This window comes from Dama dama, chromosome 31 (genome assembly GCF_033118175.1).
Source record: "Dama dama isolate Ldn47 chromosome 31, ASM3311817v1, whole genome shotgun sequence".
NCBI lineage: Eukaryota > Metazoa > Chordata > Mammalia > Artiodactyla > Cervidae > Dama > Dama dama.
In genome coordinates this window covers 26,217,765-26,356,676 of record NC_083711.1, presented here as the reverse complement: position 1 = coordinate 26,356,676, position 138,912 = coordinate 26,217,765, and the positions used below count along the sequence as shown (strand labels likewise).

The window sequence follows — 138,912 nt, the reverse complement described above, 5'->3', positions numbered from 1 at the left end:
CCCACTCTCCAAGAATTTCTGTCATTCAGGCTATTGTTTTTGACATGTTCTCAATTATACAACCATCCTAACCATCATCCTTCTTTCTAATGGGATGAACGATCATCTGTAATCACAAAATCTATGTTTCTATCTTCAGCTTCTATACTACTAAGTTTCAACTTACTGGACACTTCTAGCTGACTCCTTACAGGCATAGGCAATTGCTTTGCCAAACTGAACTCTTTGTCTCCACCCATCATCCCGACATTACTTTTGACTTTTGTACTTTTTATGTCAGTGAACATTTCCAACTAGCCACTAAGTCAGAAAGAGTGAATTGTCCATTTCTCTCATAACTCCCAGCATGAATCTGTAATCCTTTTACAATTGCTTACTGCTGTCATAGTTTAAAATTTCCTCATACCTCAGATAACCTTTTTCCTGATTGAAGTTCATTCTTCTTTTCTTCATTATTCTACCACCCTTATTGCTTTCAGAGTGAGTTTACTAGATTTTAAATATGTTATGCTATGCTGTTGTTTAGTCACTAAGTCATGTCTGACTCTTTGGGACCCCATGGACTTCACGGCCCACCAGACTCTTCTGTCCGTTACATTTCCCAGGCAAAAATACTGGAGTGGGTTGCCATTTCCTTTTCTAGGGGCTCTTCTCAACCCACGGGTGAAACCTGAGTCTCCTGCATTGGCAGGTGGATCCTTTACCACTGAATCCCTAGGGAAGCCCTATTTTTCAGTGAGTATAATTCTGTAATACTTTCTTACTTGTAAGTGAAACAAATATGTCATGCTATTCCCCTACATAAAACCTTTCAATGGCTTCCTAGTGCCTGCAGGAATAAACGTGCACATATTGCATATGATGTCAAAGATTTTCAGCAATCAGACCCTCCTCTCACCTTGTGTTGTTATCCTTCTCTTTTACATATTCCTTCTTTCACCTGGGCTTGATGTAAACATACGTAAGTAAGAAGACCTGATTTGTACAGAAATGACTGGGTTAGCCAAAAAGCTTGTTTCAATTTTTCCGTATAATCTTACAGAAAAATCCAGATGAAACTTTTGCCCAATCCTATAAATAGAATACAGTGTTTCATGGTTTATTCCACTCTACGTAAGGGAGAGAGTTTCATGGAGGTTATAATTCCACTCACATGAGAGACAGTCTCTAGATCAGACTTCACATGGTCTAGATGAAATAATACTTGATAATAATAGTTATAATTAGTTAGGCACCTGCAATATTCCAGGCTCTGGGCTAGGTTCTTTTTTATATTGCCTTAACCAAAAAGTTTGTTTGGGTTTCCCATAGCATCTTTTTTTTTTATGTTTTTTTTTCCCAATTATTTTTATTAGTTGGAGGCTAATTACTTTATAATACTGTAGTGGTTTTTGCCATACATTGACATGAATCAGCCATGGATTTACATGTGTTCCCCATCCTGAACCTCCCAGCTATTTCTTTGGATCATTTCTACAAAGCATGTTGATTTTTAACATTATCATCCCATTTCTAAATTCTGGAAGAATGCTACTTCTTTCCTGTAGATTAATTATCACATAAATTAGAATAGAATAAAGAATGATACACATTTGATATTTAAAGTTGTGGCATTTTTCCTCCTGAAAAGATATTTAAGAATATATAACAAGAATTCCAAAATTCTCTGAAGTCCAGACCGTAATCCTTCCCTCACTCCCCATCCAAGCTGGGAAGGAAGAGTCAGAAAAGTTGACAGCACTGTTTTCTCCCTGAGAGTCAGGCTGGGAAATGACTGTGATGACCAGTGGTGACTTGGGGTCTCTGAATCACGGTGCACAACACAGTTTTTATGACTCCTCCTCTTGCCTTCAAACTCTCTACACTCCAAAGTTCTGGGTTCATAAAGCAAGCTCAGCTGGGCCAACAGAAGTACAGCTCATCTATTCTTATCTTGAGTCAGCATAACCTGGCTGGATGACAAGGACACATCAGTCTCTAGACATATTTGAGTTGCAAATTTAAAAGAAAGGCAAAACGTATGTGACTTTTTCTCAGAACCATTTGGTTTTTTTATGGATTGATGTTTCTGGCTAATTTGCAGATCCTGGGGAATTAAAATATAAATACTTTCTCCTCAAAAAAAAATAATACAGTGTTTCAATATTCCAAGGAAGATTGTAGATTAAAATTTCCATTATAGGCCAAGTTGAATTTTTGGCTTATGATAAAACACTTAAGAATGTTTTTACTAAAGATAGTCATACTATCTGACTTATCAACAGGATAACATATGTTTTTAGTTTTGAATTGATTAAATGACAATGTAAACGTATTCGTGCTGTGATCTATGAAATTCATAAGAGGTATAAACTGCTAACATGAATTGTATGATCACAGCTTAATTTACATGTAATTTTTAACTAAGAATTGAAAATTTTGTAGGTTGCTATTAAAAGTAAGAAGTACAATATATTTTAAAGACTAAATGGAATTGAATATTTTAGCACTGCTTCTGATTTCAGTGGCTATTTGGGAACCTAATATACTGACTCATAGCCTGTAAGAAAAATCTGTAAAATAATAATAATAAAAAAGGGTTTGGTGAGAAAAATAATTATGTTCTTAAATGTGCAGGGTTTTGAATTGGATATTTTGTGGTGAAGATTAGAAATTGAACTTAAACTTTTACAAATGCCTTTGTTCTATTTCTACTGTATTATCAGAGTATAGTTTTCCTCTTCTTTGAATCCTGTATAACTGGTAGGATAGAGTGATGATTAAAATTTACCAAATAAATTTTAAGATTTTTTTCCTATTCATATTTTGTTCTTTACCTGATTGATAAACTTTAGATTCGGTGTTCTTCTAAACACTTTTTTAAAAAAAGATTATGTTAGTCTTCTTCTTAAGTAAGCATTTCATAGCAAGTAAAATATTCCTCCTTGGAACATATAAAACAATCACGAAAATTGTTGCTATAAGAAAAAGTCAGTATTTCAGTCTTGTTTATTTCAAGTGGTATGAAAATGAATTGATCAAATTTTCATTTAGAAATGTTATAATTTATCAGGTTAGCTAAATAAAAACCTTTTTAAAAGTTCAGCATCTAAAGGTGTTTCATCTATTTGATAAAATGTTTATTTATAGGTCTGTCTCATAAAAATAAATTATTATAAGAGTGGATATGATTAAAACAAAAAGCTGAAATGGAAACAGTGTTCTCCTTTCTCTGCTTATTTTATTCTTTTTTAATTTTACAATATCTCCTTTGTTCATCATGGTGTATATTGTAAGTATTGTTGCTCTTAGCTATTTTCGTTTCCTGAGAAGATTTTTAGTTTATTTTATGTATCTTGGAATTCTAAAGAGTTTTATTATTATTCTGTCACTCTTCCTCAACTGTTTTTTATTCCTAACAAAATACACTCAAGGTGATAAAATGTAAACAACTCTTTCTAATACATTGCCTCTGGAGGAAATATTTCTCTATGTGATTTCAAAATTTGGTCCAGTCCATTCCAAAAGGCTAAACAGAAAATGTAGGCAGAAAGGTTGAAGAAATGTATGTACTTCAGTAACCCACGACTATATTATGTTTTTGTATTATGTATATTAGTTTCCCATTGTTGTCTTAACCAATTACCACAAAGCAGTATGATTCTAATATTCTTAACTACATTATAGAGGAATGGAATGCAAAAGTAGGAAGTCAAGAAACACCTGGAGTAATAGGCAAATTTGGCCTTGGAGTACAGAATAAAGCAGGACAAAGGTTAATAGAGTTTTGCAAAGAGAATGCACTGGTCATAGCACACACCCTCTTCCAACAACACAAGAAAAGACTCTATAAATCGATATCACCAGATGTTCAACACCGAAATATCAGATTGATTGTATTGTTTGCAGGCAAAGGTGGAAAAGCTCTATAGAGTCAGCAAAAACAAGACTGGGAGCTGACTGTGGCTCAGATCATGAACTCCTTATTGCCAAATTCAGACTTGTTGAAGAAAGTAGGGAAAACCACTAGACAACTAGAGTATGAACTAAATCAAATCCCTTATGATTATACAGTGGAAGTGAGAAATAGATTTAAAGGACTAGATCTGATAGACAGAGTGCCTGATGAACTATAGATGGAGGTTCGTGACATTGTACAGGAGACAGGGATCAAGACCATCCCTAAGAAAAAGAAATGCAATAAAGCAAAATGGCTGTCTGAGGAGGCTTTACAAATAGCTGAGAAAAGAAGCAAAAGGCAAAGGAGAAAAGGAAATATATACCCATTTGAATGTAGAATTCCAAAGAATAGCAAGGAGAGATAAGAAGGCCTTCCTCAGTGATCACGGCAAAGAAACAGAGGAAAATCATAGAATGGGAAAGACTAGAGACTTCTTCAAGAAAATTAGATATATCAAGGGAACTTTTCATGCAAAAATGGGCACAATAAAGGACAGAGTTGGTATGGATGTAACAGAAGCAGAAGATATTAAGAAGAGGTGGCAAGAATACACAGAAGAACTTTATAAAAAAGATCTTCATGACCCAGATAATCATGATGGTGTGATCACCTAGAGCCAGACATCCTGGAAAGTGAAGTCAAGTGGGCCTTAGGAAGCATCACTACAAACAAAGCTAGTGGAGGTGATGAAATTTCAGTTGAGCTATTTCAAATCCTGAAAGATGATGCTGTGAAAGCGCTGCAGTCAATATGCGAGTGAATTTGGAAAACACAGCAGTGGCCACAGGACTGGGAAAGGTCAGTTTTCATTCCAATGTCACAGAAAGGCAATGCCAAAGAATGCTTAAACTACCGCACAATTGCACTCATTTCACACGCTAGTAAAATAATGCTCAAAATTCTCCAAGTCAGGCTTCAACAGTCCATTAACCATGAACTTCCAGATGTTCAAGCTGGATTTAGAAAAGGCAGAGGAACCAAAGATCAAATTGTCAACATCTGTTGGATCATTGAAAAAGCAAGAGAGTTCCAGAAAAACATCTACTTCTGCTTTATTGACTGTGCCAAAGCCTTTGACTGTGTTGATCACCACAAACTGTGGAAAATTCTTCAAGAGATGGGAATACCAGACTACCTGACCTGCCTCTTGATAAATCTGTATGCAGGTCAAGTAGCAACAGTTAGAACTGGACATGGAACAACTGACTGGTTCCAAATTGGGAAAGGAATACATTAAGGCTGTATATTGTCACCCTGCTTATTTAACTTATGTGCAGAGTATATCATGAGAAACACTGACTGGAAAGAGCACAAGCTGGAATCAATATTGCTGGGAGAAATATCAGTAACCTCATATATGCAGATGACACCACCCTTATGGCAGAAAGTGAAGAAGAACTAAAGAGCCTCTTGATGAAAGTGGAAGAGGACAGTGAAAAAGTTGGCTTAAAGCTCAACATTCAGAAAACTAAGATCATGGCATCTGGTCCCATCACTTCATGGCAAATAGATGGGGAAACAGTGTCAGACTTTATTTTTTTGGGCTCCAAATCACTGCAGATGGTGACTGCAGCCATGAAATTAAAAGACGCTTCTTGAAAGAAAAGTTATGACCAACCTAGAGGGCGTATTAAAAAGCAGAGACATTACTTTGCCAGCAAAGTTCCATCTTAGTCAAGGCTGTGGTTTTTCCAGTGGTCATGTATGGATGTGAGAGTTGGACTATAAAGAAAGCTGAGTGCCGAAGAATTCAAGCTTTTGTGGTGTTGGAGAAGTCTCTTGAGAGTCCCTTGGACTGCAAGGAAATCAAACCAGTCCATCCTAAAGGCAATCAGTCCTGAATATTCATTGGAAAGACTGATGTTGAAGCTGACACTCCAATACTTTGGCTACCTAATCGGAAGAACTGACTCATTGGAAAAGACCCTGATGCTGGGAAAGATTGAAGGCGGGAGGAGAAGGGGACCACAGAGGATGAGGTGTTTGGATGGCATCACCAACTCAATGGACATGAGTTTGAGTAAACTCCGGGAGTTGGTGATGGACAAGGAGGCCTGGTGTACTGCAGTGCATGGATTCAGAAAGAGTCGAACAGGACTGAGTTACTGAACAACAACAAATTCAATGCAGAATCATCAAATCATAGAATTTTGATGCCAGAGGCAACCTTGGAAGAAATTCATCCTAAACCTCTAAAGAACATGTAGATTAGGGAAGAAAAAAATACTTCAGCAGGGTTCAACTATGCATTGTAATGGACATACAATAGTGAAGCTTCATCTTTACTAGGGTAGGGAAGCCTTTTGTTGTTAAAAGTCCCTAACTTGTTGAATGTGATTGTGATTATGGTCTCTATAGACTACATATATACTATATATGTCCAACAAGTTATGAAGCATATGTAAAGATTTTTTATACCATTCTCACTATGTAATTTTATAGTTAGTAACTGGAGTAGCTAAATGTTTGCTTTTCTGTTCCCCTGATCCTTTCTGTGGTACTAATTTGTGTAATTTGAACTAGACTGAATGAGTGCTTTGGCTTCAGGTCCCAGGTTACCGATGACAGAAATTTCTTACTCTTTACTGATGTACTCCCTCAAGGTAGAACTTGAAACACCAGCTCACAGCAATGAAGTCTTGCTTACATGTTCAGTGAATGCTGTGGTTCTTGTTTACTGAACGTCTCTGTCTTTCTACAAATAATGCACTGTGTCTCTACCTGCGCTCTCTCTGGTTGCTTCAGTTTCATAATGGATTTGGGGTTTCAAGTTATATGGGTCACTTCTTACTTGAGGAAGAAATAAAAACATTCCTCCCCCACTCGAAAATGTGATGTTGCTTTCCATGTATCATCTTTAAAATGTCTTCTAAAAGAATAGTGGAGGGAATGCTTTCTTGTAATCAATTTGCATCCAGTATCCTGGAGGCCACACACACTCAATATACAGAAGAATGTAAGTCAGGAATATAGACTAAAAGTGATCCATAGTTTTACTTCATAAACACAGGTTACTATGCACAGTTTGATGTATTTTCAGTGTTGAATGTAACTGTAATCATATTATTTTCATTTAGTTTTATTTTGTTTTTCAACTTTACAAATATCTATTCCTTAGATTTTTAATACTGTCAGCATATTATTCCACAAAGTAAAAATTTTCGTAATGTATATGACCATTTTTCAAAAGAGTTGCAAAGAGTGTTTCCTCTAATTTTACCTCAGTAAACATCTTTGGGCATAGAGCACCTCTAGTCCCCATGTTTTTGATAGTTGCTTGGACGATATTGTCAGAGTCTATGTGATAGTTTGCAAAACTGACCACAATTCTCCATGCTTCCCTTACCCACGCAATCTGCAGAGTCATTTTACAGCGTCTTCCATTAAGAAATAAAATCTGTTCCCTCACTACTTGAATCAGAACTTGTGACTTCAGTTCAGTTCAGGTGCTCAGTTGTGTCCAACTTTTTATGACCTCATGGATGGCAGTTTATCAGGCTTCCTTATCCACAGCCAACTCCCAGTTGTGAGCAAGCTTGAGCAAGCTCAAGCTCATATCCATCGAGTCGGTGATGCCATCCAACCATCTCATCCTCTATTGTCTCCTTCTTCTACTGCCTTCCATCTTTCCCAGCATCAGGGTCTTTTCCAGTGAGTCAGTTCTTCACATCAGGTGGCCAGAGTATTGGAGTTTCAGCTTCAGCATCAGTCCTTCCAATGAATATTCAGGACTGATTTCCTTTAGGGTTGACTGATTTGAGTCCCTTGCAGTCCAAGGGACTCTTAAGAGACTTCTCCAATACCACAGTTCAAAAGCATGAATTCTTTGGCACTCAGCTTCCTTTATAGTCCAGCTCTCACATTCATACATGACTACTGGAAAAACCACAGCCTTGACTAGACGGACCTTTGTTGACAAAGTAATGTCTCTGCTTTTTGATATGCTGTCTAGTTGGTCATAGCTTTTCTTCCAAGGAGTAAGCGTCTTTTAATTTTGTGGCTGCAGTCACTATCTGCAGTGATTTGGAACCCCCAAAAATAAAGTCTGTCACTGTTTCCATTGTTCCCCCATCTGTTTGCTGTGAAGTGATGGGACCAGATGCCATGATCTTTGTTTTTAAAATGTTGAGTTTTAAGCCAACTTTTTCACTCTCCTCTTTCACTTTCATCAAGAGGCTCTTTAGTTCTTCTTCACTTTCTACCATAAGGGTGGTGTCATCTGCGTATCTGAGGTTATTGATATTTCTACTGGCAATTTGGATTCCAGCTTGCGCTTCATCCAGCCTGGCATTTCACATGATGTACTCTGCATGTAAGTTAAAGAAGCAGGGTGACAATATATAGCCTTGACGTACTCCTTTCCTGATTTGGAACCAGTCTGTTGTTCCAGTTCCAACTGTTGCTTCTTGACGTGCATACAGATTTCTCAAGAGGCAGGTCAGGTGGTCTGGTAGTCCCATGTCTTGAAGAATCTTCCACAGTTTGTTGTGATTCACACAGCCAAAGGCTTTGGTGTGGTCAATAAAGCAGAAGTAGATGTTTTTCTGGAACTCTCTTGCTTTCTCAGTGATCCAATGGATGTTGGCAATTTGATCTCTGGTCCCTCTGCCTTTTCTAAATCCAGCTGGAACATCTGAAAGTTCTTGGTTCACGTACTGTTGAAACCTTGCTTGGAGAATGTTCTGCATTACTTTTCTATCATGTCATGAGTGCAAATCTGTGGAAGTTTGAACATTCTTTGGCATTGCCTTTCTTTGGGATTGGAATGAAAACCGACCTTTTCCAGTCCTGTGGCCACTGCTGTGTTTTCCAAATTTGCTTGCGTATGGAGTGTAACACTATAACAGCATCATCTTTCAGGATCTGAAATAGCTCAACTGGAATTCCATCACCTCCAGTAGCTTTGTTGATATTGATGCTTCCTGAAGTCTACTTGACTTCACATTCCGGGATGTCTGGCTGTAGGTGATTCATCACACCAGTGAGGTTATCCGGGTCATGAAGACCTTTTTTGTATATTTCTTCTGTGTGTTCTTGACACCTCTTATTAATATCTTCTGCTTCTGTTAGATCCATACCATTTGTGTCCTTTATTGTGCCCAGCTTTGCATGAAATGTTCCCTTGGTATTTCTAATTTTCTTGAAGAGATCACTCATCTTTCTCATTCTATTGTTTTTGTCTATTTCTTTACATTGATCAGTGAGGAAGGCTTTCTTTTCTTTACCTTTGCCAATAAAATGAGGCAGAAGTAACCCTTGTGCCTGTTCCAAACTGAGGTCTCAAGGTGTCTTGCAGCTTCTGATCTGATTCTTAGAATCCTTGCTGCCATTAAACCAGTTGCTGATCCATGAGATACATGTAACCCATTTGGCCCTGTTGCTCTAGCCAATTGTCAGTCCATTGCAAAAGCAGAGCTGATTCCCTGAGTGGCATGCGAGCATGCCAAATCACTTCTGTTGTCTCCAACTCTTTGTGACCCTGTGGACTGTAGCCTGCGAGGCTTCTCAGGCCATGGGATTCTCTAGGCAAGATACTGGAGTGGGTTACCATACCCTCCTCTAGGGGATCTTCTCCACCCAGGGATCAAACCTGTGCTCTTGTGTCTCCTGCATTGGCCAAAGTGTTCTTTACCACTCGCAACTCCTGGAGGAGGGGATGGCAGCCTGACCACCTGGAGCTAGTGGTCAAGGAGCTGAGGCATTTGCACAGAGTGAGGTCAGCGTGGCCAGAGCTACCCAGTTAAAAAAAATAATGACTGCTTGTTGATTCACATAGCTAAGTTTTGAGGCAGCATTTCATAGTAAAACAAATGTATGCAATCTATTTGAACAAGAAAATGAACACTTTTACATCTTATAATCCTTATTGATAAGTTGTTTTCCAAAAACTTTTGACAGTAGCAATTTGCTACCCTCTCCATCTAGGTTTATCATTATTGTAATATTTGCTAGTTGGATAAAAGATAATTAGTGTTATGCTTTACTTAAATGCAACATTTTAAAAGCTATTTTTTCCTCATTCTGATGATAAAGTCACTAAGTTAGCTGTCATTTCATTAAAACAAATCATATTTCAGAGTGAAGTTCTTCCTAAATTATTTTTTAGAATTGCGATGATATTTGTCAGATTTATTTCCTCTTAAAAGGTATAGAAATGAAAAACAAAATGTTGATTTTCAGTTTACTAGATAATAGTTTTTTAAAGTCTCTTAAGGTATAACTTCTTCCCTCCAATATCGTTAATTCAGTAACTGTCAAATTTATAAAAGTTAAGTTTTATCTGGAGTTTCTCCTGGCCTCATATGATGTTATTTGATGTTGATCTCAGTGATTATGACTACTCGAAGTTACTAAAAGTCATGTGATCATTCTTGGCTTAGAATAGAAAGGAAGATGGTAAGATATTTATATTCAGATTGGAAAATTGGCTTCTGGGTCAAGCAGATATGAAGAAAATGTAGACAAATTATTGGCCATTATAGTTGTGGGACTTTGAAGTGTTGCCATCACTCAGTGTTTTCCTGTTACTTCCAGGATGTAAGCACAAATTGCATCATTTTTATTGTTTTTGGACACAGGTAACAGAAAACCCACGCAAGCAGCTCTAAATTCTGACACTCACTGCTTGGCTGATGGTTAGCTAATTCATACCAGCATAGTTATGCTAGTTTTTTTTAAATATATAGTGTGTTTTCATTGGTTGCTAAATCCTTAATAGTAATGACAATAAGGAGTAAAATTAATTAATTAATAGAAATTAGCCATAAAACTTGTGTCTGTGGCCACAAAAGTGCAGTGGTGTGCAACAATACAATTCATTTAGCTTGCGACTTTTCTAGGATTTAGATGATCTCATGTGCTCAAATGATCTCAGCTATATATGTTCATGTGGCTGCTGTCAGCCACATGTCAGGAGGTGTCTTTCTGATCTTGCCTGGCTTTGTTGCATTTCTCAGGGATGACTCTGACTTACCCAGTTGGAGTGACTCAGCTCTGTTCCACACACAGACCATCCTGCAGAAAGTTAACCTAGGTATGGTTTCTTGGCAAAGACAGAGAAGCAAATGCATACCCATTAACGTGTGTGCCCAGTCCCTTGGTAGTGTCCAACTCTGCCACCCTATGGACTGTAGACTGTCATGTTCTTCTGTCCATGGGATTTTCTGGGCAAGAATATTGGAGTGGGTTGCTATTTTCTCCTCCAGGGGATCTTCCCAACCCAGGGATTGAAACTATGTTCCCTGTGTCTCCTTCAAACCTGCATCACACTTACTAATATCCTGTTGCCCGAGCAAGTCACTTGGAGCCCAGAAACAGACTGAGATGTCACTGCAAAGCTCCATAGCAAAGACGCATGGATAAAAAGAATAGTGAAGTAGTGAGGCCATTGATAAAGATCAAACTACAAGTTTGTTGGTCCAAGTTAATTGTCATCTAATGTCACATTATGAATTAATAAGTAGTCCTCTTCCCATAGTGAGACCCAAAATATTTGCAGTTCCAAACACTAAATGAATCTGTATCATGTAATACGTATTTTGAAAAAAGTGCTCTTTTTTTCTTTAGGAGAATTGACATTTTTCATTGTCTTTTAATTAGTTAATCATTATTGCTTTGAAATATAGGTATCTCTTACTTTAAGAATCTATTGGGACTGTCAGAGTTTATGGAAGAATAGATGTTATAAAGATGGATCTTTAGAATTTGGAGGAGCATAGCAAAGATTTTATGAAATAAAATGATAAACTTACCCCTGGGACAACTGATGTTGAGCAAAAAATCAGAAAAGTTCAGATAATGTGCAAGAATTAATATAAAAGAAAACAAATCATTTGTATTTCTTGAATAAGAAGCAATTTATTTCAAGAAAATGTACAAGTAGCTTATTATGGCTTTTGAGCATTCAAAAATTTTCTGTCAATAAAGATTGAAAGTGCTACATACATATATTTCATCAGAATGTTAATCTTGTTTCATTAAAGCTCACGGTTCAAATTGAGAAAATTTGCAATCATCAAAGGGGAAAATCATTAGTCTTCAGTTCAGTTTCATATAATATCACCTCTAACATCACATAATAAAATAATTGAAAAATATAAGCTGCCCAAAATATTTCTTAAAAGAATATCAGTAAAGTAAATTAAAATAACTTAGAAAGTACCATTAGAACTTTATTTTATGTTAAAAATATTCAATCCTGTCTAGATATAAAATATTAGCAGGATTTCACAAATAATATACTAATATGTGCTTATTTTTGTAATTCAGACTTATGGCTCCACTTGTGAGAAAACATATAATTACTGAAATAACTTACCGATCTTCTTTGTTGGTGCTCAAGAAAAATAACTTAAATGAGAAACATCTGAATGGAAACCTTATATTTTTACATAGCTGGGCCAATATAATATGAAGGAAAAAGTTTGGAGTTTAAGCCAAATTTTTTTTTTTTTAAGCCAAATTTTTATTAAAATTTCTGGATGTTTTAATTTGGCAGTACATTATCACATTCAATTATTTCTGGATAAGGCAATATAATATATAAACAACATGTCATTACATTCCTTTCTTGATGAATTTTATCATCTTATATTAGATACCCACTGTGTGTATGTGTGTTAAGTTGCTTCCCTTGTGTCCAACTCTGTACAACCCCATGGACTGTAGCCACCAGGCTCCTCTGTCCGTGGGATTTTCCAGGCAAGAAAACTGGAGTGGGTTGCCAGGCCCTTCTCCAGGGGATCTTCCTGACCCAGGGATGGAACCTGTGTCTCTTGCATCTCCTGCATTCACAGGCGGGTTCTTTACCACTAGCACCACCTGGGAAGCCCTAGATACACATTAGAGAGAATTAAATGACATACTAACTTGCTTGGAATTGACATCATGAAAATTGGAAGAGTATTTGTATCTCTGTTGGCAGTCTGTGCCACTGGAGCAGTAAATGTGGTCTGGAAACTTTAAGAAGCATCCAGTAGTCACTTGTAATAGAAATTTTGCAGGGGGAATAATTAGGAGATGGGAAAGTGGACTTTTTCCCCCAAGGAATTGGAGTTTGAATAGTAGTATATTTTTCACTACTTCATTTAATTTTACAAGAAAAAAATTGTTTTATTAAAGCTCTCTGATTAATTCATGATAAAATGATTAAATATATACATTAAAAATCTAAGAGAACAAGATACAGATATAAAAGCATGTTATAACATTTGAAGCAAAATAATTCTAATGAAAAGACTATAACATTCACTGAAAGTTCACATAAAAGTGATTGCAAAGTAAAATATTTAATAAGCACCAAAGTTCTTTCAACATATTGTCTTAAATTCTTTTCAAATAATATTTTCATTTATAGATTGAAACTTAATAAAAATCAATATAACTAGGCTAAATAATTGTATTCCAATAAATGGCTTTCATGAATTAGACACATAATATATAAAAACCAAAGGGCATTAAAGCTAAACATATTTTGAATATAATTTTGTTAGTTTTAGCAGAAACAAAAAGATTCTGTATACTGAGCTATATTTCTCTATTTAGATTATGTCACATAATAATTTCATGGGAAATTTTTGGAAGAAGTTCTTTTTGTCAAATATGACTTAAATAGCTGCTTCATTTAGCTTGAGGTAGCATATCAAAGAAAAGATCATGACAGCTGTTTCTAAAATCAAAAAAAGTTTGGAAGTTATCAGAATGATATTGTGACTGATGTATATCATGAGTTGTATTTATGTTGCATATATACATGCATGTCATAGCATATAGGTTGTTTCATGTTTTGAATTTTACTCTACTTATTGCTTTCTGTACCTAAATTCGTTCATAAAACTAAGATCATGGCATCTTATCCCATCACTTCATGGCAAATAGATGGAGAAAAAGCCGAAACAGTGACAGATTTTGTTTTCTTGGGCTCCAATATGATTGCAGATGGTGACTACAGCCACAAAATTAAAAGACACTTGCTCCTTGTTAGGAAAGCTATGACAAACCTAGACAGTGTATTAAAAAGCAGAGCTATTATTTTGCTGACAAAGGCCCATATAGTCAAAGATATGTTTTTCCAGTAGTCATGTATGTGTGTGAGAGTTGGACCATAAAGAAGGCTGAGTGCTGAAGAACTGATGCCTTCAAACTGTGGTACTGGCGAAGACTCTTTGAGAGTCCTTTGGGCAGCAAGGAAACCAAACCAGTCAATCCTAAAGGAAATAAACCCTGAATATTCATTGGAAGGACAGATGCTGAAGCTCTAATACTTTGGCAGCTGACTGATTGGACAAGACCCTGATGCTGAGAAAGATTGAGGGCAAGAGGAGAAGGGGGTGGCAGAGGATGAGATGGTTAGATAACATCACTGACTCAATAGACATGATTTTGAGCAAACTCTGAGAGGTAGTGAAGGACAGGGAAGCCTGGGGTGCTGCAGGTCCATGGGGTTGCAAAGAGTCAGACATGACTTAGTGACTGAACAGTAACAGCCACCTTAAAGTCCAGAAACAGGAAGAAATTTGGGGCAGGCGAAATTATTTTTTACAATTATTTTTCTCTCTCTAGTTCTGCTCTCATCTGTGTGGACTTTATCCTTTAGCTGTAGAGTTCCTAATTGGTGACAAACTGGTTGAAGCAATACCATGTCATTCTCACTCCTGACAACCAAGGAATAAGTACCTTGTGGTGGGAGGTTCTCCATAGAGCCCAAGAAAACTTCATCCCCATAAGTCCACAGGAAACCCTTGCATCTTGCCTGTTTTTCCAGACTTGGTCACATACATGTTCTAAGTCAGGTCTCTGGTCTAGGGAATGTCATCCATAGAATGGCATAAGCTGAATTCCTGAACCAGCCCTGGCTCAGCTAATGGCCCTTCACAAGGCCTCATAGCTCCAGCCCTGCACTCTGGATGTTCCAATGAATAGGGAGTTGGGAAGAGCATCCCTGGGGGCCCAGTGGTAAAGAATCCACTTTCCGATGCCAGAGACTCAGGTTCAATCCCTGGGTCAGGAAGATCACCTAGAGAAAGAAATGGCAACTCACTCCAGTGGGTTGGGAAATCCCATGGACAGAAGATCCTGACAGGCCACAGTCCATGGGGTCACAAAAGAGTCAGACACAACTTAGCAACTACACAACACAACAATTTATCCTATGCAGTGCAAACAACATAGGTTAACGTGTAGCACCCTTATATTTCAGTGACCAGGTACCAGCCTGAGTCTCTAGCTGCATTTCTTGGGCAATTTGAACCCCGTGTCCCTCTGAACTAAGTACAGTTCCCTGAACTAGCAAAGCAGAATAAAGCCTCTGAGTTCTTTTTTCCTCAGTCACCTCAATCTGAAATAATCTTTTCCACTTCCAATCCATCGACAACCAACTACTCTCTCTTTTCTAAAAGTTGATTTTCTTTGCGATCTGAGACTATATGGACCCAAAACAACAAGGTAGATCTCTGTTGGGTCGCAAAGAGTTGGACATGAAAGAGGGACTGGCACTTTTATTTTTTCAAGTAACTTATCGGCTTTCCTGGTGGCTCAGATGGTAAAAGCATCTGCCCGCAATGCAGGAGACCCAGGTTTGATCCCTGGGTCCGGAAGATCCCCTGGAGAAGGAAATGGCAACCCACTCCAGTACTCTTGCCTGGGAAATTCCATGGACTGAGGAGCCTGGTAGGCTACAGTCCATGTGGTCGCAAATAATCAGACACGACTGAGCAACTTCACTTTCACTTTCATTGTCTCTTGCCCTTGCCAGTAAAGGAAGATCACTTAAATCTGCAAGCAGGATCTTAAGTGCTGGGTTTTAGTATGATCAGTTGAGCTTTAATTTCAGTTGTTTACTTAAGTAAGTAGAAAAATGATTTTCCTGAGAGGGAAATTGAGATTGTACTAAATGCGCCTCATGTGGGTTGTTGAAGGTGGAAAGCCTACAGCTTGGAGAAATATGTTGTGAACCATTGAGGTTTCTTGGGCATTTCACTTGGTTGCATTGCTGGGGTGGTTGTCAAGGAAAGGAGTGTGCCCACTCTTGGAGTGAATTAGTCGGGAGATGGATGAGGCACCATGCAGTTAGTTTCTGGGCATCATGCAGTTAATGCTGTTACTTGGTACTCAGTTTATTCATAGTAAATCTTTGAATGAATGTTTTGCAAAATATAGGTAAAATGTTTATCCTTTCTCTGCACCTACATACAACATCTAGTATGGTGTTCCACTTCCTCTTTCCTATGTAATAGGATAAAACCACATTGCTTTAGATTCTGTAATCTTGGATAAAATTCAGCGCCCCCAGTCTAAGTCCAGTGTTGAAGGATTGAGAGACAAAAGTCAAATTTCAAGGAACTAAGAGTTGTTGTTGTTCAGTCGCTAAGTCATGTCTGATTCTTTGCAACCCCATGTACTGTAGCATGCCAGGCTTCCTTGCCTTTTGCTCTCTCCTGAAGTTTTCTCAAACTCATGTTATTGACTTGGTGATGCCATCCAACCACCTCTTTCTCTGTCGACCCCTTCTCTTCCTGCCCTCAATCTTTCCCAGCATCAGGGTCTTTTCCAATAAGTTGGTTCTTAGCATCAGAGTAGGGCTGGCCAAAGCCAGGAAGTCCTCCCTGTGTTAACCCTCTTCTCTGCTACCAGGTTCTCCTTCAGTTAGCTGCTTAATAGGTTAAGATGTAAGTCTAAAAGACCTCCTATAAAAATAGAAGAGTAGGACTCTTGGGTTCAAAAATTTGTATTAGCAACAGGTCTAAAACTCCTTTGTTTTAAATTGTGTTAAAATTATTAAAGAATCCAACAGCTTTAGAGAATGTTTGCCCAGGGGAAGTCTATATATTTGGCAAGCTAAAAAATGTTGAATATAAATGAAAATCATCCCTAATCCAAGCATATGCATCTCTACATTGTCATTTCCTTCCAGGCTTTTTCCAAGCTTATGCTTTTGAACATATTTAACATAATATTAAAACTATGTATCTCAAGTTTCTATACATATGTATGTGTCTCTACAATGTATGTATAATTTTCATGTTGACTGCTATGATCTTCATAATGATTATTAAATAACCAGTAACCAGTTTTCCAAAGAATACCCTTTAGGTCTTACTAACTTAATAACAAATTAATTCATTATGCTTTTTTTCCCTCGGATGTTTTTCCTTAGACTAAATTTCCAGAAATTGTATTACTGAATAAAAATGGTTATGAAATGTTTATGGCTCATTGTATAAAATGCCAAACTTCTTTCTAAAAGGGTTTTAAAAAATTTAGATTTCTTAATACAGCATATGTATTAGTTTTGTTACTTCCCAATATGTCTTACATCTAATTAAAATTTATTTTTTATTGTTTCTGCTGTCCCACTTCTAGTCTTACAGCAAATCATGTGCTTCTAGGGACATAACACTATATATTTATTGTTCAATCTTTAATTTTCTGAGGCACTAGAATAACGCCTAACACATACTAAACAAATGGTAAATGTTCCCCTGATTTAAATTAATAATAGAAGTCTTTTCCACAGTTATGATAACTACCAAATTACTCCATATTTTGGTGAATTGTTTCATTGTGACTTTATCATTTTTAAATTAACAGAGATTTGCATTCTGTATTCTTAGTGCATTCTTTTAAAAATGAAATGCTCATGTTTTTCTGTGTCATTCTTGTGAAAGGACATGTTGACCTTCTTCAGAAGATGCCAGTTTTGATATTATTGGCCAAAGCACACATCATTTAATTTTACTAGTACAGTAAACAATTATATCACTGACTTTAAATTGTACATTTGAGATACAATTGAGGCTAAACATTTTAATTTGCTTACTAAAACAGTATTCTTTACAGTTGCTTGCTGGTGACTTTGCACATTTGTATCCTGAGCTTAGTTTGTAGACCAGGAATTATAATTAAATTTTAATCAATTTTTGTTACATTTACTCCAAATTTTTTAAAGACTTTGAGTTTTTATTTATGGCTATAATTCAGAAATTTCAAAATTTTATATAATTTCATTTGGTTTTGGGCAAGGAAATACCTTTTTTTCTTAGATAGTTCAAAACTTATCAACTACCACTTCATATCACCCTTCCTCTATGGGCTAACCATCCAGTTTTATTTTATTTGGGGCATTTTGGATATTGTTAATGTTTTGTATAATGATATATAGTACATGCCAAAATGTTTAGGGATGAGCTGTTACATTTTGTGATCACAAGAATAGATTTTTTTCCCATACATGTAAAGCTATTATCTAAGCATATTTTAATTCAAAACATATTTAAAAATTTTGATGTATGGGTTAATTTTTAGTTTTCCCAACTTCTCAATAATGTAATATGTTGATGTTTGTAGTACACTGTTCTACTGATTGATTAGCAAATATTTTAATATCTAATTAATCTAGCTCCTCAATTATTTTTCTTTTGAGACTATTCTGAGATATTCTTTACTAATTAATAGTCCAAATACAATTTACCATTTGAATATTTTGGTCCAAGAAAGAACTTTTGATTTTGAGTTTTTATTAAGCATTCATATTATTTTTCAAAAGAACTAATATTATACGTGACTGTCTCCTCCTATCCAGGAACATGTCATTTCTTTGTATATATGTGTTAGTTGTTCAGTTGCGTCCAACGCTTTGTGATCCCATGGACTATAGCCTGCCAGGCTCCTCTGTCCGTGGAATTCTCCAGGCAAGAATGCTGGAGTGGGTAGCCATTTCCCTTTCCAGGGGATCCTCCGGACTCAGGGATTGAACCTGGTCTGCATTGCGGGTAGATTCTTTATTGTCTGAGCCACCAGGGAAGCCCTGTTATTTCTTTACATTTGGTTGAATATAATTTCCTTCCAACAAAGTTTTCTAGTTTTTGCAATGTATGTCATATATGTTCTCATTCAGATTTTTGATTTATATAGTTTTAGTTAATAGTGTAATGAGATACTCTTTATTTTACCATCCTACTTGGTTATCTAAAGATGATTTAAGGTATAATGTTGTTATCTTATACTTCTTTGCATGTAATAGTTTTATTTATTGATAATGGTATGTCTCTTCCTTTCTTATATGTATGTACATCTCTGTTCAGTATATTATGACAGTTGTCTCAGGATAATCATTCATTATCTTGACAAGTAATCAGATTTTATTTCCATTTTCACTGGTTTTTATTTGTAAATAATTGTTAAATTTGGACAGATGTTTTTAAAATGATATTTATCAGAATTGTTATTTTTTATATACCTTTCTTAAGTTGTTTATTGTAATGGTCTTCTATTGAGCAGTTGTGGAATTTCTCAGCTAAGTTTTCTAAATCATGATATGCTACCATTCTACTTAATCTCATATACCATTTTTTTCTTGATCTGAAAAGAAGAGAAAGCAAAAATAGCTGCAAATACTTAATAACTTAGGCAACCTATTTATATCTCATGGTTTGCCAGCATTCTTTTGGGAAGTTCTGTCTGGTTTGGCAAGGCTTACAGGCTTGTTGTTTACTGAAGGGTGTTTAGAAAGCGATGCCCAACATTTCCAATGGGCTGGGCTGTCAACAGTCGTCAGCCTGGGATAGTTGTGTGGGTAATGATGGGGTTTGGAGGGGTTCTCTTCTAATTCAGCATTCAGACTTTCACTTATTCCTTCTTTGGCAATTCTGTATCTCATACTTGCTGTCAATTGTTTCTCTGCTCTATGACACAGTTTCTCCACAAATCAACACTTCAGCTGTGATTAATCACAGCCTCAAAATGGGTTTATAAACAATACTTTTGATTCAGATTTTCTATCAGTCTTCTTGTTTTATGCCTTATCCCTACACCCCTCTATCCTTTCCTCTGGAGATAGTGCATACCTTCAATTCCTGAGTCTTTCTAGAGTGTTACGACATAAACTGGCTTATTTATCCTGGCTGCTCTCCAAAAAGTCACTTAGCTTCTTGTTACTGTTATTCCACCCATATGCTTCCAAAATTTTATTGACTTCACTAGGGTGCTTTTATTTCTTTTATCATTTTCTTTGGCCTTGTGGGTTAATGATTTAATTTTTTAAGCTATGTAAGTGCCATTTCAGTCATAATTTTAGTTAATATTGTGATGAGATATATGTTTATTTTTAACCATCCTACTTGTATATTCAGGAATGAGTATTATTAATATATTGTTATCATACTTAATTGCATGAATAGTTTTAGTTCTTGATAATGTGTCTCTTCTTTTCTTATACGTATGTATATTTTCTTTGTGGAGGGAACAGACAGAAATGTGTGTCTGTCACTTTTTTAAGGAATTTTCTGTCATGATATATTCATATACTATCTGTGATGGACAAAGCCGCTTATCTCCCTGGAATCATTTTTCTCTTTTCCCCTTGTTAACAGGACTTCAGATTTACCAGCTATATGATTTTGTAGGAGAGGGCCCTTTTGACTCACACTAATCATTATCATTGATGGGAAGGAGAGTCCAGAATTTTCTAGTTCTTAGCTTTATTTTTACATACAGAGAGATTTCAGGTGGAGTAACCCTCTCAACTCTTCCTTCAGTCTTACCTGTGGAAAAACATAATAGGAGATTGTGAGCTGGAAGGAGAAATCCAGTGCTCTCAACTCAACCTTTTTCTTTCTTGTTAGATTTTCTTCCCCTCAGCAAGGCAGCACGGGTAACCTTAGTAGCACAGGTTTTGCCTTAATGAGGGTCTCCAGAGATCTTTGGCTGAAATGTGAATAAGCCCATTGGGCTACAGTGCAAATCATATTGTCCACTCAGTCTATGTAAGCAAAGGAGACATTTTGCTCTCCATGTGTCTGTCCTGTATGTATTATTTTGCCTTTGTTTCTGAACTTGGGAAGGAAAGACAGAGCTATTATTTATTATTTCTACTCTCACCCCTACCCTTGAAACAAAGCAACCCAATACACTTAATTCTGTTTCTAAGTAAGCAGTGTTTGGTTTAGTGATAAACATGAAGTCTCGACCTAAACCATTCGTGCACAGCACCACTTTGACTAGTGACTGGTCAGATTTGGGCAGCATCTAAGCATCTGTGCAGTGAAGACCGTGAATTTCATTTGGTATTTTTACTCATGAGAAGTCAACTCTTCCTCTGGCTGGTTTTATGAGAAGATATCATACTGGAACAACTGAAACTATTTTGTACCCATGACAAAAATCAGCCAGTATGAAAAAAGAGGAATTTAGATTGGAGAACCGAGACAAACCCAGATGGAATTCCACTTGAAGTTCATACTGCCTCTAGACTTTTATGTGGGCTAATGCATTTCTTTTTAGGTTTGAGCCAATTTGAGATGGTCTCTCACCATTAAAAAAATTATAGCACTGTTGAATTTCCTTATCTAGAATTTCTAAAGAATTTTTTCATGTTTGTGAAAATGTGAATTCTCAAAAAATGATTCACAGAACATTAGGATAATGGCCAGTCTGCTTGAACAGTAGCAATGCTATGGGCTTCTATTTCATCCTTAAATTCACAGTCAAAATACATTTTATCCAAGTCTAAGTTTTCTTAACTTTAAGACGGTATATATGGTGGTCACACATCAGTAATGGCAGCAAGAAGTCAAATGTCTTGGGAATCCTAGGTATGTCTTCTGATATCCTTTGAATATGGTCACATGAGACAAGATAAGTACTAACCACCTCAATTCAGGAAAGTCTTACGCTCTGCAAATCTTTTCAGCTTTTATACCTTGACGATGTACATGACATCTTTCTCAAATGTACATGACTGATCCCCATTTTCCAGTGCAGCAGAATATGTATATGTGTTACTCAATAAAAAAATACTAATGTGTTACTCAGTATATGTGTTACTAAATAAAAACAATCAATGATAATGTGTAAGTGTATAGTCTGGAAAAGAGTTACCTCAGATGACTCCTTATTAACCTTGGTTCTAGTATACTCTCATGATTCCTTGGGTTTATGTGCAAAGGGCAACCCCTGAAATGCCCCTGAGGCTAGAAGATAAATTATAGATCAGTTTGAAACTTTCTCTAATTAATATCCTATGAATATTAACAACAATGACAGTATTTGCTTTGTACCAGGTAAGTGAAAGTTTCTCAGTCATGTCCTATTCTTTGTGACCCACCAGGTTCTTCTGTTCATGGGATTTCCTAGGCAGGAATACTGGTGTGGGCTGTCATTTCTTTCTCCAGGGGATCTTTCCAACCCAGGGATCGTACCTGGGTCTCCTGCCTCAAAGGAAGATTCATTACCATCTGAGCCACCAGGGTGCTATGCAAATTATTGTATAATAATAGTATAAAAAATTGGCTGGCCCTTTTTTCTGCAGTTAACCTCTAATGACATGGAAGTTCCTGAGTGATAGGAATGTCTTTTTTATTCATGACAAGTCACAGTAGTTTGTAATGATGAGGTGAGCTGTGGAGAGTCCTGGATAATCTGTGCTAACAAGATGACTCAGCATGGGAGCTGGCCACTCCAGAAAGACCAACAATGTGATTAGAGGATTAAGGATTTGGTCTATATCATATCAGCTTGCCCTCCAGGGATGGGAGGAAGAACTGATGATTGAATCTAAGTACATGACCAATGGTCCAGTCATTATGCTTCCACAGTGAAAGCCCAATAACATATCTGGATATTGATGCTTATGTGAGCTTCTTTGGTTAGCGATTCTCTGTGCATAATGTTGCTTATCATGTACTGGGGGAGGCATGTGTCCTGATTCCATGGTGAGAAGACCCTAGGAGCTTTACTTTTTTGTTGGGGTGGACCCTCCTAGGCTTCTGCTTCTGTTTCTTCTCTGTGAAGGTCCTGATTTGTATCCTTTTTGCTGTAATGTTGTTTGGTCACTAAGTCATTTGTGACTCTTTGTTCCCCTATGGACTGTAGTATGGTAGGCTCCTCTGTCCTTCACTGTTTCCTGGAGTTTGCTCAAATTCATGTCCATTGAGTCAGTTATGTCATCCAACCATCTCATCCTCTACCTCCCCCTTCTCCTTTTGCCTTTGATCTTTCCCTACATCAGGGTCTTTTCCAATGTCAGCTTTTTGCATCAGGTGTCCAAATTTGCTTCAGCTTCAGCATCAGTCCTTCCAATGAATATTCCGGGTTGATTGCCTTTAGGATTGACTGGTTTGATCTCCTTGTAGTCCAAGAGACTCTCAACAGTCCCCTCCAGCCTCACACTTTGAAAGCATCAATTTTTTAGGGCTCAGCCTTCTTGATGGTCCAATTCTCACACCCATATATGAGTACTGGGAAAACCATAACTTTGACTATATGAACCTTTGTTGGCAAACTGATGTCTCTGCTTTTTAATATGCTCTCTAGGTTTGTCATAGCTTTCATTCCAAGGAGAAATGTCTTTTAATTTCATGGCTATAGTTACCATCTGTTGTGATTTTGGAGCCCAAGAAAATAAAATCTGTCACTGCTTCCACTTTTGCAATAATAAAGTTGTAATTTTAAGTACATTGCTTTCCTGAATTCTGTGAGTTCCTCTAGCAAATTATTGAATCCAAGGAGGTAATGAAAATCTCCCAAAGCTTAGCCTGTTGGGCAGAATCGTGGATGTTGTGGGAACCCTTAAGTTTGTAGCTGGCTTCTGAAGTGAGGGCAGTTGTGTAGAAGACTATGTCCTTAAGCTATGAAGTTTAGTCAAATTGTAGGCGGTTAGCTCAAGTCATTGCATGTATATCTAATCAATCTCTTGGTATTTCTATGGTGTGAAGATTTTATTCTTCTTTTTATATAGGTTAATAGGATTCTGTGATCAATAACATGCTGAAGTTGTTGTTGTTTAGTTGTTAAATCATGTCCAACTCTTTGCAACCCCATGGACTGCAGCATGCCAGGCTTCCCTTAATTATGTCCACTGAGTCACTGATGCCATCTAACTATCTCATCCTCTGTTGCCCCATTCTCTTCCTGCCCTCTCTCTTTCCTAGCATCAGGATTTTTCCCAATGAGTCAGCTCTTCATGTCAGATAGCCAAAGTATTGCAGATTCAAATAATTGCTAAATATTGCATTTCATCTCTTTCCTTTTTCATAGCTTATGTAATGAATTACTTTCTCTGAGAATTTTTACAGCAAAATGTATATCTGAATTTTTATGTCTTTTAGAAATATAAATTATATCACTTAGTAAAATTTCACTTCCTTCTTAATTTGAATTCTGTTTGTTCTGAGTCTAAGACTATTTGGAAGATTCCAGTGGAGTACAGTAGAATAAATTTAAAGGCTGATAAAAAGACTAGATTCAAAACCTAATGACTGTGTTAAGTCAATTTAAAAATCATTGGAGATCCAATTCCTCATGTCTGAAAATAGAGGTAATTATACATATATTAGGATAGTGTTAGGAGGAGGTGTGAGATAACCTATGTAATACATCCAGAAAAAATGTTCAGTCCATTTCCCCTTTAGATTTCAAATAACCTTAGGGTAAGTGCAAGAGTCTACATATTTGTATTAGTGTAATCCTTTTAGGAATGGTAAAAGTTATAGAATGAGATCCACTTCCTTTTCACTCTCCCTCCGGGAGCAATTTCTCAGTGGTTAATATAGTGTCAGAACAATGCATGTGACTCTGTGTGTGTGTGTGTGTGTGTGTGTGTGTGTGTGTGTGTGAGAGAGAGAGAGAGGGAGAAGCTTAACCTCATATTTTAAAATAATTTTCTAACAGAAGATGCTGTTGGAAATATCATTCTAAATTTTTATTAGTGCACTTTATTTATCCTCCAAAGCCTTGCTTGCTTGGTGGTCGTAGATTCACAAATCTCCGGTCTCAGGAGGGTGACTGGCTGAGGGTGCCAGCTCCTGCAAACCCCACTGCATGGCTTGTGATAGAGCCATGCTTCCTATGAGCTGCTCCCAGTCAGCGATTGAGCTGGGCAGGGAAACAAAGTCAGTGGTCAGTGTCCTTCCTAGGGGGACAGAGGATGCCTCTAATGGCCATTTGGCTCAAGGGCTCCATCTTCAACTCTATGGTTGCTTTTTTCCCTTTGTAGTTTACTGTGAAAATTGCAAAGGAGAAATTCTCATTCTTTGACAATTGATGATATTCTTGGGCAGAGTTTGGGGAAAATTCTCTTTGAAATCCTTTGAAATCAACTGAATTGGAATTCAGAGTTTTGATTTTGATTTTAAGCTGTATGTTATGTTTTGGGTGGTGCTCACAAGGAGACAAAAGATGGTGTAAGTCATCTTGCCCTGGGTCTTTGCCTCAAGCAAATATTTTACATCACATCCCTTTGATGTAGGTACCTATATTGATTTGTGAGCACTAACAGTTTTTGTCATAGTTAAAGTGATTCTATTTTCTCATCACTTATGTCAGATTAATGAATATTCTGAGATTTAAATATTGTTCCCCAGAATCTTTCATGCATTTTCCCATGAGGTGGGCTTAGGAGTATAGAAATAATCAACCTTATCCCCCAGTAAACCATCATTACCAGAACACAACTTTTTACTACAGATCTGTGTCATCTATTGATGGCAGGTATGCAGCCTTTGGATGTTATTGTGGTTCTATAAAGGGCTATTTTTATAGATTTCAGTAACATGCACCAACGTGTATTTGTCAACTTCAGAATTTAAAAGTATTAATTTCCTCTGTGGCATTTTAGACAATTAGCACACTTGTGTTTCCTCTTTTCTTCACCTCCCACCCCCAACTTTTCAAGTTTTGTTGATACGTTGTGAGATTTGAGCCTCAGGTGGTTTAACTAAAATTATACTTTCACATTGAACTCTATAATATTTAGCATTTCATTTAATGCTGGCATCTTAGAGTACAACCATTTTTACATAAGTATTGCTTTTAAAAAGTGAGTTCAATACTTGGTTGCCACTGTAAATATTTTTTCTTTATTATTATTATTTTTAACCATACGTGCATGTGTGCTAGGTTGCTTCAGTTGTGTCTGACTCTATGCAACCCCATGGACTTTTGCCCACCAGGCTCCTCTGTCCACGGGATTTCCTAGGCAAGAATACCGGAGTGGGTTTCCATTTACTTCTCCAGGAGATCTTCCCAGCACAGGGATTGAACCCATGACTCAAGTCTCCTGCATTGGCAGATGGGTTCTTTACCAGTAGCACCACCTGGGAAGCCCTTCTAATCATGTGATGAGGTGGAAATAAAGAGATAATCTGTTGAGAAGTATCTGTGATAATTAGATGATAAAGGGAGCAGACCTGTGAGTCAGGTACAGGGCAGGAAAGAAGATGGTCAGTGCCGCTCTTCTTTAATCGTGGAGTTTTCTGAACAGAGGATGACTACTAACACTGCCACGACTACTGTCATCCCTGTCACTACCACTGCTATCACTGCTGCTGCCTCTTAGATTTAAGCAGAGGCTGCGCTCAAGTCAGGAGACTGCAGACGTCCTCGGGAGTCATTTCCTGCTGCAAACAACCTGTGGGACAGCTACCAAAATACTCCGAATTTTGAAGATCAAATTCCCTGAAAATAAGCTAAAGTTGTATCCTGTAGACAGGGTTGTAATAAACTCATTTTTTTTTTTCCCATCTCTCCCTGGGGACCCTTTCCCTACCATTTGATGCTACTGAATTAAAGTTTTTTTTAATTTATTTTATATATCAAACAACATAATTTACACTAAGGATCGGATTTAATTGACCTAGACTCTTACCTTAAAATCCAATAATTTAAAATCCAATTGTAAGTTAACAATTACACATAGCAAATTATTATATAAAAATTTTATATCGACTTCTAAAATCATTAGTTTTCTATTTGTATTCATTCTTAGGTTTCTTCAGATAGTTTTTCTTTTCTGCATGGCAAGGAAACAGTGCAGACACATAGTTTCTAATTTCTTGTATATTTCGATCTTTTTGTTGCTTTATTAAGTAAATGTCAGCAAAAATGAGAATAGAATTCTGGAATCATACCCTTTGTCAGTTATCTCTAGTTATTAGTTCATCTTTGGCATCTAATATTGCACATGGGGAACACTGGCACCTGCTTGATTTTTGTTCTTTTTTTTTTTTGTTGTTCTTATGAGTGACTTTTTGTCCTGCCAAGTTTCCAAGGGGGAGCATGGTGAGTGTAGGCTTCTGCTGAGTCATGCTGATGAGCAGAAGCTTGTAGAATCCTTAATCCATCTTTGAAATTGAATGTTTTACCAGACTCTCTAGATTTTGTGTTTTGTCAGTTTGGCCTACCACAACATAATGAATGCATTTGATCTGAAGATTCACATTTTCACTTTACTCAAGATTTTGTCTATTTTATAATTGGCTATTTTTAAATTTCCATTTATGTTCTTTTTTTTTTTTTTCGAAAACAGTCATTGAGTCATTGTAGATTCCATCACCATTATGTCTTTCATTTTCATGTCTTCTCATAGAATTTTTTTTTCATTTCTGTTCCCTTTTATGTTGTAGAGGAGTTCATTCTGTGGATTAGACTTTCTGCAACATTGCTTCTGTATTCAATTATGATACAGGTTATTATTATTTTTTTTAACATTCTTCCATTATTTTCTTAAGTATAAAATCACTCCAAGTTGATTCTTATTTCTAGTAACTTCAGACTTGAGCTCACCTCCATATCTTGCCAATCTAGATAAGCATGGCTCTCTCACAGTCCTGCTGGGATTCAGGGTTGCAGAATAGCCTCACTCTCAAGTGGCCGTGGCTCAGAAGACTGGTGATCAGTGGTGGGGAACAGGAAACCTGCCTTTCCCCTGTCCTATGTAACATCCCCTTCTTTTGTTTTTACAAGCTGGGGAGTATTAGTGAGCTTCACTGGCAATTTCACCAGTTCTTTAGTGTAAAATAAAATGCTTTCTTAAGGAAAGAGTTTCTGTTTCAACTTATGTGATCTTTTTCTTTCTTTTCAGTTTGACCTAAATTGTGCTGTATTTGATAAAATTTCCAAGTTTGTGGCACATGACTTTACTACATCACTGGGTCCAATGAAGTCTTCTCAGGTGGCTAAGTGGTAAAGAATCTGCCTGCTAAGGCAGAAGACACAGGTTCAATCCCTGGGTCAGGACAATCCCTTGGAGAAGGAAATGGCAACCCACTCCAGTATCCTTGACTGAGAAATTCCATGGACAGAGGAGGCTGGCAGGCTACAGTATGTGGAGTTACAGAGTCAGAAATGACAGCATGCATGCAGATCCAGTAAAGTGTTAGAGAGGTTTCCCACTCTTCTATTTTTATTTGTTGTTTTCAGTTCATTTTTTGCAGAGAGTTTTTTTTTTTTGTCAGCCAGTTCTTAAGTTTCTGCTTTTCCCAGAAATTCATTCCATGAGTAGCCTAGACTTGTCTTCTGAAACTTTTGAAGCTCAACACACAAATATTTTATTGGTGTTCTTATTTTTATTGTCCTTTTTAACCCTGTTTGTTTTGCTGTAATTACTATTTTACAATTGCTACTAATTATAAAAATAAATTGATAGAAATGAAATAGGAGGAATAAATAAGAAAAAATATGTGTGGCAACACAAAATGTCAGGGTTATCTCTCGCTAGCATGAGATTATCTCTAATTCCTAATTCCTTTTCTGCTAGTCTGAGATTATTTATTGCACGCATAACTCCTCCTGTGGTTTCATTATTGCTGAAAACTATTTTAGAATATATGTTTTATAATCTGAAGTATTGGAGAAGTGTCAGCCAAACGGCTCCTGGCAAAGGAAATAAAGTACATTTGATTTTGAATATGCTTTTTAAATTTTTTTCTCTTTCTTGCTCATATGCTCAGTTTTGTTGAAATCAATATGTGTTAGAGGCACTATTAGTGACTTTTTTGGTGTTAAAGATTATTTTCTTTTCCTAATACAACATTATGCAGCTCCATAGATTTATAAAAGATTAATTATAGTAACACTAGGGCATTTATATCTTTATTTTCTAATTCTTTATGAACAGTAAAGGATTGGGGTTGGAGAAATTTTAATAAAATAAGTCAAACCTTCCTCCTCTCTTTGTGCTATTTTTGGCATTACCTTGGTTTATGCTTTGGGTAACCTTTCAAAAAATCAACCAACATCTTTTGGCAAAATCTATATATATAATCTCTCTCTTAAGTTATGGTGTTTTAATATTTGATTTTTTTTTTTTTCTTGAAAGACAACCTTAGGGCAACATTGAGTAACAGTGTTATCATAGAGCTTTCCCTTTTAGCAGCGTCAGAAAGCTTTCTGTTAGGATATTAATTCCCATAATACACTTACCAAAGAAGTAGTAAAAATAGCCCTTTACCACAAGCCTTCACCCCAGGGCTCCTTTGCCAGGGACCACATCTCATTCATGGCCTCATCAGGTAAAGAATCCATCTGCAACTCAGGAGACATAAAAGACTCGGGTTCCATTCCTGGGTGGGGAAGATCCCCCAAGGAGGAAATGGCAACCTGCTCCAGTATTCTTGCCTGGGACATCCCATGGACAGAGGAGCCTGGCAGGCCACAGTCTTTGGGGTTGCAGAGAGTTGGACATGACTGAGCACATGCACACACAGCTCACCTGCAGCCTGCCAGGGTGAAGCTCCAGTGGCCTCACCTCCCTGACCCACAGCAGATTATTTTAGGGCCGATGCTTGATGCCAGGATGATTCACAAAATTTCCTCTCCAGGGAATTTGGAATCAGGTAGAAACTAAGTCCATTTTTTGTAACAGAGTCGTTTAGAATTACATGTTTCCCTGCAGTTCAGGGTAGCCCCATGATATGGTTCATATAAAAGTGGTTAAGTAAGCTGAAAGCAGGTTCATAGAAAGAAATAGAAGCAAATGGAGAAAAAAGATGTGGAGATGAGAAAATGTATAGCCCCAGAGTTGCCTTTTGGTAAATTCCTATATTTTAAAAATATTTTCTACTATTGTGATCCTATATTTTCTGCACTTGTTCCTATATTTTCTGCAGTTGTGTTCTCTGTATCCTTATCTCTTTGAAAATCTAAATTGAGTATGATTATTTTCTTTCTAGACCAAATATCTTTGTCTTTCTGACAAAGACAACCCTAAACTAGAAATAAGAAATCATGTATTCTAGTTCCAGATCTTTCACAAATTTGCCATGGTCTTACTGTGAAGAATTGGGTTTTTCTTTCCTGTTCTCCCATGGTATTATTCATAATTCTGCTCTATTACTTGTTATGTATATACATAACAATAATGTAATTATTGATTTGAATATCATCTCCCTCACTAAAGGGAATAATTTTGTTCTTCACTTCTTGATGTCCTCAGCATTTCATTTTATGATTGGCACGTATTCTGTGCTCAGAAACATTCTGTTAATCAATAAACTAACCACCAACTATGTCACCTTGCAATTCTTGGGTGCACTGTGCTCAGTAGGAGTCAGAATAGAGAATTCCTGAAGTTCCAACTGCTTCTAAAGTTTTACCATTGATATCTAGGCTCTTCCTGTTGATCAGGACATTGGTGTACTCTTTCCTTTCCTGTCTTTAGTGGGTGCTTTCTCTGAGTAAGTCCATTTTGTCTATTAGGAAACTAAGGACATTCTGCATTTTGAATATTCTTTCCTTGTTTCTCTCTCTCATATATGTTTACATATTTTATCATTAGAGGTAGTTTAAATAAATGCTCTAGAGTTGCTTTTTTTTTTAAAGAGCAATTTTATGAGTGAAGAGTATGTGATGTAGAGAGGAGAATATAAAAACCTTCCTGTACTTATTTTCTAGCTTACACAATTATTAACACATAGCTAATTTGATCTTCTTTCCTCTTCTCAATTTTCCCACCCTGCTGAACAAATCCTAAAATGAACAAATCTTAGATAGATATGATATCAATTTATCTGTAACTATTTCAGCATCTAACTCTAATATTTAAGGATTTGATGCTTCCTTTTAAAAAGTCAATTTGCAGTAATTTAAATTTTAGAAAATGAATTTCTAATACTTATTAGACTGAAGCTACTATCCTCAGCAATTTCACATACAAAAGCTGAAATTTAATTGAGTTTAGGAAAATGGCAGTGATTTATAGTGAACAAGCAATTATAGTTAAAGTGTAACAATAATCTTTTTCTTTTTTAATCAATATTTTTTCTTTTTTTTCTTTTTATTGGAGGACAATTGCTTTACATTTTTGTGTTGTTTTCTGCCGTACAGCAACATTAATCAGCCATAAGTGTACATATATCCATCCCTCTTGAAACTCCCTTCTATCTCCGTACCCATCCCATCCCTCTCGGTTGTCACAGAACACCGAGTTGAGCTTCCTGTGTTTTATGGCAACTTCCCACTAGCTACCATATTTTACATATGGTAATGTATATGTTTTGATGCTAATCTCTCAATTCATCCCACCCTGTTTTTCCCCTCTGTGTCCACAAGTCCATTCTTTATATTTGCATCTCTACTCCTGCCCTACAGGATAAGTTCATCAGTAACATTTTTCTAGAAGCCATATTTGTGCATTAACATACAGTGTTTATTTTTCTCTTTTTTACTTACTTAACTCTGTATAACAGGTGCTAGATTCACTCACCTCACTAGAACTGACTCAAATTCTTTCTTTTCTTGGCTGAGTAATATTCCATTGTGTATATGTACCACTACTTCTTTATCCATTCATCTGTGGATGAACATCTATGTTGCTTCCATATTGTGTTGAAGCTATTATATTGCATTGCAGCAATTGTAAATAGTGCTGCAATGAACACTGGGATACATGTGTCTCTTTCAGCTGTTTTCTCAGAGTATATATGCAGGAGTGGGGTTGTTGGGAGATAACGGTAGTTTGTTTTCTAGTTTTTAAAGAAATCTCCATACTGTTTTCCATAGTGGCTGTATCACCTGTGCAAGAGGATTCCATTTTTGCCACATCCTCTCCAGCAACTATTATTGTTGGTAGATTTTTTTTTTTTTTTTTATAATGGCCATTCTGACTGGTATAAGTTGATACCTCTTTGCAATTTTGATTTGCATTTCTGTAATAATGAGTGATCTTGAGCATTTATATGTTTATTGGCCATTTGTATGTCTTTTTTGGAGAGGTATCCTTTTCTTATCCTTTCAGTTACTTCTGTTTCTAATCTCCTTTCTCTGTTCTTGGCTCAGACAAGTGGAGAGCTGCAACTGGTTTCCACTGCTATACATTCCTTTCTCGTGATTATGGGACAATTCTCCAAAAGTTACATTGAACTTTAAACTGTATAGCAAACCTTATTTCAGCATAGTAATATGGACTCATATTTCACTGAGCACAGTCCTTACATATTTCCCTGGAATGTCCTGCTTCAGCTGTTTCAAATTATTTTCATTTCATATGTCATGTTTAATAGCAGAGAGGAGACTATTGCTAGTATCTTTTTTTGTTGGAAATTAATCTGTCAACCCGGTGAAAATACAAAGTTTGAGCAGATGAGCAGGGATCCTTCAATTTAATATCCTAAGCATATTAATTCACTTAGCGAAAGCATAACAAGATTATGTAATCGATGAGAATTTCCATTAAGGATGGAGAAACGTAGGACATAGAGAAGGTGATTAACAGCCTGTCAATGTGATGTATTCATAAAATAGTTTAAAAAGATATATTTAGGTTTTAGGTAGTGATGTCTGAATTTTAATGATGTGTCTTGGGGCTGAACACGGACATATACAGGCAATACTCAGACTCAAAGGTAATATTTCATGATGTAATATTCTATACTGAGCTTGCTTGTATGATGACCCTGGGATGGGAAAAGATCATTCCCTGTCAGCTATGTATAAAATGAGCTTTCTATTTCTCTGATTATAGTCACTGAGAGGATTTTCACAAGCTATGTTATGTCCTTGGAACTGGATAAATGTATCCAGGATCCAGAATGCTTTTTATTAATATTGTTTTGAAGAAATCTTCCTCGGTTGTTTGAATATGAATTTTTAATCACTCATACAAGATTGTTTTAGAATCAAAGACAAAGATCATAATAGTATGAAAATCTTAGAATGTGTGACCTCAGACAGTTTTTGATGTTTCTCTGCCTTTGGTTGTTAATATACTGCTTTCTCTAGCACTGAATCTGCTAGATACTTTTTTTTTTCACTTTTATTTCTCACTCAATAATTTATTTCCTATCCTTTTAAATTCACTCCTCTTTACACTATTACATAGCTCTCACTGCAGAATCACTTTAAAATCTGCCATAAATTGCTTGAAATTTTTCTGTATTTCTAGTTTTTATACTTTTGATAGTGCGTATCTGCAAACTCTAAGTCAAATGGAAACTTAGAGCTCCAATAGCATTAGAGTTCAGCACAAGTTAGCTTGATTTTGTCTCCTGTGACATATGATTGGTCTCAGTGAAATGAGTGGCCATGTTCCTCTCTTCCAGTCTCCATCTATAGCAATGAACACTTTTCCTAGCTTTTTTCCCACTGAATACTTCAAAAACATACTGAATTTGTGGTTTATTAGACTTCCCAATGTAAAGACATGTGAAATACAACATTTTTTGTTGAAATGGGAAAGGCAGATTTTAAATATCAGTAGGGAAGGCACTATTGTTCTTTATCATCCTTAGGTGTAAAACCTGGATGTTTATTAATAGATAAAATGTAGATTAATACTTAATATTAATTAAGTAAATAAAACACTTTTTTCTTCTACTGAAATAACAACTCTACTTCTGAATCTAAGGAAAACAATTGAGAGAGAAAAAGCACAAAGAACTTCATTTCAGCATTTTATGATAATAAGACTTGGAAACTACTCAAATATCACATTACAAGTGAATGTTTAAGTAATGATTAAGTAAATTTTGGGACATGTATTCAATAAGTATTTGTTACTTATTTAAAATGATAATCAAAGTTATGAAAATTGCTAAATATTATTAATATATAAAAATAAGATCTATGGGAGCAAAATTAAAATGCTTAAAATTTTTAAAAAACTATTACTGTGGTTATCTTTGGTGATATACTTATGGATGGTCTATTTCTTCTATTTTCTTTCATTTACTAGTTTTCTATTACACAAATGCAGCATTACCACTTTAACTTGGAGGAGGTCAGACGATGTAATGTAAATTAGTGCTATGCTGTATGCTTAATTCAATTTATGTGACTTTGAACAGCAGCCTGCCATTAGAAAGAAAATGTAATTATTTAATTATTTTGAGATAGATGATATAGTGAATATAGTAAATGTTAATGAGAGAATATTGGTTGGGGAGAATACACTTACTTATTGTAAAATTCTTTCAACTTTTTTGCAACCTTGAAATTTGTTATGGAATAGGGTTGGGGAAAAAACAACAAAAATATACTCCTAAGCTTGGAGCAGTCAACTTACAGGTAAACTTTTGAGACATTAATTCCTGTAAGTTGGAGTCTGTGTCAGCATATGCTGCATTACTATTCATTTACAATTCTGTTTACTTTGGTATAATCCATGGAGATGCAAAGCAGCCAAATATTAGGGATTATGCCAGTCAATATGTATTGATAGCATGTAACAGATTTTTTTCTTATGCTTTTGGTTATCTTCACTGTTTGTTTCTATGGGTTAAATATAATATTTTATTACATTTGAATATTGTGATGTTTGTATGCACATAAATATCATCTTCTTTATTATTTGCCTTTAAAATTTCATTCATATGTAAATGTAACATTTGGAGAATTTATATAGAGAGAAGCAAAAGTACATCTTTCACAAATACTATTACTGTACATGTATATGTATTTCCATGTATGAAATATGTCTGTTTTATACAGATATACAAGTTAAACATTACTAAGAAAGTGGTAATCAGTTTTTCCCCCTCTCCAACAATGCTAAAATGAGTAGAAATGGGATATGTATATAGCATAAAGAATTTTGTTACGGCTTTGTATTCCATTTGGGGATAATATATATCTCAGTGAAGTGATGTGTGTGTATATATACATACACACATACATATATAAAGAAATATAAAAAATATATAATTGAATATAGAAATAACTGACTTGAAAAGTTCTATCTGGGAATGTGTATGTAAAAGTTACTGTGTTCAAATAAATAATTATTTTATGAGATCATAAATTGAGTATAAAAGTCTAGAGGTAGTATATATTTAACAGCATGATAGATATGGGAAGATAAAATATATGCCTCAGTTCTGATGTGCTTCTTGTTCTTAAATTTTTTAATCATAGCTTCTTTCTCTTTTCTCTAGCACATAGATACAAAGATAAGTTTGGTTGGTCCCTATAAGGAGAAAGAAGACCTATGCAAAGGTCCTTAAAGGAATTTTTTTTTTTTTTTCAGCTGGCATTGTTCTTTCACCAGTATTTAATACTAGTATCTAGGCTAATCCTTTGAAGTTATAAATGTGTTAAGCTTTTACTGGGAATTCTGTAGTGGTCCAGTGGCCAGGACTTGTTGCTTTTAGTGTCATGGCTCATATTCAGCCACTAGTCAGGGAACTAATATTTTGGAAGCTGCATGGCACAACCGAAAAAAAAAAAAAAAGATTTTACTTTATTCAGTGTAATGATAAGAAATGAACCAGTGATATAAATTTATGTTTAATCTTCCTAAATCCAACTTTATCTAGACACTTCCTTTTCTTTCTTCAAATATAAACACATTACCTCTCATTATGATAAAAATCCCTCTACTTATAAAAATATTTTGTACACACAGCAACAATGATACAAGTTTTTTTTTAAAGAGAAAGTTTAATACTAGTTTATATAATGCAAAAATATGCTTGTATTGCTTCGCATTAAATTTGGCTATAATGGGAAATTTCAAATAATCATGACATAGATGGAAATATATTTTTATCCCATATTCAAGAAGCCTGAAAGTGAATTCAAGCTTGGTTTAGTATTCCAAAACAAACCCCATTTTTTCTATCTTGTTTCACTATATATGGCTTCCATTGTATAGGTAAAGTCTTAGATCCAAGATGGCTGATGATGCTCCAGTCACTGTATTTGCATTTCATTCATCAGGATGGAAGAAGTCAGAGGGCACACCAATTACCCTTCAGCAAATTTCCTGAAATTTTCACAGAGAGCTTCAGCTTATATCTCATTAGCTAAAAGTTAGTTATATAGTCATCAGTCAGTCAGTCAGTTCAGTCGCTCAGTCATGTCCGACTCTTTGTGACCCCATGGAGTGCAGTACGTCAGGCTTCCCTGTCCATCAACAACTTCCAGAGCTTGCTTAAGCTCAAAGTCATCAAGTTGGTGATGCCATCCAACCATCTAATCCTCTGTTGTCCCCTTCTCTTCCTGCCTTCAATCTTTCGCAGACTAAGCGTCTTTTTCGATGAGCCAGTTCTTCCCATCAGGTGGCCAAGGTATTGGAGTTTCAGCTTCAGCATCAGTCCTTCCAATGAATATTCAGGACTGATTTCCTTTAGGATGGACTGGGTGGATCTCCTTGCAGTCCAAGGGACTCTCAAGAGTCTTTTCCAACACACAGTTCAGAAGCATCAATTCTTTTTTTTTTTTTTAAAGCATCAATTCTTTGGCACTCAACTTTCTTTATAGTCCAACTCTCACATCCATACATGACTACTGGAAAAACCATAGTTTTGACTAGATGAATCTTTGTCACAAAGTAATGTCTCTGCTTTTTAATATGCTGTTTAGGTTGGTCGTAACTTTTTTTCCAAGGAACAAGCATCTTTTAATTTCATGGCTGCAGTCACCATCTGCAGTGATTTTGAAGTCCAAGAAAATAGTCTCTCACTGTTTCCACTTTTCCCCCATCTATTTGCCATGAAGTGATGGGAACGGATGCCATGGTTTTAGTTTTCTAAATGCTGAGTCTGAAGCCAACTTTTTCACTCTCCTCTTTCACTTTCAAGAGGCTCTTTAGTTCTTCTTTGCTTTCTGCCATAAATGTGGTGTCATCTGTGTATCTGAGGTTATTTATATTTCTCCTGGCAATCTTTATTACAGCTTGTGTTTCCTCCAGCCCAGCATTTCTCATGATGTGCTCTGCATATAAGTTAAATAAGGGTGACAATATACATCTCTGACGTACTCCTTTGCCAATTTGGAACCAGTCCGTTGTTCCATGTCCAGTTCTAGCTGTTACTTCTTGACCTGCATACAGATTTCTCAAGAGGCAGATCAGGTGCTGTGGTATTCCCATCTCTTTAAGAATTTTTCACAGTTTGTTGTGATCCACACAGTCAAAGGTTTTGGTGTAGTCAATAAAGTAGAAAGAGATGTTTTTCTGGAACTCTTTTGCTTTCTTGATGATCCAACAGATGGTTGGCAATTTGATCCCTGGTTCCTTTGCCTTTTCTAAATCCAGCTTGAACATCTGAAAGTTCATGGTTCATGTGCTGTTGAAGCCTGGTTTAGAGAAGTTTGAGCATTACTTTGCTAGCGTGTGAGATGAGTGCAATTGTGTAGTAGTTTGAACATTCTTTGGCATTACCTTTATTTGGGATTGTAATGAAAACTGACCTTTTCCAGTCCTGTGGCCACTGCTGAGTTTTCCAAGTTTTCTGACATATGAAGTGCATCACTTTAACAGCATCATCTTTTAGGATTTGAAATAGCTCAACTGGAATTTCATCACCTCCCCTAGCTTTGTTTATAGTGGTGCTTCCTAAAACCCACTTGACTTTGCACGTTTACTATTAAGCTTCACATTTCTGAATCCCAGAATTAGCCAATCATCTAGTAAGACTGGAAGTGGAGGGCCATGAGAGAGCTGTGATCAGCAAAGGACCAAAAAAGTTGAGTCTGGTGGAGGAAGGAGACCAGGGAGTGACGTGGGATTTGATATCTTGGCCCTTTTTCTTAGTGGTTGATTGCCTGCTTTCCAGGTCTGTCCAGCTGTCTATTTGAGAGAACCCTCCATTCCCATGCCCACCCCCAACCTGATGATTTCTATCTGGTAATCTTATTTCAAATGCTACTCACTCCTTTTCAAGGGGACGTGGATTGTTATTCTTGACCCTAGACTATTCCGCAACCCATATTTTTTATATTCTGCATTGTTAATTTAAGACATGTTCCATGTGGTAGGCAGAATAATGGGTCCCCAGAGGTATTCATGTCCCAATTCCCAGAACCTGGAAATATATTGCATTACATCAGAAAGAGGAATTATGATTGCAAAGAGTGCTAATCAACAGAGTCTGAAGGAGGTGTGATTAGGGAAAAATGGTCAGAGAGATGAAATGTTGTGTGCTGGCTTTGAAAGCTGAGGATGATGCCATGAGGCAGGGAATGTGGGTGGGTGGCTTCTAGAAGCTAGAAAAGACAAAACAAAACAAAATCCAGATTCTACCCTACAGCCTCCAGAAGAAACATAATCCTCCCAACACCTTGACTTTAGCTCACTGAGACCCATTTTCAACTTCTGACCTCCAGAACTGCAAGATGATAAGTCCAGGCTTTTTAAATCACTAAATTTGTGATAGCAGCAATAGGAAATGAATACATCACCCCATCTATTTAAGAAAAGACTAAAAAGATTAAAGATAGAAGAATTGAACAAGAGGAGACATTTAAAGGTAAAAAGATCCCATCAAGGCAAAGGAACAGATACAGACTACAAAACTGGCAAAACACGTTTTGCTTCACTATTTCTGACATCAAAGGTGAAAAGAGAAGCATTTTTGGTTAGATAGTTTTTATATTCTGAAGACAGCATTTAAGTACACTTGAAGATGCAATGTCTTTCTTTAGACTATGCTAGCCCTGGGATTTATTGAAGTGACCTTGCTTAGAAGACACTGAGAAACCATTCTTTTAACCATGGTTTAGAAAAAGATAAAAAAGAAAAGTTTCTCATTGGGTCCTAAGGGAACAAAGTCTCTGTTGTGGTTTGTGGAGTCTTTTTAGGGAGGCTCCCAGATTATGTTTTCAGGGACTTCACTTTTTGAAAGCTTTACTTAGTGGGGCAATGCATCTTGGAAGGAGTAGCTGAAAGAAAAGTTGATTCAGCTGATGAAAAATCAATGTTCTGGTTAAGAGAGTAAATCAGGCACTTTCTCCTTTGGAAAAGAAGTCTTTTAGACAGATACAGGCTTAATGAATGTGAACCCTGCCTGCTTTTGGAAAATCCCACTGAGGAAGAAAGGTAAGAACCTACCCCTCCTGCACATCGCTTCAGGCAAGGGAGCCTGAAGAGCCAAAGCCCAGAGTGGCGATGTTGTCTACAACCATGGCTTCTTGTCCGTGTGTAAAGAGTAGAGACAAAACTTTCAGCGGCAAGCCCAGTGGGTAAAACTAAACTATAAGCTTTAATATATAATTCTATAGGCTTTATCTACTCTAGGCCAGAGTGTGAAGACCTGAAAAAGGCAATACTGTCTACTTCTTAGATAGTAGTGACCTTTGATTCAGACCCTTGGATGGCTGGTACATCAGCAACCTCTTATGAAGATAAGCATTAAACAAAAAAGGATAAGTCCTTGAAGAATTAAACATCGTTCTCAAAATTCAGATGTAAGACCATCTTTGTTCAAATTCTACTTTGTTGATTCTACACTGGCAGGAGGTTCTCAGTGTGAGAGTCAGACTCCATCATTTTCCTAACCTACATCTGAGTTAGACAAATTATGGAAAGGGCTAATTCATCTTTTCTTTTAACCCTAAAAAGGATTTTAAAATTTTCTGAGCTTTTTTCATGCTTCTTTACCACCCTGGTATATTTATCTTCAAAATTCTCAGTTGAATAAATAGAATAAAACCATTCTAAAAGCTGTTTGTGTTAGGATATTGATTATCAAGGAGACTGAGGGAAATGATGTACATCAAGTACATATTTGGGGCTGGATACCTAGGAGGCTTCTGAGGTGGTGTTGTGGTAAAAAAAATTCACCTGCCAACGCAGGAGACACAGAGACATGGATTCAATCTCTGGATTTGGAAGATTCCCTTGGAAGGGGGCATGACAACCCACTCCAGTATTCTTGCCTTGGAAGTCCCATGGACAGAGGAGCCTGAAGGGTTATAGTCCATGGGATTGCAAAGAGTCAGACATGATTGAGGAACTGAGCATGCATGCACCAAGGAGGGGATTTTAACGTGTTATTTCATTTAATCATCACAATAGCATTTAAAAAGTAGGTTTATTTTCTCTGTTTTATAAATGAATATTCCACCTCAAAGCCAAGACTCAAACTTATTCTTCCTTGCTATGTCTATGCTATTCCTTTTGGATTACTTTAATATTTATTTTACTTAATTTCCACTTCAGAAATACTCATTGGTAATTATCTTAGGGAGAAATAAATGGAGGTAAATACTTTAATTTCTATACCTCCATTGTGAAGGAAGATGCTACCAATTTTAACTCTTCTTAAATATTAACTGTGGAAATGTCTACAGGATCTTAACTATCTGGAAAGATTGTGGGAAAAAAAAAAGAAAGTGAATAAGCCAAATGTTTGCAAACACCTGTACACTTGGTGTTTTCTAGTTAAATGCTGTGTATGCTTATGTTTGGTGTCACTTTTTAAATGTTTTACTTGGTTATGTTGTTATTAAAAATATCAATTTTTATATTTATTCAACTTTATAATTGTTTTCAGTAGGAACATTGCTCAGTGCTGTCTACTCCATCCATGACCAGAGCTAGAAGTTCCTATTTCAAGTATTTGGAAATTCTATGCTAAGAACTGTGCTGTGAATCCACACTTATGGCTTTCTTAGGAATTATTTCTGGAGACTCATGTTTTTAGTTCCAGGATGTTTCCTTGAATTATGTCATTGATGATTTTCCTCCTTAATTTTCTTTATTTCTCTTTCCATGGATTCCAATTGTTTGAATTTTGCAGTTCCCGAATCTCTCTTCTTTGTCATAGTTTCTCTTCTGTTACATTCATCTTTTTTCTTTACTTTAGGAAAGAATTTTCTCAAATTTAACTTCCAACTTTTTTATTCTTTTATTTTCATCATCATGATATTAATTTAATTTTCAATAACTTTTTCTTATTATCTAGATTTTTTGGCAACATCTTCTATTTCATGGACATAATATTTTAAAATATTTTTTCTGACAACATTGATGATAGTCATTTAAAAAGTTTTATTCTTTTAATATAGCCTTAATTCTTCCATTTTGACTTTTTCTTTATATTTGTTTTATTTCTTGTCTTCTATGCTATACTTCCAGCATCCCATATATTTCTCTTTCTGTTTAAGATTAAGAGATGATGGTTATAAAGCTGACACAAGCTCTGAGCTCATGAGTGAGGCTTATTAACTGTGATTTTCACTATGCATGATTATACTTGGTGAAATTGTATGTATTAGGTATGCTATCTACTGTACTTAGTGAAGACAAAGTGTTTAATAATTAAAATACATATAAAGATACTTCTTGTTCATATAATAGTATTGAACCAAAAATTATGTTAAAGAGCATCCCTTCTGCACACAATTATTTAGTGGCCTAGACAAACAGAGGCTTTATCATCTGTAATATATGATATTCAAGGTCACCTTGGAGGCCATCTATATTTCAAACAGATCAAAAGAGAAGGGAATATGGAGGAAAGCTATGTAAAAAGGTTTTATGGACCTGCCAGGCCTAGAAGAGATGCAGATTTTTTCCACTCATATTTCATCACCATCATTTTGCATATATATATTTGTAGGGCACGGGAAATATGACTCTGACTGTGCAGTCCCTTGCAAGGGCAAATCTATGCTATGGAAACAGATGATAATATTTGCTATATGCCCAGTTATCTCTTCCACACTGTATGCATATTTTATTGTTCTTGCTACATCAGGTTGCTCAGAAGAGAAGATGTAGAATCTAGTGTATTTAGACTCAAACTAGTTAGGGAAGAAAATAATTTGGGAAGAGTATTCTCAGTATCTACAGTATATCAGTTCAGTTCCGTCACTCGGTCATTTGTCAGTAAAGTAATGTCTCTGCTTTTTAATATGCTGTCTTGGTTGGTCATAACTTTTCTTCCAAGGAGCAAGTGTCTTTTAATTTCATGGCTGCAGTCACCATCTGCAGTGACTTTGGAGCCCCAAATCATAAAGTCTCACACACTTTCACTGTTTCCCCATCTATTTGCCATGAAGTGATGGGACTGGATGCCATGATCTTAGTTTTCTGAATGTTGAGTCTGAAGCCAACTTTTTCACTCCCCCCCCCCCCTTTCACTTTCATCAAGAGGCTCTTTAGTTCTTCTTTGCTTTCTACCATAAGGATGGTGTCATCTGCATATCTGGGGTTATTGATATTTCTCCTGGCAATCTTGATTCCAGCTTGTGCTATGTCCAGCCCAGTGCTTTGAATAATATACTCTGAATATGAGTTAAATAAGGAGGGTGACAATATACGTCTTTGACGTACTCTTTTCTCAATTTGGAACCAGTCTGTTGTTCCATGTCCAGATCTAACTGTTTTTCTTGATCTGCATACAGATTTCTCAGGAGGTAGGCCAGATGGTCTGGTATTCCCAATTCTTTCAGAATTTTTCACAGTTTTTTGTGACCCACAGTCAAAGTCTTTGGCATAGTCAATAAAGCACTAGATGTTTTTCTGAAAGTCTTTTGCTTTCTCGATAATCCAATGGATGTTGGCAATTTGATCCCTGGTTCCTTTGCCTTTTCTAAATCCAGCTTCAACATCTGGAAGTTCATGTTTCACGTACTGTTGTAGCCTGGTTTGGAGAAGTTTGAGTATTACTTTGCTAGTGTGTGAGAGGAGTGCAACTGTACAGTAGTTTGAGCAATCTTTGGCATTGCCATTCTTTGGGATTAAAATGAAAGCTGACCTTTTCCAGTCCTGTGGCCACTGCTGAGTTTTCCAGATTTGCTGGCATATGGAGTGCAGCACTTTCCCAGCATCATCTTTTAGGAATTGAAATAGTGCAACTGAAATTCCATCACCTCCACTAGCTTTGTTCATAGTGATGCTTCCTAAAGCCCACTTGACTCCACATTCCAGGATATCTGGCTCTAGGTGAGTGATCACATCATCATGGTTATCTGGGTCATGAATATCTTTTTTGTGTAGTTCTTCTGTGTATTCTTGCCACCTCTTCTTCATATCTTCTCCTTCTGTTTGGTCCATACAATTTCTGTCCTTTATTGTGCCCATTTTGCATGAAATGTTCCCTTGGTATCTCTAAAGGTTTTCTTGAAGAGATCTCTAGTCTTTCCCATTCTATTGCTTTCCTCTGTTTCTTTCCATTGATCACTGAGGAAGGCTTTCTTATCCCTCCTTGCTATTCTTTGGAACTCTGCATTCAAACAGGTATATATTTCCTATTCTTTGCATTTTACTTCTTTTCTCAGCTATTTCTAAGGCCTTCTCTGACAACTATTTTGGCTTTTTGCATTTCTTTTTCTTGGGGATGGTCTTGATCACTGCCTCCTGTACAATGTCATGAACCTCCATCCATAGTTCTTCAGGCACTCTGTCTATCAGATCTAATCCCTTGAATCTGTTTGTCACTTCCATTGTATAATTGTTAGCAATTTGATTTAGATCATGCCTGGATGATCTAGTCATTTTACCTACTTTCTTCAGTTTAAGTCTGAATTTGGCAACAAGGAGTTCATGATCTGAGCCAAAGTTGGCTCCTGGTCTTGTTTTTGCTGATTGTATAGAGCTTCTCCATCTTTGGCTGCAAAGAATATAATCAGTCTGAGTTCAGTATTGGCCATCTGGTGATGTCCAGGTGTAGAATCTTCTCTTGTGTTGTTGGAAGAGGGTGTTTGCTATGACCAGTGTGTTTCCTTAGCAAAACTCTATTAGCATTTGCCCTGCTTCATTTTGTACTCCAAGGCCAAATTTGCCTGTTATTCCAGGTATCTCTTGACTTCCTACTTTTGCATTCCAGTCCCCTATAATGAAAAGGACATTTTTGGGTGTTAGTTCTAGAAGGTCCTGTAGGTCTTCATAGAACCATTCAATTTATACTTCTTCAGCATTACTGGTTGGGGTATAGACTTGGATTACACTGATACTGAATCGTTTGCCTTGGAAACGAACAGAGATCAATCTATGGTTTTTGAGATTGCATCCAAGTACTGCATTTTGGACTCTTGTCAAATATGGGGGCTACTCTATTTCTTCCAAGGGATTCTTGCCCACAGTAGTAGATATAATGGTCATCTGAATTAAATTTGCCCATTCCAGTCCATTTTAGTTTGCTGATTCCTAAAATGTCGATGTTCACTCTTGTCATCTTCTGTTTGACCACTTCCAATTTGCCTTGACTCATGCACCTGATATTCCAGGTTCTTATGAAATATTGCTCTTTACAGCATTGGACTTTGCTTCCATCACCAATCACGTGCACAACTAGGCACTGTTTTTGCTTTGGCTCCATCTCTTCATTCTTTCAGGAGTTATTTCTCCACTCTTCTCCAGTAGCATATCGGGTACCTACAGACCTGGGGCGTTCATCTTTCAGTGTCCTATCTTTTTGCCTTTTCATACTGTTTTTGGAGTTCTCAAAGCAAGAATACTGAAGTGGTTTGCCATTCCCTTCTCCAGTGGACCACATGTTGTCAGAACCCTCCACCAGTCTAGAGTGTATAGATTGATTTAAAACTACTCCTTAGAGTATGGGAATGCTTCCTCAAGTGTGTAAACTGTGTTTCACCTTCTTCAGAAAATAAGTCTCCAGACTTAATGCTATACTGTGAAATAGGAATTTGCCTACAGACATGGAGTGAAGAAAGAGTTACAAGGATTTGACTTTTTGGTAAGCATAATCTTTGGAGAAGGGAATGGCAACCCACTCCAGTATTCTTGCCTGGAGAGTCCCATGGACGGAGGAGCCTGGCAGGCTATAGTCCATGGGGTCACAAACAGCTGGACATGACTTAGCAACTAACACAACACAACACAACCAAAATCTAACCATTTTTCAACTATGCCTCTCTCTGTCCTCATTTCCCAAAGCATCTGGTGCTTCTGATGCTTTAAAATTTCTTGGGAGGTCTTTAGGCTTTATCTGCTGCTGACTCAAGATCTAGTTTTCTCAGGTCTTATAAGTCAGTCATTAACTCTCAAAATTTCGCTCCACTTTTAAAAATTTTGTTTTGTTTTGTTTTCCTTCTTTGTTCTTCCTTATCAATACTACATTTTCTGTAGTTTTAGTACAGTTTTGAGATCATACCTACCTTTTTAACCAGAAGTCCATGAGTATAATATTTTGAAAATAATAAATGAATACACTTTTATCCTGGAAAATCATATTTGCCATATTCCTCTATTGTCATTCTGCTATTTGGCCTCAGTGAAGAAGAATTTCTGAGTGCCACCTCATGAAAGAAGATGGTATTATATGAAAGAAAATATTATATTAGAACAAACAGTCCTAACCCTTCTGACCTAAGTGAGTGTGGGGAAAGACAAATGGAAGAAAAAACGATAGGACATATATGTGTCCTTGCTCTTCTTTCTCTGGGCTAAAGTCCCAAAGTTTTTTTTTTTTTTTTTAATTAAATACACCAGTAGATAAATTTGGTGCTGCCACTGAAGGAAGCAGAAGGAAAGAGAGGAGAAACTTCTCATAGCCAAAGAAATTGGGCATAAAATGAAAAAAAAAATGATATGAGAGAATAGCATTGAAACATGTATATTATCATATGTAAAATAGATGACCAGTGCAAATTCAATGCATGAAGCAGGGCACCCAAAGCTGGTGCTTGGGACCACACAGAGGGATGGGGTGGGGAGGGAGATGGGTAGGGGTTTCAGGATGGTGGGACACATGGATTCCCATAGCTGATGTATGTCTATGTATGGAAAAACCACTGCAATATTATAAAGTAATTAGCCTCCAATTAAAATAAATTAATTAATTTTTAAAAAGAGGAAGCCTGTAGTCCCTGAATGTGGTGTCGAAAATGAAGACATGGAGATAGTCTACCAGTTCATTATGATCACAAAATTTATAGAGTATTCCAACATTTTTGTGGTGCCCAGATGCATAATGCAATGAGATGGCAACAAAAGCCTGAAGCTGGAATTAAGGGGCTACACACGAAGAAGATACTGAGAGGAGGGAAAAGTGGTGACATGCAATAATTTCAATGTGGGGAGCCAGCACAATGCTTCAATAGGTCCAGATCAGTTACTCTACCTTAGTAAACCCAGACACAGGAATCCAGAGACAAGACAACACATAGTCAAGAAAATATCATCAAGGACAGATTTCCACTCCTTAGAACCACAAGATCTATAAGTTCATTCCTCCCCCTCTTATTTTAGAGGACAGGGGGATTAAACTTAAGACCTTAACTTATTCAAAAGATGGCTTTTATTGGTTTCCTATTGCTGCTGCAACAAATTACTACATATTAGTGGCTTAAAACCATCCAAATGTACTATCTTATAGTTCTTGAGGTTGGAAGTCCCAAATGGGTGTCACCAGGCTAGAATCAAGGTACCGGCAGGGCTCTGTTTCTGGAGATTCTGAGGTAGAAGCTGTTTCCTTCTTTTCTAGCTTTTAGAGATTGCCTACCTTCCTAGCTCTCTTCTTCCATTTTAAAGGTCAGCAATGTTGCATTCTTCCATAATCACATCTCTCTCTAACTCTCCTGCTTCCTTCCTCCACTTTAAAGGACCCTTGAGGATAATTTGGACCTATGCAGATAATCTAGGATAATCTTCCTATTTTAAAATCATCTGATTAGCAACCTTAATTCCATCAGTTTATTTAATTCCCCTTTGCCAAGTAATGTAATATAGTTACAGATGCTGAGGATTAGGATGTGGACATTTTTGGAGGACCATTATTATGTCTGCCACACAGGGAATAACTTAGAAGAGGCTATTGAAGCATAAAAGAATGACATAAATTAATTGGAAAATAATTTTCCCTTACTACCTCCAACCACCTAATGGGATGAGCATTTGACAAAAATTAGACCACTTTTTAAATGGGGAAGCTATGTTTTCTTTGTTCATCATCATTTGTGCAGCAGTTCATTTTTTTTCTTTTTTACTTCACTGCACTTATATTATGAGATACAATCTGATTAACTTTTTTGTTAATGACAGATTTAGCAACCACTGCATAGTACAATTTTGCATATATCTTATGGCTTATGTAGAACATTTCTTTTTTATTCATCTTAGATGTTAAAAACAATTTTTACTTAGAAAAAATTATTATCCAAAGACAGATATTTCAGATGCTTGGTGACAACTTCTCAGATGCAAGATTTTCATTTCTCTTTCCAGGTCTTTTTAGGTGATTAATCTGCTTGAATTTTTTTTTTTCTATTGGGTATTTAGATGTCTTAATTTGTTATTTTTTTCATAAAGTGCACCTTTAATAAACAATCTTAATTAAAACAACTGGAAACATTGCAAGAGAAATGAGTTTTACAAACTGTGGTATAAAGTGCTGTATTTTCATACGTAGTGCACTGCTAACAGTTTTGAGGTCAACATAAATGAGCTTAATCATAACTGTGCTCTAAAAGGTATTATTTGGAAACAGATTTATGTATTGGATGATCCAAAAGTGACACCTCTAAAAATCCTTTTTCTCAAATCCCATAAAGATGTTCATTATTAATGAGTTCAAGAATATTCACTTTGAATCCAACACACACACACTGATATTTCAAGCAATGAGTTTGTGGGCACAAAAACAGCCAGATATTTAGAGCTATCCTGATGATTAGCCGCATCTTGTTTTGTCACCTGGATGCTTGTCATTGTGTTGACAAAGACATAAACAGTGGTTTCTTAACGTTGATTACACTGTGAATATTTCCCATACTTATTAAAATGGATTATTTTTTTAATGAGAATGAGTCACATCAGGAGACTGACAAGTTACTCTTTAACGTATTATTTTCACATCTCGAAGTTGGCTCTCCGTATGGAATGCCCTTTATTATTTATAAGGTTAATGTGATTGGCTGTTATTTCACATTCTTACAGCCAATTTGTGCTGAGTTGACTCTTGGTGAGATCATGATTATAAGTCTAAGGTTATGCTTTTGATCTTTATAAAGGAGTTAGTTTAATTCCATTGTGGGAAAACAGATGGCAGTCTCCATACATTATCTTATAAATGCATGTCTTTGATTTTATGGGAAGATGCCATAAATTCCCTATCTTTGGTAAAACTCTGCTAGTTAAGAATATCCTGACAACAGGTCAGAACCATATTTTTAATATAGGATGGCAGAGTGATGGGTGGAAATACATTAAGTAGTTACTAATTTTCTTTAGTTTCATGTCTAAAATGAATGGATTCAATCTCCAAGGTATAGCTTATGTCTAAGTTTTCTAGTACAATGATCCCAAATAAGATTTTACTGCAAAGTTATTTTGGTTTGGGTAGTATGCTAATAGCTCATAGTTGCATTTTGTATTTGAGATGTGAGAAGAATAGGAAAGTGTAATACTAAAATATTATGAAAAATGCAGTGTTGTTTACAAATATATCTAGTAACTCAAACTATGACAGAATGTTATAATAAGGAGTAGAAACCCTTGTGTGGTTTAATGAATTGTAGTACTTAAGGAAGGCCTCTTTTATTTCTAGTGGTCATTGCAAATCTCTGTTTAAGGGAGTCAGATATGGACTATTAACTAATCTTGTTTTTAAAATTAGCATACTCATCAAAATCCTTTGTATAACAGTGAATTTCCAAATGTGTTCTATGTGCTGCGGCTGCTGCTGCTACTGCTAAGTCACTTCAGTCGTGTCCGACTCTGTTCTATGTGCTAGTGGAATCTAAATGTATGTGATATTATGAAACCTTCTCCCCTGTTTTGATTTTTACTTAGCAATAAGGATAACTAGCAATTAAGTATTACCATTTTCCGTTTGGACTTTCATAAGTTTTTTGTTCAGTGAGAGACCAAAAATTGAGATAACTAGAAGAATTGCAAATTCTTATAATAAAAGGACAGTCATGATTTTATATATATTTATTTCTATGTGTGTGTGAGAGACAGAGAGAGAGCGAAGGAGAGGAGGGAGGGAGGGAGGGAGGGATGAGAGAGAGAGAGATGTAGAAGTCTACATATCTTAATTTGATTACCAGGAAATCTTCATGTTTTTCTTGAAGATTTAGAAAGACTATATTTTTTAGGAAAACCATCAATAAAGTGTTGCAAGTAGCTTCTTAAGTTTTCCTGCAATCACTTAGAGAAGAAGCATCTTACTTTATGTATCAAGTAACCAAATTATGCCTTTGATTTCAGGTGTTTTGATTTCAGTGTATGCAGCAGTTCAGAATTATAGATACAGTCATTTCTTATATTATTTTCGTTTTTTTATAATTGAGTCTTGTGGTCTCTTACTGGTCTACTTAGGAATTTGCCTCACTTATCCCTCCTACAAAAACTAGATTTTGGGAAAGTGGCGATAGAAGAGCTGTATTAAAAACACAGAGACACACATACACATACACATGCTTACAAAATTCAAAATCAACTTGAATACATTTTATAATACAAATCTTGCAAACATTAATAAAAAGGGGATGATAAAATATGTTGATAAAATAACATTAGTGGGGTTCTTTCTCTGTAGTGGGGATGAATATGTATTATATACATGTATCTATATGGAAATAGATGAGTTACTGTTTCTCCAAATATGCCCACTGTGATGATGAATTCTATTCTTGATTAGAGAATCATAAGGTAAAAATAAAAATATATAAAAAATTTATGTAAAATTTGGTAAAATTCTATCTTAGAACATAATCAGTGCTTAAAGTTTAGCATTTTGATTTTGGAACAAGAAGTATGTAAATTATAAAATAATGAGAAATACAGAGCTGCTGAGCACATGCCATTTTCGTAATCTTCTAAGTAGCCAGAAAACAAAATGCAGTTTTATTTACCTGCAAAGATTTGAGCCAGAAATTTCCATTTCAAAATGCTTATTTCTTTACAGTATGAGTAACTGAATGGCCATGAACAATGCAAATTGCTTTTCCTCCTAGGTTCGTTATACATTTTTTGATAGGTTGTCTACTCAGATCCTTTATTATATAATGAGGTATCTCCCAAATGAAACCCCAAATATCTTTTCTTCCTGGTCATCATATGCTGCCACTCTCCCCCTCAAAATGAATACACTCTGTATGCTGAATCCTGCCTTTTCATCTCCTGCTGCAGAATCAGCGGTCATAACAACTATTCTGTTCATGAATATGTAAATGAAACATGCATAAAATTAAAAAAAAATAGCGGGCGTTTCCCACTTCAGACTGTACCCACCTCTGTTCGACTAATAGAGGAAAAGCAAAGATTTTTGTTTTTCAAGCATTGAGTCATTGTTGCCCAATACGCTGTAATTATGTAACATGGAAATACATAAATGTGACATATGCAAATACTCATGACGGTTGGACTCCAAATAAATTGGCTTCTATGTATGACTACGGTGATGAATGCAGATTCACTTATTATTGTGCTCTAATGCCTAGTGATAAGGGGTTCATGCCTTAGATCCTCAGTAACCTTTTATTGCTGACTAGGTTCCACCCCTACACCTTACCCCTCTATAAATGGCTAAAATAGTGTTTAAATTATACACGTATGCATGTACACATACACACACTTGAATGTATCTGCACTTTTTTTCTTTTGAAAAGAAGAAGTGATGACTATATCCACTAGAGTGTTCTGGAGGAAGCATTAAGCTCTGGGAAAGAAATAATTGGGGGATTTTATTATTGAAATAAGCAAGCATGTTCATGCATATTTTTCTGGCTTGCATGCCCATGCGCCACTCTGTACAAACAGTGCTATTGCAGCTTGTGCGCAGTAATTAGGTTGATGTAATTATGGTGAAATAAAGACAGCCTCACTGATAATTTCACAGCGACTATTAAAGACATATGTGCTTCCCGTGTACAATAAATGAACCTGAACTGCTGTCAGGGGCTAGGAGGACAGTATGGCCAGTGCACCTATTGTGTTCCTGCTGCAGAAAGGAGCCTGCCGATTGGCCACTGTCTGCAGCACATAGCTCTGGCTGGTTATAAAGGACTTGTCTAGGGGAGAGCCTGTAGGTACTCCATTGTCTGGTAAAGTTCATATGACTGCATTCTTTTTTTGCAAGGGGGGTGGAGGGAGAGTGGGGAAGGCGGGGGTGTCAGCTCAACTGTAAAAGCTGCACAGATTTTTTTTTTTTTTCTTTCTCTCTCTCTCTGCCTCTCCATAGATCGTTTCTGCTTCATGCCCTGTCTCATTTCGCATAGCTAAAAAAGAATGCTAATTAAGACCCCTTGTCTTAACCTGAAAATAATGACTCGGATATAATTAGAACTGCTGAGAGTTTAAAATTCTGGGAGGGGACCATAAACATCAGTTATGGTGCTTAGGAGGGAAATGAAGAATTATTTTCCTGTAATCAAGGTAAACATGGGAGAGGGGGTTTCCCTCCTATCTTTTTTTTTTTTAAACTCATTTGAACCAATGGTGTTCTACTGCAGATGAGAGGATACTGTGTTTCAAAAACTATTTTAGCCATCAAATTGAAAGGACACAAATCAGTAGCAATAGAAGCCTTCTTAATCCTCCTTAGGATGCAATTCAGATGAAAGAACTGCTTTTTTTTTTATTTTTCTTTTTGTATGTGTGTGTTATAGATGGATCTGAGAACGCTGTCTGGGCTTGGTGCCAAATGCTGGCATTCCACAGCAGCGACCGCCTCACAGCCGGGCTGTGGGAAGCAGGAGGGAGACTCTCTTAGGGTGCCACTACTATGGAGACACAGCTGGGCTGAACAAGATTTGCTTCAAACGACAACAAGAGAGACAGAAAGTATCTGGTTCAACCGCTGCCCAAGCAGGCAGGCACCAGAAGAGCTAGCAGCCAATCCGGCCATGCTCGAAGCCAGCTCTGCAGCTCAGCCAATCAGTGACATCACTGGTGAGAAACTCATTTACATCATGCAGTAATGAACTTTGTTTAACATAGCCTCCCCTTTTTCCTGTAACCCCCCCTTCCCTGTATTAGGTCCTTCCATTAATTATTCTGCTGGCATAATTTAAACCGCTATGCAAAAATGTGGCTATATTCTCTCTGATAGCTTCTACCTTCTTTTTCTCCCTCCATGGGTGTTTGCTGTCACTGAAAGTGATTCTGGGTGCAATTCTATTTTGCTTTGACCTTGCCAAATTACCTTCTTCTAAAAAAAAAAATCTTAGAAAAAATTAAACATTTATTTTATCTGACCCAACTCCCCACTTAGGAACGGCATGCTTTCGGCAAGTTGGGATTCAGGATTGTGTAAAGTAATGGAGAATAAGTGGGTACATTGCCTTGGAGGTGGCAATTTTTCCAAGAAATCTGCATCTTAGAGCTTCCTTTAACATGTCCAGATTTTATGCTGCAGTGGCCATTTTTGCATACAGTGCTTTATCCAAAAATCGCTTATGTGCATCTGTTACAGGGAGGAAAGTTCACTCTTGTTATATTTTATTCTTTATTGCTCTCAGCCAATGTGTCATTTTATTAATGAATAGAACTGAGGTCATTTCTGGACAGATCGCTCTCTTCCCATCTTAGCACAATGCACCTGATTTGCATCCATTTACGAGAAAAACAGAATGCAAGGACCAATTGAAAAGAAGTTAAGGACGAGCTCACATATTATTTCAGAATATATCGCAGCCATTTGTTTTTCAGAATGTGTAATATTTAACATCTGCCTTAGTGTTTCTATAAAAATGCCTGATCTCCATTCCCAATGTAATACCTTTAGAAAATTTATTGCTTTGTTATATAACCAAAAGAGAGCAAGATAAATAATATTTAGGAATGAGTACATTTAATCAGCAGAAAACCTTTGGAAACACAATTTTGCCTTGTACATTTATATTTAGTTTGTCAGAGATAAACTCATTTGTTCTATAGATAACTTAAAAAGCCCAGAACATGTGGCATGTGAAGATTTTCAGGTTGCTTTAGAGAATCCCAAAGAGCGGAAACTGGGTCACACTTAAATGCGATTTCTCTTAAGCCATATCTTTATTGCATATTGGCGTTAAAGGGATACAGTTTTCTAGCAGAGAAGATAGTTTCATTGTCTTCTTTTTTAAAGAATACTTTGAATATAATTATTCAAAGACATGGAATTTTAAAACATCGACAAGGGTTTCATAACGCTGCATGACTCGTTTAAGAAGCTTAAAGAATACAGTGATAGGCAGAGACACTTTTTAAAGCATATGAAGGATTTAGACGCTAAACCACGGCCCTTTTAATTCATGAGGCATTCCATCATCCCATCATCAGTATTCAGGGAGCGACTGTCCTGAATCAGTCATGAGCTCCCCTGCTGCAGATCCTGTAATTTGAATCATGTGTAATAATATATTATCCTACTGGGGGTCTTCTTTCAGTAGGAGAATGGTTTATACATTCTGCTATAAGAGAACTTTTGGCTTCTAGCCGACTCACAGCCATTACTCACATAGGCAATCATGATCGTCTTCCTTAAGGAATAACATCTGCACGACCTCCCGAGCCAAAACTCCGTAACCTCCCCCACATTCTGAATTACGATTTCTTGGAATTGGGAACACTTGACAAAACTGAGGGAGAAAAATGGAAGGTGTAGAGGAATGGATCGCAGCTTTATTGAGCCTGCAGTTCCCAGTCCTCTGAAATGTCGGAGAGCCGTGAGGAAAGGGTACCTCCAGACAGACCTCAGTGTGTTCATTGGGCTTTGAGACACAAGCTGAAATGTAATGTGTTTTATGAAGACATGGCTGCCTCTGTGTTTTTCTCTGGACATCCTAGCCAGGTCCTGCAAAGGGCGTGGCAGCACAGGAGAATAAATGGAGGGTGGAGATGGTTGTCAGGGCAGAGAAATCTTGCCCTAAATCAGGAAGGAAGCCATGTGATAAAGCAGGAACCATTTGACCCAAGAGCGAAAAGTTCAAGGAGGGGCTCTGATTCTTTCTCTCGTTCTGACCTTGATCTGATAATGTTCACCTCTGTTATTCCTTATCTGTGAGAATTCAATACCCTGCCAGCATAGAGTTGTATGGAATACTCCTCCATTACACACTCCTGCCTTTTTTTAGATATCTGAATCCTTCTTTGCTTAGTTAATCCTAGGGGCTAGGTTAAGCGTTCCCTCTTCTGTGAAACCTTTTCAAATCACTGTGGCCAGAACCTCTCACTTTTCCATCACTCTCTTTGTGCTTCTGTTATTGTGTGTGTGGCAGTCAGCATTGCTCTAGGGCCACGTGTGTGCCTATTTTTCCCACTAGACTGAAAGCCCCTTGGGGCCAGAGACATGTTGAATTCATCCCACCATCTCTAGTTCTAAGGATAATATTATGCTTCTAAGTTTTAAGTCAGTGTTCTAATTAATAAGTTAAAATTGCATTGTAATTTGTAGAGGGAGGGTTTACAAATTCCAGTTACTGTTGTTGTCGTCAACTATCGCTACTGTGACACCACAAATATCAGTTTTACCTTGTTTGTTTTACTTCTCTCGTTGCACTGGCCGTTTACTATCAAGCTCAGAGTAAATGGTTGTTACATTATTTTCCTTAAATAACCAGCTCTGGGAGTTGTGAATCTTTTCATTTATCAAGTGTGGAATTAAGCTGACTTAGCCTGGTGTTTTAAAACTTAAAGATAGATGAAATTGATGTAGATTAATTGTAAAAGAGCCAGGATAAGCAAATTACGGTATTGAGCTCAACTGTTAATGATAGGAAAGAATTAATTACTTAGAAGACATAAGCAATTAATGTTGAAATGCTCAGGAAATATGAAATCTTGAGTCCTAGTGTTATCACTGAGATATTATGCATTTTTAATCTACAAGCTAGTATAGTAATCTTTTAAGAGTATATTTCTATGTGTTTTGATATAATCTGATAACCTTTGGGGAAAATATGGTTGATTTTATGCTACTCATCTATAGAAGTTCACACTTTTGCCTACCGTACTTACTGCAAAGTGGAAATTAATTTCTTCGCATACAGTGATATTCTTGTTAGAATGTTTGCAAGTAGTGTTTAGATTTTAAAAATTATTCTTCCGACTGCTCAGTGCATTTTATTAGAAAAGAATGAAATAACTAGAAAATAGATACATTTTTGCTTTTTACAACTAGGAAAATAGAAATTTTAGTACTGGAAATCAGCTAAAGTCCCTATTTTGTAAAAGTCTTAGAGGGGAAATATATCTTACCCAAGAATGTGTTCTATCAGTTTTCTAGGACATCTGAAACTGTTATAAAGAATTCAGAAAGACTCGTTCATTATTCTTCCCACGCCACCAAATAATCTGTACTTTTAAAATCAGCCAGATAGGATTATACAATTTTACAGTGCTAGCATAAATTATATTCACTTATGTGATCCAACACACTGTGTGTATATAGGATTCCTATTTTATGGTTGAAAACAAGGAACCTGGACATATTGAAATGTATTTTTTCCACTACCTTATAATGATGTAATCAACTATAATAAATTATCATTCATATTAAAATTCTTTAAAATAGTTTTGACTGTGACAAAGAAAAAATGGAAACCTGATATCTGAGTTCACATTGCAGTGGTTTTGAATTTAACTAACACAAATATTGTATCTTAAATTATAGGATTGGTTGTATAGATTTGGGTGGGGCCAATCTGAACTTTTTTTTTTAATCAATGACTTGAACTGTTAGAACTGACAGTTGCTTTTCCCTGCTGGTTTTAGGTTATCTCAACAATGATTTCTTCTAACCCAATATTTAAAAGTAGATTTCTGAACCTTACAAATACTGAGAGATGGATTATGTCAACTTAGGGAACAAATGTTTCTCAAATTCAGTAAAAATAGTAGAGGTCTCTCCAGCTCTTCTATTCAGAATATGATGTTTAGCAGCATGTAGAATGATTGAGTAAATGTGGAACATCTTAATTAAAGAAAAACAAATGTTACTTTGCATCATGGTTTGAGACATCATAACTGAAAGTCTTTGCATCTAAATGATATTGCTGTCTTTTCTAAACTTATTAAAATAGTGAAAAATTAGACAAAAGTGATAAAGCATTTCCCTTCATGTTGGTGATTTTTTGATATCATAATCATATGATTCTTGTTTCAAAATTAACTCTTGATCAGCAAAGTGGGGCTAAATCACCTATGCTTATACAATAAATCCATAAGGTTTTGACTGAGAATCACTTATTTGTAAGATGGCAAAGGAATGAAACTGGCCTAAAAAACTTGCATATTCTAGCATTTTTTAAAACTTAGCCCTTAAAGCAATCAATATCAAGAGCAATATCAAGTACATTTAGGAACATAATGAGTATTTTCATAACACTGATGATAATGTCTTACTATTAATGAGCAATACATGGCTCTATAACTGGTTGCTGGTTCAAGAAGAGGAAAAAAATGATGTGGATTAATGGCTGATACTTACCTGGGTGTCATATATGTACCCATGTCCTTTGGTATTATTACCTTCATTTTGTCAAAATCACGAACTAAGACACAGCAAAACTGGGATTCAGTCCAAAGATTTTGACTTGAGAGCCCATATTCTTAACCCCTGAGCCCAAATTGAATAACAGTACAGGTGCTATTGCTGTTTGGCTCTAGGAATTTCCCTATATTATGTTCAAAATAGTTTATCTGGTTCATTTTTTTAGATATTCACACATAGGTTTGCTTTTGTATTTTATAAATCACTTTGAAAGCTACTGACCTAGCTATAATATCTAGATTAATATGTTCTATTTTTCTATTTATATAACAATTCAGATTACTTAAGGTAATACATGCAAAAACAATTTTGTAACAGTAAAGTACTAGATGAATGTAAGGTCATGATATTATTAAAATGCCTTTGCCAGTGTGAATCACTAAAAAATATTATTAGACTAAATATTACCATTTTTTCTTTTCTCTAGATATATTAGTTATTAAATATGTCACCTATTTTATGAGAAAATTAATGCTAATTGATCTGACAATTGCAGAATGTCACTTAACAGTCTCACTGGATCCTGACTATCCTGACAGTTAAGGCATTTCAGCTTTCTTAGTCCTCATTACACATCTGTTTATAACCCACTGCAGTCCATGGGATGCTGAAAAAGAGGATCTCTCTGTTACTGAAAAAAGTGAAAGTGTTAGTCGTTCAGTCGAGCTTGACTGTTTGCTACCCCATGGAGTGTAGCCCGCCAGGCTCTTCTGTCCATGAAATTCTCCAGGCAAGAATACTGGAGTGTGTAGCCATCCCTTCTGTAGGGGATCTTCCTGACCCAGGGGTTGAACCTGGGTCTCTTGCATTGCAGGCAAATTCTTTACCATCTGAGCCACTATTTACTGATAAATCTTGTGGCTGATACTAGATTTTCTAGCTTTTACTTTGTGGTCAGGACAAGGGATCTAGTCACAAGTTGTCAAATTTACAGAATAAGTTTAATTTAGGGAAAACAGAAGAGAAAACAGAAGTATGGTTAATCTCTTCCTTTTCAGAGTGAATTATTATCCGGTTTCTCCTTCAATTTTCTTACTGTTTCTTCTTCAAACATGTCATATACTTAGCATGTGCTAGAAACTGTGCAGACAATAAATCTATCCTCTTGAAACTCTAGTTAAACATTGTTATTAATGTTCATTTGGAAGTCAGTATGTATTACTATAAAATTAGAGTTTGAGTGTTTAGTCTTGTTGCATAATGTATGGTCACATCTCATCCAAAAAAAAAACAAAAAACAAACAACAACCTAGAAAAGCAACAGTTTTGAGCCCTATGATTCTCATTTGAGTTTATTCCATTTTATCTGTGGTTCTATAATTCTGACACCTAGAATTTAAGAGACTGTTCCTTGGAAAGTATAATGAATGTAGGCAGAAGCAGGACTAAATCTGTATTAGGAAGACACTAGGCCCATTGATGTGTTTTAAGGCTCATTAGCAGTTTTCAGGGTCACGTTGTGATTTCCTATGCCCTGCATTATCCTCCTGTACAGTTAGAGCTCGATAATTATTTTTTCCTCACAAGGTTTCTTTATTTTAATGTTACTAACAATTTTCTATTTGTGGGCAAGAATTAAGGTCAGTGTTGTAGTTTCTCTCATTGCTTTCTTAACCTGCCCAGAAAAGTATTTAAGCAAAGTATTTAAGGTGTTTATTTTCGGGATGTTTCCTTTTACACAATGAAAAGCAGAGCTAATAATAAGGAAACCTATGTCAATTAATTAAAAACAATTAAAAACTTAATTATCACTTAACTTTGTGGGGGCAGTTTAGAAGTGGTCAGGAGAACTGCCCTCTATGGTCAAATGCCTAGTTCTGAATCTAGACTCCCATTCTCACTACGTATATAACCTTGTAACCATATGCTATAAGTTATGTAACTTCTCTGTGCCTTGGTTTTCTCATTTATCCAAATGATAAAGGTTGTGAGGATTCTGTGCATTTTTGCAAAATATGGTGATATAAAGATGGACAAACTCGTGGTTTCTATTTTTCAAAGTGCAGAATATAGTTGAGGAGTGTGAATAAGTGAGTGAATGAATATGTAGGTGTGTTCAGTCAGTCATGTCTGACTCTTTACAGCTCCGGGAACTGTAGCCCACTAGGCTCCTCTCTCCATGGAATTTTTCAGGTAAGAATGCTGGAGCAGATTGCCATTTCCTACTCCAGGAGATCTTTCCAATCCAGGCATCAGATCAGCTTCTTAGATGTCCTGCATAGGTAGGCAGGTTCTTTAATAGTAGCACCATCTGAGAAGCCAGGTGTGTATGTGTATTTATATATTTAAGTAAACAGTAATACAATATAGTTTAACCAAGATATGTCCCTGCTTGTGTAAATACTTTTGTTTACTGATTCTACTAAACCAATTCAATCAGCTTTTCCTTTAAGTGAATAAGTTGTCAAATTATTGCTATAATTATCAGTTTTATCCCATCAAATATTGGTTTGATTAAAGTTTCTAAAATATTGTATAATATTTTAATAAAGTTGGTATAATTTTAAAAATCCAGGCAACTAATATTATTTAATATTCATTTATTCTACTTTTTCCTTCCTTATGGGTTGGATTTGTCAAAAAAAAGTTCTAAGATACATGTAAAAATGCATAAAAACACATATTTTGATTTTTTTTCAGATTCTGTGATGCCCTGGAATGACCAGTGATAGGTTCCTAATCAATGGCATTCTGTACAGAAACTTAACCCACAGTTCAAGTGTCTAATGCCCATGAGTCAGATAATTGATATGCACTTTCCTATAGCAATCTGTGTTATTCTCAGGAAGAAAGAGATAGATTGTAAGCAGAGGGCCCAGATTAGAAGCCTCACTTTTCTTATTATAAGATAAGGATAGTTATAATGACTACTAAAGAAAGATAATTAGCAGGTGAAGTAAGAAGACCTGCAGAATAATGTTAGGCTTTCTCTCTCTTCTGTGGGCATTGCAAAGCCTGTTCAAGTGCATGCTTAAATGTCAATAAGAGCAATATGATTTCAATAAATGCCAGTTTCTAAGGAGACTTCTAGTATTACACGTTCTATAGACTACAGAATAAGATTGCTTTTATTTGCACTTCAAATCAAAATATCCATTAATTTGACTGATTTGAGGGGATTGTGAGTGCAATTTAATTGCATCAGATTTTTATAAATCTTAACTTAGGTATGACTGAGACTAAAAATAGTTGCATTTTTAAAAGAGGTACAAGATGTCTCTCTTTCTCCCTACTCTCAAGGGCTTAACATATTTGAGTAGATAAAAGAATCAGTAAGGATCTCTGATGATTAAGGCAGAGGGATGTTCAAAAGCATACAGATTTTGAGATGCAACTAATTGTCAGAAGTATCATTAAGGTGCAGAAATAATATCCCATAGTCAATATCATATTTTAGCTCTTATGTGTCAGTTTTATGATTTCATCTCATTTATAAGGTTTGTAACTATTTACTTCAAGCTCTGTGCATGTTTTTTCATGGTGTCAATAATGATGATGGTGACTGAACTTTGTCATGATATCTCATAGGTATAATTATTGGTTAAAAGGTAAGAAGAGCAGAGAAATTACACATTGTTTGAGAGTGTATTATGGTAGGGTTGTCTTTTAATAATCCCTGCTCCCATTTTTCTTTTAAATAGCAATTAACTAACATCCTCTTAAGCATCATAGTCTTGACTGTCAGTGTCATTGTGCATTACGATCTATTTGGATTTTCAATTCTTTAAAGCTATTCATTTTTCTCTGGAGTTAAATTTTACCAGTTCCTTCCCTGCAGTGATGGTCTCAGATTCTTCAAAATGTCATTAATTATTTTTTACCTTTGTTATTTAATAATCTGACCGGGGTTATTCCCACTGTAGAAACATGTCCTTCCACTAGATATAGACTTTAGTATGGTGTCTATGAAAGAGACCATACATACTGTTTCCCCAGGGACACTTCAAGTTAATGTCTGATATCCTGGGTAGTTACTAAAGATGTGTGCTTTCATTTCCATAATAACCCATTTTAGATTTGTAATTATGTGGTCCTTCTATAATATAAAGGTATGCTGTGCTGTGCTTGGTCATGTCTGACTCTTTGCAACCCCGTGTACTGTAGCCCGCCAGGCTCCTCTGTCCATGGGGATGCTTCAGGCAAGAATACTGGAGTGGGTTGCCATGCCCTCCTCCAGGGAATCTTCCCAACCCAGAGATTGAACCCAGGTCTCCTGCACTGCAGGCGGATTCTTTACCATCTAAGTCACCAGGGAAGCCCATAATATAAAGGTAACTCCTGCATTTTTTGCCAAATTTATATTTTCAAGATAATATTTTGTTACATTCATAGGGTTATTTGTACTTTGCTGATCATACAAACTGAGTTTAGGTTTTGAAAGTGTGGTTGCAATAGTAATAGATAATTTTGGTAGCATGTGTTAGACACTCAGTGAGTAATAGATGAATTAAATTCTCTCACTTGAACATCGAATGTCATTAATACTGTGGTCTACACCAAGACCAGGAAGGAGTCGAGGAGGTTAATTCTTTTGACAAGTGTTGGCTAAGTACTGTGTGCGCCAGTCTGCCATCAGCACAGAACACAGCAGTGAAGCGAAGTCCCGCGTTCTCATGGAAGTTTTGTTCTTGAGGTCCTTTATAGGGTAATAATATAAGGTATGTTGATGAGATTCTGCTTTCTTATACAAATCACTTGGATTAAAAGAAGTCTTTATTTTTAAACCCAGTCTATTCTTAGTAAGGCTGCTGCACAATATAGGCTAACTTTATACAGTGAATTCCTACTGGGCATATTCTTCTTTTACTCAATAGTTTACCTGACACCTTAGGCCCTCCTGAAGTTGATGGTGCCAGTTGCCTGTGATTTTTAATTATAATTTAATAAAGAAGAGGCACAGAAAATAAAATTCCTACTAGTCTTGATATCTTCTGTGTTGTAACCAACATGTAAATGTACATGGCTAATTTATTACTTCATTTGTCTTTGAAAATTTTTCTCTTCCCTTACTGAGAAAGAGAGGCTATTGTCATTTTCTACCAAATGTATATAATTCATTTTTAAAACTGCATCCTAGAGCTTTTCAAATGATTTCTGTTTGGAGAAAGCAAGTTCTCTTGTTTGGTTCTTCATAAAGCCCATGAATATTTAAAAATTTTATTGACTTATGTTATGGCCATAAAAGAAATTATCAGCAATTTATATGACAACAGTACTTATTCAAAATGAGAACAATCATATAATAAAATCAGAGCTATTTAGTGTTTGAAATAGACTTAAGATGATCTAGTTTAATTCCCTTATTTTTCAAATGGGCATAAGAAGTATGGCCAGGAAATGATATTTGACTTGCCCAAGTTCACAGAATAGTTTGCAGTAGACTCAGAAAAAAGAAGTAATTTTTTGGTTGTTTTGCTTTTTTAAAAAATTCTGATTTTAACAGTAATATATTTTTTTGCTGAAATACATATTTCTGATTATAAAAGTAAAATTATAAACTTGAAAAATTCAAGAAGGATATGGAAAAAATGTCTCATTAAATTATTGCATGTAAGTTACTGTGGTTACAAAACTATTTAAAAAAATATATATATATATCTTTTGAATAATGAAGTTCCTCCTTATAAATGATTTTGTAAATTTTTTTAAATGCTAAAAGATGCATGATATTATGTGGTATCATGGAACGGATGTACATTTGGACTAAAAATAAAGGAAGAAGTAGCTCATAAGATAGATGTAGGAAAACCCTGGATTTTTGAATTACAAATTATAATGAGATGTTACAGGATAAATGTAGAAGCTAATATAACTACATCAGTATATTTGTTGAGAAGGAAATGGCAGCCCACTCCAGTATTCTTGTCTGGAAATTTCCATGGACAGAGGAGCCTGGTGGGCTACAGTCCATGGGTTTGTAAAGAGTTGGACACGACTTAGTGAGTGAGCATGCATGGACGCGATGTGTTTGATAAAAATATTTATTTTGTGGTAAATTCATTGGAGATACATCAGAGTAATAATGCTATTACCAATGTGGACACTCTACTTCTGGACAGTGTCTCTTCTCTCCACATGCATTCTGAATTATACATATTCTCTTAAATCTGGTCTTTCTTTCTTTTATATCACCTCCCTTTCAACCAACTCCTTCCTTCTAGCACTCAGAAATCCCCAATTTTTACCCATCATAGACAAACAAACAGTAACAACCATCTCCCATGAACCTGTTTCCTTTTACTCTCTCATTCTTCGATGCTATTGCTAGTTGGCAGATCAGAAGAGCAGAGAAACTAACCAAGTTAGGACAAACAGTGTGACTTCTCTGCACCTGGGAAAAGTTAATCACTTTATGTTTTATAAAACCTGACATAATCTTTTCAAAGATAGCTTTATTGAATGATTTGTGATGTCTCTTTCATCTCAAAAATTAGATGAAGTTAAGGGAGAAAAGAGGCAATAGCCCATAGAAGCTACTTATTCATAGTATATAATTTATAGCCATGATTTCATTTGCACTGATTTGTTTTGAGATTCAAAATAAACCTGTCCACTCTCAGGTTTCTAATGGTACAAGCAAGATAGTGCAGTCAAATTATTTTAAATGAAGATCAAGAAAATACTCTATTTTTTTAAATGAAATAAACTTTGTGTGCCTTAGAAAAAAAAAACCCTGAACTTGAAGTCCGTTGGACTTGAAGTTAACCCAAAATCCTCTGTAAGAGAATAGGAATCAAAACATCTCAGTTCTGTTGCTGGCTATGCTACCAGCCATTTGTGTGACATTAGAAAACAATGGCATAGCCATTTATACAACGATGGACATGAGTCCAGGTAAGGTATTTCACCATCACTTCTCCTTTTTAGAAGTGAAGTACTTTCTTCAAGTGAAATTCAGTTAGAAACCCCAAATATAGAACAGATGAAATTGTACTCCTCTGGTTGGACTAGAGGTGGGACCTTAGAGCCATAACCTTTCATCTCTGTTACACTTCGTGTTGTGCTCAAGGTGCACTGGGGAAGCCTCAGAACTCCATGAGGCTGAAGCCACTGGAGCAGGTAATCTTTTAGGCTCCTTAGGTTTTGAAATCAGACTGACAATATGTTTTCATTTTTGTTTTTGCTTTCATCTACTGCTAATAAATAAATATAAATAAAATATCCACTAGATGGCAGTAGATCAAATCTTTGTTCTGATCGTTTCAGTTGACAATCTTCAGTCCAGTATTTAAGTACATATTTGGATTACTTACAAAGCTTTCAAAATAACTCCATCTTATCATAGTTTATATTTTGAAATTCTTCTTCAGCCTCTCAATTTATTTTCACTTCATGTCCTATTTTCAGGGCATTGTGGAATTACTGGTTAGTCCAACAGTCTTTATGACTTGCCCTGGCCTTGGGAACTTTAATTGCATAATATTCAAATAAATAAACATACTTGATCATTTAAATTTATTCATAATGCCATGAGCATGGTAGGCTGCATTATTCTGTGTATTAATGTTTCAGGGAGGAGATGATGTCAGGTCATAGTAAGTGATGGGAGTTCCTGATGAGGATAACCAGGCAAGTGAGTTTAGCCCGGGAAGGAAGCTGCTAGATGCTTCCAACATTCAAAGTACTGCAGCCTGATGGAAGAATAGAACAATTACTGCCTCCTGCAGGATTCAGATGGTTTTCCAGGACCCAACGGTTCTGAGATGGTTAGATAGCATCACTGACTCAATGGACATGAATTTGAGCAAACTCCGGGAGATAGGGTAGGACAGGGAAGCCTGGCGTGCTGTAGTCCGTGGGGTCACAAAGAGTCGGACACAACTGAGCACCTGAACAGCAATGACAGCAGTTCTTGTAACTTCATGTCAACACTGAGCCCCCTCAAAGTTGCTACCTGCTCCTTATTTTTGGCCTCATTTATTTAGACTCCTCATGAGAGAAACTGGGTGAATTTGTTGTCATTTTGCATAGTGATAAAGTTGAAAGTTGTCCTAGTGGCCCAGCCCACATCACAAATCTAAACCTAAGTCACTCTAGAAAACCTAACACGCATCATTACAATCCTCCAGCTCAGCTTTAGCTAGCTCACCTTACCCTAGCAAGTCAGACCTGCTAGCCTTTTAAGGAAATTCTCAGCCTCCTAGGTAAGCATTCCTTGTTTTTTTGTGTCTCTTCTATAACTCTATAAAACCTATAAAACTTGCTCTTGCTCCAAATCCCTTAGTAATGGGGCTTTTCTGTTTCTGAGGCAATGTACTTCCCCAATCCATAGCTTGTTTTCCCTTGAATAAAGGACATTAAGTTTCTTACTTCATTCTTTTTATTTTGTCATCTTACAATAGAGCACCCCTTATAAGCAGTCTTTAAGCTTCCTTAAGTCCGGTTGGATTACACCAAGGACAGTTTTGTCCGTAAAATGGTCAAGGTAAAAGATGAAAGTTTTGGCCTATTTTCTAGGTGAAATTAGTAATAGCCCCCTATTTTATTCTCAGGATGGTTCCAATTAGGATGATACATTTCATTATTACCTGTATACATTGTCTTCTTTGCCTTGACCTAGTTCCTGCTCTTCAGGCCAGGGTAATGTGGCCAAGACTTGGATAATGTGAAAAGCATTGCCTGAAGCTACTTACTTAGGAAGCAGTTGTGGGCCACAGGCATTTTAAGTTATATGGACTCCCAACTGTGAAGTCCTTAGAATAAAGGAAAAGAATTTAAAGAAGCAATTTAACTTTAAATTCAGGTTTCTACTTCATTAGTTCAATTTTATCTGCAAGATACAGTCTTTTCTAATGCATTATGGAAACTAGAATATGATTTTCATCAATAAGGAAAATTATAAAGCTAGCAAAGAATTTAAGTGGTTTGCCTGTATTACCTTATAAATACCAGAGAAAATTCTAAATTAGAGCCTTAAAGATGGTGAATTCACCATCTCTTCTGCATAAATAGTAGATTAAGTCTTTTAATTATTACTCAATACTAATTCATATCACCACTGAATGTATGAGAAGCAGTTATCTTTCCATCTAAGTCATTACCCAAAATTCTCTAATAATCATATCTTTAGATCTTTAAATACTTTCCCTTCACATTGGTCCTCTGTCATTTTAATTGAATGGACTTAATGTAGCAAATCATACATTGCAAAATCTATTTTTTGCCCTCAGAACAGTTTTATCATGAACAAACACTAAGGGACTGTTTGAAATGTTTCACCCAAATAGATTGAGGGACATTCTTTTTCAAAATGTAGAGAGTCATTTTTTCCCCCTGGGATGATCTTTTTGTTTCTTTCCATATAGAACATAGAAAGATAGATTAAATAACTAGAGACATGTTGTTTAGAATTACTTCAGGAATCCTTGTTTTCTAGCTATCAGAGATGGCTCCTAAAGACATTTGTGCACAGCTTTTTCTCTGAAAATTATTTATTTCATTTGTGGTATTTTGGACATCATCATACAAAGTTGAAGGGCAGTGAATATAACATTCTCGCAAATGTTGCTGTATTACTTTTAGTAGATACAGTATAGAAATAGCTACTTGTTTAGTGTAAAATCTCCTATGTCTTTCTGAAAGATTCACTTCTCTTCACTAGAAAATCCTGTTTCTTTTTCCTCTTTTTGAGTACAAAGAAAGACTAGGTTCCCTAACCCCTTAGAAGTTAGGTGGCACAATGTGACTAGTTCTGGCCAACGAAATGTGATCAGAAGTCATCAATCACTTCTGAAAGATCTCTGCGGAGTCACATGCCCCCTCTCCTTGTTCTTCCCATCACCGTGGCAGTGGGAACATGTACTGAGATAGCAGAGCCCCAGGGTAGAAACAGCCTGGATTTCCAAGACTGATTTCAAAAGAGCTAAGTGAAGTGAAGTTGCAGCGAAAGATGCTCAGTTATGTCTGACTCTTTGCAACCCCATGGACTGTATGTATTCTCCAGGCCAGAATACTGGAGTGGGTAGCCTTTCCCTTCTCCAGGGGATCTTCCCAACCCAGGGATAGAACTGCATTGCAGGCATATTCTTCACCAGCTGAGCCACAAAGGAAGCCCTCAAAGGAGCTAAGTGGAAGTGAAATAGAGTGAAGTAAAATATTCTAAATACTAACTAAAAAAAATAATTCTATGTCATAATTTCAGATTTGTTATCATAGTGCAACCTGAACTTTTTTGACTAACACAGGCATTGTATGAAGTTTAGTTTTGCAGTTTAATTTTTTTTTTTAACTTGGTTAGTCCTTGCCATAACTGAGATTCTTTCAAGCAAGTATTAAGACAGGTCATTATTTCAAAGCAATAAAAACATGAAATTAGACTCTTCTGTAAACAATTTTAATTTAACTGAAGTACAGAAAGTTTCCCAGAACCTGTAGGATTATTTTACCCACAATATATAATCTGTAAGAAGAATTCTTAAAAGAAAGGAAGGAAAAGTCTATAATATCCCATAGTTTGTGGTTTAAAAGATCAATTTGTAACAGTATAAATAAATTATGATTATATAATTAATGAATAAATTATAATTTGGGGTTTTATTTTTAAAATAGTGTGAAACTAGCAAAATGTTTCTAAGATACATAAACTGTTTTAGCAAAAGAACATATAAGGGTTCACCTCATAGATATGCAGCTGTGTCCTGCTTTGCTTGGGATGGTCACAGTTTATGTGCATTGTCTGGTAATTCATAATACTGTCCTCTTCATTCAAGGATAGTGCTAAATTAGATGATACATTGTATTGTATGTTTATGGGGCCAGACTCTACAGTGATAGTTTGGAAAACATGTATGTGGTACAGCTAAGTGTTTTTCTTTCTTAGTTCTGTGGAATATATCACTGCATGGAAGTAACATTATATGGGTTTATTAGATGTCCAGACTAGCCCACAAAAGGTTTTTAAATTCATAACTGAGTTAAACCATAGTGATTAGTAAATGTAAAATAAAATGTTTTAGGTTTTTGTGGATTGGTTCAGGTTTCTAATCATTGTGTATATAAAACACTTCATTAAGTGAAAAATGTGGTCTAGTTTCCAATAACTAACTTACCAAGGAGTTTATAATATAGATATTTTTTCATTTGGGCATAAACAGTGGATTTTATATGCAGCTTTAATTATTAGTAGTAATAATATTTTATTTTTATTGTGGAAAAATTTGAAGATACTGAAAGTAAGTAATGGTCTATTAAACTACCATGCTGCTATTACCCCAGTCCAAATAACCACCAGTTAATGGCCAGTTCTCTCCTATCCCTACTCCCATCTAACTTCTTCCTCCTATATTATTTTGAAGTAAATCCAGGCATCCTATCATTTTATCTTACAAATTTCAACATTTATCTCCAAATGATAAGTACTCTTTAATAAATATAACATTTATCATTTTCATATAATAGTATATGTTTGAGAAATGTTTGTCAGAATAGGTTTAGGTTGAAGAGTAACATGTCACTATTTAGTTACATTAAATTGATACTATCTCTTGGACTAACATTCTCCCCATTTCACCTTTATCAGAACAAATTACTTTTAAGCATTCTAAAAGTAAACTCTAAATTTCCCTTTAGACAATTTAGAAGTGTACGTACACACTCCAATCCAGAGATCAAGGAGCTGTGAAGATGTGTTCTGCAGCTGTCTCCCTTTGAAGTTCTCTGTTCTGACACTTCAGATAACAGTATAACTCAGGTTTCCAGAGAACTGATCAGTCTACCCTTCAAAGAAGAGGTGAATACCTTAGCTTGACAGGTTAACTTCAAGAAAGGTAATCCTAATAAATAGAACTTACAGAGTAAATGTTAAAAGGACTGAAAAATACCTTTTACTGGCCTATTTACAGAGACTAGGGAGCAGCAGCATATTATAAACAAATCTTATTTTCTTTGTGCTAAAATCCTCCCAGCATAATCTTTTAATGTACTTTGCAGGATTTGTAGGAAAGGAAAATTATTGCCTTTCTGTTTCATATTTCAGAATGTCGTTAAGCCATATCTCTGATTTGTTTAAAAAGAGAAAGCCAAAACAAGTTTTTTTCCTTTACCAAATATGTAATTTGAAGAAGAAAGAAGGGAATTTATTTGGTATAGATTGTATTTTTATTTTTATTTTTTTTAGATTGTATTTTTAGAGAAATTTGGCTGGCTGCAACAGATTATTTATATATTGTACCAATTTCCTTGTCTCATATATATGCTTTTGTTTAGATGTAAATGATATAAAATGATTAGAAGATAGAAGTTGTGTTGCTTATTTGGGGAGTTGGAAACAGGGTTCATCTTAATTGGATTACTAGTTTTCCTTTTTTCCTCTTGTGTATCAGTGGCATGTGGACAGCATTTAACTGAAAGCATTTGATGTAGATTCCAGTGCAGATGTAAGCAGCATATTAAAGGGAATAGTCCTGTTTCTACTATTTATTAGCCATGTAACCAAGGTCAGACCTTGATTTCCTAGTCATATAATGATAGTAATAACATTTTTAAATCTATAAAAGTATTTTATGTATTAAATAGGAGAGATTTTTTTAAGCAAGTCTATTTTTGTATTTATGTATAAAGTAATACTAAAATTTTAAGGGTACAGTTTATTGTGTTGATAAACGCATATCCACTGTGCCACATTGGAAGCCCACATACATTCATGTCACAAACCTCATAATCATGATAGAGAACATTTCCTTCACCTACAAAAGTTTTCTCATGGCCCCGCATAGTCAGTCCCCTTCACTAACCTTCAGCTTCTGTCGACCACTGATTTGCCTTCTGTCCTTCCAGGTTTGCGTTTTCTGAAACTCCATGTAAATGGAATCGTGTGGAATCATGTGGTGTGCAGTCATTCATGTCTGGCCTTTTTCACTCAGTGCAATGCTTTTGTTATACACTTTGTTAAGGGTGTCAATAGTCCTTTCTCATTTACTGCTAAATAGTATTCTGTATTAAATGAATATACCTCTACTTGATAGACATTTGGATTGTTTCCAGTTTTGGATATTTAGGAATAAAACTTCTATGAGTAGTCACCTACAGATCTTTATGTGGACCTAGATTTTATTTGCTATAGATAAATGCACAAAAATGAATTGCTGGGTTGTATGGTTCAGTTCAGTCAGTTCAGTTCAGTCACTCAGTCATGTCCAACTCTTTGCGACCCCATGAATCGCAGCACGCCAGGCCTCCCTGTCCATCACCAACTCCCGGAGTTTACTCAAACCCATCTCCATCAAGTCGGCGATGCCATCCAGACATCTCATCCTCTGTCACCCCCTTCTCCTCATGCCCCCAATCCCTCCCAGCATCAGGGTCTTTTCCAATGAGTCAACTCTTCGCATGAGGTGGCCAAAGTACAGGAGTTTCAGCTTCAGCATCAGTCCTTCCAATGAACTGATCTCCTTTAGGATGAACTGGTTGGATCTCCTTGCAGTCCAAGGGACTCTCAAGAGTCTTCTCCAACACCACAGTTCAAAAGCATCAATTTTTCAGTGCTCAGCTTTCTTCATAGTGCAATTCTCACATCCATACATGACCACTGGAAAAACCATAGCCTTGACCAATATGGTAAGTCCATATAAATCTTGCATGCTAGGCTTCAGCATTACGTGAACCAAGAACTTCCAGATATCCAAGCTGAGTTTAGAAAAGGCAGAGGACCCAGAGTCAAATTGCCAACATTCACTGGATCATAGAGAAAGAAAGGGAATTCCAGAAAAGCATCTACCTCTGTTTCATCGACTACACTAAAACCTTTGACTGTGTGACCATGACACACGGTGAAAAGCTCTTAAAGTGACGGGAGTAGCCAGACCATCTTTCCTGTCTCCTGAGAACCCTGTATGCAGGTCAGAGAGCAACAGTTAGAACCCTGTATGGAACAACTGACTGGTTCCAGATTGAGAAAGGAATATGACAAGGCTTTCTGCTGTCAGCCTGTTTACTTAACCTATATGCTGAGCACATCATGAGAAATGCTGGGATGGATGAGTTACAAGCTGGAATCAAGATAGGCAGGAGAAACATCAACAACCTGAGATATGTGGATGATACCATTCTAATGGCAGAAAGAGAAGAGAAACTAAAGAGCCTCTTGATGGGGGTGAAGGAGGAGAGTGAAAGAGCCGGCTAAAGACTAAATGTTAAAAAAACTAAAGCTCATATATAAAAAGATCAATTTTTCAATCATATATAAAAAAGATCAATATAAAAAAAAACTAAGATCATGGCATCTGATCCCATCACTGCATGGCATATAGAAGCAGAAAAGGTGGAAGTAGTGACAGAGTTCTTCTTGGGCTCTGAAGTCAGTGCAGATGGTGACTGTAGCCATGAAATCAGAAAACATTTGCTTCTTGGCAGGAAAGTGATGACAAACCTAGACAGTGTGTTGAAAAGCAGAGACATTACTCTGCTGACAATAATCTGTATAGTCAAGGCTATGGTCTTCCCGAGGTGACTTACAGTTGTGAGAGCTGGACTGTAAAGAAGCCAGAATGCCAAAGAAGTGATACCTTCAAACTGTGAAGTCCCTTGAACAGCACGGAGGCCAAACAGTCATCTTAAGGGAAATCAACCTTGAACACTCAGTGGAAGGACTGATGCTGAAGCTGAAGCTCCAGTATTTTGGTCACCTGTTGCAACCAGCCGACTCATTGAAAAAGTCCTAATTCTGGGAAAGATTGAGGGCAGAAGGAGAAGAGGGTGCCAGAGGATGAGATGGCTGGACGACATCACTAATGCCATGAACATGAACTTGGGCAAATTTCGGAGATTGTGAGGAACAGGGAGGCCTGGTGTGCTGCAGTCCATGGGGTCACAAAGAGTTGTACACGACTGTGCTACTGAACAATAAACAACGTGGTAAGTCCATGATTAACTTTTGAAGTAACTCAAAAGCATTTCTTCTTTAAAGTGGTTATACCATTGGCAATCCTTCCAGTAATGAATACATCCATTACTCAAATTCTCACTTACCCTTGGTATTGTCAGTCATTTTTAAAATTTTAGCCTTTCAAGTGTTGTGTAGTGCTGTATCATCATAGTTTTAATTGCGTTACACCAAAGGACTAATATTTTTTAGCATATTTCCTTGTGTTTTTTGTCCATTTATCTTATTTTGTCATGTGCCTGTTAAAATCTGTTGCCCATTTTTTATTACATCTTTTTTTTTCTATTGTAATTCAAGAGTTCTTTAAATATACATGGTATAAATCCTTTATCATGTATGTTTGCAAATGTTGCTTTGAATTTGAGGTCTGTCTTTTATTTCCTTTAAGTGTTTTTTGTAGAATGAAAGATTTCCATGTAGATGAAGTCCAATTAAACAACTTGTATTATAGTTTGTAGTTTTTTGCATTGTGAAGATTCTTTGCCTAACCCAGTATCAGACTTCTGGTGGCTCAATGGTAAAGGATCCTCTTGCCAAAGCAGGAGACATAGGAGATATAGTTTCAATCCCTGGGACAGAAAAAGCCCCTGGAGTAGGAAATGAAAACCTGCTCCATTATTCTTGCTTGGGATATCCCATGGGCAGAGGGGCCTGGTAGGCTTCTGTCCATGGGGTTGTAAAGAGTCAGACATGGCTGAGCACACATACACACGCACACATACTTCAACATGAATCTCCAGAGTATAGAACTAGAAGTAGGCTATACGGTCATCTTTACCTTTATTAGCTGTTGTCAGAATACCATCCAAAGTGTTCGCACAATTCTATGCTCTCAACAGTGGCATATAAATCTCTCTTTTCCCTCACAGCCTTACCAATAAACAGAGAAATATTTGTATTTTGGCCAAATTTTGATGTGTTTGAAAAGTTAACATATTGTTTAATTACTCTTTTTTGATTGATAGTGAAAGAAAGCATATTTTTATAAAATTTTCTTTGGCACATTGTCTGTTTACAACTTGTTCAAGTGCTTGCTAATATTTTGAGGTTTTGTGTCTATGTTCAAAAAGCTTATTGATCTGTTCTATTTACATTTATATGTTCACTTATATAAAATTGTCTTTGGTTTTCATATCAGATAATTTTGGCATCATAAAATGAGTTAGAAAGTCTTCTCAACTCCTCTATTTCCTGGAAATTTTACACAAAACTGGTACTACATCTTCTTTAAATAAGAATTTATTGGGAGAATTTACCAGTGATGTCATCTAGGCATGGAACTTTCTTTGTGATAAGAATTTTAATTGTGACTTCAATTTCTTTAACAGCTATAAGGCTATCCAGTTACCTATTCCTTGTTGAGGAAGCTTTGGTTGTTCAAATTTTTCAAGGAATTATTCCATTTCATCCAAGATGTCCGTAAGTGTCTCAATAAATTCTTGTTCTTCAACTTTGTGGGTTAAGTAATTATTGAGAACTTTTTTATCTTCACTATTGGTTTTATCTTTTTATTTTTTTATTGGTTCTCCTAGGGTTTATCATATGTATCTTTAGTTTACAACAACACACTTTCAAATAACATTATATTGTATACCAGTTTATGTGCATAGTTAGAAACTTGTAACAATACACTTCTATTCCTCAACTTTATACTTTGTGCTACTTGTGCTACTTGTGTTGAACATGTGTTATAAACACATTTTTCCATGCGTTATAAACAACACAATGGACTTTTAAAAGAATTGAATTGCTTTTTATAGTAACTAAAATTAATTAAAATATAAAGTGTATTTACCCACTTGATGGCCAAGTCCAGTGCTCTTTATTCCTTTTGCTGTTGCGGATTTTGTGACATGATTTTCTGTCTCTCTAAAAATCATTCTATGGCATTTCTTGTAGTGTAGTTAACCGATAATTCACTTCCTTGGTGGTTGTTTCATTGAAAAAGTCTTAATTTTATGTCAGTTTTGAAGGTATCTTTCCTGGGTAATGAATTGCGGATTAACAATTTATTTTTCTCATTCAGTGCTTTAAATATTTCTGTACATTGTGTTTAAGTAATGTTGGGGGAGAAATATATAATTCCTAGGGCTTCCTGGTAGCTCAGTTGGAAGATCCCCTGGAGAAGTGATAGGCTACCCACTCCAGTATTCTTGGGCTTCCCTTGTGGCTCAGCTGGTAGAGAATCTGCCCCCAATGCGGGAGACCTGGGTTCGATCCCTAGGTTGGGGAGATCCCCTAGAGAAGGGAAAGCAACCTACTCCAGTATTCTGGCTTAGAGCATTCCATGGACTATACATTCCATGGGATCCCAAAGTGTTGGACACAGCTGAGCGACTTTCACTTCACTTCACTTTATCTTTGTTCCTCAGTGTGTAAAGTCGCTGATTTTAAGATTTTCATTTTATCAGTGATTTTTAGCAATTTGATTTGGTTATACTGATTTTATTTGTAATCTGTATTCACTTTTATTCTTCTTGGGATTTGTTGAGCTTTTTGAATCTGTAGCTTGATAAATATGATCAAATTCAGAAAAGTTTTGGCCTTTATTTCTTCAACAAATGTTGTCTATTCCCTCTATCTTTTATCCTTCTGAACTCCAATTAAATGTAAGACAGAAAATATATTTTCTTAGAGGTCGCTTCTCTGTTCATTTATTTATTTTTTAGTCTTTTTCCTCTCTCTGTTTCATTTTGTATGGTTTCTATTACTATGTCCTCAATTTCATCGTTTTTTCCCCCGCTCTCTTCTGCAATGTATAATCTGCTGTTAATCACACCAGTTTATTTTTATTTCAGATGTAGTATTTTGCATCTCTAGATTCCCATTCATGTGTTTTTTTATATCTTCCAGTTTTGTTATTATAAGTCATATTTTCTTTATTCTTGACCATATGGAATACAGTTGACCCTTGGACATCATGTGTTTTAATTGTGCAGATCAACTTGTACACAGATTTGTTTTTCATAAATGCATACTACAGTACTACCTGATTTGTGGTTGATTCAATCCACAGATAGGAAACCACAGATACAGAGGGCTGTCTGTAAAGTTATGAGAGGATTTTCAACCCTACTGGTGGGTTGATGTCCCTATCTTCTGCATTGGTCAGGGGTCAGCTATATATTTCTATTATATTTTGTCCTACCTCCTTTCGAAGATGATGGGCTGCTTTTCTGGGCACCTGATGTCTTCTGCTAGCAATCAGAAGTTGTTTTGTGGAGTTTGCTCAGCGTTCAAATGTTCTTTCAATGAATTTGTAGGGGAGAAAGTGGTTTCCCCGTCCTATTCCTCCGCCATCTTAGCTCCTCCTCTCAGCTATATATATTTCTAAAGCTATTATGAAATACCTTTTAATCATTCCCAAATCCTTGTTACTTATGATCTGTTTCTATTCTTTTCATAGGCATAGTTTTCTGCTTTTTTACATGGTTGGCGATTTTTTTTTGGGGGTGTTGTATTAGTCTACTCAGACTTCCATAATAAATGTCATAGACTGAGAGGCTTAAACAGTAGAAATTATTTTCTCATAGTTCTGGAAACTGAAAGTCCTGCTTCAAGATCCAGCAAGGTTCTTGTGATGAGACTCTCTTCCTAGCTTGCAGACAACCATCTTTTTCCTGTTTGTTCTTCACATGATGTCTTTGTGCGTAGACAGAGAGAGTGCTTTTGTGTCTCTTCCTTTCAAAGGGCATTGATCCTGTTGCATCAAGGTCCCACTTTCATGACTTCATTTAATCATAATTATCTCCATAAAGACCCCATCACCCAAATATACTTTGGGTGTTGGAACTTCAACAAATGAATTTTGAGAGGACTCAATTCAGTGCATAGCATTTGTTAAATGTTGTTCTTTTTATGTTGTTTGTGACTTAATTTTTGTTGTAGTTCTTTAAAGACTGTAAATTTTTATTTTTCATAGAATTAAGTTTTACTTAGAAGCAATTGAACCCTCTCTGCTTTTAAGGTGTGTTATATACTTTATTTCTGGATCAATATGTGTCACCACTAAAGTGACATTATTCTGAGGATTCTACCTGGTTCATGTGTATTTTAAGGAATTTTCACCTTGACTGTGGGAGCATAATTTATTTCCAGTCCTCTATGGGCTCTAAAAATTGTTCTGCCTGATCCTTTGTTAGTGGTACTTTTTCCAGCCTCTCGTAGTTTCCCCTCCTACATGCATAAGTAAGTACTTAGCCAAAGACTTAAGGGAATTCCCTCTACACAGCTCCAGATCTCTGTATGTAACTCCATCTACAAATTCTAGTCTCTGTGATCCCTTCAGTTTCAATTCTGGGCTCTATTTGAATCTACATTCTTTACTCCATGGCCTGGGAACCACCTCCAAGCAGTAAGCCGCAAGAACCTTAGATCTCACTTTGAATGTTTCCCTTTTTTCATGTGTCACACTCACATTACTGGTTGTTCAACACATGAAAATCATTGTACTATGTATTTTTTCTGGCTTTCTAGTTGTTTAATTTGGGATGGCAAATTAAGTTCTTTTTACCTTGGGCAGAAACAAAAGTCCTACAAAGTGTTTTTAAACTGTAGATTTTTGGACTACTATCCATATTATACTTTGAAAACAATGCCTTGTAATTGGTACAACCTCATAACCAGGGTTTCTGTTACTATATCTTTCCCTCCAATCTGTTTCTATGTGTCTGTAAAAATGATTTTTCTAAAGTACAATAAGGCCATGCCTCTCCTCTGCTTAAAATCTTTCAACAATTTCATCATTTTGCAATATATACAAATATTGAAGCATTACATGATACACCTGAAACTAGCATATTGATATGTCAATGATACCTTAATTAATTAGCTAGGTAATTATTTAAAACTGGTTTTTCTTTTTTTGTTGGTTGTTTATAAGAATACTGTCAGTAATGACAGCTATAATCTAAGAACCATGCATCTCCCTACTTCCTGGACCACATAAGCCTAAGATTCTTATATGATCTTATATGATTGAAGGAGTTTGGGGAAAGCTTTAAAAGTGGATTAATATTGAACTTGCCGCCAACAGCTATTGTGGTTGATCTGGATTTAACTTTATTACATTTTTTGCTGATATCATAGAAAAATTCATACCTGGTAAACCTCCCTGAATAATTTTTAATGGCAAATATATTTTTTACCTTCTTCCCAATAGCAGATTCTTGATAAATAATAATTAAATGAACAAATGGCATGTTCTATTTTAATAATAATAGAAGTGACGATGACACTGTGTGCTGTGTGCAAAGTTGCTTTAGTCATGCCCAACTCTGTGTGATCCTATGAACTGCAGTCTGACAGGCTCTTCTATCCATGGGATTGGATTCTCCAGGCAAGAATACTGGGCTGGGTTGCCATGTCCTCCTCCAGGGGATATTCCTGGCCCAGGGATCGAACCCATGTCTCTTTTTTATGTCTAACCTGCCTTGGCAGGCTGGTTCTTTACCACTAGCACCACCTAGGAAGTCCAACTATGACACTAATTGTGACTTTAATTATTATTAATTAGTGGCTTCCCAGCTGGCGCTAGTGGTAAAGAGCTCCCATGCCAATGCAGGAGACTCAAGAGATGTGGGTTCAATCCCTGGGTCAGGAAGACCCCCTGGAGTAGGAAATGGCAACCCACTTCCAGTATTCTTGCCTAAACAGTCCCATGGACAGAGGAGCCTGGCAAGCTACAGTCCAGAGTGTCATGAAGAGTTGGACATGACTGAAATGAAGCAAACAATGACACTAATAACTAAAATTTACTGAGTGCTTACTCTACACTAAGCTCTAGGCTCTGAGTTTATGAATGAACCTCATTTGGTTCTCACAACAAGCCTTGTTGGAGGAGTGACTTTTACCCTCGTTTTAAAGAAAGGAAACTGAAGCTTAGAAACACTGTCTTGCCAAGGTCACACAACTAGTCAGAGGATTAACCTAAATAATTTGTCTCTAGAATCCACAGTTGTATCACTAATTTTGAGGATCTTTATTTTAGTCCATGAACAAATCAGTTTACTAATCATATTGGCTACATCACTTGGAACACAGTATTTGATTATTTAATATAATTGATATTTTAAAAATTAGATCTCTATTCTTTTTTTTTTTTTTTTAGATCTCTATTCTTTATAATTATTATAGTGATCAGCCTGCTTGGTAGTTTTCCAGTTATGACCCCTTTCATCTCAAATTTTGAAATGCATAGTCTGAGAGAGAAAGAATTGGGATATAACTTTTAGGCCCAGTCTTTAGAAAGATCCATTTCTCTAAGACTCTTCTTTTTCTCATTTAATAAGTCTTGCATCTCTTTGGATTCTTTTTTCAGAGGCAATATAAAAGGAAAAAACTGTGGGTTTTGGCCAGTATTTTTTTGATTCTTAATGCTGTTGTCTGTAGTGAGGCAACAATAACTGAGAATAGCTGTGCTTATTCATGTTTTCATTGTTTCTTTCTAACCCTCTTGGGAACTACATTTCTCATGTATGGATTTTTCTGTGATAGAGAGAGATATGGCAACAACTATAGTTATCATGGAATGGAAGAATAGATATTTTCTATTGTGATGCAAAATAGGTCACTTCTGACAGAGTTGAAAAGAATTCCTTTGCGCTGCTTATTTCATAGCTTATAATACTACTATATGCCCATAATCAGAGGATGTTTACTATGGGTGATCTTAATTATGGCCTCTCCTAAAAAAGTTGGGCGAGATGATTGGATGAGATCACTGACTCAATGGACATGAGTTTGAGCAAACCCCGGGATGGTGAAGGACAGGGAAACCTCACGTGCTGCAGTCCTTGGGGTTGCAAAGAGTCAAAACTGAGTGAGCAACTGAACAACAACAAAGTTGGGAGTTGTAATGATGCTTCCTTTTTTACTTAATATCTTCCTGCTTTCCTCCCTCCTTTCCTTCCTAGTTCACGTGTGAATAATGTGGGGATGTGTCTGTATCAGTTTCAACATGTTGACATCTCTTAATACAGTCCTTTCAATCAACTTCCCTATTGTATCTGAAATTCATCCGCCTTTTTCCATCTCTTCTGTCTCTACTAATTTCAGACTGATAGAGGACCTCTTCATTGGTGCTTCCACTTCTGCTGTTGATTCTGTATCCAAGCAATGGTTCACACTTGTTATAATTTTCTTATATATTTTAGCTATTTTATTATATTTTAATGTATATTATTATATTTTATATAATATATTATATTTTAATAAATGTTTTAAATAAAATTTTTATAAATATAGCTTTTTAAAAATTTATATTATTTTATATAATAATATATTTTATTATATTATGTTTATGTAAAAATAGCTATTTCAGTGACAGAGTTTTACATATTAGACATTTTAATGTATTCTATAAGATACAGAGAAGCAAGCTACATTTAAAAATATATACGTGCTTCTTCATTTACAATAGAACATCACATTTCTTCTGCCTCTAGGTAGACATATATTTTCATTTATTAGATGAGATTCAACGTTTTAAAAAATCCATCAAGCAGTAGCTGAATGCCTAAAAGCTTTAGGTGTTAATAGAAAATGTTTGGAAATCTGAAGAAATAGGGATCTAAGCTGGACAGTTAAGAGTTTATTAAATTTGAGAACATACTCCAATCGCTTTTAAGGTAGATTCATTATGATAGCTGATAAAACATCCAGTATCTATAATTGGATGTTGCATATAAGTAAATTATTTAACTTATATGCAGAGAACATCATGTGAAATGCCTGGATGAAGCACAAGCTGGAATCACGATTGTAGGGAGAAATATAAATAACCTCAGATATGCAGATAACACCACCCTCATGGCAGAAAGCGAAGAGGAACTGAGGAGCATCTTAATGGAAGTGAAAGAGGAAAGTGAAAAGCTGGATTAAAATACAACATTCAAAAAACTAAGATCATGGCATCTGGTCCCATCATTTCATGGCAAATAGATGGGGAAAAAAATCGAAACAGTGACAGACTTTATTTTCTTGGGATCCTGCACATGGTAACTGCAGCCATGAAATTAAAAGATGCTTGCTCCTTGGAAGAAAAGCTATGACCAACCTAGACAGCATATTAAAAAGCAGAGACATTACTTTGCTGACAAAGGTCTGTTTTGTCAAAGCTATGGTTTTTCCAGTTGTCATGTATGGTTGTGAGAGTTGGCCCTTTATGGGGCCAACTTTCAAAAGCTGAGCTCTGAAAGAATTGATGCTTTAGAACTGTGGTGTTGGAGAAGACTCTTGAGAGTCCCTTGGACTGCAAGGAGACCAAACCAGTCAATCCTAAAGGAAATCAGTCCTAAATATTCATTGGAAGGGCTGGTGTTGAAGCTCTAATACTTTGGCCACCTGATGCTAAGAACTGACTCATTGAAAAAGACAAGGCAGGTGGAAAAGGGGATGACAGAGGATGAGATAGTTGGATGGCATCACCGACTCTGTGGACATAAGTTTGAGCAAACTCTGGGAGTTGGCGATAGACAGGGAAGCCTGGCGTGCTGCAGGCCATGGGGTTGCAAAGGGTTGGACACGACTGAGAGACTGAACTGAACTGATCTGCAATTGTTGTGGGATAGCATAGATAAACCTCCTTCTTAGGATATTTGAGCTAGCTATTGAACTTTATAGATTGCAATGCTAGATGTAATTTATGTTAGCCTTAAGCACTAAATAAATGATTTCACATGTTAACTATTTGGTGGCCCTAATATAGTCCAGCTTTAGACCAGGACTTGAATGAAGGCAGAGGTACATTAGTCTTCAGAGAAACCAGCACACAGCAGATGATAAGAACAATTTCCTGAAGTCATATATTTGCGTTTCCCTCCTCCGTTGCACAGCTCCAATAGCTGCGCTCTGGAAGCACAGATTTGTTTTGAGGTTTTGAGAAACTTCTTGTACCAGATACTGGAAGGGAACTTTGTGAATCAGGGGTTCAGTGGACTTCCGATAACGTTTAATTTCATGGAGTGCCTCTTTATCAGTCTTGTGATGATGAGGTTTCTTCACCCCTCCAGTAGAGGGTGCACTCTGATGAGCAGCTTTTGCAGCCCTTCTTTGCTCCTTGCTTTACCACTGGTATATGTGCAAACAGTTGGCTTAGTAGGATTCTTCCTCCAGAGACCTCCTTACTTACCCCACTACTTCTTCAGCTGGAGCTCTACAACACAGTGGCTTCACTCACATTACGGAGACCCTAGTGCAACAGAGGCTGGGAACACAGTGGGAAGATGGCTGACACTGAGCCTAATCCCTAACACGCCCAGTCCCGCTTGCATGTTCCCTGTCAGCCAATCACACACAGTCTACTGCATTTCTTCGTATCAGCTGTGATTATTGTCTCTTCTGTGATCACCAGGGGCTTCCCTAGTGGCTCAGATGGTATAGAATCTGTCTTCAGTACAGGAAACTGGGGTTTAGTCCCTGAGTTGGGATGATCCCCTGGAGAAGGGAAGAGCTACCCACTCCAGTATTCTTTCTGGGGAAATCCCATGAGCAGAGGAGCCTGGTGGGTTATAGTCCACAGGGTCACAGAGTCCAACAGGACTGTGAGACTAACACTTTCACTTTCAAGATCATTTAAATGGAAAACAGGGTTATTTCCTAGAGATTCCCCCCTCCTTAAAAAAAAATAGTGCTTTTTATAATTAAAAAAAATGGAGAGGAAAACAGACTTAAAAAGTGATAATGGCTGCAGTCCAGTTCTTACATTTAGTTGTTCAACCCTTGAAATCATAGGGCATGGATAACTTCTGCTTCTTACAATCATGGAATTTTAAAATAATTGTGAAATTCTGAAAGAATTCTAAAAAAATGAAAGTTGTTTTTAAAATTTCCTATGTAAATTGAAAAAAAAATTATAGCATGCTTTTTCATTTTTTGCCCAGCTTTTAAACCTGTACGTGTAACTCTATGGCTGATTCATATCAATGTATGATAAAACCCACTGAAATGTTGTGAAGTAATTAGCCTCCAACTAATAAATAAATAAATAAATAAATAAATAAATAAATAAATAAACCTGTATATCACAATGAGAGTTTTAGTCTTTCTTCTTAGGAAAGCTGAGGGATGATAATTTTTTTTCCAGTCATGCGCCTTTTATTTATGACCCTCTCCTGGTTTAGACCGAATGGCTAATGCTATCTTTGGAAATGTGTAGAAGTCTTGGCCACTTAGTAGCCAAGATGAGCTTGGGTGAAGTCATTTAGAGAAAGGGCAAGGCAACTCATAACCTGAAAGGAAAAAAAAAAGTTCAAAACCTCAAGTATTTCTATTTGAAGTTATGCTCGACTTTATCTCTGTAGCCAGTGGCTTCAGTAAGTAGTATTGGGCAGGTTTGAGCAAATGTCATTGTAGTAGACATCTGTATTTTTCCTGTATCTGCCACTTCACATTCTTGTCTTTGAAGTTCCTCATTCTGGTATTCACATTGGCATTCTGGTATTCACATTGGCATCTTGGTAAAGCATAGTCTGGCTCTCTATATGGCCTCTGTTAATACAGTGGTGAAAGTCAATCAGTGATGATCATCTAACCCAATTAAGACCCCCTCTCCTCCATGTTGAAATTGGGATTGTGAGTCAGCTTAGTTATTTCTGAGTGCCTGGGTTTGAACATGTAAAACTGAGGAGCTGTCAAAAGTTATAGTGTTGTCTTCTTCCTTTTCTATCAGTTTTATTAAGGTCCAATTGACCTATAGCATTGCATGAGTTTAAGGTGTACAGCACAATGTTTTGAGATTACCCCTATAAGTTAGTGAACAGTCACCACTTCATATAAATATGAAAATAAAGAACTAGAATTTTTTTTCCCCTTATGATGAGAACTGTGCTGCATCATGTAGTCGTACTATTCTTAATTTTTTGAGGAATCTCTATACTGTTCTCCATAATGGCTGCACCAATTTATAATCAGTCCCACCAACAGTGCACAAGGGTTCCTTTCTCTCCACATCTTCCCCAACATTTGTTATTGGTTGTCTTTTTATTAATAGATATTCTTACAGGTGTGAGGTGATATCTCATTGTTGATTTGATTAGCATTTCCCTGATGTTTAGTGATACTGAGCATCTTTTAATGTGCCTGTTGGCCTTCTGTATGTCTTCTTCAGAGAAATGTCTATTCAGGTTCTCTGCTCATTTTTTAATTGCTTGTTTTTTTTGGCTTTATGATGCAGATTATATGAATTCTTTGTATAAAGCTATGGTGTCTTATAGAGGGTTGGGGACAAATAAGTCATTCTTCAACAAAAAGGAACATAGAGCAGAAGAGTAGAAAAGAGAAGAAATGAATAGTATTAAAAATTCAGAATAAAATAATGAGTCCCTGGTTGTGATGGAGATAATGTAGTGAATAATACATGATCTTGAATCCAGCAGTAGTAGATGTGGTTTCCCCTCGGTAATGACTATAATCTTGTCAGTTTATAAATTTTAGTGACTAGCACGTTATGTCAGTGATGATGTGGTTTTGGGGCTGACAGCTCTACTGGAAGTTTCCCCATCAGCCAGACAGCCTCCCAGTGTAGAAGCAGCTTTGGTTTTCACCATGACCTAGTTCTGAACTGTGGCTTTAGGAGTTCTTCCTACAAGTTCACCAAGAGTGTTTTTTTTCCCCCCCAGTCCTCCCTCTGTAACACATTGTAATAAATCATTTGAGGCTCAACATTCAAAGTATGGGTTCCATTTCCTTCATCTGAACCAATAACAAATGCAATAAATAAAGAACACTACTTTTTGCATTGCAAGCACTTATGTTAGGTAATACTATAATTGTATTCATTCATGTGTGCTTGAGAGTCATTGGTAAACAAACAAAAGACATGCTCTCATGGAATTTACGTGTTAGTGAAATGAGAAAGACAATAATAAACAGGAAAATGAATAGATAGATTTTATACCATATTAGAAGGTGATAAGAGCTAAGAAAAAAACAATTGGAGAGGCCATTCATAGCGTTAAATAGGGTGATCAGGATGGGTGATATTTGACTGAAGATCTGAAGAAAGTGTCTACTTTTTAAAATATTGTATTATAACACAGGATGAAACTAATTTCTCCTTGCTGCTTTACTTATAATGAGGCTTTAAATATAACATTAAAGAAAACACATTTTTCCCAGTATCTTTGTCAAGTGTCTTCATTCATCTTTTTCCAGAAGATAACTGGTATATAGGCTATAATACAAGACTTTTCCCCAAGTTGACCTGCACAGACTATCAAGTGGTATGATTTTCCTCTCTTATATCTCATTTAGATCCAGTGATTGAAAAGTGGTTTGAAACTGAACAATAACTTACACATAGGCAGCTAAGTTAGAGGGTAGAAGGACAGTTTTAAACTCTAGTGAGCATAACAATTAACAAAAAAGAATTTTCCACAGAGAAAGGGTTTCACACAATTATGAGTTGCAAGAAACCTCAGAATGCACAAATCTCTTCTACAACAGCAAGGATAGTTCCAATTTGCCAAAATGTCCAAAAATGAACAAGTGTTCCTTTGTGATTTATAAATGCCTATGAAATTAAGTTTTGCCATCCCTGTTCTGACCACTCTAGCTTAACTTTTTACTAGATATTTTTGCCCCTTTGTCACACATCCAGTATTGACCCATCAGTTCAGTTCAGTCGCTCAGTTGTGTTGGACTCTTTGCGACCCCATGAACCGCAGCATGCCAGGCCTCCCTGTCCATCACCAATTCCCAGAGTCCACCCAAACCCATGTCCATTGAGTCGGTGATGCCATCCAACCATCTCATCCTCTGTCGTCCCCTTCTCATCCTGCCCGCAATCTTTCCCAGCATCATGGTCTTTTCAAATGAGTCAGTTTTTCACATCAGTGGCCAAATTATTGGAGCTTCAGCTTCAACATCTGTCCTTCCAACGAACACCCAGGACTGATCTCCTTTAGGATGGACTGGTTGGATCTCCTTGCAGTCCAAGGAACTCTCAAGAGTCTTCTCTAACACCACAGTTCGAAAGCATCAATTCTTCTGTGCTCAGCTTTCTTTATAGTCCAACTTTCACATCCACACATGACTACTGGAAAAACCATAGCCTTGACTAGACAGATCTTTGTTGGCAAAGTAATGTCTCTGCTTTTTAATATGCTGTCTAGGTTGGTCATAACTTTCCTTCCAAGGAGAAAGCGTCTTTTGATTTCATGGCTATAGTCACAATCTGCAGTGCTTTTGAAGCCCAAGAAAATAAAATCTCTCACTGTTTCTACTGTTTCTGTATCTCTTTGCCATGAAGTGATGGGGCCAGATTCATGATCTTCATTATTTGAATGTTGAGTTTTAAGCCAACTTTTTCATTCTCCTCTTTCACTTTCATCAAGAGGTCCTTTAGTTCTTTGCTTTCTGCCATGAGGGTGTTTCATCTGTGTCTCTGACATTATTGATATTTCTCGTGGCAATCTTGATTCTAGTTTGTGCTTCAGCCTGGCATTTAGCATGATGTACTCTGTATATAAGTTAAATAAGCAGGGTGACAATAAACAGCCTTGACATACTCCTTTTCCAATTTGGAACCAGTCTGTTGTTCCATGTCTGGTTCTAACTGTTGCTTCTTGACTTGCAAACAGATTTCTCAGGAGGCAGGTCAGGTGGTCTGGTATTCCCACCTCTTGAAGAATTTTCCACAGTTTGTTGTGATCCACACAGTCAAAGGCTTTGGTGTAGTCAATACAGCAGAAGTAGATGTTTTTTCTGGAACTCTCTTGCTTTTTCGGTTATCCAACAGATGTTCTCAGTCTGATCTCTGGTTCTTCTGCCTTTTCTAAATCCAGCTTGATCATCTGGAAGTTCTTGGTTCATGTAATGTTGAAGCCTGACTTGGAGAATTTTGAGCATTGCTTTGCTAGCAGGTGAGATGAGTGCAGTTGTACAGTAATTTGAGCATTCTTTGGCATTGCCTTTCTTTTGGGATCGGAATGAAAACTGACCTTTTCCAGTCCTGTGGCCACTGCTGAGTTTTCCATATTTGCTGGCATATTGAGTGTGGCCCTTTCACAGCATCATCTTTTAGGATTTGAAGTAGCTCAACTGGAATTCCATCTCCTCCAGTAGCTTTGATTGACCAACACAGAACGTGAAATCCACTAAAAAACTGTCACTCATGCTCACTCTACTCTGTTCTTCCATAGGCTTGCAGTTTTGTTTTTCAAATTCTTATAGCTGAATTTTATATTTTTTCCTGTTTAACTGTGTTTTGTTAGATTTGAATCATTGACTTTAGGCACACATTGATTCTTTCATTAAATAAATAATTTTTCTATCTCCTCTTTCATGCTTTCTCAAGCTCTTTCATTTCTACTTCATAGGACTAGTTAATCCTTGAATGCATGAAAATAGAAGAGTAATGACAGTATGCTACTCTCAGTGTCTCACTGACTGCCCATTGGTTCTACACCTGTGGGGATGATCATCCAGCCATTTACACGTTTGCTTCTGTATGATACAGTGTGCCAATCAAGTTAATGAACTGCCATGAGGCTTACTGTGTGTGTTGTCCATAGCTCTTTGGCTTTTGTTTTGGTCTTTAAAGGAGAATCATATCATAAAGCTTGAAATGCTACTACTAGGATTAAATAAATTGGCAAAATGCCTGATGTATAGTAGGTATTCTGAGTTTAAGTTCTCATCATTTCTCATTGCCCATTTTCTTATTAAGTTGCCACCTCCAATCTTGTCCACAAGAATATAATGATTAAGCATTTCCCTGAGATTTAGATCACAATGACTACAATATTCCTTGTCAAACTGAGTTTTTCAAGTCAGGATTTAATGTGATCATCCTTCTGGACTTGAAAGATCTTGTGGATATACAAAGGCAGTGGATCCAGGGTGCTCTAGAGATAGACTTTGTCTTTGAGGTCAGATAGAACTTTTGTTGGCCTGAATTTCGATGCCAATACAAGGAGTTGGCAATAGTTTTCTACTTCAAAGACACAAGTACAATCCTTGGCCTACAGAGTCAAAATTGCCTTCAATTTCTTTATAGTATGACAAATTGGTGAATCATAATTATGAAATGAATAATTTTCCTTTCTTTAATGACATAAAACCTAAGATGACATAATAGCTTTATACAAAATTTCATATTTCTTTTATTTCGCAAGCTCAAATGTGATCAAATTAGGTCACAGGTAAGAAATTGGGCCATCATCTCCTCCACCTTCTTTAATCAATTTCATTCTACAATGCAGTGGTCTGTGCTGCCACGGGGTCAGATTGTTTTCATTAAATACTCAGTTTAGGAAAGCACCAAAGTTGACACATCATTTTCTTCATCTTGAATTTGTTTTCTCCTCATTTCACAGCTCAGTGACTTCTGAAACAAAAATAAGGGTGGAACTATAAATTTTTTATTGCATCCCTTTTTTTAATATTTGAGATTTGTATTACTGTAGTATGAGCAAAAAACACTTTAAGTATACTGTTTATTTTTTTTTTAAACTTTTGCTTGCTGTCCCATCACACACCAGTTGGTTATCAACTAAAAAGAATTATAAATACCTAATCTCAAAGCTTTATTTGTTTTATTAGTTTTGATTTTAATTGAAATATTAATCCATGAACAGTTAGTCATAAAATTAAAATAAATCTCCCTCTTTCTATAGACCTTTCTCCTAAGAAAATAAAACAGAAATTCATTAGTAACAGAAAAATATAGTGGGAAACCCAGCATATTAATCTAAAATGATTGGCCAGACATCAGATATACCTTTATTTTCAGATCAAGCTCCTAAAAACATGTAATTAAGAAGTCCATTGGATGATACTCTCTTTCTGATGGAAGCACACTGAATCGTGACTCTTTTATTCTAAATTTATAAAGTAGAAAGTAATTTTGTTTGTTTTTAAATAGAACTCAAGGAAATAGGTTGACTTGATTCTTTCAGGGCTTGAAAAAAAGAAAGAGAGTGAAAGCCACTCAGTTGTGTTTCATTGCTCGCAAACCCATGGACTATACAGTCCGTGGAATTCTGCAGGCCAGAATACTGGAGTGGGTAGCCCATCCCTTCTCCAGGGGATCTTCCCAACCCAGGGATCAAACCCACGTCTCCCACATTGCAGGCATGTTCTTTACCAGCTGAGCTACCAGGGAAGCCACTGGAAGGGAGGAAGCAAATTGAGGAGATGTTTCCTGAGATGTATTTATCAATTTGATTGAAGGAAATCTAGAGTTGGGTTGTTTAACAAAATGGTTTTGGAAAGTATGGCATCACAATAAATTATAAAGAATATCTCATTCTACGTATCATTTTTGAAAAATATTTTTCCTAAAGATCTAGGGGACTAAATAATTCTGCATTTGTGTTTGGATGAGTGAGAAATAGAAAGTGTATTTATTAGCTATGAATACAGACTGGATGACTCCTTGCTTAACTTACTGGTTATAAGAACAAAACTGTGAGGAGTCATCCTCTTAAAAATAGGAAAGAGGGAAAAGTGAGGAATATATAGTATTCAGGTAAACTCTGAATGCTGTTTGATTTTGAAAGTCAAAGCAAGAACTTTTTCAACAACTCAGGAAAAATTTTTATGACTGATTTTTTTTTCTGACTTTAAAATTTTCCGTCTTAACCAGAAAGGAATTTGATTTTGATCTAAGCCAAGCTTAAAATACAAAATGAATTCAGACAAAAATTTAAGAGTTTGCATATTTCTGCAACGTTGTCTTTTTTGTTCCATCTACATTTTAAGTTAATTAAATGCATCTCGTTTTTTCGGTCATTTATTCAGCAAATATTTTCTAAGCCCCCGCAATATGTCAGACACTGTTCTAGGCACTGGGGACACAAGTAAAGAAACTCTTTGTCCTCATGGAGCAAAGAGAAGGAAGCACTGTGATGGCCACAGGTAGTAGTAGAATGAAGAACAAATCATATATGAATAAGTGGTTTGGAGAAAACAAAGCAGAAAAGAGGGAAAGGGAGTGTGAGTGAGGGGCTATTTCAAACAGAGTGGTTTGGAAGGAATTGAGTAGACTCTTAACAGAGATGAAAGATAGTTATGGAGCTCTCAGGAGAAAGGCTTCACAGGCACGGGGAATACCAAGAACTGGATGTGAAGGCAACGGGTACTTGGTAAGTTTAAGTAACAGCAGGAGGCCAGCATGATGGTGGGGAAGAGCCCTTGGAAATGGACTCAAAGCAGTAATCAGGGCCCAGTCTCAGAGGTTCTTGCAAGTCATTGGTATCATATTGGTTTTCATTCTGAGGGGTTTCAGAAGTGACATTATCTTATATTTTAGAAGAATCACTCTGGCTGTTGTGCTGAATATAGACTACAGTGGCAGTGCATAGTGCACAGTGTTAGTGACTTAGTTGTGTCTGACTCTTTGTGACCCCATGGACTCTAGCCTGCCAGGCTCCTCTGTCCATGAGATTTACCAGGCAAAAATACTGGAGTGGGTTGCCTTTTCTTTCTCCAGCAGTGGCAGAGGTTTGGGTAAAATTAGGAAGATAAATATATATGTACACACACACACACACACACACACACACACTATGCTGCTAAGTCACTTTAGTCGTGTCTGACTCTATGCGACCCCATAGACGGCAGCCCACCAGGCTCTGCCATCCCTGGGATTCTCCAGGCAAGAACAATGGAGTGGGTTGCCATTTCCCTCTCCAATGCATGAAAGTGAGAAGTGAAAGTGAAGTTGCTCAGTTGCATCTGACTCTTTGCAACCCCATGGACTGCAGCCCACTGGGCTCCTCTGTCCATGGGATTTTCCAGGCAAGAGTACTGGAGTGGGTTGCCATTGCCTTTATTTATATATATATACATATATATATATATATGTATATATATATAAATATAAAAAATAGTATCCATCTGGTCAAGGCCATGGTTTTTCCAGTGGTCATGTATGGATGTGAGAGTTGGACTGTGAAGAAAGCTGAGCACTGAAAAATTGATGCTTTTGAATTGTGGTGTTGGAGAAGACTCTTGAGAGTCCCTTGGGCTGCAAGGAGATCCAACCAGTCCATCCTAAAGGAGATCAGTCCTGGGTGTTCATTGGAAGGACTGATGCTGAAGCTGAAACTCCAGTACTTTGGCCACCTCATGTGAAGAGTTGACTCATTGGAAAAGACCCTGATGCTGGGAGGGATTGGGGGCATGAGGAGAAGGGGGTGACAGAGGATGAGATGTCTGGATGGCATCGCCGACTTGATGGAGATGGGTTTGAGTAAACTCTGGGAGTTTGTGATGGACAGGGAGGCCTGGCGTGCTGCGATTCATGGGGTTGCAAAGAGTTGGACACGACTGAGCGACTGAACTGAACTGAACTGAAAATAGTATAATATTTGACTCTCATTATTTGCAGGTTTCCTATTTGTAAATTTGCCTACTTGGTAAAATTTGTTTAATTTTAATTCTAAAATTAAATTTAAAATTTTAATTATATAATTTAATTTAATTTAATAAAATTTAAAATTTAATTAAAATTTAATCCCCAAAATCTTCCACAGACAGGGTCATGTTCACAATAGGGAGTTATTTGAGATGCAAGAAATGGCATATTCCCATCTAAGATCCAACAAAGAAAAACTCTTATTTCTCATTTCAGTTCTTATACAGTAAACGTTTCCTTTTGGTGGTCTTTTTGGTGCCACATTGTTTGTGCTTTTTGCTAATGATTTTAGTGTTTAAAATGACCCAGATGCATATGCTGAGGTGCTGTTCAGTATTTCTAAGCACAAGACTGATGAGCCTTATAGAGAAAATACATTAGATGAGCCTTGTTCAGGTGTGAGTTATAGTGCTGTTGGCCACAAGTTCAGTAGTAATGAATGAGCAGTAATGATAAATGTAGAAAGAGGACATTTGCTGATCTGTATAGGAGATCACTCCAGAAAGCTCTAAAGTCACATCTATAGTGTATGATGAAGTTGTGGAAAAGATGGAACAGTGACTTAATTTGTGGATTCATGAGGTGACAGCAATAAAAAAGGCGTAGTGGACAGAATTGTTGTGAGGCTAAAAGCTACAGATTTTTATAGTCACATTACCCAGGGTCAGGAAAATGTTAAACCCTTCTCAGCTAGTGCTGGCTGGAGCACACATTTCAAAAGGCAATGTGGTGTGAAAAATATTAAACTTGCAGGCAAGGCAAGTTCTGCAGATCAGGAAGCTTAAAAATTTTTAAAATATCTGTTAAGTGTTATATAAGGAAAAGATTATGTGGAAGAATAGGTTTTTGGTGCTGATGAGACTAACTGGTTTTAAAATGATATTGGCAAACAAACCTATAATAACATAAACATCCTTCAAATCTCCTGGCCTTGAAATAGTCAGACCATGCCATTGATTGTTTATAAGAAATGAGTGTTCAGTTGAAATGTGGACGAATAATCCACATTGTATCAGTTATCTGCTGCTGAGTAATAAACTGTCCTAAAACTTAAAAATATGTTAAATAAGGTGTCTTTATATAGAAACACACATGAAACAAAAATATGTACTGACCAGTTGACAAAAATATAAGTGGCTTGAATTTTGCTAATTCAGTGTTTAATGCCATCTTTTTAGTACATAACTATAACAAAAATTGAAATCAACTCTGTTTAATTCTGTGTTTTATGTGTGTGGGTGTATGTGCATGCTATAGACTGAATTGTGTCCCCTCAAAATTTGTATGTTGAAGTCCTTGCCACCAGTACCTCAGAATGTGACTGTATTTGGAGCTAGGATTTTTAAAGAAGTATTTAAGTTAACCTAAGGCCGTGAGTTTCCCTTGTGACTCAGTTGGTAAAGAATCCGCCAGCAATGTGGGAGACCTGGGTTCTATCCCTGGGTTGGGAAGATCCTTGGAGAAGGGAATGGCAACCCATTCCAGTATCCTGGCCTGGAGAATTCCATGGACTGTGTAGTCCATGGGGTCATAAAGAGTTGGACACGACTGAGCAACTTTCACTTCACTTCACTTCACTTCAAGGCCATTAGGGTGGGCTTAATCCAATCTGACTGGTGTTATAAGATAGAAAATTTGTACACACACAGAAGACACCAGAGAGGCATATGCACAGGGAAATGACCATGTATAAAGAGGTGGCTAGAGGTTGGCCATCTGCAGCTAAGGAGAGAGGTCTCCAGAGAACCCAAATCTTCCAGCATCTTGATCTTGGATTTGCAGTCTCTAGGACTGTGAAGAAATGAATCTCTGTTTTATTTTGTGATGGCAGTCTTAGCGTACTAATACAATATATATCAGGAAAATTATGTTAGTAGCATGAAACAGGCTTCTACAATGGTAGCTTGGATGTCAGGAGACATGATTGAATTTGGGATGTATTTTTGAAGGCAGAGCTGAGACAAATCGCTAGAGAATTAGATGTCGCTAATGAGCGAAAGATAGAAATTGGCATCCATGGGTAAATATTCCCTTACTTTGCTCTTTCTTACTATTCAAATGTACCATATTCTAAAAAAAAAAAAATCAAAATCGTATGGTGTGAGGAAGAAGAGACCATATTATATACCACTGAAATATTTCCAGTGGAATCAATAAAAATATAATGTCATTTAAGAAATATGATAGTGCTGTTTGCTATAATATAGAATGTGAAAGTTCAGGGTCCAATTTTTAAAAATTTGATCAGGAAAACTTAGTTTTGTAGAGCTAAAAATACTTAAAGGGAAAAATGTTTTCTTATTTCTTTATCAATATTGTTTTCCATAATTCTCTACTAAGAAGTGGAGAAGGCGATGGCAACCCACTCCAGTACTCTTGCCTGGAAAATCCCATGGACGGAGGAGCCTGGTGGGCTACAGTCCATGGGGTCACTAAGAGTCAGACATGTCTGAGCGACTTCACTTTCACTTTTCACTTTCATGCATTGGAGAGGGAAATGGCAACCCATTGCAGTGTTCTTGCCTGGAGAATCCCAGGGACGGCGGAGCCTGGTGGGCTGCCGTCTATGGGGTCGTACAGAGTTGGACAGGACTGAAGTGACTTAGCAGCAGCAGCAGCTACTAAGAAGAAATAAAAATTAACTGCCAAAATGATAATTAAATTCAGAAATGAGTGAGTAGAGAATGGTTCTTAAGACTTACTGGTTTTAAGACTTACTGGTATATTTACTCTATCTATGACTAAAATTACCTAAGAGCCAATTGGTTATTGAATATTGAGTCTGTTTTAGGGAACAAAAACATTCAAGATAAATGTCCAGACTTTCTTTGCATTATGGATTAAGGCTTATTGTTTTCAAGGTCCAAAAAAAAGAAAACATTAATAGTTACATAATTTAGAAAATGCACTTTGAAGAGTAATTTCTGCCCATTTTAGTTGTTCAGCTGTTAAAGTTTTTGATTTCGTGATTTGAATTTGCATTTTAAAGTAACAGAATATGTTTTTGTTAGATCATATCTTGGGGTGATTTTTAGAAGAAAGACATTTTCATTGATGTATTCAGTTCACACTTTGTTTTTAAATGCAAGCTACATGTTTTACTTTAACAAAGAACCGTATAACTGCTTTTGTTTTCTTATCTCTAGTGGTCATCATGACTTTATATTAAGAGATCTGTGTGGCTACAATATCACATGATTTTCATAATTGCCAACATTCTTAAACTGTATTCTTCTCTTAATGGCCATATATATTTTTTATCTGGTTCATTGTATTTCATTTATTTCATAGTGAGGAGAAAAAAAAAATCTGTTGGAATTAACTAAGTCTCTAACTCAGAGTTATCTTGGCTAATTCAATGTAACAACATTTTTAGCTGTAGAATTTTTGTTTCCTGACGGATTCTTCTTTCTCAGTTACTTTTAACCAGCTATCAAGTACCAATTAGAGCTCAGCTGCCTAAATCCAAAACAGGAAACATTAAGAAAAGAACCAAAGAGGCAAGGAAGCATAAATCAATGTTGATTCCCTTTTAAACCTACATTTTAATAATAAAAAATAAATCCCTTCAGGTCAGTATGTAATACCCTTTAAGAACGAAAACAAACCAGCCATTTGGGACTCCGCCTTGCAGTAGCAAGCACTGGGACAGTCTCTCACCAAGCTGGAGAAGTTTAGAACTTAGAACTTGGAGTCAGCAGTGGAAAGGATGCCCGTTTGTCCATTTAAAACGAACTTATAAGACTGAGAGGAAGGCTATCACAATAGAACCATCAGCTTTTAAAACTATGGGACGAAGAAGGAAGAAGAGGGAAAACATTGGCAGTTATTCCTGGCTTGGGATACTGGAGTCAGCATCAAGACCCTGAATATTTGGATCAAAAGCAGTTTTAGAAAGAGTCCATGATTTATCCAGAGACAGAAGGAACTGTTGTAAAAGAACTTTCCTCCAAGTCTTAGATCAAGAATCTTTAGGAAAGTGGCAATGTTTTCTCAGCAAGTTCCAAATCCTGAAATATTTGTTTGATTTTCAATGAAATTGTTTAAAATATCTTATCCATGTTATTTTGAGAAGAAAGAGCAGTTTAATTCCATGTGTTATAACTAAATGTTCTTTAGAATAAATATATTTTTTAAATTGTTATTCTTTTATCTGAAGTTAGACATTACTTTTCACTTTTAGAGCTGGCTTTATTGACTGGTTGTTCTTGTTCTTCTGTCAAAGATTCTCTCATTTCAACTCTAGAAGCAACTTCTTCTGAAAATTAGACTCATTATCTGTTGAGTTACTTTCCACATCTTTTCTAAGACTTTGTAGGTTTGATTTACAACACTTTGCAAATTACTTTCATGCATATTAGTTCATTTGAACTTGACTAACTTAATCGTGTGCAAAAGATAGGAGATTATTATCTTCAATATATAGATAAAGAGACTGAGGTTCGAAGAGAGTCTATGACCTGCCTTTGGGCACCCTGCTGATGGGTAGTGGGATGGGGGAGTTAGGACTTACCTGGTTCTTTTGACTTCCAAATCTTTCACTCTTTCCACTAACATCATATTACCTTTGAAGGCAATTAAAGCTTAGATATTCTGCAATAAGGAATTCTCTCAAGATTATCAGTCTTGACTATGACCATAAATACTATAATTCCTAATAAATGATACTATGTACATTAAACTGCTTTATGAATTATATCTTTAACAACACAATAATGTGATTTAGTATAGAAAAATAACATTAGTGTAATTATATATAATTTAGAAGTACTTAGTGTATTCAAAATTATTTCAGGCATGTATTTTTTTAATAAAATATAATTTTAGCTTTTATCAAAATAATAATAAATTGCACATTATTTTTAAAAGGCATATAATTTTGCAAGTCTTATATGCTATTGGTTTCACTGCTATAACAGAGACCAAATGTACAATGGCTTAAAGTTGGAAGCCCTTATTTATATCTTTCTCACAAAAATGAAGCATAAGAATCTGTTGTAAATGCAAGGGAGGGACTAGGGAGAAGGGGGTCCCCCTTTCTCTGTCTTGAGAGAAAAGCTCTGCCTCTTGAGGTTATCTGGAGTCCCAAGCTCCTTTTATATTTTTACTTTTATCATCTCTTAAAGTGTTTCCTTTGTCTACATAGTCAAAACTGGCTCAGCACTACATCTACACTCAGGCAAAGGAAAGGAGGAAGAAGTTGAAGACAAATAGCTTCCTTTCAAGGCTGCATCCTCTTCTTTCACAGTCACATCATTTCTGCTCATATCCAAGAGGCTGTTTCTTGTTTACACAGCTTCTAGCTGTCATGCATTCAGCTGAATCTGGGGATTCTGTTACTAAAAGAGCAGAATAAGAGACTGGATGACAAATTCCCTTGTAGCACAATCACCCATTTACCCCCTGAATTATACATAATTTCTTGGAGCCTTTAAAACATACCTTTCCCATTCCCACCTGAGATATTCAAAAGTCTCTTTTAGTTACTTGATCTAGCTGAAAGGATATCTAGTTCTCTCCTTTGGGTCAGATAAAGCTAGTTGTGACCTGGCACCTATAACTAAAGGAGTTATTCATCTCCTCTATCCTGACTCCACATACAAACTCATACAGTGAGTCAGGATATCATAATAAAACTTCCTTTTTCAGAAAATTCAAGAATATTGTATGAACTGAAGTCACTTGTTCATTAGAGTTAGCAAATCTGATTAAGCAAGAATTGCTAGATCTTATGAAATTGATTGCCACTATTCTGCTTTCTATGGGTATCTATTGTTCTCCATGGCTCCTAAATTTTCCATCTGGGAAGATTTTTGAGTATTTTTTGTCCATTATTTCCACAGTCAGACTTTAGGTGAGTGTTGGAATGTACACCCTTCTTTGAAAATAATATGGATTTCACAGTCTATTTCCTGCCAGTATCGATTGAGAGACCTGAAGGTTACTTTGACAGTTGAAAAGTCACAGAGTTTTTGTGAATCTCCCTGGTGGTTCCTTTGAAAAGAAAACTTACATAAAAATGTTATAGTTTCAGTCAGTTCCATGTGCACATAAGTATAAACTGAGATTTCATTTCATCATTGACATTAAGCCTGAAATCTATTATCCATTTACTAGTCTTGTGTGAGGCCCCAACCCACAGATGACATTACAGCTACCAGAAAAGCAAGGTAAATAACAAATACACACACACACACACACACACACACACACACACACACACACACATATTTTAAAGGTGTTATAGAACAGTTGCAGAAGGAAATGACAACCTACTCCAGTATTCTTGCCTGGGAAATCCCATGGACAGAGGAGCCTGGCAGGCTCATGGGATCACAATGAGTTGGACATGACTTAGGAACTAAAAACAACAGCAAGAACAATAGGACAATACGGCCAATATATCAGAGGAGGTACAACCATTCTAAAATGATCTGAAGCTCACCAGCTATTTTTAACTCCCTAAGGGTGCTGGCCAATTTTGAATAAGGGCAGAGAATCAGCTCAGTTGAAGCAGATAGCTACTACCAGGGAAACACAAATCAACAAAAGTTTTAACTGTCATGGAAAGCTAGACTGACAAAGTACAATTCTGACACAACTGAGTTCTGGGTACTACTCAAGAGGCTGAAGTGCTAGGTCAAAAGGCAGAGTGAAATTTCCTACAGGCTTATGAAGATTAAGAAAAAATTATCAAAAATAGAGGATGGTTTACTGAAACACAGAGTTTGAACAGAAGTACCAAGATTGGAAAGTCAGGTGACTGAAGAACTAACCTTGGAACCTGTGATTGCAGGCTTGATCCCCCCGTCTTTCTGGGATGAAGAAAAATTTGCCAGACTTTCTGTCAAAAACCCAAGGAGGCGATACCTGAGGAGCAAAAATCAACCTAGAAGTTTGTTGAGTCTTACCAAAACTTCAAACTAACCCCAAAGTAATTTAATCTCTATTTAGTTAAGATCATCAACCCCTCACTAAATGTATCTAATGAAAAAAGGAAGGAAACCATTTTTGGTGAAAGATAACCTCATTTCAACCCACTCTGGTTCTTTTATCACAATTTCCAACATACAGTAAAAATTAATAGATGTGAAGAGGCAGGGAAATATGACTGATAAGATAAAAAATAGATAATCCAAGTAGGTGCATAGGTATTCTATATATTGGCAGTAACATTAACTATCATTAAAATGTTAAGGAAAACCAAGGAAAAGTTAGAAATAAAATGTAAGGAGTTGGAATTTCAATATAGAACTGCTATCTATGAAACAATTCACATGGACATAGAGCTGAAAAATGCAATTAAAATCTCAGTATTTGAAATTAAAATGTTAATAATTGGTTTTAAATAGCAGATTGGAGAAAATGACACTATAGCAAACTAGAAGACAGGTCAATAGAAAGAAACCCAAACAAAAGCATAGAGAGAAAAAAGAATGTGAAATGAAATCAAATAAGTGTGTAAGAATTGTATGTAACACATTCAAAAGATCGACATAATGAAAACTATTCTGAAGCCATCTGAAACTATAGAGGAGCAACAGCCTTTTAAATTGATCTTTCCTGCCCAGAATGTACTGGAATGTGACTGAAAGAGGTCTGAGGGCTCTTTCTCCTTCTGTTTGACTTTTCGCAGCTGGTTAGGTTTTCTAAACTAAATGAGGCCCAAATTAAGTTATCTTTAAGTTCAGTTCAGTTGAGTTGCTCAGTCATGCCCGACTCTGCGACCCCATGGACTGCAGCATGCCAGGTCTCCCTGTCCATCACCAACTCCCAGAGTTTGCTCAAACTCTTGTCCACTGAGTCGATGATACCATCCAACCATCTCATCCTCCGTTGTCCCCATCTCCTCCTGCCTTCAATCTTTCCCAGCATCAGGGTATTTTCAAATGAGTCAGTGCTTCTCATCAGATAGCCAAAGTACTGGAGTGTCAACTTCGGCATCAGTCCTTCCAATGAACACCCAGGACTGATCTCCTTTAGGATGGACTGGTTGGATCTCCTTGCAGTCCAAGGGACCCTCAAGAGTCTTGTACAACACTATAGTTCAAAAGCATCAATTCTTTGGCGCTCAGCTTTCTTTATAGTCCAACTCTCACATCCATAAATGACTCCTGGAAAAATCATAGCTTTGACTACATGGACTCTTTCTGACAAAGTAATGTCTCTGCTTTTTAATATGCTGTCTAGTTTGGTCATAATTTTTCTTCCAAGGAGCAAGCGTCTTTTAATTTCATGTCTACAGTCACAATCTGCAGGATTTTGGAGCTCAGAAAAATAAAGTCCCTCACTGTTTCCATTGTTCACATCTATTTGCCATGAAGTGATGGGACCAGGTGCCATGATCTTAGTTTTCTGAATGTTGAGCTTTAAGCCAACTTTTTCACTCTCCTCTTTCACTTTCATCAAGAGGCTGTTTAGTTCTTCTTCACTTACTGCCATATGGGTGGTGTCATCTGCATATCTGAGGTTATTGATATTTCTCCCGGCAATCTTGATTCCATCTTGTGCTTCATCCAGCCCAGCGTTTCTCATGATGTATTCGGCATATAAGTTAAATAAGCAGGGTGACAATATACAGCCTTGACATACTGCTTTCCTGATTTGGAACCAGTCTGTTGTTCCATGACTAGTTCTAACTGTTGCTTCCTGACCTGCATACAGATTTTTCAGGAGGCAGGTCAGGTGGTCTGGTATTCCCATCTCTTTTAGAATTTTCCACTGTTTATTGTGATCCACAGAGTCAAAGGCTTTGGCATAGTCAATAAAGCAGAAGTAGATGTTTTTCTGGAACTCTTGCTTTTTCGATGATCCAGGGGATGTTAGCAATTTGATCTCTGGTTCCTCTGCCATTTCTAAATCCAGCTTGAACATCTGGAAGTTAACGGTTCACATACTGTTGAAACCTGGTTTGGAGAATTTTGAGCATTCCTTTGCTAGCATGTGAGATGAGAGCAATTGTGCGGTAGTTTGGGCATTCTTTGGCATTGCCTTTCTTTGGGATTGGAATGAAAACTGACCATTACCGGTCCTGTGGAAGACCCAGTTTCCGCCTCATTTGGTCTCTCCTATCAGGAAGCTTCCTTAAGCCTCTTATCCTTCTCTATTAGAGGGCAGACAGACTGAAAACCACAATCACAATCACTAAAGAAGTTATCTTTAGTCAATATAATTTGAAGATAACAGACTGAATCAGCATCCTTTTTGACAAAGCTGTATTCTCTTCAGTCCCTTCTTTGAAATGAACTCTTACTTGATTTATTTCTTTTAGGCCTCTTTTAAAATGTCAAGGAAGAGCCAACAGCATCACCATTTTGACTTTTTATAATGACTTTCTCTAGAGCTACACAGTCCAACAAGGTAGCCACGTACCAAATGTGGCTGCTTAACTGTAAATTAATGAAAATTAAAATTTAATATCCAATACCTTTGTTGCAGTAGCCACATTTCAGTTGCTTAGTAGCTGCTCAAGAATAATTGCTGTTGCATAAACACCACAAACGTAGAAATTTTCTGTATTTATGTGAAGTTCTATTAGACAACACTGTGTACTCAGTTGCTCAGTTGTGTCCAACTCTTTGCAACCCCATGGATGATAGCCCGCCAGGCTCCGCTGTCCATGGAATTTTCCAGGCAAGAATACTGGAGTGGTTACCATTTCCTACTCCAGGGGATCTTCCTGGTCCAGGGATTGAACCCACATCTCTTGTGTCTCCTGGTTGACAGGCAGATTGTTTACCACTAGTGCCACCTGGGGAACCCCGTTAGGCAACACTAATCTAAAGCTATCATAGTTTGCCTTTTAATTTTTAATCAAGACTCACTAGCTTTTCAGCTGGCAATACTTGCTAAGTTAAGAGTATTCACTTAGAAGAAATGGCCAAGGGAATATCAGTTTTTTTGAGAGTCAGTTGTGAAAAACTATGCACCTTTTCTTAAATGTCAGTGTTTAAAAAGTAATCCTTAGATTTTTTTATTTTCCTGGTAGTATAATCATGGTTACCCCTTTCTCAAAGCCCAGTAAGGAGTGAGTTTGGTCATGGTAAGGTAAGGGACATGTCTCACTATTCAGCAGATAGTTTTTTTTTTTTTTTCTATTTTTCATTGTGGAGCAATCCTACTTTCTTTTGGATGTGTTAAAGAGAGCTCATCATTTGAACCTATGGATTCAGGTGGGATGTCTAGGATTTTAATGGCTTTATACACAGACTTTAACGAGTTCAGTCATTTTTGACCTCACTTACTCTCCATTTGCAGAGTTTATGTTATCTTATATTTTTTCAGCTTCTTCTTGGCATAGCGCGCATATTGATTTGCTTTGGCTTCTTATGCTTTCAGATACTTAGTTTTCAGTTTTCCCTGTGCATCGCGTTTCACCACTTGTCCACTTTCCTTCCAGTTTTCTTGTTTAAGTGAAAGCTCCTATCTGCTACTTCCTTCTCTGTTATTTTGTTCTCCTGGGTGATCCTCCTCCCTTTAAATAAAAAAAAAAGCTTTCATATAAATTATAATACAATTTTTAAAGGGAGAGGAGGTAAATATTTGCTGCTGCTGTGTTGTGTTTAGTCACTAGTCGTGTCTGACTCTTCGTGACCCCATGGACTGTAGCCTGAGAGGCTCCTCTGGCCATGGGGATTCTCCAGCAAGAATAGTGTAGTGGGTTGCCATGCCCTCCTCCAGGGGATCTTCCAATCCAGGGATCAAGCCCGTCTCCTGCATTGCAGGTGGGTTCTTCATCAGTTGAGCTACTAGGGAAGACCAAACTTTCACTATGTCAGGTTTAACCAGGAACCGTGCATTATTTTATAACTGAATAGTGAATAATAAGCAGGTGTAAAATTTGTATCAGGGAACTGACCTGTATTGTGTATTTAATATGTGCAGGATATCCTTTTAACATTAGAATATAATTTTATGGCATGATTGGTATTATACATATGAAAAAATCAAAGTTATAGTAGATCATATCCTGGAGTTGCCAGTGTTTAATAAGTCAAAAGCGTAGCCTTTTAACTCTGTTTGATTTTGTCATGCTCTGTAGTATCATATAGTGCAGTGTTTAAAGGCACTGTTTGTCAAGGCTTCCTACTTGGGTTTGAATCCTAGATATGCAAAGCATATAATGCATATAATGCAAAGCAACATTTAATTTCTGTTGTGCTTAATTTCTCCATATCTCATTTTCTCTGTGTGTAAGACATTGATAATAGTAGTATTAATGTCTAGTCTCATAGAGTTGTTGAAAGGATTAAATACATAAATGTAAAAGATTTTGAGCAGTGCCTGGCATGTAGTAAAGTCAGTGGTTTGCTAATTTTTATTATTTTACTCTTCTCTCTGAAAGTAAAGGACATCCCTTTCTCTAATGGATGGTCTTTTAAATCTAGGAGGAAGTATAACATTGGAAGTCTGATGTCCATTTGTACTTTGCTTTTCATGATTTTTCTATAACTTTCTATAACTAAGGATTGTATATGAAAGAACTGTTACTGAATGAGCTAATGAAAGAGAAAGAAGCTAATCTATTTTACTTTTAAGGGGGAAATAGACCATGTAACTTTTGAAGATGGCTATCATGCTACAATTAAAATCTTCCAATTTCAGTGTCTTTCCATATTACATCCATTCTCTTCATTCCTGTTCTCATAACCCTTCTAATTCCTCTATCCTCCACCTTTGATTTAACATCCCTAGAAAATATTCTCCCCATAACAAAATTGCTTTAGAACCTTAGCTTTCAAAGTGTTGGTGCACAGAACATGAGAAGTAGCTGTGGGAATTTTAAAACTATCCTGAAACAACCTCTTTGCTTGCTTGGCTTTTATACTTCTAACTAAATCCAAACCACTTCAAGCCTGAGTGCCATGAGCCTTTGGCAAAACTGAGTTTCTCGGTTCTGTGCAAAAGTGAATTATTTTTTTTAAACATGCTGACAACCAAGATATAAATCCTTGCGTTTACACAGGTGACCTCATGAATATTCTGTTTCACTCTTTGTGTATTAGAGATTTAAAAATAATAAAGGCATTGGATATTTAAACTTTTTCTGATCATTGTAACTGGAGGGAGAGAGAGACTGCAGATCCATTCTTTGTACATGTGTTTTAAGGTTAAGGAGGAAAAGACATGAGAAAATACTTTATAGGCTTTGCTGAAACCAAAGCATGTGGAGCACAGTTTAATACATTTGCCAAATCCCAAATACAGCTGGGTACTCCCACAGTTCTTTTAATTGGAAACAGATTTCTTTGTTAATTCTGTACTGTGGAGAGAGCTCTCACAGTGTTTCTTTCCTGAAAGTAAGACATATTTGCAATGGGCACTTCTAATATCAACAACTCCTTAGCAAAGCTTTTGTTACAGTTTGAATAATAGCTGACTGAAAAATTCCCAGTATTTTTCAGTGGAATTAGTAACTTCTATGTAGTTTAATGGATATATTTTAATTAAAAGTCAAAAATATGAAATACAATTCATAATCAACACATAATTTTGTGTTTTAAAAAATAAAAGTAGAATTTATCTAAAGAATTAAAAATATAGAATATGTATATTAAAAATAAAATTTACATGGTTTTAACTCATACAAAGCAAGAAAAAGTTTACTTTTTTATAAGTTTGCAACGTTTACTAAATTTTTAACATTTTCATATGACAATGAAAAAAGATTTTAGGTTGAGATAAAAATTTGTGTATATGCAATATTTATTTTTATTTGAAGTATACATATATATATTTGAAATATATATATATATATGTATATTCCATTTGAAACTGCTAGCTTTTGAGTTACCAAATGTACAAATTCATATTAATAAAATGGAAATACAATTCTTTAAAATGTATCTGTATCTAATACCTATAAGTGAAGTGTAAATTGCTTAATCATGTCCAACTCTGAGACCCTATGGACTGTACAGTCCATTCCCATCCTGGGTCTCCCGCATTGCTGGTGGATTCTTTACCGGCTGAGCCACCAGGGAAGCCCAGGAATACTGGGGTGCGTAGCCTATCCGTTCTCCAGGGGAGCTTCCCAATCCAGGATTCAAACTGGGGTCTCCTGCATTGCAGGCAGATTCTTTGCCTGCTGAACTACCAGGGAAGCCTTTCTAATACTCATATGCCCATTCTAATGCTCAGTACATTTTGTACTTAATAAAGGCTAATGATACTATTAATAACATCAAAGAATATCATTATGAAGTTTTATAAACAAAGCATTAGATATTTTTAAAAGAGTAGCATTGAGTCATTATTTCAGATTGTCTTAGAATGTACATTAGGTATTGAAAAGAGGAAAGAAGCATCTAATTTTTAAAAACAGGTCCTTTTTGATAAAAATCTAAAAATTGGATAAAAGATAGAAGCATTTTAAAATAGTTTTACATTCAATGAACAGTTTTTAGGTCATGCTTATAAAGTACATTTGAAACAATAAATATTTTTATATCTAATAGTATCATAATGATTATCTGTACTTTCTACTGTTTGAAAATAATGTAGCTGACAGTGCTATTATAAATTGGAATACGTAACTAAGTTTAACAGACTAGTTAGAGAGCTGTTCTAGGAAACTGAGAATAATTGAAATGCTGGCATTTGCTAAGGATATTCTGTAAAGACCATTTTCATTAAGAAACAAAAACATTCCTGAAAGTCTTAGTTTAAGCACTAAACTTTGTCCCAGCAATGTTTTTTGAGAAGACAGTCCTTCCCTATTCCTCTGAAGGGGAGCTAAATAAAGGGTATATTTTAAATTCAATATAACTATATACATGTATGTGTTTGTGTGTGTACATACACATATATATGTGGACACACACACATATATATATTTATGCTGAATTTAAAATGTTAACATGCATGACAGCAATAGCTCAAAATATGGTCCAGAACTTTTTGTGGAGGAGGGCAAGGCAACCCACTTGAGTATTCTTGCCTGAAGAATCCCCATGGACAAAGGCTGGCAAGTTACAGTTCATAGGGTTGTACAGAGTTGGACACGGCTGAAGCAACTTAGCACACAATGTGTGTGTGTGTGTATCTGTATGTTTGTATGATATTTATCGACTAGTGAAATAAAATGCACATACAGAAAAACACATCATTAGTGTACAGATCAACGAACTGTCACAAAGTAAGCATACTCATGTAATCATCACCTATGTTAAAATGAAAACAAAATAACACAGAGAAATAGACATACCCCAGAAGCCCTCCTTGGTTCCGCATCACTCATTCCCTCTGCATTCCACCCCAACCCCAACTCTCCTTACTTCGTACACCAGAAGTTCATTTTGCCTGTTTTCCAAGTTTCTTTCATTCCTGGCTTATGTTATTCACTATTATGTTTGTAAAATTCATCTATAATTTTGTGAGGAATAGTTAGTTCATTTTCATAGCTGCTAGGTACTAAAATATATGTCAGTTGTACTTTTCATGCATATTTTAGTTGTGGTGGTTTATTTGCTAGGTCGTGTCCAACTCTTGCAACCCCATGGACTGTAACCCGCCAGGCTCCTCAGTCCATGGGATTTTCCAGGCAAGAATACTACAGTGTGTTGCCATTTCCTTCTCCAAGGATCTTCCTGACCCAGGGATTGAGCCTGGGTCTCCTGCACTGCATATTAAAAGGCAGAGACATTACTTTGCCTACAAAGGTCTGTCTAGTCAAAGCTGTGGTTTTTCCAGTATTCATGTATGGACTTGAGAGTTGGGCCAAAAAGAAACCTGAGCGCTGAAGAATTGATGCTTTTGAATTGTGATGTTTAAGAAGACTCTTGAGAGTCCAACTTGGACTGCAAGGAGATCAAATTAGTCCATCCTAAAGGAAATCAGTCCTGAATATTCATTAGAAGGACTGATGCTGAAGCTGAAGCTCCAATACTTTGGTCACCTGATACGAAGAACTGACTCATTGGAAAAGACCCTGATGCTGGGAAAGATTGAAGGCAGGAGGAGAAGGGGACGAAAGAGGATGAGATGGTTGGATGGCATCATCAACTCAATAGACATGAATCTGAGCAAGCTCTGGGAGTTGGTGATAGAAAGGGAAGCCTGGCGTGCTGTACTCCATGGGGTCGCAAAGAACTAGACACGACTGAGTGACTGAACTGACTCCTGCACTGCAGGCAGATTCTTTACCAACTGAGCGACCAGGCAATTCCCATCTTTTAGTTAGTGTCTACTTAAAATAGTATTGTTATGATAAGCACTCTTACAGAAAGCTCTTGTTCCATATATGCATAAAATTTGGCGGAGTTACCTGTGACTAGCAGTGAAATGCTATTCGTAGTGATCTTCTTAATTCAATAATGCCTGACTATTTGTGAATGAGACTTCTTGTTGCTTCACATCTTAGCCAATGTGTTGTCTTGCTGGGTGTAATATCTCATTGTTTTTAATTAGATTTTTTTCATTGTTAGTGAAGATGAAGATCTTTTAGTATTCCTAATAGGTATTTGAGTATTGTGTTTATAAAGTGCCTGTTCAGGTCTCCTATACATTTTTTACAAAAATAGGTTGCCTGACTCTTCTGTGTGGATGTGTAAAAGTTTATTATATAGCATAATTATATATCATTCCAGACATGAGTGCTTGTTAATAGGTATAACTCCCTTTTGTATGCTTGAATTTATACTTAAGGATGTCTTCTAGCAAATATAACTTCTCAATTTAATTTAATTTTATTTTTTTAACTTCTCAATTTTAATGTGATCAAGTTAATCAATCTTTAATTAACATTGGGTATTTTTTTTAAATACTATTTAAAAAGCTTTTTCTTACTCTGAGGTCCTATTGATGTTCTGCTTTATCTATTAGAATCTTCATTTTGTTTTTGTCTTTTAAGTTCATGTATGAATTTGTATGAAACTGATTGTTCTATATATTCTGAGGTAGGATTGTTTTAATTTCAGTTTTTATAAACTTTATAAATAACCTATATTATTATTTTACAGGATCAGTGTTTAATCTGATTTATTCACATTTCCATTCTTTCCTCTGTGCTTTCTTTTTCCTTTCATCTCTTAGCTTACCTTTGGGAATAGTTTCCTTATGACTAAAGAGTACCATTCAGAATTTCATTTAGTATAGAGCTGTTGGTTGTAAAGTCTTAGTTTTGCTTTGAAATGTAGTTTTTTGACTTTAAGGTTTTGGTTTATGTAGTTCTTTTCTTCACCTTCATTCTTAAAATATTTTTTGTTAGCTATAAAATCATCAGTTAGAACTTCTCTTATCTCAATACATTGAAAAAAACATTCTAATGTTTTCTGACTTTCAGTTAAGAAGTCAGCCATTAATCCTTGGAAAGTAGTTTATCTTTTCTGTCTTTCTCATTTTATATTCTTTCTCACTCTGATTTCTTTGTAGTTTTTCTTAGCTTCACTATTTTATGTCTGCTCTTTATCCTTATGCTGCTTGGATTTCATTACATTTCAAAATTTGTATAGTATCTTTTTTAACCCTTGAAAATTTTCACTGTCTCTTCAAATGCAGCTTGTGTCTCATTCCCTTTTTGAGACTCCATTTAAATGTATGTTAGATTTACTTGAAAGTTAAAGTGAAAGTTGCTCAGTTGAGTCTGACTCTTTGTGACCCCATGCACTATACAGTCTATGGAATTCTCCAGGCCAGAGTACTGGAGTGGAAAACTGTTCCCTTCTCTGGGGGATCTTCCCAACCCAGGGATTGAACCCAGCTCTCCCATATTTCAGGCGGATTCTTGACAAGCTGAACCGCCAGGAAAAATCATATATATATATACACATATATATATATTGGGTTGGCCAAAAAAAAAATGTTTGTTCCGATTTTTCCTAATATCTTGTGGAAAAATCTTAATGGACTTCTTAGCCAACCCACTGTATATATTGTGTGTGTGTATACTTTTTTTTTTTTTTAGTCACTAAGTCATGTCCAACTCCTTGTAACCCTGCGGGACTATAGCACTTGAGGCTCCTCTGTCCATGGGTTTCCCAGGCAAGAATACTGGAGTGGGTTGCCATTTCCATCTCCAGGGGATCTTCCCAACCCAGCGACTGAGCCCACATCACCTGTATTGCAGGCAGATTCTTGACTGCTGAGCTACCAGGGAACTCCATGTTTGTATATATGTATGTATATAATTGCTGTTTTATTTATTGCTCGTCCATGTTTCCAGGGAGCAGTCCTTTGGGGTTGTCGTGTAGGGAGTACGTCTGAGCCCGATGTGTGTGTGCTTATAGTTGCTTAGTTGTGCCTGACTCTTTGTGACCCCATAGACTGTAATCTGCCAGGCTCCTCTGTTCATGGGGATTCTCCAGGCAAAAATACTGGAGTGGGCTGCCATGCCCTTCTCCAGGGGAGCTTCTCAACCCAGGGACCGAACCCAGGGGTCCTGCATTACAGGTGGACTCTTGACTGTCTGGGCCACCAGGGAAGCCCAAGCCCAATGTAGGCCAGCCTTCTAAGTCCTTAACTCCAGGTTTTGGGTTTTGATCCATGCAAGGCTATTGACCTGCAGCTTAGCAACTCAGCTCTTTCTTTTCATTTCCTAAATAGTCCCAGTACAAAAGTAACCTTGAATATTGGGTTTAAGTTGCATCCTCTCTTGGATCAATCTCAGCCTAGTAATTCTTTATGACTTATAAGTTATTCTATACATTAAAGAAGATTTACTCTTAATATTTTATCTAGTTATTTTTAGTCATTTCAACTAAATGACTGGTCTGAATTAACTAGTCCATCTCCAGCAGAGTTTCCTGAGATTTTGTGGTTTCAGTGTGATTTCACATCCTTAGAAGTGGTCATTGTAGTTAGAAGGATAAAGCATATTTCCATTTCCTTTAGTCCCCATAAAAAGTCTGTCTGCAATGCAGGAGAGTCGGGTTCCATCCCTGGGTCTCAAAGATCCCCTGGAGAAGGGAATGGCTAACCACTCCAGTATTCTTGTCTGGAGAATGCATGGACAGAGGAGCCTGGCACTTTATAGTCCATGGGGTTGCAGAGAGTCAGACATGCCTGAGCAACTAACATTTTCACTTTTTTTTTCACATAGTCCCCATACATTAAGGCATAGGCCTAGTCCCACTATGATAATGCATTCAGAAAAGACATTAACTTTTGAAATCTATTAATATTTGTTTTAGATCAAATAAAGCTGTTAAACAAGTCAGTATTCTGCCCACATGTGAAAGAGGGAATTTATAAGGCTTATATTATTATTCCCAGTAAAATATTTAGAGATTTTTTTTTTCTTTTCCTCTTGCTTAATGTTTATCATAAAGGCAGAACACTTTTTATGTGCAAATGCAGTTGGGTTTGTCAAGTACATTACTGTAGAAATTATTTGTGTGTGTGCTCAGTTGTGTCTGACACTTTGTGACCCACCATGATTCTCTGTCCATGGAATTTTCCTGGCAAGAATATTGGAGCAGGTTGCCATTTCCTCCTCCATGGAATCTTCCCAACCCAGAAACAAAACATGCATCTCCAGTGTCTCCTACATTGCAGGAGAATTCTTTACTGCTGAGCTACTGGGGAAGCCCATAGAGGTTGTTGAGCAATTTTTAATTTTATAGAAGATTATAAATTGGAAGGTAACTGGTAAAAATTGGTTTGATCACAAGGTACATACAGTGGTAATTGACCAAAGGCAATGTTCTAAATTACCCAGAGTTAAGTTATTATTGTCCAGTCACCCAGTCGTGTCTGACTCTTTGCAACCCTATGGACTACAGCATACCAATCCTCCCTGTCCCTCCCAGAGTTTGCCCAAGTTCATGTTCATTGCACCAGTGATGCTGTCCAGCCATCTTATCTTCTGATGCCCTGTTCTCCTTCTGCCCTCAATCTTTCCCAGCATCAGGGACTTTTCCAATGAGTTGTCTGTTTGCATCAGAAGGCCAAAAATTAAATTACCAAATACTAATTCATTAACATGAGAAAGTGATCAGATATATTATTAAAATATTTAGATTGTCAGTATTTTAAAACAAAAGTAACAATTTGATATTCTCAATTACCAAGAAAGTTCAGTTAAGCACATCAAATTATTGATAATAAATTCTATTATATGTCTCAATCATATTTCTTTGCTCCTACATCTTTGTCAAAAATGTAGGTTATCTAACTGCCTGAAAAGAAATTTTCCTTTTGATTTTTCCTCAGGACAATCCTGTTCTACTTTATGTCATTTGTTATTTTTAACACTCTATAATTTTAAAAGTGGACTGGCAGGAATGGAATGATAACGGTCCTTGGATCTGTTTAGTATTATATCAGCAAATCTTTTAAATCACTTTTATTTGAAAAGGCAAAAAGATAGGACACTGAAAGATGAACTCCCCAGGTCTGTAGGTGCCCAATATGCTACTGGAGATCACTCCAGAAACAGTGAAGGGACGGAGCCAAAGCAAAAATAATACCCAGTTATGGATGTGACCTGTGATAGAAGCAAGGTCCAATGCTATAAAGAGCAATATTGCATAGGAACCTGGAATGTTAGGTCCATGAATCAAGGCAAATTGGAAGTGGTCAAACAGGAGATGGCAAGAGTGAATGTCGACATTCTAGGAATCAGCTAACTAAGATGGACTGGAATGGGTGAATTTAACTCAGATGATCATTATATCCACTACTGTGAGCAGGAATCCCTTAGAAGAAATGGAATAGCCATCATGGTCAACAAAAGAGTCCGAAATGCAGTACTTGGATGCAATCTCAAAAATGACAGAATGATCTCTGTTCGTTTCCAAAGCAAACCATTCAATATCACGGTAATCCAAGTCTATGCCTCGACCAGTAACGCTGAAGAAGGTGAAGTTGAATGGTTCTATAAAGACCTACAAGACCTTTTAGAACTAACACTCAAAAAAGATGTCCTTTTAATTATAGGGGACTGGAATGCAAAAGTAGGAAGTTAGGAAACACCTTGAGTAACAGGCAAATTTGGCCTTGGAGTACAGAATGAAGCAGGGTAAAGGCTAATAGAGTTTTGCCAAGAGAACACACTGGTCATAGCAAACACCCTCTTCCAACAACACAAGAGAACACTCTACACATGGACATCACCAGATGGCCAACACTGAAATCAGATGGATGATATTCTTTATAGCCAAAGATGGAGAAGCTTTATAGAGTCAGCAAAAACAAGACCGGGAGCTGACTGTGGCTCAGATCATGAACTCCTTATTGCCGAGAAAGCGAAGTCTCTCAGTCGTGTCTGACTCTTTGCGACCCTATGGATTGCAGCCTACAAGAATTCTCTGTCCATGGGATTTTCCAGGCAAGAGTACTGGGGTGGGTTGCCATTTCCTTCTCCAGCCTTATTGCCAAATTCAGACTTAAATTGAAGAAAGTAGGGAAAAGCACTAGACCATTCAGGTATGACTTAAATCTCTTATGACTATACAGTGGAAGTGAGAAATAGATTTAAGGGACTAGATCTGATAGACAGAGTGCCAGATGAACTATGGAGGTTCATGACATTGTACAGGAGATGGGAGCAAAACCATCCCTAAGAAAAAGAAATGTTAAAAGCAAAATGGCTGTCTGAGGAGGCCTTACAAATAGCTGTGAAAAGAAGAGAAGCAAAAAGCAAAGGAGAAAAGGAAAGATATACCCATTTGAATGTAGAGTTCCAAATAATAGCAAGGAGGGATAAGAAAGCTTTCCTCGGTGATCAGTGCAAAGAAATAGAGGAAAATAACAGAATAGGAAAGACTAGAGATCTCTTCAAGAAAATTAGAGATACCAAGGGAACATTTCATGCAAAGATGGGCACAATAAAGGACAGAAATTGTATGGACCTAACAGAAGCAGAAGATATTAAGAGGAGGTGGCAAAAATACACAGAAGAACTGTACAAAAAAAACTTCATGACCCAGATAATTATGAGGTGTGATCACTGACCTAGAGCCAGACATCCTGGAACGCGAAGTTAAGTGGGCCTTAGGAAGCATCACTATGAACAAAGCTAGTGGAAGTGATGGAATTCCAGTTGCACTATTTCAATTCCTAAAAGATGATGCTGTGAAAGTGCTGCATGCAGTATGTCAGCAAATTTGGAAAACACAGCAGTGGCCACAAGCCTGGGAAAGGTCAGATTTCATTCCAATCCCAAAGAAAGGCAATGCCAAAGAATGCACAAACTACTGCACAATTGTACTCATGTCACACGCTAGCAGAGTAATGCTCAAAATTCTCCAAGCCAGGCTTCAGCAATATGTGAACCATGAACTTCCAGATGTTCAAGCTGGATTTAGAAAAGGCAGAGGAACCAGAGATCAAATTGCCAACATCCACTGGATCATTGAAAAAGCAAGAGAGTTCCAGAGAAACATCTATTTCTGCTTCATTGACTATGCTAAATCCTTTGACTGTGTGGACCACAATAAATTGTGGAAAATTCTGAAAGAGATGAGATTACCAGACCACCTGACTGCCTCTTGAGAATTCTGTATGCAGGTCAGGAAGCAACAGTTAGAACTGGACATGGAACAGACTGGTTCCAAATAGGAAAAGGAGTATGTAAAGGCTGTATATTGTCACCCTGTTTATTTAACTTATATGTGGAGTACATCATGAGAAATGCTGGGCTGGAGGAAGCACAAGCTGGAATCAAGATTGCTGGGAGAAATATTAATAACCTCACATATGCAAATGACACCACCCTTATGGCAGAAAGTGAAGAAGAACTAAAGAGCCTCTTGAAGAAAGTGAAAGAGGAGAGTGAAAAAGTTGGCTTAAAGCTCAACATTCAGGAAATTAAGATCATGGCATCCAGTCCCATCACTCCATGGCAAATAGATGGGGAAACGAAACAGTGGCTGAGTTTATTTTGGGGGGGCTCCAAAATTACTGCGGATGGTGACTGCAGCCATGAAATTAAAAGACGCTTACTCCTTGGAAGGAAAGTTATGACCAACCTAGGCAGCATATTAAAAAGAAGAGACATTACTTTGCCAACAAAGGCCCGTCTAGTCAAGGCTATGGTTTTTCCAGTAGTCATGTATGGATGTGAGAGTTGGACCGTAAAGAAAGCTGAACACAGAAGAATTGATGCTTTTGAACTGTGGTGTTAGAGAAGACTCTTGAGAGTCCCTTGGACTGCGAGAATATCCTACCAGTCCATCTAAAGGAAATTAGTCCTTTGTGTTCACTGGAAGGACTGATGTGGAAGTTGAAACTCTAATACTTTGGCCACCTGATGGGAAAAACTGACTCATTTGAAAAGACCGTGATGCTGGGAAAGACTGATGGCAGGAGGAGAAGGGGACGACACAATGAGATGGTTGGATGGCATCACCGGCTCAATGGACATGAGTTTGGGTAAACTCTGGGAACTGGTGTGGACAGGAAGGCCTGACGTGCTGCAGTCCATCGGGTCGCAAAGAGTCGGACACTACTGAGTGACTGAACTGAACTGAACTGATAAATGACATTTGTATCTATTCAGCAAATGGCCATACTACTTCCTATTGTGCTTGTTGAATCATTGAATTCTGCTTGTTGAAACTTAAGATTTGCATTCTTCAGTGGGATAATAAATATATAATAAATAAATAAATAAATTATTTAATGATAAATATAATATATCAAAGCACTTCTACTCTTATATATCCAAACTCAATTTACTCTTTCTCCATCAGTTCTGTGTATAGCTTCAAATACAAAGAGGTATACAAATACATGAACTAGTTTTTTGCACGTAATCATTTTTCTATTCTGTATTTTCCAAATACTTGCTGATATCTACTTCACAGTTTCATAATAGCTTGCATTTGCACCACACTTTACATGACTACATTGGAGAAAAGTGCATGTTGAGTTGTAATTATTACTCTCATTTATTCATAAGGAAACTCCAGTACAAGAAGTTAAATGTCACATGATTGTTCAGATTGAGAACTGGTGCTCCCTCTAAGACCCCTAGATTATTTTTCCCCCAACTTTTACTGATTTATAGCCTTCCCTTACATTACATTAGAGATTTCAACTGTCATGGGATGATTTATTCAAATTATGCACTGACATTTTTGAGAGAGTTCCTGAAATTTCTTTTTAATGAGTAATATAAATATAGCACATGAGATAAGTTTTTTAATGTCTTAGGTTAATTCTTTAACATCAATTACTTCTATAAATTGATTCAATGTTTTCTGCCTTTTTTGATGGTCATTTAATAATTCTGTAGGTAATAAAGTTGTATTTAATTTAGCCATTCATGGAACTCTTGGAAGAATATTTTATGTTTAGTTTGCATGGCATGGTGACATTTAAAATTTGATTTTAGAGCAATCTAACCAAATCTCCAAGAACTGTAACTAGCAGTAAAGTCCTTTACATAACCCAAGGGTTTGTTTGGTTTTGATTAGTTTTACTAGACTTCATTTGGTTTCAATTAAACCTTGAGACAGGCCAGTGACTTTCCTGAATAATGTGGGTTTCTCAAGTTAGAAAATAATTCTTCTGCTTGGAAAAGTGTAATATTTTCTTCACTGGGATGAATAAATATCAATTCAAAGACTATTTCAGAAGATTTCATAGTCAGGATCCATAGTGAGATATTTTTCTATTGAAGAGTTTCATGTTATTTTTTATATTGATTCTATATGTTGTTAGATGATAAATTGAAATTCACTCTCTATGCTTCCAAAGCAATAATAAGATATATGCAATTATATAACTGTAGAAACCTTTTATATTTAATGACCTTGTGGAAAGCAATTTGATTTTAAAAATAAACAGCTATTCTAGTGAATTCAGGGAATTTGTTAATTCATGTGCTTTATAAAAGCCTTTATTTCAGTATTACACAATCATAGGTTGTGTCTGAGATGATTTACTTAAGTCTTCTATTACCTAGAACATAATCTACCAGTAAAATAGCTGTCTGGATATTAGTTAAAAATAATGTGTATTATTTATTTGAGAAGGGAGACAGAACAGCACACAGAGTAGTGCACTTTGAGGTTATAATTTTATTATTTGCCTTAAAAAAGAGAAATGTGGTCCTCAGAGAAAAACCTTGGGTATAAGATTTTTTTACAATTTCCAAATATTTATTTCAATCTGAACAAAGTACTTTGGTCTCCTAAGATTTTATTTTTAAAAGCCTATGTTGAGAAGCATAGACAAATACAAAACAAACTCAAAAATGGTGCTACTGGTGATAGAAAAATGCAAATTTCTCTTTGTTTAAGTTTATGATTCCCTGGGTTCAGATAATACTGAATCAGTATTATCTGAATCAAATACCCTACCATATAATGTAAGGTTATGCCAAAAACATTGCAGTTATAAATACAGCACACAGGAAGAAAAAAAACAATGGATATAAGAATTTAAGGACATTATAATAATATTCTTTTATGTTCTTATCATCAAATGAAAAAATTAATAAATATATGAACATTCTGCCCAAAAACAATATGTCTGCAGAATTTTGAACTGACAAATATATCTGTTCAAAAATTCAAGAAAATTTATTATTACCACCCTGAAACCAAGAGCAAATCATTTGTTGCGTAAGTGTTTTCCAATTCTGTGATTGTAACATAGCAAATATTTAGTATTTACAAGTTTTTTTTAATTGCATTCTTGAAATATTGGATTCCAGGATATAAATATCAACAGCCTCCACACATATTTTTGTTGAAAGTTGTTTATTAATACCTTGTGTGGTGATATAAATGAAAATTAATGACATCTGGCATCCCTGTGAGTGAAGTCTTTACATATTTACTTGTATTTAAATAAATAGCATGGGGATAAAAGCACTGACTTCATATTCATACTGCTGATATTTAGGTTTAAGTTTTGCCATGAATTTACACTGTGTCTTTCTGTATTTCTCTTTCATCAAATGAAAGAGCTAGACGTGGTCAATGATTTTCCCACCTTGAGCATTCTATTAAGTTTATTTTGGCCAGCCTAGGATTATACAAGCTTTATATATGTAGTATGATACCATGTCAATTTCTTAATAATTTGTGATCTTATAACTTTTACATTCATCCTTGAGGAAGTAAAACTAATTAAATTGGCAAAAATTTCACTATTTCACTATTTCAAAATGAACAGATATTGGTTTCTCTATAGGCCAGTTCAGTTCAGTTGCTCATTTGTGTCTGACTCTTTGTGATGCCAAGGAGTGCAGCATGCCAGGCTTCCCTGTCCATCACCAATTCCTGGAGCTTACTCAAACTCATGTCCATCAGGTCGGTGATGCTATCCTACCATCTCATCCCCTGTCATCCCCTTCTCCTCCCACCTTCAATCTTGGCATCAGGGTCTTTTCAAATGAGTCAGTTCTTCGCATCAGGTGGCCAAAGTATTGGGGTTTCAGCTTCAGCATCAGTCCTTCCAATGAATATTCAGGACTGATTTCCTTTGGGAAGGACTTGTTGGATCTCCTTGCAGCCCAAGGGACTCTCAAGAGTCTTCTCCAACAACATGGTTCAAAAGCATCAATTCTTCTGTGCTCAGCTTTCTTTATAGTCCAACTCTCACATCCATACATGACCACTGGAAAAACCATAGCTTTGACTAGACGGGCCTTTGTTGGCAAAGTCATGTCTCTGCTTTTTAATATGCTGCCTAGGTTGGTCATAACTTTCCTTCCAAGGAGCAAGCCTCTTTTAATTTCATGGCTGCAGTCACCATCTGCAGTGATTTTGGAGGGCTTCCGTCATGGCTCAGACGGTAAAGCGTCTGCCCGCAATGCGACCAACCTGGGTTTGATCCCTGAGTTGGGAAGATACCCTGGAGAAGGAAATGGCAAACCATTCCAGTATTCTTGCCTTGATAAGCCCCCCAAAATAAAGTCCCTCACTGTTTCCATTGTTTCCCCATCTATTTGCCATGAAGCAATGGGACCATAAATCTTGGTTTTCTGAATGTTGAGTTTTAACCAACTTTTTCACTCTCCTCTTTCACTTTCATCAAGACGCTCTTTAGTTCCTCTTTGCTTTCTGCCATAAGGGCGGTGTCATCTGCATATCTGGGGTTATTGATATTTCTTCCGGTAATCTTAATTCTAGCCTGTGCTTCATCCAGCCTGGTGTTTCACATGATGTACTCTGCATATAAGTTAAACAAGCAGGGTGACAATATGCAGCCTTTACATACTCCTTTCCCAATTTGGAACCAGTCTGTTGTTCCATGTTCAGTTATAACTGCTGCTTCTTGACCTGCATATGAACTTCTCAGGAGGCAGGTCAGGTGGTCTGGTATTCCCATCTCTTTAAGTATTTTCCACAGTTTATTGTGATCCACACAGTTAAAGGCTTTGGCATAGTCAATAAAGCAGAAGTAGATGTTTTTCTGGAACTCTCTTGCTTTTTCGATGATCCATCAGATGTTGGCAATTTGATCTCTGGTTCCTCTGCCTTTTCTAAATCCAGCTTGAACATCTGAAGTTCATAGTTCATGTGCTGTTGAAGCCTGGTTTGGAGAATTTTGAGCATTACTCTGCTAACATGTGAGATGAGTGCAATTGTGCGGTAGTTTGAGCATTCTTTGGCATTGCCTTTCTTTGGGATTGGAATGAAATCTGACATTTCCCAGCCCTGTGGCCACTACTGAGTTTTCCAAATTTGCTGGTATATTGTGTGCAGCACTTTCACAGCATCATCTTTGAGGGTTTGAAATAGCTTAACTGGAATTCCATCACCTCCTCTAGCTTTGTTGATAGTGATCCTTCCTAAGGCCCACTTGACTTCACATTCCAGGATGTCTGGCTCTAGGTGAGTGATCACAGCATCATGATTATCTGGGTCATGACCATTTTTTTTGTACAGTTCTTCTGTGTATTCTTGCTGCCTCTTCTTAATATCGTCTGCTTCTGTTCGGTCCATACCATTTCAGTCTTTTATTGAGCCCATCTTTGGATGAAATTTTCCCTTGGTATCTCTAATTTTCTATAGGTCAAGTACTGCCTATTAATCCACGGAAGTGTTTTGAGGGCCTCTTGTTTTATTTTGCAGATACTGGTCAAGACCTTAGTGTCCTAGTGATTAGAAAATTAAGAAGTTAATAAGATATGAGCTTTGACCCTAATTCAGTCCTCTAGCTAGAAAGTTGACAAAATTCAGTGCAATAAAATGTTTATCAGTTCAAATTTTCATCTGCAGCAAATCTCAATTTTATTGATAGGGAATTCATCTCAGCTTTGTAAAACTATGTGATGGTAGTCCTTTCAGTAAAAATGGAAACACTTCTTTAGAAAATGAACTTGTGTGATCGATTTCAGTATGTCCATCAGAAGAGAGAGTGATATAAATATTTCTTTTCACATGTAGAGAAATATAAACTTGAACATAAAAGACTCCATTTAAATTGAATTTCTTTGTCATGAAACAAAAAAAACAAGAAGGAGGTGACTAATATGTCTACTAGTGTGTCAGAAGTGCATCTCAGAAGCTACTTACTTGCATGCTGCCTTCAAGAGTTATAATGATCATCAGAATGGGGGAAATGTGCTAGTGAGTAACTATGGGAAATGAAAGGTGTGGGTGACATTCACCACAGGTATGCACTTGACCACTTATTTTCCTGGATGGATTAATGAAAGGATGTAGAACCTGGGTTTTCTAAAACCAGTAAGTTCCTCCTAACCCATCAGTGTAGGGTAATGAAAAGCAACTGCACTGTATCTTCTTAACCACTTTTATTTTTGGTTGTAGTTATGTAAAAATCTTTGCTCTTACAAAAATAAAGATTTGGCCAAGTCATGAGATCAACTCAGGATTTCATTGGAACCCAGATTTTGGATAACCACATTTTTTCAAAATGTCCAGTAGACTGAATTGCTTCTCTGGCTTCTAACACCAACCACTAATTCCAAGAACACTGGAGTAGAAGCAGGCAGTCACCAAAACACAACAGGAATTATTCCTACATCCTGATTTTAAAGACATATCTTAAAAAAATCAGGTTTCTTGCTATAGAAATCTCCACAAACCTTTTTCAAATACCTATGAGTAATCTTTGAGCCAGCTCAACACACTAGTCCATTCCATTCACACAAGGAGATTCTCAGCTCTAAGTTCTCTCGCTTGGAATGGATGAAATGATCAAATAAGTATGGTCTGAATTTTGCCTTTTAGAAAACCTTTCCAAGGGATGAAATTGAGCTTTTGGAATAATGTGAAACAGTGAAATATAGAATTTTTGTTAACCTCACTAGAAAGCTGATTAAGGGTATATGTTTCTGTATTGACTGACAGAAATTTATTTTTTTCTTTAAGTTCAGTTCAGTCACTCAGTCATGTCTGACTCTTTGCAACTCCATTAACTGCAGTATGCCAGACTTCCCTGTCTATCACTAACTCGTGGAGCTTGCTCAAACTCATGCCCATTGGGTTGGCAATGCCATCCAACCATCCCGGATAGCTCAGTTGGTGAAGAACCTGCCTGCAATGCAGGAGACCCTGGTTTGATTCCTGGGCCAGGAAGATCCTCTGGAGAAGGGATAGGCTACCCACACAGTATTTATGGGCTTCCCTTGTGGTTCATCTGGTAAAGAATCTGCCTGCAATGCGGGAGACCTGGGTTCTATCTCTGGATTGGGAAGATCCGCTGGAGCAGGAAACAGCTACCCATTCCAGTATTCTGGCCTGGAGAATTCCATGGAGTGTATAGTCCACAGGACTCGCAAAGAGTCAGACATGACTGAGCGACTTTCACAAACACAAACTAGCAGTCTAACCATCTTATCCTCTGTCGTCCCCTTCTCCTCCTGCTTTCTATCTTTCCCAGCATCAGGATCTTTCCCAATGAGCCAGTTCTTCCCATCACATGGCCAAAGTATTAGAGCTTCAGCTTCAGCATCAGTCCTTGCAGTGAGTATTTACATATAATACAATACAAGCTATTATAATGTGAAATAACTGTCCTTTTGTCAGCTTTGAAAATTTTGGAGCCATTGTTATAACAACCCCACATATTATTTGGAGGGTGGCCTTGAGCTAGGAGCTAGAAAGCCTGAGTTATGGTCATGAATCTGGCATGCACTCCTTATATTACCTTTGCCATCACCTCTTCTGGAAGAGATCATTAGTTCTAATTAAATATCCATGCGCTCACCAACATTTTCTGGCATCCCCTGTGGTGAGGTTTGAGTCATGTGACAAAAGCCAGACATTAATCCCAGGGATGATTGTCACCTCCAATCTGAGGGAGTTAAGTTAACCTGGATAAGTTTTCAACGATCTGTCTGCAGAGCAGTAAAAAAAAGGATTCCAAATGGGACAGCTGCAAGATGGAAGCAAAGAGATCTCTGAGTTGTAAAAGCAGAAAAAAGCCACGTGCTCATTATGACATGAGCAAGGAGTAAATCTTTGTTGTGTCAAGCCACTCCAAACTGGGAGTTATTTATTACCATAGCACAGCTTCCCCTCTGCTGATTAGCATCTCTCTGGGAGTCATTGAAAACTGAAGGGTTTGGAGATTTCTAGACTCAGTCTGTCCCAGATTGAATTCCTGAGATTCTTTTGGGACATATGGCCCTCATTTTACAAGAGAAGGAATGGAGAAGTTTGGAGAGAATTGACTAAGGTCACAAAGTAAGTTTGGGGCTGTACTGAAAAATGTATTTCTCTGAAATCCTGTGGATTCATATTTCCCAGCTACCCGTAGCTTAACTATGGGACCATTCAAATCGGTCATTAATAAAATGTAAAATTGACTTTTCCTGTCTAGAAGGTTTTGTTCACTTAAACATGATGTAATTCTTGATGCGATGAATGATAGTGCATTCAAAAATCCTGACTTTCAACCCAGGGATTTCTCTATCAGACTCTATTGTCTGGTAGTATATATATAATATATACATATTATGCAAAAATGGACACTGCATATATATATATACATGGACATTATATATATATATATAATGTCCATTTTTATTGTAGTTGTTGAGTTGCTAAGTTGTGTCCAACTCTATGATTCCATGGACTGCTGCATGCCAGGCTTCCTGGTCCTTCACCATCTCCCGGAGTTTGCTCAAACTCATGTCCATTGAGTTGCTAATCCCATCCAATCACCTCATCTTCTGTCGCCCCCTTCTCCTCCTGACTTCAATCTTTCCCAGCATCAGGGTCTTTTACAATGGGTGGGCTCTTCGCATGAGGTGCTAAAGAACTGGAGCCTCAGCTTCTGCATTAGTCCTTCCAATGAATATTCAGGGTTGATTTCCTTTAGGATTAACTGGTTTGATCTTTTTGCTGTCCAAGGGATTTTCAAGAGTCTTCTCCAGCACTACAATTTGAAAGCACCAGTTCCTCGGCAAGTCCATATTTTTTGGGCAAAAAACCAAATCCTATCTCCCTTCTTAGTTCTAAGACAGTTGCAAGAACCCTATGATAGAATCCAGGCTGTTTTCACACTAATTAGTATTTAGAAACATTGCTTTTGTGACAAGTGGTAGTTGCTTATCTTTGGTAGCCAGCGTGAACTAGTCAAAATGGTTACGCATCAGAATGAAAATTAAGTAACTGTCTACAATGTACTTAAAACAGAGCCTAGCACAGAATTAACAACAAATAGATGTTTGTTAAGTAAAACAAGTAAATACAGTGATAATGATGGATCATGGGCTCTGAGAGTTAGAATCTAGTTGGCTTCCCATCTAATCTTCCTCTTGTAGTGCCCCAGATTTGTGATATCTAGTTTCTATTTGATCATTTTTGTGGTGGTAGGAGGTATAGATGTGTATTATGTGGTACTATCTTTTTATTCAGGACCCATTATCATCCCAATTATAGGTGAAAAAACAGGCTTGGAGGGGTTAAGAGGTTTATCCAAGATGGTAGTGGTGGTTTTTCAGTCACTAAGTCGATGTCTGACAATTTGCCACCCTGCGGACTGCAGCATGCCAGGCTTTCCTGTCCCTCACTATCTCCTGGAGTTTGCCCAAGTTCATGTCCATTGAATCGATGATACTCTCCAACCATCTCATGCTCTGCCACTCTCTTCTTCTTTTGCCTTCAACCTTGCCCAGTGTCAGGGTCTTTTCCAGTGAGTTGGTTCTTCTCATAAGGTGGCCAAAGTATTGCAGCTTCAGCTTACCCAAGGTTACACAGCAAGCAAGGCTCCACCTAGGCAGTCCACAGTCTTGCCAATACTACTCTTTCTATTAGTAGTAGTGGGCTTCCCTGGTGGCTCAGTTGGTAAAGAATCTGCCTGCAATGCAGGAGACCCAGGTTCAGTCCCTTGGTTGGGAAGATCCCCTGGAGAAGGAAATGGCAACACACTCCAGCATTCTTGCCTGGGAGGATCCCATGGATGGAGAAGCCTGACAAACAACAGTCCATGGCGTCGCAGAGTCGGACACGACTGAGTGACTAAACCACCACCACCATTAGTAGTGGCAGGTATAGCAGTGTTGAATGTGGTAGCCTACAAGTTCTGACATCCATTTCCCACAGGGTAGGAATGACTTGAGCCAAGACTGTAGGCTAAGGTTATTTCACTCCAACAGAGCAGCATTTTTTTAAATTCAAACTACTAATTCAATTATTTAATAATCTGTGCAAGAATGTTGTCAGGGAGTCACATGTGTCTTTTCTTTGGCCTTTTTGAAGTATTTTTTCCAATGATTACGGTGTGTACTTCTGTAGGCATATCAAAGGAAAGTACTACAGCATACTGAATGTTTGTTTGTTGATAACTACGAAAGGAAGGCAAATAAAATTGAGTTCTCTTTTAGTCTAATTAGGACTTCAGTAGGTATTCAAGTGTTTAAAAGCTTCCATCATTACTATATCTTGCGTCTGGGAGATTTTGGTTTTCTCTACTAGGAGAGCACCATATAAATTTTATCACTGTATAGATTGTAATTTGCTCAAACAATTGTCACTTATGTTCTCACCATTAATTAAAAATGTTCCCATTCTGCTTCTCTGTTTCAGAGTTGAATTTTAATTCCAATCCTTCCTTCTACATTTCTTCTATAAAACCTAATTTTTGGTTTGTTTTTGTGATGCTGATTCAGGTTTTACCTTGTCACCATTGTGATCTACGCACAAACCTATCAAGTGTCTCAGAGATAGTCATTAGACTGTATATTTGCCTTATGTTAAAAACTGAAGCTTATGTTTTTTGAATAACTGTATTCTATGCATTGCTGTTCTTGGCAATTGAGGCCATGCCACTCTCACCTTTCATTTTAAGAAACCACATCATTTTTTCCTGGGACCAAATGATATCTTCTCATAGGTATATTTTTCTAACCCTAATATGATTATAATTTCCTCCCAATTTTTTGCAATTCTTTATCTTCTTAGGGATATACTACGGAATAATTATGTGGAAAAATGGAAAGCATATTGGCTTTGGGTCTGGAATATAGCTTTACTATTTTGTTTTCATGTGATACTGAACATATTTAATTTCCCTGAACTGCATTTTCCTTTTGCATAAAAGGAGCATAATATCCAATATAGGATAGAGATCAAAAGCACAAACTCTGAATCCGTGTTGCCTAGTTTGAAGCTTGGCTCTGCCATTTTCTGTGTTACCTTTGGTGAATTAGTTAACTCTTGGTGGCTCAGTTTCCACAATGGAAAATGAGGAAATAATATCAAACTCATACGGTGATTGTGAGGAAGACTCACACACACACACACACACACACACACACACACACACACACTTGCTCTGACTTTCAGATTATGATGGAGATTCATAATGAAGCTTAATATACTGGCACTCTGTAAGTGGTGGCAGAGATGAATATTTGTGTGTGTGTATGATGATGCTTTACGTGTAGTTCAGGGAGCTGTACACTCTTTTTGAAAAAGGTCAATGAATAATATTTGAGGCTTTGTGCCACATTTACTCAACCCTGTGCCATCATATAGCAACAGTAACTGTAAAGAACATGTAAATAAATGGCCATAGCTTTGTCCCGATAAAATTTCATTTACTAAAAACAGGCTTCAGGCTATGTTTGTAAATCACAATTTACTAACCTCTGATTCAGCTGATATCTAACATGCAAATTTGATGACATCAAGCAATTATGCCTTTTCTTCCCAAGTTACAGATAGTCTCTATCATTTGGTTTCTCTGCTGTAATTTCTCTGCTGGAGTCTGACAAGTTTCTATTTTCAGTGGTTTGACAAACAAACATTCCTAGCTGTGTGCTAAAGTCAGTCTTACACTGTTAATTTAGACATAATGAATAGAATTAGCAACAATATTTTAGAATCATACCTGCTCCTAATAAAAAGAGTTTCTATAGTTTATCATGATCTCTGTTGAGTATTTAATCTTACAACTGCTTTTTCAGGAAAAATATTTAAATCCTGCTCCTTTTCTCCAGGGTCTTGGGGTCCTTCACAATGTTCTGTCATATCAGTGCATAGTTCATGTACTACAGACAATGGTCAGTGTTACGGGTCTTGATTTATTCTTCTTATTGGAATCTTCATATTGACATTAATTTATTGCAGCCAAAATATTGCCTTTGACTTAGATCTATGTCATAGTTTCTAGGTATAATTCACTACCTGTATGCTAAATCACTTCAGTTTATTTCTTTGTGACCCTATGGACTACAGCCTTCCAGGCGTCTCTGTTCATGGGATTCTCCAGGCAGGAATACTGCAGAGGTTGCCATGCCCCGCTCCAGGGATTCTTCCTGACCCAGGAGTCAAACCTGTGTCTCCTGCATTACAGGCAGATTCTTTACCGCTGAGCCACCGGGGAAGCCCATAAATCATTATCTTCTTCAATATACAGTATGTGGAATTTCAGTTGGTAAAACTGAAGACACATTTGCTCCCAAAAACATCTTAAGATTGGCATGCATTGTTGTGGTGCACATGTTAATGTGCCTCTGAATACAAGGCGCATGATTGATTAAGAGGTTGAACTTCTGTGTCTTGAAATCCATCACTGCTTCTGTATCAGGCTTCCCATAGGCTGCTTGTCACCAGCGACTGAGTACAGAAGGGAGGCCATTTTCTGGGAGATCTGTAGCTCATCTATTGAACAACTTTGGCTCAAGTATTCCCCAGTAGAGTTTGCCAAACTCTTGGAACTCACTCTATTGTGTAATACACTAAGAAGTACTTTCCTTCTGTCTTTGCCTTATCTAGAGCCAGACCTATATCATATATGTTGGCTCTACACACCTCTGCAGTCTTCCTCATAGACATTGCCTCTAATAAATCACTTTATCATATATCTTCTAGTCTTTCAGTCCTGTCAGACTCTGTGGGACCCCATGGACAGTAGCTCGCCAGGCTCCTCTGCCAGTGGAATTCTCCAGGCAAGAATACTTGAGTGGGTTGCCAGTTCCTTCTCCAAGGGATCTTCCCAACCCAGAAATTAAACCTGAGCCTCCCACATTGCAGGTAGACTCTTTACCATCTAAGCCACCAGAGAAGCTGGCTGGTTTTGACCTGGGGTCTGCTTCTAGGTAATCTATCAAATGGCAGACCTAAAATTAGAAGTATTATTTTGCTATCAATTTTTGGAGATAAGCAAATATTTTAAAAATAGATGGATAGCATTGTTAAAGAATCCAGAATGTATATAAGCATGGAAACGTTGTGGGGGAAGCAAAGTAGAGTAAGAAGCATATTTTCAAGGAAAAGTGAGGATTTCATTAAGATTTTGGTTGTAAAATGATTCATACAAGACATGGATTAACTTGTGCTTTGTAAACACTTGTAAGAATGGAAGGACCTCATCTTTCCTCATGGAAATTGATCAAAATCAACTGCTTAAAAAGTATTAATAAGCAGTTGTGGTAATTCTACTATTCACTAGGCACTTTAGACACTGTGCAATTGATTGGTAATATCCTAATGGCATCCCTTTCCAGTTCACCATTTGTAACTTGAGAAATAGCAGCCTTTTATTGTATTTTCCAAATCACTCTGTCATTTTTTTCTTAGGAAATCTATTTATTTTGACAGGTCTCCTAGATAAGAAAATTCTGATGACCATTACCCAACAGCTTTATATTTGAAGGGGGAATCTTCTTTCAATTCAGTTCAGTTGCTCAGTTGTATCTGACTCTTTGCAACCCCATGGACTGCAGCACTCCAGGCTTCCCTGTCCATCACCAACTCCTGGAGTTTACTCAAATTTACGTCCACTGAGTTGGTGATGCCATCCAACCATCTCATCCTCTGTCGTCCCCTTCTCTTCTCACTTTCCATCTTTCCCAGCTTCAGGGCCTTTTCCAGTGAGCCAGTTCTTCACCTCAAGGGGCCAAAGTATTGGAGTTTCAGTTTCAGCATCAGTCCTTTCCAGTGAATATTCAGGACTGGTTTCCTTTAGGATGAACTGGTTGGATCTCCTTGCAGTCCAAGGGACTCTCAGGACTCCTCCAACACCACAGTTCAAATGCATCAATTCTTCTGTGCTCAGTTTTCTTTATAATCCAACTCTCACTTCCATACCTGACCACTGAAAAAACCATAGCCTTGACTAGATGGACCTTTGTTGACAAAGTAATGTTTCTGCTTTTTAATATGCTGTCTAGGTTGGTCATAAGTTTTCTTCCAAGGAGCATGCATCTTGAAAACTTAATCGATACAGCAACATATAAAATAATTTATGCTTAAATAAGTGAAAATATAATATACAAAATGATATGTCCATTATGGTTACTGTGTTAACATGTATTTATGTATGTGTATACAAAATTAGAGCTTCCCTGGTAGCTCAGCTCGTAATGAATCTGTCTGCAATGCAGAAGACCCCGGTTTGATTCCTGGGTCAAGAAGATCCCCTGGAGAAGGGATAGGATACCCACTCCAGTATTCTTGGGCTTCCCTGATGGCTCAGCTGATAAAGAATCTGCCTGCACAAAACACTCTCTGATGTAAATCACAGCAGGATCCTCTACGACCCACCTCCCAGAGTAATGGAAATAAAAGCAAAAATAAACAAATGGGACCTAATTAAACTTAAAAGCTTTTTCACAATGAAAGAAACTATAATACAGGTGAAAAGACAGCCTTCAGAATGGGAAAAAATAATAGCAAATGAAGCAACTGACAAAGAATTAATCTCAGAAATATACACGCAGCTCATGTAGCTCAATACCAGAAAAATAAAAGACTCAATCAAAAAATGGGCGAAAGATCTAAACAGACATTTCTCCAAAGAGATACAGATGGCTAACAAACACATGAATAGATGCTCAACATCACTCATTATCAGAGAAATGCAAATCAAAACCACAATGTGGCACCATCTCATGTTGGTCAGAATGGATGCTCTCAAAAAGTCTACAAACAGTAAATGTTGGAAAGAGTATGGAGAAAAGGAACGCCTGTTACACTGTTGGTGGGAATGCAAACTAGTACAGCCACTATGGAGAACAGTGTGGAGATTCCTTAAAAAACTGGAAATAGAACTGCCATATGACCCAGCAATCCCACTGCTGGGCATACATACTGAGGAAACCGGAATTGAAAGAGACACGTGCACCCCAGTGTTTATCGTAGCACTGTTTATAATAGCCAGGACATGGAAGCAACCTAGATGCCCATCAGCAGACAAATGGATAAGAAAGTTGTGGTACATATACACAGTGGAATATTACTCAGCTATTAAAAAGAAGTCATTTGAATCAGTTCTAATGAGGTGGATGAAACTGGATCCCATTATACAGAGTGAAGTAAGTCAGAAAGAAAAATAGCAATACAGTATATTAACACATTTATATGGAATTTAGAAAGATGGTAAGGATGACCTTATATGTTAGACAGCAAAAGAGACACAGATGTAAAGAACAGACTTTTGGACTCTGTGGGTGAAAGTAGGGGTGGGATGATTTGAGAGAATAACATTGAAACATGTATATTACCATATGTGAAGTAGGTCACCAGTCCAAGCTCGAGGCACGGAACTCAAAGCTGGTGCACTGGGATGGCCCTGAGGGTCGGGATGGCGGGGGGAAGGGAGAGGGGTTCAGGATGGGGACACGTGTACACCCATGGCTGATTCATGTCAATGTATGGCAAAAACCACCACCATATTATAAAGTAATTAGCCTCCAATTAAAATTAAAAAAAAAAAGAATTTGTCTGCAATGCAGGAGACCTGGGTTCAATCCCTGGGTTGGGAAGATCCCCTGGAGGAGGGCATGGCAACCCACTCCAGATTCCTTGCCTGGAGAATCCCCATGGTTAGAGGAGCCTGGTGGGCTACAGTCCATGGTGTTGCAGAGTCAGACATGACTGAACGAGTAAGCACAGAACAGACAAAATTAGAAGTTCATAATAATAATACATATTTGTGTTATATGGTGGGACTAAGTGATTTATTCTGAGTTTTTGAAAATTTGCCTTGTATTGACCATTGTGCTTTAAATGTTAAACATTACAATCTAATAGAAACTTAAATATTGGGTGGCCATGTGTTAAAATTATGCATAGTAAGACATATACATAAGAATTTACAATTCTTTTGAAGGTAGCCAATAAAATACTTGACTTTTGTTGATTGGTAATTAGGTAATTAGGAAACAGTAATTGCTATATATATTTTACTTGAGTATCATTCCTTCTGAAGTAAAATAGTAACTTTTCTTCTTATTTTGGAAAGCTCTGGGGTGTCAGTAATTTTAATTATTCTGTAACAAATTTTATTGAAAATTTAAATTTTAAATATACCCAATTTCAATCTAATCATTCCTCATTCTCACATTTACCCTTGGGACAAGGTCCCCAATTTGAGTTTTGCTCTAAAAAAGGTTAATAGACTTGAATTATAGATGGAATACAATTTTTCTTGGCTAATATTTTAGTGTAAAAATAACCAAATGACATATTTCATGGTGTTTCACACTTCACAAAACACTTTGATTACATTATCTCATTTTATTCTCCTAAGATTTTTGGAATGCGTGGTAGAGTTATTTCCATTTTACCTGATGAGTACACACAGTTAAGGTACAGTGAAATCAGGCTTCAGTCTTGATCTGACTCCAGGTAAATCGAAATCAGTGGCAATCGAAATGTAAATGGCACATTCACATAAGAATATATACTAGCAATAGACAAACTAGGGAGAGTGAAATTTAACTCAGAGCTATAATCATTTATTTGATTTATTTCAGGACCTTGTACTAATTAAATGATTCTCAATTTTTTATATTGATGTTTGAAAAGTTTAAAGAATGCTACACAGTAGTAAAAGTGCAAAAATAAAAAATTTAGACATAACCCACAGGTCCAAAGCAAACATGATCAGTTTTATGTGTTTACTTGTTTTTTATTTTTTCCTATAAGTAGTGATGATTGTGTGAAAGGCATAATACTTTTCATGATAGAACCTCACATGCTTAGGAGGAGTAGGAGTAGAAGGAGGTGCATAGACCACAAAATGCAAAGGATCAAAGCCTTTTGTCTTTGTGGGCGAGATATTTTCAGAGAATCTTCTGTCTAGACTTCAAATCTAGCATAACCCTTCCTGTTTCCGAGCAGAGAAAAAACCCTGTTACAGAGAGCACAGAGAAAACATCAGTTCCTGGATACCAGTAGCCTTGAGGAGAGTAAATCTTCTTTGGCTCAAGCATTTCACAGACTTGTGAACCAGAAAATTAGGAACAGGCAGTCACTAAAGCTAAAGAAATCCAGTTGAAAATTCTGTATTTGAGCAGTTGCGGACTGAACGAGTATATTCACAGTAAACATATGATTGTGTACTCTGCTTTTTTATTTACATTGTACCATTTATTGCTTATGAAAATCATACCCATCAAGCAATCTGGAAAAGATGCCATACTATGTTAGCTTAGCTCTTAAAACATGGTCTTTTCGATTTCAAGACATTTAACTTTTAAACGCCCTTGAAATTTATTTAGGTGAAGATTGTGAGTAATGAGATGCAACAGGGTATTAACATTTTAATAAATAATCTCATGATTTATTAAAGAATCATTTATATTTCCTTGTCAATCATCTTTCTTAAATATTGCATTCCTATAAATGCCTAGAATCAAACTATTTTAGTCCAATAAACTATGTATGGTTCTAATCCTGTGCTAGGGCCACTCTTTTGAAAAGAAATCCTACATGAACCCATTGGCTATAGCATTACCTGCCTCTGTCCTTTTGACATTTCCTCACATTGGTATAGAAACAATGTCTGTCCTCCTATGTAAGACCACCCCTACGGGCACCTTGCTCTGTATCTATTCATCTCTGGAATTAAAGGACTGTGCTTCCCAACCTCATATCTCTGCTTCGAACTTAATTTTCCCCTCCCTGCTGGATCATTCCCAATGGCATAGGAATATTTTGTACTTTATCCAATCTTACAAAAATAAATAACTCCCTTGACCCCACATGGCCAACTACCCAAGCCATTTCTCTGATCTCCTTTGAGATAAGACTAATCAAGAGTCCTTCAAACTCTCTGCCTCTAATTCCTGTCTTCTGTTCTCCTGTATATCCATTCCAAGCTGGATTTTCTCCACAACATTCTAATGAAATAGCTCTGGTCAGAGTCACCAGCGACCTACACATCGCTGAACACAGCAGTTAGTCCTTGATTCTCATCTTACTCCAGCAGCATTTATTAGAATAAGACACTTCGTCACTCTTGAGGCTTTCTTGGCTCAACTTCTGGGAATAAACTACCACTTGCTTTTCTTCCATAGCCCTGGTCCCTCTTTTTTTCTTTTCTTTGCTGGCCCTTCCCTGTTTCTATTTCCTAAGCCACTACTTCAAAATTTTAAATATCTCTCACAATTTTTTGAACTTGGACTTTGGGTTAGGGTGACTCTTGCAGTCCATTGGAATTGACAGAGGTCATTTGATGCCATTCATCTGGTGGCTGATTTGGTTTGAAAGTTTTCAAAGTGATTTCACTCATGTGCTTGTTGCCTTGGTGAGTATTTCTGGAAGTCAGAGTTCAACAGAGTTCCTCTACCTATCGACTTATTCCAATAGTCTCTCTGCTAGAGTGATTGGACTTTATTCTTGGAAGCTCTGACTCCAAGAGACCAAAGCAAAAGCTGTCAGCCTTTTTCAGTCCAGGCCTGGAATTGGCATTGTGTCATCTCTGCTATGTACGTTATTGGCCACTGCAGGCACAGATTTAAAAGCAAAGGAAATGGAGGCTGCAGTCACTGGGAGGAATATCAAATATTTTCTGTCATCTTTAACTTTTCACATTCCTCAAACCCTTGCCTGATAAAATGCTGGAGTATCTTAGAGGTCAGTCCTTAGAAATTTTTTCTTCAGTATGTCTATTTTTTTATGAACTCATCCAGTCTCTTGGCTTTAAATATCATCTGATACCCTATGATTCCCAAATAATGCATTTCCATATTAGAGTCCAGAAGTCAAGACTCTTTGATATCCAACTTATATCCATTACAGTTTTTCAACCTCTGTACCTAGATCTCTAATGAATATCTCAAACTTGCCATGTTCAAAATAAAACTACTTATTCTTACCCTGAGATCTATCCTCCTCTCTTCCTTCTGCTTCTTCAGTCCAAAATACGTGGGGTCATTCTTGACAGTTCATGTTCTTTCACATTTAATTTCTAATTCAACAGAAAATTATTTTGGGACAATGATCAACATATATTCAGATTCTGGCTACTTTATACAACTTTCACCACCACCGTGCTACACATGGATATCACCAGATAGTCAATACCGAAATCAGACTGATGATATTCGTTGAAGTCAAAGATGGAGAAGCTCTATACAGTCAGCAAAAAGACCAGGAGCTGACTGTGGCTCAGATCATGAACTCCTTATTGCCAAATTCAGACTTAAATTGAAGAAAGTAGGGAAAACCACTAAACCATTCAGTTATGACCTAAATCAAATCCCTTATGATTATACAGTGGAAGTGAAAAAAAAAATTCAAGGGATTAGATCTGACAGAGTACCTGAAGAACTATGGATGGAGTTTCATGACATTGTACAGGAGGCAGTGATCAAGACCATCCCCAAGAAAAAGAAATGCAAAAAGACTAAATGTTTGTCTAAGGAGGCCTTACAAATAGCTGAGATAGAAGCAAAAGGCAAAGGAGAAAAGGAAAGATATTCCCATTTGAATGCAGAGTTCCAAAGAATAGCAAGGAGAGATAAGAAAACCTTCCTCAGTGATCATCAACACAAAGAAATAAAGGAAAATAATAGAATGGGAAAGACTAGAGACTTCTTCAAGAAAATTAGATATATCAAGGGGAATTTTTCATGGAAAGATGGGCACAATAAAGGACAGAAATGGTATGAATCTAACAGAAGCAGAAGGTGTTAAGAAGAGGTGGCAAGAACACACAGAAGAACTGTACAAAAAAGATCGTCATGACCCAGATAACCACGATGTTGTGTTCTCTCACCTAGAGCCAGACATCCTGGAATGCAAAGTCAAGTGGGCCTTAGGAAACATCACTATGAACAAAGCTAGTGGACGTGATGGAATTCCAGTTGAGTTATTTCAAATCCTCAAAGATAATGCTGTGAAAGGGCTGCATGCAATATGCCAGCAAATTTGGAAAACTCAGCAGTGGCCACAGGACAGGAAAAGGTCAATTTTCATTCCAATTCCAAAGAAAGGCAATGCCAAAGAATGCAGAAACTACTGCACAATTGCACTCATCTCACGCGCTAGCAAAGTAATGCTCAAAATTCTCCAAGCCAGGCTTCAACAATATGTGAACCACGAACTTCCAAATGTTCAAGCTGGATTTAGAAAAGGCAGAGGAACCAGAGATCAAATTGCCAAGATCTGCTGGATCATCAAAAAGGCAAGAGAATTCCAGAAAAACATCTATTTCTGCTTTATTGACTATGCGAAAGCCTTTGATTGTGTGGATCACAGCAACCTATGGAAAATTCTTCAAGAAATGGGAATACCAGATCACCTGACCTGCCTCGAGAAATCTGTATGCAGGTCAAGAAGCAAGAGTTAGAACTGGACGTGGAACAACAAACTGGTACCAAATTGGGAAAGGAATATGTCAAGGCTGTATATTGTCACCCTGCTTATTTAACTTATATGCAGAGTACATCATGCAAAGTACATCATGCAAAATGTTGGGCTGGATGAAGCACAAACTGGAATCAAGATTGCTGGGAGAAATATCAATAACTTCAGATATGCAGATGACACCTTACTTATGGCAGAAAGCAAAGAAGAACTAAACAGCCTGTTGATGAAAGTGAAAGAGGAGAGTGAAAATGTTGGTTTAAAACTAAACATTCAGAAAACTAAGATCATGGTACTGGGTCCCATCCTTTCATGGTAAAAGAATGGAAAAGATGGGGGAAAGAATGGAAACAGTGAGAGACTTTATTTTGGGGGCTCTGAAATCACTGTAGATGGCAACTGCAGCCATGGAATTAAAAGACACTTGCTCCATGGAAGAAAAGTTATAACAAACCTAGACAGCATATTAAAAAGCAGGACATTATCTTGCCAACAAAAATCTGTCTAGTCAAAGCTATGGTTTTTCCAGTCATCATGTATGGATGTGGGAGTTGGGCTATAAAGAAAGCTGAGCACCAAAGTATTGATTCTTTTGAACTGTGGTGTTGGAGAAGAGTCTTGAGACTCCCTTGGACTGCAAGGAGATCCAACCAGTCCATCCTAAAGGAAATCAGTGCTGAATATTCATTGGAAGGACTGATGCTGAAGCTGAAACTCCAATACTTTGGCAACCTGATGTGAAGAACTAACTCATTTGAAAAGACCATGATGCTGGGAAAGATTGAAGGTGGGAGTAGAAGGGGACAACATAGGATGAGATGGTTTGATGGCATCACGAACTCGATGGACATGAGTTTGAGTAAGCTCCGGGTATTGATGACAGACAGCGAAGCTTGGTGTGCTGCAGTCCATGGGATCGAAAAGAGTCAGACACGACTGAGCAACTGAACTGACTGGCTAAGTGCATGGCTATTATCTCTTACCTATCATTTTGTAATAGCCTATTAGCTGGTCTGTTTTCTTTTTCCTTTATCTTTTAGAAAATAAAATCTATTTGCAAATAGTTTTGGAATGATGCTTTACAAATGAAATTTGCTTATTCTGTTCTGTTCAAATATTCCCATCTCAGGATAAAAGTCAAATGTGCAGAGAGTCTTTTGAGATTCCATATGTCCTGCCCTGAACCATATTCCTGACCTCATCTCATCATTCAGCTCTCACTGACTACTTGAAACTATACAAGGATCCCTTGCTTTTACTCAAACAGGCCAAGTAAATTCCCACTTCAGTACCTGGAAGGTTCTCCTTTATTTTATTCAGGTCTCTGCTCTACCATCAATGTATCTGTGAGGCCATCCCTGACCTTCCTATGGAGAAACGCAGTAGCGAAACCCCCCACTCTGAGACTTCCTAACTTCAAGAATTTCTCACCATTTTATATTTCTCCATTGTTCTTATCTTCATCTGTTTCCTTGCTTACTTTTTATGATCCCTCCCTATCAGAATTTGAGCTTCATGGAGAGAGATTCTTGTTAAGATTAAGGCTCAGTTTAGAGTTGGCTAAAAGGAAGAATCAACATTATCTATGTTTTAACATGTACTTTCTCAGTCATTTATTTTGTAGAATATACTATGATATTTTATTCTAGTTCATAAATATTGGTTACATTTAGAATTTTTTTTTTCAAAGCTTCTAAGATTTGATTAGGATTTATCAGGAGGTGTTCCAGCACATTACGTGAAAGTGAGTCTCTGAGTTGTGTCCGACTCTTTGCAACCCATGGACTATACAGCAGATGGAATTTTCCAGGCCAGAATACTGAAGTGGGTAGCCTATCCCTTTCCCAGGGGATCTTCCCAACCCAGGAATTGAACTGGGGTCTCCTGCATTACAGGCAGATTCTTTACCGGCTGAGCTACCAGGGAAGCTAGTATCCGGTCATCATAAGACTGGTTAAGAATGCCACCCTGGCCACTTACTAGCTATGTGACCTAAGGCAAATGACCTAAACTCTCCCTAAACGTCAACTACCCTGTCTTTAAATTGGGGAAAACAGTGCTACTTACTTCCTATGGATGTTATGAACATGTGATAATATAATGAATGTAGAGCACCTATGTTTGTCTAGAACATTGTAGCACATAGTAGGCATCTGATCAGTGTGAGTTGCTTTTTTTTTAATGTTAAATATTTGAGGATAAACAAAATATTTCAACATTTATTAAGTTTTTTGCAGTGACTCAGGCATTTTTCAACTTGAAAGATGCTAAAAAGCTAAATTTAAACCAGGTTAGAATCATTTATTAATAAAATTATCCTATTTATACTGTTTTCATTCACATTTATTTCATTTCAATATACTCTAATTAGGTCCTATTTTCTTCCAAAATGGCTATAATTTTGGTGTAACATGTAGGCCATTTTACTCAACTTTTAAAATAGTTTCTTTAATGTCTTTACAATTTTTAGAACATACTTCTGTCATTAGGACATTGTAAAATTTTTCCTTTTCCCCTCAAATATTTATTATTTCCCCTCAAATATTATTCCACAAATGTATCTTTATTTGTGGAAATTGTGCAATTTATTAAAACAAGTTATTTATACTGACATATACTTTATGATTTTATTTCCTACTTAAGAGTATTTGGAATTGCAAATAAAAAAAGCCAACTGATTATTTTAGTATTGCATAGTATGTTGAGATAAAGCCAGTCTGCAATATTGGCTAGAATTTGGAGTATTTTATACTTATTTGCTGATAACTAGATAATGTTACACAATTTTTCTAAATTATTACATATAATTTGCATAGTATGAAATCTTACTTTACTTTTCAAATTATTTAAAATAAAAAATAGTCAATTGTAAATGGAATAGAAAATCACATGCCCATTTTAGAATGCATATTCAATTCTGTTACAATGAATAATAGACCCTACAATAAATATGATATGTAAAATTTTATAAGGAATATAATAAAAACATTAGCTTTTATTAGTCAGTGTAATGAGGATACCATCTGACTATATAAACAGTAAAGGTATTACGTGTCTCTAAGGTAAACGAATGTTTTAAAGAATATTTCCCTATTATTAGAACAGTTTTATATTTTCTCAACTATTGGTTTATATTTGGATGTTTTCATACTTCTTATTTACTTTCAGTCTTTGAAAGTGGAAAAATAAATCAAGATTATGGTACTCATCTCTCAGTAGAACTGCCTCTTTTCTGTCACCTTCTTTGCCTTGAAAATCTGATTTGTCAGGCTGGCAACAGTGCCAGTAGTACTCCAGACACCATGGCTGACCATCATACCCAAATGGTCAGCTTTGGTCTTTCTTGAATTCCTAGTGATACTGTGAAATCTGTTCAGATGCATATTACTTTCGTTCTTCAAGAAAATAAGTTAGTAAGTATGTGGTTATGGCTAGTAAAGTGTCTGGCTCTTAGTAGATGAACCAAGACTGTATCTACTGCCAGTTGTACAACTCTGGGAAGTTGACTGAGTATCTCGAGACCTCAATTTTCTTGTGCATAAAATGAGAATGTATTCCTGCTTCCTGGAATTGTAGTGCAGAATAAATGAGATTATAGCTCTCCTAAATCCTCCCTTGAAGAAGTATGCTCATTGCAACATTGTTTACGATAGCCGAGACATGGAAACAAGCTCAGTGTTCATTGACAGATGAGTGGATTGAGAAAACGTGATGTATAATATTATTCAACCATAGAAAAGAAGGAAATTCTGCCATTTGCATAAACATGAATGAATTTGAGGGCGTTATACTTATTGCAGTAAATCAGACAAAGACAAATACTATATGGTCTCACTTTTATCTGGTATTTAGCAAAAAAAGCTAATGGAAACAGAGTAAACGCTGCCAAGGGCATGGGTGCCAGAGAACGTGGTGAAGCTGGTCAAAGGGCACAGACTTACAGGGATAAATGAATAGGTTCTGGGGACCTGATATACAGCATGGCGGTCAGAGTCAACAGTAGTACAGTGCATACTTGAAGACCTAAGAGAGTAAATCTTAACTCGAACTTTTGAAAAATGAAAAAAAATAGTAACCTATGTGAGATGATACATGCATTAACTAGCATTATTGTTGTAATCATTTTGCAATATGTACCTGTATCGATTTATCACATTGTATGCCTTAAAGTTGCACAATGTTTTATGTCAATTATATCTCAGGAAAGCTGAAAAAAGTAGTACTCAAATTTAGATGACTGGATTTTTAAAAGTAGTAAACATTTAGTATTCAGACAGCAAAGACAAAATAATTCTAAAAAATAATGACAGGTCTATTTCTATGATATTGGACTTATTGGAAATATGTGTGCTGTGCTGTGCTTAGTCACTCAGCCATGTCCAACTCTTTGCCACCCCAAGGATTGCAGCCCACCAGGCTCCTCTGTTCATGGGATTCCCCAGACAAGAACACTGAAGTGGGCTGCCATGCCCTCCTCCAGGGGATTTTCCCAACCCAGGGATTGAACCCAAGTCTCCTGCATTGCAGGTGGATTTTTTACCATCTGAGCCACTAGGGAAGCTCTATTGGAAATATATATTTGGTTATTCATATAGTCTTAGTCGATAGTTCCTGACTCCCAGCTCCCAGAACTCTTGGAATTTCCTGAAAGATAGTAGCAGTAACAGCATCTTCTGTCATAGAATTTGGGCACTTGTCCTAGTTCCCGAAAACCCTCAGAGTCCATGGACAGAGGAGGTTGGCGGGCTACAGTCACAAAGAGTCACAAAGAGCTGACCACAACTGAATGGCTGAGGGGCTGAGGGTAGGGGCTAGTGTTCAGGGGACCCAACCATGAAAAGGGGGTTTCAGCTTTAAATCCCACCCCTGGAGTTTCTAGGGAGAAAAGGGCCACTGGAGATTGAATCCATTACCAATGGCCAAGGATTTACTCAATCAGGCTTATGAAATGAAGCCTCCATAAAAACTCAAAAGGGCAGAGTTTGAAGAGCTTCTGGCTTGGTGAATACTTGGATTTGGGGGAGTGCCTGGAGAGATCATGGAAGTTCTGTACTACTTTCCACATACTTTCCCCTACGTGTCTTTCCAACTAACTGTTGATTCATATCCTTTGTAATAAAATGCTAATCTCATGTACAAACTGGTTTCTTGAGTTCCGTGAGCAACTCTAAAAAAATTAATCAAACCCAAGGAAGGGGTTGTGGAAACCTCTACTTTATAGCCAGACTCTCAGAAGTATAGGTAGCAACTAGCCAGTAGGTCTGAAGCACAGATAACTTCCTGGGTTTGTGACTGGCATCTGAAGTGGAAGGTGGTCTTGTGGGTCTGAGCCCTGTGGGACTCAATGCTACCTCTGGGTGAACAGGGTCAGAATTGGGCTGAATTGTAGCATGCTCAGCTAGTGTCCTGAGAACTGCTTGGTGATGTTGGGGGGAAGCCCTGCCCCTGTGACATTGGATATACAGAATCTAAAAAATATTCCAATGTATTTAATTAATTTATTCAACATGGGGATAAAAGTAAGTAGAGCATACTTAATAAAATACTTGAATATTAAAATTACCCAGATTTATAAATTGCTTATTTTCCATTTAGACATATTAGAAGCATTCATGAATTAAAATATAGAAATATGATTTGCTGTAAGGTAGTCCTGATCATAATGATTTTAGGTTCCTACAATATGGAATTCATGATCAAAAGGGTATATTTTACTCCAGGTTGTAAAAGCAACGTCTTTGGGATATTTTGCTTTTATCATCTTTTTATACCTTTCAAAAGCAAACAGATTAAATCAAGACTTACTATTAATGTCTCTCAGCTTCTTTTTTAACTTTTTATTTTATATTGTCATATAGCCAATTAATGTTGTGATAGTTTCAGGTGAAGAGTGAAAGGACTCAGCCATACATGAACATGTATCCATATTCCCCCAAATTCCTCTCCTAGGCCATCCAAGCTGCTGTATAACATCAAGTTCCCTGTTAGCCTGACAACATCCAATTCCACAGTTACCCACCTGTCACTGAAAATTTCCCACACTGTTTATACTTATGGACCTTTCCTTTGGGGTTTTGTATTCTGGAGTCTTTTCTATTTAAGAAAAGCATCCATCATTCCATCTGTTTCCTGGGGACATCTTAGCTCTTTACCAGAGATACATATTTTCAAACGAGAATTTTGTTGGAAGATATTTCAGATCTTTGACAGACCAGGAGATACAAAATACATATGAAAACTCAAGGCTTTGAAAAATGTTACTGTTTTTCTGTGGTAATAAGAAATAGTACTACCTAAATAAGAATGAATTGTCAACTCTCAAATCATAATCAGAGTTTATGGATTAGTTCAATTGGATTATTCTCTAAGAAAAACAATATATGCTCACTTCTGAAGTTGAATGTGGTGTTCCATTGGTTTTTTTGGGAATTCATTTTATTTATTCATAATTTTGGTATTGGTACCTGGATTTTTCTTATCTTGCCTTACAATTTTTCTTGTTAAATATTTTAATCTTGACATTAAACATTCAAAGAACCATACAATTTATTTTTAGTTAAAATTACAACTATTTTTATTCCATTGTATTTACTAGACAAATATATTTTATAAAGAAATTTCAGGTTTCAAATTAGAAAATAATCATATGTCACTTCAAATACACAGTTAAGTGGATATAATAAGTCACTTGAAGGATTCATGGTTAAACTTAATACCAATAGCACACATTATAGAAGAGGTTAAGCAGAAATGTTGCAGAAGAAATAGTCTTTCTGTTTAAAAAAAAAAAAAAAAGCTGTTATAATTGCTTAATCCAAATAGGGAAGAAGGCCTAAATTTGAATTCAAGGCATATTGCTGTAATACGTTATTAGCCTAATCCTTCATTTTCTTGTCAATTAAAGACTTATCTTTATTCACTGATTCACTTATCAGTAATTCGCTGGGTATTTTAAAGCTGGTTGTTAAAAATCCCTTTGTTTATGGCAATAAGGCACCATTCATTTTGTGAACTTTATAAAACCAACCTCTGCCAATTTTGCTCTTTGAGAATGTCTCTAAAGTTGTGTTCCCACAGTAATTACTTATTCCAGAGATGTTCATTAAAGAATGAAGTAAGAGGCAAGTGTTTGAAACAATTGTATCCCACCAAAGCCAGCTTTACTAAGCACCTCCCCAGCATCTACAGTGCTGACGGTCATTTTTAAAATGGTCCTTGAGAAATATCATGCAGAATTTATACTTTGAGGGCTATTCCCTAGAGTGATACTAAATATATAGGATATTATTTTTACATTTTACATATTTAAATGAGAAATTCAGTGAAGGGTTGGGGGAAAGCTGGAATGCTTTTTGAGTAAAAGACTGTCCATCATATACCTGCTGTGAATAGTTCTGGTCATTCTAGTGTCTCTGCTGTCTGTTCCCTACTCACCCACAGCCTCAGGGATGTGAAAG

At 36.7% G+C, this 138,912-nt stretch overlaps 1 long non-coding RNA gene across 1 annotated transcript; it reads left to right on the top strand.

Moving 5' to 3' along the window:
* Nucleotides 1–51,588: 51,588 nt before the first annotated feature.
* On the top strand, nt 51,589–118,373 carry LOC133049968 (uncharacterized). The gene is made up of 3 exons (XR_009691504.1): nt 51,589–51,728; nt 72,514–72,604; nt 118,290–118,373. It is a non-coding gene; the product is annotated as an uncharacterized LOC133049968 (long non-coding RNA).
* The last annotated feature ends 20,539 nt before the right edge of the window (nt 118,374–138,912 follow it).